At 43.9% G+C, this 144,179-nt stretch overlaps 1 protein-coding gene and 5 non-coding genes across 6 annotated transcripts; 2 read left to right on the forward strand and 4 right to left on the reverse strand.

The window, feature by feature from the left end:
• Positions 1-7,701: 7,701 nt before the first annotated feature.
• CLVS2 (clavesin 2) lies at positions 7,702-83,876 on the reverse strand. The gene is made up of 5 exons (XM_038742652.1): positions 83,455-83,876; positions 53,795-53,969; positions 19,782-19,892; positions 17,909-18,129; positions 7,702-10,454 (listed from the first exon to the last, which is right to left on the reverse strand). The coding sequence occupies exons 1-5, from the start codon at positions 83,841-83,843 to the stop codon at positions 10,367-10,369; spliced, it is 984 nt and encodes a 327-aa protein (XP_038598580.1). The 5' UTR covers positions 83,844-83,876; the 3' UTR covers positions 7,702-10,366.
• On the reverse strand, positions 23,489-23,626 carry LOC119925041. Its single transcript, XR_005449713.1, has one exon. It is a non-coding gene; the product is annotated as a small nucleolar RNA SNORA7 (small nucleolar RNA).
• Positions 83,877-101,177: 17,301 nt separating the features above from the next.
• On the forward strand, positions 101,178-101,315 carry LOC119923814. The gene has a single exon (XR_005448978.1). It is a non-coding gene; the product is annotated as a small nucleolar RNA SNORA7 (small nucleolar RNA).
• Positions 101,316-106,446: 5,131 nt separating this feature from the next.
• LOC119924846 lies at positions 106,447-106,584 on the reverse strand. The gene has a single exon (XR_005449531.1). It is a non-coding gene; the product is annotated as a small nucleolar RNA SNORA7 (small nucleolar RNA).
• Positions 106,585-119,075: 12,491 nt separating this feature from the next.
• Positions 119,076-119,213, forward strand: LOC119925133. Its single transcript, XR_005449800.1, has one exon. It is a non-coding gene; the product is annotated as a small nucleolar RNA SNORA7 (small nucleolar RNA).
• A 2,003-nt stretch (positions 119,214-121,216) lies between these two features.
• Positions 121,217-121,353, reverse strand: LOC119924455. The gene has a single exon (XR_005449168.1). It is a non-coding gene; the product is annotated as a small nucleolar RNA SNORA7 (small nucleolar RNA).
• Positions 121,354-144,179: the final 22,826 nt, after the last annotated feature.

The following is a 144,179-nucleotide window of genomic DNA, read 5'->3' on the forward strand; positions in this document are numbered from 1 at the left end:
CCTCGTCAAGAATAAGGCCTGTTTTCAGAGAAAGAGAGCTGCAAACAAATCCCAAAAAGTAAGATAGCTCAAGAGTATACCTAGGGTCTAGATTTACAGTCTCCCATGAACTCCAAGGAGCTTATATGGGATTCACCAAGAGAAGAGAAGCAGCCAGAGAAGCAGTGTGGCTCAGTGAGAAGAACATGGGTTTAGGAGTCAGAGTCATGGGTTCTAATCCCGGCTCCACCACTTGTCAACTGTGTGGTTTGGGCAAGTCACTTCACTTCTCTGTGCCTCAGTAACCTCATCTGTAAAATGGGGATTAAAATTGTGAGCCTCACATGGGACAACCTGACTACCTTGTACCCCCCCAGTGCTTAGAACAGTGCTTGGCACATAGTAAGTGCTCAACAAATGTCATCATTATTATTATTATTATTAACCAGAAAGCCTCTTTCAGCTTCCAACAAATCTGTGAGGATTTTGATATTATATTAGCTAAATCAATCAATCAATTAATCACTGATATTTATCAAGAGCTTACTACGTGCAGGCACTGTACTAAGCACTTGGGAGAGAACAATATAACAGAATCAGCAGACATGAGAACCATGAATCCGTAGAGTCCTTTGCTCTAAAGAACTCAAAGTTATTTACGATCATTATCAAATGCTAATGCATCATTAGCAAAGGGTGGATGGCTCCAATTTTGGAAGGGGACATTAAGTCAGAGATACTTGAACAGCCATTGGAACTATCAAGAGACAGACCCCATTCTATGACTGTCACCTTCTGGTTAGTATATAGTCTATTTTGGTCTTGACCACATATCACATTGCTACCACATTCTGTCTCACACTATCTCAAAGGATGAACTGGTTCTTGATTTGTTTTTCTATGCCCACCACACCTATAGGCCATGCTGAACATCAGAGGGCAAGACTGAATCAGAAACAACGGAGTTGTGAACATAGACCCCTAGAATCGAAGCTGTACGCACCTTAACACAGCTATTCTGGGTACGACACACGATGAGAATGAGCGACAGCAGTTTATACAACAACTTCTCTATGGAGATGCCTGTTTACTTGTTTTAATATCTGTCTCCCCCCACCTCTAGACTATAAGCTTGGTGTGGGCAGGAATTGTCTCTCTTTATTGCTGTATTGTACTTTCCAAGTGCTTAGTACAGTGTTCTGCACACAGTAAGTGCTCAGTAAATACAAATGAATGAATGAATGAGAAACCAATAGCAGAGAGGGTGGAGAAAATATATGCAGGACACAGTAAAACAAATCTTAGTCAATGCTGCATCCCAGGTGAAAATGGGAGTCAGAGGTTGTGGGTTCTAATCCCAGTTCCACCATTTGTCTGCTGTGTGACTTTGGGCAAATCACTTAACTCCTCTGTGCCTCACTTACAATGGAAATTAAGGCTGTGAGCCCCACGTAGGACAATCTGATTACCTTGTGTCTACCCAAGTGCTTAGAATAGTGTTTGGCACATAGTGCTTAACAAATACCATTATTATTAGTAGTAGTATCTGTCTCCCCCTTCTAGACTGTGAGCCCACTGTTGGGTAGGGACTGTCTCTATATGTTGCCAGCTTGTATTTCCCAAGCGCTTAGTACAGTGCTCTGCACACAGTAAGCACTCAATAAATACGATTGATTGATTGATAGTATCAAGAAAGTAGCTCTCTTCAAGCAAAAGCTTATAAAAAAAACAAGAAGCAAGGGGGCTAAAAAGTGCTTAATACAATGTCCAGTGTTTAGTACAATGTCTGGCATGTAGTAAGTATTTAACATATACCATTTAAAGAGAGAGAGAGAGAGAGAGAGACGGAGAGAGACAGAGAGAGACAGAGTGAAGAGAGAGAAAACAAAAACAGGAGCTGCAAATAATAAGCATGACAGCATGAGACAACCATTTTGTGTGCCCAGTATAGCTGGAACTATGGATCCCACATTGACCTCTTCTGCCTCACACACACTGATAGGTGAATTTTACCATCATTCATTCAATCGTATTTATTGAGCACTTACTGTGTGCAGAGCACTGTACTAAGCACTTAGTTTTGTCATCTTTGAATATGAAGCACAGCTATACATAAATATATTGTCTCTCACTGGACTTCTACTTCAGACTGTTTGTTTTCTTGCCAATTAATTTGTTTTCCAGTTCATGTTTCCTAACTGCTCATCTTTCAGCCAATGACTTTGTTTTTGGGTTCATATGTCAAGGTGGAGGGATTAAATATGAAGTATTTGTCATTTGCTGGAACTCAGCTTTGGTGGGGGTAAAGTTTTTTGGTTTTGGTTTTTAAATAGTATTTGTTAAGCATTCATTATGCATCAAGCACTGTTCTATGCGCTGGGTTAGATACAAATCAATCAGGTTGGACACAGTCCACATGGGATTCACAGTCTAAATAAGAGGTAATACTTCCTTGGGGTGCCTATTTGGTGTACAGCCAATTGTCTTATAATGCGAGGGTTACATTCTTACCAAAACTTGGACTAAGGAAAATCAATCAATTATATTTTCTGAGCGCTCACTGTGCACAGAGCGCAGTATTAAGTGCTTGGGAGAGTACAAGAAAAGAGTCAGTAGACACGTTGCCTGCCCACAAGGAGCTTACAGTCTAGAGGGGGAAAATTAGCATGCGCACAAGCTATTTCTTCTGACATGGTGGCACGCTCTATCCATGCAAGCTCACATATCTTCTTTAATTTCATAATAACATTCTCAGCAAAACACTTACCTAAAACACACATTATGTCAGAGTTGAGTGCCTACGGACATGCAACAGTACCTAAAGTTCCCAGAGTCTATGCCAGCTAATCTAATTCTGGACTTCGAGTCATCTCCTATACTTCAGAGCGCAACAGCGAGAGCGATAGTGTGTAGAAATTTTCTAATCTGAACAGTACAAAGAGGTACCTTCCTGATTCTATCTCAAAGCAGAAACACAATTCTAAAAAGTCCTGTAACCTGATATATGCCATTCCATTTTCATTTAATCCACCTCGCAGTGCTTTTCAGACACATCCATTCCTCTTTGTTCATGTCATATCTCCAGACACCCTTTGGGATGAGATTGTTGCACGTTAATGTAAATCTACCACTGAAGATTTCAAAGAACATTCCCCATACACAAAAAAGACTTTTTTCACCCCAGAAAATAACATCCAGGTGCAAACTGCATCAGCAGATTCACAAGAATCATAAGACTTAAAGCAACATGTGATGAGTGCTATCGGGAACCAACATCTGACTACCAAATCAGCAGTTAAACTTGGCTTATCACAAAAAGACAGGATGAACAAACCATTTAATGGGATTTGTATATTTTCTTCCTTATCCCAGTCTCAGTTGGAAAAAGCCTGGTTAGAATTTCAGAATATGAAGTAAGTACTGCAACAAAAAAACAAACTCTCCAGTATTTAATGAAAAACCCAGGGTCTTAAACAGCGACTGTAACAACACTGAGCAGGTGTACTTTTTCTGACAGGAATTTTACTGTGGAAAATTAAATTTTTAAAAATAATCCTCTTAATTTGTACGGTACGTTCACTTCATTTCCTCCACATCAATAACCTTGTTTTAGCCTAACAACGTTCTTGTGACACCTCACAAGAGGAGGTAGGCAGCATTATCCTCCTATCACAGGGCCAGAGGCGGGTCAATGAATTGCCTGAGGTCACTGAACAGGCTGGTATCAGCGATAAAACTAGAAATGACTTCTCAAACCAGTTTTATCTTCCCAGTTTTTAACCCAAATCTGTGTGGGGCAAATCTAGGCATTAGTTCAATAAAGTAGTGGAGTCCACTGTTTGCAGGAAGACCTCAGGTCTCCGGCCCCACCTTATAGACGGCCCCAAGAGGAACTTGGATTTCAGTATATCTGCCTGATTGTAAGTAACCTGTCTGGTTTTGCCACTCACCCCTCACCCCTTTCCCATCTCCGTCTTTTGCTGTCTCTCCCCAGACTCCCTCAGGATAGACCTTGGGGTACAGATGGACTAGTGGATGAATAGTCAGGGGTCTTGTTTCTAGCCTCTCAGCTTGGAAGAGTCTTCACTGGGCCCAATTTCTGCTCTATCTCCCAGTGTGAAAGCAATAGGGCTAAAGAGGGAGGAACCCGGTTTAGCCAAAACTGGCTTTCTCTTGTTTCCATAAATTATATACCCTCAGCAAGAAAGAGCAAAAAATCAGCCTTCCTGGGCAGCGTCTGTCAATCATCCAGACCCCAAGACCAATCAGGACATCCGTCCAAAGGTCATAGAGAAAAACATCCTCTCCGAAGGGACTCAGTAGAAAAGATTTCAGCCATTCTTGAACATAAAAAGGCACAAGTTGCCAAACTCCCTTCACGTAGTCGAAAACAAACTTACAAATATTGGAGCCCTTGAGGAACAGGCTGATTCTGCTTTTGCTTTTCGGTTGTTGTTCTTGGTTTTTTTTTCCCCTTTGCAGATTCAGACCACATATTTGTCAGAAAATAAATGGCAGTGATAGCCCACGGTGAGTCTGGAAGGTAATGAAGGAGCAGGTTCAGTTAAAAACAGTTTCTGTGAAATATGTTTATTTACATTGACTGAAAGGAGAGTGTAAACCTTATTCACAAAGGAAACAGCATTGGGATAGCTTGGGTTCTTACCAGGACTCCAAGATCAGGAACATGTAGATATTTCTAAAAGATACATGTACCATCTACTTTAAAATAATGGGCATACACCAATCAGACACTCACAAAGTGTCCCTTATATGAATTCAGAGCCCTTCCTTTGTATTCTTAAACTTGATGCTGCAAAACTGTGAAGGACATTCCCAAGTTAGCTATTGACAAGCTGCTATTAGACATGTTACAATGAAAGCACATTTTTCTAGAGTCTAATGCTTTAGAGCTTATAGGATACAATACCGATATCACGGAGTAAAACTATCACTTGCTTTCTTAATGATTTTTTTTCCCCACTTTACAACCAGGACCCAAGTTCTCATTCAGAGTTTGCAGTGAGAGATATTTGAGAGTCTTCCACCCCTTGTGGTTTCATCCTCCAGGCTCCTGCTCTGGTTCCAATACTCTGGAACACAACCTGAAAATGGAGTTAAAGGATCTGAGAGGAGGGTCCTCCATAGGAAATCCACAAATATTCATTAAGATAACACCTTCTTGTGTATTGAAAAACAAATCCCAAATTATCATAAATTGATAGGCACATAATGAGAAGCAAACCATACTATATGAAACAAACCAGACTAGTAGATTTTACAGGCAGCTTTTCTAGATGGATGTTATGCGATTGAATAACACATTAAAAAGCAAATTCTGCAAATGCTAAACTGTCCCTTAGGATGTTTGTGTTGAAGTCTGCAATATTTCTTTTAATTAGTAGGTATATCGTGCTCCTCAGAGTCTAAAACAACTCTCAATCCTCTATAATCCTGTACAGTCAGTTATGCTAGAACACGTGTCAGCATTACACGATGAGGATAGACTGCAATGGAAGAATCGGAGAAACTCTCTTTCCACATCTGGATATCGCAGGATCCACAGGTTGGAGGAATTAGATTCGGTGTAAGAACATTGTGCACGCTGTTGTGTGCACATTGGCGGTGTCATTCTGACTCAGCCTTACTCTACTGTACAATACTGTACTGTCCTTTGCCTGTGCTCTGTATTTCTGCCACTTTGTAGTATTTAATACAGTAAAATAACAATGAGTGACAAGGGCACAAAGCATTCTACTATGCTGAACACAATAATTTGAAAAATCAATCAATCAATCAATGGTATTTATTGAGCACTTACCATATGCAGAACTCTGTACTCAGTGCTTAGGAAAGTACAATAGAGTAGGCAGACACATTCCCTTCCCTCTAGAAGCTTAAGACCCTCTAAATCTATTAATTCCCACTGAATTAATGGTTTCAGTGACATAATTTTTCCATACCATGAGGCTCCTCAAAAATGCAATTACTCTCTTATAGCAGAATTAGCTATACACAGAACTTCCTGAATTGCATAACTGAAATGCAAAGCATCCCGTTATATAATTTAGGTGGTTGTATTTTTAGACCAGATAGCTCATGATTTTCAGAACCTTAAAATCGAATAATGATTTTTATCTATAATTAATTTAAAGGAAATTTTTCAAGGATCCCGCTTTACTCTGCAATCTTCATTTAAGGCCAGGAATTGGAATTTCGTATTCCAGTTTCACATTAAGGTAATTTTCAGGCCAATCGAACTGAACTTCTTGGCTTTTGACCAATTCTACAGTGAAACATTAATATTGGATTTGGAATAGTGAAGTGAAGACTACGGCATTTTTTCTCTTCTGTATTTCAACTGGTTTGATATTTCAGATGTGTATCAAAGAAATAGCAAACACATTTAAGAAAGAGAATAAAATAGAAGCCCAACCTCCTTTTTATGCTGTCATCTGAGTTACCTTTGGCCTTTTGTACAGAATATTTTTGAACAGAGCAGGAAATTGTATTTCAGTCTTAGTGAAAAATGTGTGCAAAGAATGCTAGCCTGGGTAGAAGTCCTCTGTTTTATTAAACAGTTGTTGCTGGGAAATGCTGGAGGAGGAACAATCGGAAGAGGAGGAGGAGAAGGGGCCAAGGGAGGAGGAGGGGAAGGAAGAACAGAAGGATAAATTTGCTTCAGATTTAAATTCTATACCAATCCAATGAAGCTCTTTAAAGTCCGTTAGACTTGCATGGAAAGGCCACTTAATAAAGTTCAGTTTGGTACTGCTCTTGAAATGAAGAAAAGAGATTTGAATTGGATGAGCAATTTGCTATTTAGATTTAGAGGGGGAATGTATGAATACATATCAGTAATGATTAAATTGGAAATTAGTCTGCACTTTAGACCCTTGTTCCAAAAAACCAAGAGAAGGATTCCAACACTGAGTCAGTTAGCCATAAAGATAAACATTGTTTTCTCAACCAAAAAGCTTATTCAAGATTGATAAGTTGATTAGTTGAGTTGATAGAGTAAAACCAGATAAATTAATTTCAGAAGGCAATCCTGAGTAGTTCATCAACTAGCTTCTTGAATATTTGAAACAATATTCAAGTTTTAATACTTTCTTCCAATGGTTGGTTGCTTTACAGCTTTGTTTTGTTGTCTGTCTCCCCCTTCTAGACTATGAGTCAGTTGTTGGGTAGGGGCTGTCTCTGTCTGTTGCCTAACTGTACTTTCCAAGTGTTTAGTAAAGTGCTTGGCACACAGTAAGCGCTCAATAAATATGATTGAATGAATGAAGTAGAACCTGTAGTCATTCATTCATTCACTCAATCGTATTTATTAAGCGCTTACTGTGTGCAGAGCACTGTACTAAGCGCTTGGGAAGTACAAGTTGGCAACATATAAAGATGGTCCCTAGATATTGGGGTAGATGACAGATAATCAGGTTCTGTTTGAGGGTCAGTCTTAAGTAGGAGGGAGAACATGCAATGAATCTGACCCTATTAAAATAGAAACATTGTGGCTCAATGGAAAGAGCCCAGGCTTTGGAGTCAGAGGTCATGGGTTCAAATCCCCACTCTACCAATTGTCGGCTGGGTGACTTTGGGCAAGTCACTTCACTTCTCTGGGCCTCAGTTCCCTCATCTGTAAAATAGGGGTGAAGACTGTGAGCCCCCCGTGGGACAACCAGACCACCTTGCATCCTCTCCAGCACCTAGAACAGTGCCTGACACATAGTAAGCGCTCAATGAATGCCATCATGATAATTATTATTATTATTATTATGGAATACCCATTTGGAAGCCATGGGGTGAGGCAGTGTCATCCTTTTAGGTGGGATTATGAGGGATCCAAAGCCCTAAAGGATACATCATAGTTTTACATTGTGTTCAGGGATCCCAAAGAGGAAGATTCAAATTCAATCATTAAAACTGGTAGTTTGCTCCTTTAACCCAAAATCATTTAAAGCTTAACAATGTTTGAGGGGAGCATGAGAACAGATTCTCTTTTTTTTCTGTCAGACAGGTTGGCATTTTTGGAGAGTTTTCAATTCATACAGTTTGCACTTTCACAAGAGAATTCTGAATAGTAACCAAGACTTTTGAGTTTCTTCAAACAGTATCAACTTGTCTGTCTCCCCCTTCTAGACTGTGAGCCTGCTGTTGGGTAGGGACCATCTCTATATGTTGCCGACTTGTACTTCCCAAGTCCAAGTCTCTGTGTGCTCTGCACACAGTAAGCACTCAATAAATATAATTTAATGAATGAACCTGATTTACCCAAATAGATTCCAAAAAATATAAGCATGTGTCGAGGCACTACGTTCTCAAAATGTAACACATAATGGTTTAATGACAGGGCTCAGGACTCCTGACTTGCTTGCTCTGGTCAGAGGGTCTAAGGTGTAAATTCTTACCAGCCTCACCACATGCCCCCTGCAGATTCACTGTGGCTGTTGGAGGGAGGTAGCCTAAAAAATACCAGTCATGTCTTTAGCGCTCTCGGTCCCCAAGGCTATCATGAGATCCACCTTTCTTTCTCCCTCCCTTTACAATACACAGAATGTTGGGGGCTGGAGGGAGTTGGATTTTTTGTTTGTTTTTTCCTCCACATCACCACTTCATCTGAAGAATAGCTTTGTTTTAAAATTTGGTATTTGGAACATATGAGTTCACATTTGGGAGCTGAACTGCTGAAAGAACACCCGGCACTTCCTCATTACCTCCTCCCCCTGACCCCAGCCTACGGCTCAGGCTCGTCACAATCGAGGGCATATAATTAATGGCATGTATTTGGTGCTTACTGTATGCAGAGCACTGTTCTAAGTGCTTGGGAGAGTACAATAGAGTCAGTAGACACATTCCCCTGCCCACAAGGAGCTTACAATCAGAGACCAGCATTCGGCCTATACAGAACACACATTCATATAAAGGAGAGTGATTTTGCCCCTTAGGCTCCTCTCCACAGGGAGGCAAGCCCAGCTCACTGTGTCTCTCCACTCTAGGCAGAATGGGGAAAATCAATAAATCATATTTATTGAGCTCTCACTGGATGCAAAGCACTGTCCTAAGCACTTGGGAGAGCACAATATGACAAAGTTGATATGCTTGTTCCCTGCCCACAGTGGGTTTAGAGGAAATCTGTGTTCACTTTCATCTGAAGTGTTTGGAAACTAATCTTTACCCCCCCACTTCAGAATTTCCCTTTCCTGACAGAGACCAGTCTCTGTTTTCAGTCCCTCTCCCCATCTCCTGAGATAAGACAGGAGTGTTTAGCCAATATGGTGCACATTAGAAGCTACTTTACCACAAAAATTAGAATGTCTCTAAGCAGGTTTGCCAAGATGTTGTTTCCTTTCCCCTTGCTTCCAATAACTCTTAAAGTGTAAATCTATGGGTAATGCTCTAAGTTTCAGTCATGTCTCATTTAAGAATCGATCACATCTCTAAGCACATTGAGTAAGTGTGACTGTTCTTATAAACCCTAGATGAATAGACTTCACCTCATGGGTTTATCTGAATGCTGTAAAATATCTATATATTTTTTATCACCCCAGGCAAGGGATTCAAAAAGCACCCTTCAGTGTCCAGTGGCAAATCTTGTCTTGTCGTCGAGAAGCTTTTCTGAGATTTCTCTCTCCCAGTACAATCATTCAAGAAGGAGTTCCTGAAAGAAGCCAAGAGGGAATGTGACCTCAGCCCAAATTTTCCTGACGGTAGAGTTGAGAGCGGCTTAACTGCTTCTGAACACCCCATCTTCTTTGTGAGGAATTCTCACTTCCTAGAGCTGAAAGAATCCAACAATAGAAAACAGTTCGGGAGCTCAGATCCTGGATCCCCTAATTTTCCATCCCTCTGCGTGCACGTCTCTCCTCCCTGGGGGCCCTAGGGCTCCAAATTACCCATGAAATGAAATTCCCTGAACAGGAAATGTATTTGTCATTGCAACGGTGTGCCAGCCCTTACATTCTCTTCTTCCCTTCAAAAGTACGTCAACACCGCCAGGGAGTCTGAGAGGATGAAGAGGAAGCCATGTGGGTTCAGAGAAAACATGACCACATTGAATCCGATTGGATTTTCTTGCTACTGCGCGGTGGCCCCTGAAAAAGACACACAGTTCCCTTCTCCCTAGGCTACAATGCTACCAAGGCATACAAACATGAAGTGGAGATTATATTCTATTTACAAACAAGTTGGCACTTTCAGAATAGATTATCAATTTTTTTTTTCCTGTTTCTCAGGGCACCCATACGTCAACCAGACCTGGTCCAGCCCGCTGCCTTGAGACATGATGTTCCGTGAAGGTGAATAAATAGGATTCCAGCCTATGCATGCTCTCCCCGTGTCTCGGTGACTGTCCAAAGCAGGTGCCTTCCCTTTCTGGTGCCGAGGGCTATTAGTCCAGAGAAAGCAGGGGCTGCAGGTTCTCTTCTTCATGTTTATCCATGTGTTTGAGCATCCCGGGATCTACTACCGACTGAGACCTGCCAAGGGAGAAAAAAGATACCTTTGCTTTGGTTCATAAGAATAATAATCGTGGTATTCGTTAAGAGTTTACTATATGCCAAGCACTGTTCTAAGAGCTGGGGTAAATACAAGTTAATCAGGTGGGAAACAGTCTCTGTCCCACACTAGGCTCACATTCTTAATCCTCGTTTTTTACAGATGAAGTAATTGAGGCCCAGAGACGTTAAGTGACTTGTAACTGACAGGTGGGACACAGTCTCTGTCCCACACTAGGCTCACATTCTTAATCCTCATTTTTTACAGATGAAGTAATTGAGGCCCAGAGAAGTTAAGTGACTTGTAACTGATGAGGTAATATTACACAGCAGCTGAGTGGTGGAGTCAAGATTAGAACCAATGACCTCCTGACTCCCAGACTGGCGCTCTATCTACTAATAATAATAATAAATGATGGTATTTGTTAAGCGCTTACTATGTGCAAAGCACTGTTCTCAGCCCTGGGGAGGTTACAAGGTGATCAAGTTGTCCCACTGGGGGCTCACAGTCTTAATCCCCATTTTACAGATGAGGTAACTGAGGCACAGAGAAGTTAAGTGACTTGCCCAAAGTCACACAGCTGACAACTGGTGGAGCTGGGAGTTGAACCCATGAGCTCTGACTCCAAAGCCCGTGTTCTTTCCACTGAGCCACGCTGCTTTTCTACACCATGCTGCTTCTCTGCCATGTTCCGACATCAAAAAAAAAAACCCAATATCACATTCTGGATGTTGAACAAAAGTTCTACTTCCTGGTAAATTAAAAACAATTTAACAAATAAGGAGTCCTTTGCTGTCAGTTGCCCCACGTGATCAGGACAGAAATTGCGGGAGCCCTGACAGATCATCTCCACCCCCAACCCCCCCACCTCCCTACCCCTTCTGTCCCCCATGGCAGGTGGGAATTAGACTTCAGTTCATCAGCAGGAACAACATGAAATCAGGGTGGAGGAAAGCCAATTAAACATACTACTGTTGTAGCAGAAAACCGCTTGCTCTTCAGCTGTGGGATTAAGGAAAAACAGCTGCCCTTTGAAAATCCTCATCCATAATGAGTTCTGCTCCCTGCTGCTACTATTCCAGCCAATTGGCCGTGGCTACTGAAATATGCTTCTTAGCAGACATCATTAACTCCCTAAAGAAAACCGATAAGATGAAATACTAGCATAAGGGCTAAACGAAAAAAGAAAAGCAGGCAACAGACCCAATTATTAAGTGAAATCAAAGCAAAAACGCGACTAGATTTTTCCCACGTGTTAACAGGATTCTTTCATTTCCAGACATGTAGGAGTATATCTACAATGGGAAAGGGGGCGCAGGGTGGAGTGGACGTCCTCAAATTGGCCCCTTTCATCATTTCTTTTCTCTAAGAAACCAGGCACGGGTTGCTAGGCTGGTGGCTATATTGGTAGGAGAAGGAAGCAGCTGGGAATCGCTCCTCATCCTGGCATCATCATCATAATAATAGTAATAATAATAGCTGTGTTATTCATTAAGCACTCACTATGTGTCAGGCACTGTACTAAGCTCTGGGTTGGATACAAGCAAATTGGGTTGGACACAGCCCCTGTCCCACATGGGGCTCACAGTCTTCGTCCCCATTTTACAGATGAGGTAACTGAGGCACAGAGAAGTGAACTGACTTGCCCAAGGCCACACACCAGACAAGTGGCAGAGCTGGAATTAGAACCCCTGACCTTCTAACTACCAGGCCTGTGCTCTAACCACTAAGCTATACCAAGTTCCCCGCATCAGGGACCTTGCGCAAAGACGTGATGGTGACCCAAGCCAAACCAGCCCATAAAACGCAAGGCACAAGCCCACTGAAGGACCTGCTGCAAAGCCCATGACACTCTCCCTTCATCATAACTAGATCAGAGAAGCAGTGTGGCTCAGTGGAAAGAGCACGGATTTGGGAGTCAGAGGTCATGGATTCTAATCCCAGCTCCGCCACGTGTCTGCTGTGTGACCTTGGGCAAGTCACTTCAATTCTCTGAGCCTCAGTTACCTCATCTGCAAAACGAGGATGAAGACTGTAAGCCCCACGTGAGAAGCAGCATGGCTCAGTGGAAAGAGCGCGGGCTTGGGAGTCACAGGTCATGGGTTCGAATCCCACCTCCCCCACATGTCTGCTGTGTGACCTTGGGCAAGTCACTTCAATTTTCTGTGCCTCAGTTCCCTCATCTGTAAAATGGGGATTAAGACTGTGAGCCCCACATGGGACAACCTCATCTCCTTGTATTCCCCCCAGCACTTAGAACAGTGCTTTGCACATAGTAAACACTTAACAAATAACAACAATAACAAAAAATAACGTGATCACCTTGTATTCCCCCGCCAGCGCTTAGAACCGTGCTTTGCACATAGTAAGTGCTTAACAAATGCCATTATTATTATCAGGACTTCAGTTTTACACATTTATATGGTCACCATAAGTGCATTTGGGAAGCATTAAAACAATGATCTGCAGATTGGTGGAAGGGTGAGTTTCTGAGGATTTGGGGATGGGGAGGCAAGGACACAAGAATAGATGATATGAGCAATGGTATTGCTGGGTCAGCTCTATGATTCAGTCAATCAATCGATCAATCAACTGTACTTATGAGGTCTTTTATGATATTTGCTAAAGGTTACTGTGTGTCAGGCACTTTTCTAAGCACTGTGGTAGTTACAGGTTGGAAACAGTCCCTGTCCCACATGGGGATCATGGTCTTAGTAAGGAGGGAGATCAGTTATTCCTTCATTCATTTATTCAATCGAATTTACTGAGCGCTTACTGTGTGCAGAGCACATTCCCTATTTTACAGTTGAGGAAACCGAAGCACAGGGAAGTCAAGTGACTTGCCCTAGGTCACACAGCAAGCAAGTGGCAGAGCTGGGATTAGAACCCAAGTCCTCTGGCTCCTAGGCCGGCTTACTTATTGAGTGCTTTCAGTTTGCAGAGCATTCATTCATTTAATCATTCAATTGTATTCATTGAGGGCTTACTGTGTGCAGAACACTGAACTAAGCACTTGGGAAAGTACAATGCAACAATAAAGCAACATTCCCTACCCACAGTGAGCTTACAGTCTAGAAGGGGGTAGACAGACTTCAATACAAATAAATAAAATTGCAGATATGTATGGGAAGATCAGAGGGAGGAAGTCAGGGTGGTGCAGAAGGGAGTGGGAGATGAGGAAAAGTGGGGCTTAATCTGGGAAGACCTCATGGAGAGTACTGTACTAAGTGCCTGGGAGAATTAGTAGGCATGTTCTCTGCCCACAGGGAACTTAAAGTCTGCAGCATCTAGCCTTGGGCTCTGTCTCCTATGGTGACACCAAAATGTTCAGAGAACCCATATGATGGCAACCTTCCTATCCACCCAACCTCATGGCTAGAGATGTACCATCTAATGATGATAACTCCTCTCTCCCTCCCTACCTAGCCCTCCAGTGAGTCACCAAGGATTGAAAGATTGCTCCTCCATGGATCAATCCAAACCCCTCTGGAATTGAGGGATATTTATGGCCAACCAGCTTCATGGAAGAATGAATTCCACAATCCTAACCATCGCCCTCCCCACTCCAAGGGATCCACACAGTGGATGAAGAAGTGCTTCCTTCCAATAGTTTCAAACCTACTACCCACAATGTGTCTATTTATTGTTTTATTGCATGCTCCCAAATGCTTAGTACAGTGCTCTGCCCACAATAAATGCTTAATTTAATAATAATTTTGGTATTTGTTAAGCACTTACTATATGCCAAGCACTGTTCTAAGTGCTGGGGGAGATAGAAGGTAATCAGGTTGCCCCACATGGGGCTCACATCTTAACCCCCATTTTACAGATGAGGTAACTGAGGCACAGAGAAGTTAAATGACTTACCCAAAGTCACACAGCTGATAAGTGGCAGAGCTGGAATTCGAACCCACGACCTCTGACTCCCAAGCCCCTGCTCTTTCCACTGAGCCACACTGCCTAATAAAACCAATTGAACGAATGAATGAACACAATTCAGCAGGGTCTAGTGGAAAGGGCTGGGGTTTGGGGGCCAGAAAACTTCAGTTCTATGCCCAGCTCTACCACTGGCCTGTTGTATGACCTCAGGAAAATCACTATACCGCTTGGGGACTCAAGTTTCTTTATCTGGTCATTTGCGATAATGATGCCTTCTACTGTATACCTCACAGGGCTATTGTGAGGGCAAAAGTGAAATAAGTGAGGGGAAAGCACTGTGGGAAAATGAAAGCACTCTGCAAATCAAGTCATATTTAATATTTCAAAAATGCAATGATGATTCAATTTTGTGATTGCTCTATCCATCCCCATAATGGTTCTGTAAACTTCAATTCTGTCCCTGATTAGCCTGTGTCTTTCCAACTGGAAATTTCAGGTTTGAGCCCGCTGTGGGCAGGGATTGTCTCTGTTGCTGAATTGTACTTCCCAAGTGCTTAGTACAGTGCTCTGCACACTGTAAATGCTCAATAAATATGATTGAATGAATGAATTCTCTTTAAACCAGGGCTCTGTGTAGGTCTGGTGAGAAGCAGGGACAAGTGGATAACATTGTCCATGTCACGAAGTATTCAGGGATGGGTGAGCAATGAACGTGTCTATTGTTATATGGCACTCTCCCAAGTGCTTAGTACAGTGCTCCGCACACAGTGAGTGCTCAATAAATGTGATTGAATGAATGGGCTTCAATAACTCATTCTCTCCCCTTAAATAGAAGGTGATTGGAGGCAAACTCTTTTCACTGGAGAAAGTGAGGACTGAGAACATGTACAAGAGCAGAATGGAAAGAAGCTGCCTGGTAGCAAGAGGCTTGTTAGAATTAAAGTCTCTGACTTACCCCGGGGAACAAACCTCCTCATTGGCTCATTGCCTGCTTGTTCATTTTGTAAATGAATAAATCTGGCAATTTTTAATGAATCTGAAAATGCAGTTGATTTCAAGGCAATTGGTGCTCTTTTCTTAGCCTGCCCTGAATAAATCTCTTAGCCTGATTCAGAGATATTCTGGTTCCTCAGCTACTATGAGCACATATATGCATATGGATATGGATACATTTATACATATGTATATATCTGTAATTTATTTATTTATCTATTTATTTATTTATATCAATGACTGTCGTCATCCCCCCTCTAAACTGTGAGCTTGTTGTGGGCAGGGAATGTGTCTGTTTGTTGTTATACTTGTACTCTTCCAAGTGCTTAGTACAGTGCTCTGCACATAGTAAGGGCTCAATAAATCCAGTTGAATGAATGAATGAATGAACACGAGGCAGCAGGATCTAGTGGAAAGGGAGTGGGGTTGGGAGCCAGAAAACCTCAGTTCTTGTTCCAGTTCTAATGCTGGCCCGTTGCATGACCTCAGGAAAGTCACTATACCTCTTGGGGCCTCGGGTTTCCTTAGCTGGTCATCTGGGATAATGATGCCCTCCTCTTTCTTCCTCACAGGGCTATTGTGAGGGAAAAAGTAAGATAAGTGAGGGGAAAGCACTTCGTGAAAATGAAAGCACTCTGCAAAATCAAGGCATGTTTAATATTTGAAAAACACAGTGATGACCACGTGAAGCTGCATGGAGTGGTGGATAGAGCCCTGGCATTGGAGTCAGAAGGTCATGGGTTCTAGTTCCAGCTGTGGGTAAATCACTTCACTTCTCTGTGCCTCAGTTACCTCATCTGTAAAATGGGGATTGAGACCTTGAGTCCCAAATGGGACAGGACCTGTGTCCGATCCAATTTGCTTGTATCTAGTACAGCACTTAGTACCATAATTATTATTAATTATTATTATGGGGCTATTAAGGTGCCCCCTGAAGGACTTGAGGCATGCCCAAATAATCTCCTGAATGTGACCTGGACTACTCTCCATTTTCTGGGTGGTCCATTGTACATGGGCACTATTGGAAAACATTTCAATGAAAACCCTGGGCCTTCTCTCATTCTAAGGATCCAAACTCACCTGAAACCAAAAGAAGGAATCAGACCTGAAATACATGTTCCCTGGTTTGACCTATATGGCTGCACATAAGCCCTAAACTCTGAGCCCTGAGGAATGTGAAACCCTGGTCCTTTAGCTACTACTGATTTTGTCTTAATTGCATTTCTCTGTCAGTGCTGTGTTTTAATGTTTCATCATCCATTAAGCATCTTTCTCAAGCCCCTTCTCCCCATTTTTAGATTGTGAGCCCCCCAAGGGGCAGGGATCATGTCTAATTTCCTCCTGTGTAATCTCTCCCAGACTTGAGTACAGTATTCTGCTCACAGCAAATGCTTAATAAATACTATTCCTACTTCTCCCAAACCCATCCACGAGAGTCTACCCAGATATGCCCCACTGTCAGACACCAACCAGGTCAAACTCTGGACTGTGTATTTTAAAATTTCCAATGCCTTGATGAACTGGAAAGTTCACGTGGAAAAGTATCAATTTGAGAGGGCGATAAACCTACTTTCTCGCTGTAAAACCAGCCAAGAGGGCATCCGTCACCAGATTCCTCCAAGCATCCTGTTGACAGAACAGGACACCGAGATGGAAGAACTGGGGAATCTGATAATGGCTATTCACCACCCTAGTTCCACTTGGGATCTTTTGGAACCTCTCCAGTCTCTTTGACTGGACAATAATTTATAGCCAGAATAGTGAAATTAAGGAAGCAGCTTGGCCTAGTGGAAAGAGCCCGGTCCTGTGATTCAGAAAGACTTGGGTTCTAATGCCAGCTCCGCCGCCTGTCTGCTATGTGGCCTCAGACAAGTCCCATCACTTTTCTGTGCCTCAGTTCCCCTATCTGTAAAATGAGGATTAAGACTATGCACCTCATGTAGGACATAGTCTGTGTCCAACTCGATTTGTTTGTATCTACGCCAGTGCTTAATAATATGATGATGATGATGGTGATGATGGTGTTTGATAAGCACTTACTATCTGCCAGGCACTGTTCTAAGTGCTGGGATAGTACAGTGCCTGGCATATAGTAAGCACTTAACAAATACCAGGAGAAAAATGTCTATGTGAATTTGCAATAAGAAGCGAAGAGGAGGTACACAGATAGGATCTTGGGGATGAGACAGTTGGGTTAGACTGTGAATGAGGCAGAACTGGGAAAGTGAGGAGACGGATGAGAGGGAAAGAGGGTGGATGGGACACAGAGGAAAGATAACTCTAAAAAAAAGGATTGGCTGGGCAATGATGACGTTGTTTGCCTGTGACCTTGGGCACTTCACTTCAATTCTCTGTGCCTCATTTACCTCATATGTAAAATGGGGATTAAGACCATGAGCCCCTTATGGGACAGGTTCTGTTTCCAAACTGACAACCTTTTATCTACCCCAGCACTTAGTACAGTGCCTAAAACATAGTAAGCACTTAATAAATGTCATAAAAATGAAAAATGTTTAGTTGGGAATTGGGAGACCAAGAGGACTGTCTGGGGCCTCCAACCTACCGCTTCATGGACTTGGGAGACAGTTCTTTCTCGACCTCTTTCACTGGCATGCTATAGGGGTCCACATTGTATTCGCTGTCATCGTCGTACTCGTGGTCCAGTAGCGTCCGGGCCCAGGTGCCCATGTCATAGGGTGGCAGCATCCCGCCGAACTCCGAGGGCAGGATCTCGGGGTGGATCAGCTGGTGCAGGCTGTTCAGGTTGTTGCCGTGCAAGAATATCTATGGGAAACCGCAAATAATCATCCCCAAGAGAAGTTGAATTCCCTCAGCTGAGAAGAAACCTTTGAGCCCCGTGGGCTTGTCAAACCTTCAGCAGGCTCTAACAAAGCCCTGAAGCAGCAGTGAGAATAATCAATCAATCAATCAATCATTTTTATTGAGCACTTACTGTGTGCAGAGCACTATACTGAGTGATTGGGAGAGGAGAGTTGGTGGAAACATGCCTTTCTCAAGTCCCTTCTCCCCACTTTCAGATTGTGAGTCCCCCAAGGGACAGGGATCATGTCTAATAATACCTGTATATATGTATATATGTTTGTACATATTTATTACTCTATTTATTTATTTCACTTGTACATATCTATTCTATTTATTTTATTTTGTTAATATGTTTGGTTTTGTTCTCTGTCTCCCCCTTCTAGACTATGAGCCCACTGTTGGGTAGGGACTGTCTCTATATGTTGCCAACTTGTAATTCCCAAGTGCTTAGTACAGTGCTCTGCACACAGTAAGCGCTCAATAAATACGATTGATTGATTGATTAATTTCCACCTGTGTTATCTCTCCTAGAGTTTAGTACAGTGTTCTTGCTATTCGTTTGCTGTTTGAGATTCTGCCCCTTGTTTCAGGGCGGATGACTGAAATGCATTTGAAATTACTTTGCGGGGCTCTGTAATGATGAAATAGGGCTTCAGGGATTTCAGCAAGCAGCGTGGCTCAGCGGAAAGAGCCCGGGCTTGGGAGTCAGAGGTCATGGGTTCTAATCCCGGCTCCGCCACCTGTCTGCTGTGTGACCTTGGGCAAGTCATTTTACTTCTCTGAGCCTCAGTTCCCTCATCTGTAAAATGGGGATTAAGACTGTGAGCCCCACGTGGGACAACCTGATCACCTTGCATCTCCCCAGCGCTTAGAACAGTGCTTTGCACATAGCAAGTGCTTAACAAATGCCATTATTATTATTATTAAGCAGCAACAGAAACAGATGAGGAGAGGAACTGTTATTGCTATTTCCACAGTTTGAACCCTCTACTGGAAGCATTGTAAGAGTGTTGCTTCCCTCCCTCTGCCTCCATGAGGTGGATTTGAGCGGCATTGGGGGGAAAGGATGTGAAGTGAGACAAGCGACTTCAGATGACGACCAGGGTACGATTCCTTAACGAAGTTAAAGTCCCCAGAAAATCTAGAGGCTTTCAGCCTTTTAGACCAGCAAAGACATAGGCGAGCTCAAGCCCAGCCACTGTGCAGATTTCCCACAATGCGTCTCCCTAACTGGCAAGCAACCAGATCAAAAACTCCTACCTCATGTTCTATCTTCATCTCATTTTAATTTCAATGCGCCGAGAGCCAAAATAAATCTTCCCACATGAGAAAAATACCCTTTTCAAGGGGATCTTAAACTGAAGTTTCTAATTCAAAATCCATGTGCCTTTTCCTTACATTTAGAAAATAGACTAGCTACCTTGACACATGGCTTTCACATGCAAATTCTGCATCATTAATATGTGGGCATATAGCCAGTGATGAGTGTTTAAACAAACACCAAATGGAATACATAAACACAGAAGGCTTTCTTTGTGGTGACCCATATCTGCGCACTACCTTCACACCATAAAATGAGCAGCTATAACCAAAAACAAAACTAAAAAAAGTACCCTTTTCCGAGTCTTCTCCTTTAAGAAAGGTCGTATCACCGTGTAGAGAGCATGGATGTACCAGGGCTGGTTGACGAAATGAATTCCTCCAAATCGAGCAGGAAAGCTGTCCTATATTTACATATAAAACAAATCCCATAAGACATTAGATAGAGATCCATAAGAAGGCATACATTAGCTTGGCTTCTTATGTTTACTCCGTTGTCCTTCAAAAAGGATGCAGATGTTGGGCTTATAGGGAGGACTTTCAATGAAGCAACAGCTGGGTCTCTCAAGCTCTTATCTGAGAAGTCATCAAAAATAATAATAATAATTGTGGTATTTGTTAAGCATTTGCTATGTGCCAGGCACTGTACTATGCATTGGTGTAGATACAATGTAAATGGGTTGGACACAGTCCCTGTCCCACATGGGCTCACAGTTTTAATCCCCATTTTACAGATGAGGTAAATGAGGTCCAGAAAGTGAAGTGACTTGCCCAAGGTCACCCAGCAGACAAATGGCAGAGCTCAGATTAGAACTCATGACCTTCTGATTCCCAGGCCTGTGCCCATTCCATTATACTATGCTGTTTCTCTTGCTAAGCTGCTTCTCTTCTCTTGTTGTATCTGTTAAGTGCTTACTATGTGCCAGACACCATACTAAGCGCTGGGGTAGATACAATGTAAATAGGTTGAACACCGTCCCTGTCCCACATGGGACTCACAGTCTTAATCCCCATTTTACAGGTGAGGTCACTGAGGCCCAGAGAGGTGAAGTGACTTGTCCAAGGTCACCCAGCAGACAGGTGGTGGAGTCGGAATTAGAACCCAGGCCCTTCTGACTCCTAGGCCCATTTTTCTATCCACTAGGCCACACAAGGATGTGGTAACTCAAATATTCCAATAAACCAATAGTTTTCTGGGTCCTTGGATATGCTTTGCCTAGGAGTTGCCCTGCTCCAGTTTTATTTTTCCTTTTGAATACTACTTCATGCATTCATGCATCCCTAAAAGGGGGTGATGACAATTTCTTAACATTATAAAGATTCCCTTCAGTCCATCGTGAAAATGGTCACTTTTGAATTTTAACTTCAAGATAGTCTGAGTGGGAATTGGAAAATACAGATTTTAGGATGGAAGTATCATTACTCAGTATGCCATAAAATAATAATGAGTAATCATACTTTCATCCTAAAATCTGTATTTTCACATTTCCGACCCAGACTATCTTGGAGTTAAAATTCAAAACTTTTATGCATCAGGCACTGTTCTAAGCAGTGAGGTTGATGCAAGCTGATCAGGCCAAACACAGTCCCTGTCCCCAGTGGGGCTCACAGTCCAAGTAGGAGAGGAACAGGTTTTGAGTCCCCATTTTACAGATGAGGAAACTGAAGCATGGAGAAGTTAAACGAATTGCCCAAGGTCACACAGCAGGCAAATGGCATAGCCAGGATTAAAACCCAGGTCCTCTGATTCCCAGGCCATTGCTCTTTCCACTATTATTTTATGGAGTCTCTTAAGCCCTTCCTAAGTGCCAGGCACTGTACTAAGCACTTGGGTAGATACAAGCTAATCAACTTACAGTTCATGTCCCACATGGGGGTCACAATCTTAATCCCCGTTTTACAAATGAGGAAACTGAGGTACAGAGAAGTGAAGTGACTTGCCCAAGGTCACACAGCAGACGAGAGGTGGGCCCAGGATTAGAACCCAGGTCTTTCTGACTCCAAAGCCCAGGCTCTATCCACAAGGCAACACTGCTCTTCTATTCTGACTGTTCTATTTCAGAGAAGATTTATGTGGAAAGCAAGGGTGCACATTCAATCTCTACTCACCACCCAGGGTCTAGGCAACCTTGTCCCCTGGTGAGTTACCAGCTCATCTTTCTTTGGGTCTAGTCTCTTTATCATCAACACCAACCTTGTACATATTTACTTGTACATATTTACTATCCTATTTATTTTGTTAATGATGTGCATGCAGCTTTAATTCTATTTGTTCTGACGATTTTGACAGCTGCCTACATGTTTTGTTTTGTTGTCTGTCTCCCCCTTCTAGACTGTGAGCCCATTGTTGGGTAGGGACCATCTCTGTATGTTGCCGACTTGTACTTCCCAAGCGCTTAGTACAGTGCTCTGCACACAGTAAGTGCTCAATAAATATAATTGAATGAATGAATGAATGAATCAGTATTGATTAAGCTCCTCCTGGGCACAAAGTACTGCCCTGGTTGCTCCCGTGTGCAGAGGGCTACATATAGTAACTACTGTTTGATGAGCACTGTACTGAGCACCTGCTATTTGCGGAATGCTATACTAGTCACCTACTTTGGGTCTAGAGCACTGAACAAGGCATTTGGGAGTGTACCATGAAGTAAGACACAGTCCCTGCCCTTGAGCTTACAGTCTAATAATAATAATAATAATAATAATAATGGTATTTGTTAAGCGCTTACTATGTGCCAGGTAATAGTACTAAGCACTGGGGTCGATACAAGCAAATCAGGTTGAACACGGCCCAGATAGGCAGATGTATATCATATACCTGCATTGGGAGCAGAAGGAAAAACACAGAAGTGACTGTTAAAAATGAAATCAAGCCCAAAACTAGCAGATATGTAGAATAGATAAACTGATTTATACATAAGTGCTAAGGGTGGGTGACAATAACAATGATGATGGTATTTGTTAAGTGCTTCTTATGTGTCAAGCACTGTTCTAAATGCTGGGGTAGATACAAGCTAATCAGGTTGCCCACAGTCCCTTGCCCCACATGGGGCTCACAGCCTTAATCCCCATTTTTACAGCTGATGAAACTGAGGCCCAGAGAAATAAAGTGACTTGCCCAAGGTCACACAGCAGACAAGTGGTGGAGCCAAGATTAAAACCCAATTCCTTCTGATTTCCAGGCCCATGCTTTATCCACTAGGCCGTAAGGATTGATTGGAGAATGTGTCACTCTTTTTTTTCTGATATCTGTTAAGCACTTCCTATGTGCCAGACACGATACTAACTGCTGGGATAGATACAAGCTAATCAGGTAGGACATAGGCCATGTACCCCATGGACCTCACAGTCTTAATCCCCATTTTACAATTGCACTAACAGAGATCCAGAAAGCCATAAACCCAACTCTTCCAAGACACTTTCCTCAACTAAACCTTCGTTTCCTTTTCCCCCACTCCCTCTTGGGTCAGAGAAACAGTGTGGCTTAGTGGATAGAGCATGGGCCTGCGAGACCGAAGCACCGGGATTCTAATCCTGTCTCCGCCACATGTCTGCTGTGTGACCTTGGGCATTTCACTTAACTTCTCTGGACCTCAGTTGCCTCATCTGTGAAATGGGGATTAAGAGTGTGAGCCCCATGTGGGACAGTCCAACCTGATTAACTTGTATCTACCCCAGTGCTTGGCAGATAGTAAGCACTTAACAAGTACCTTTGCACTTGAATTTGCACCCTTTATTCACCCCTGACTCAGCCCTACAGAATTTATGTATGTTGTCTAATCTTATGCTGTCAAATCATCTCCAACCCATAGCGACACCATTAACACATCTCTCCCAAAACACCCCACCTCCATCTGCCATCGTTCTCGTAGTGCATCCAAAGAGTTTTCTTGGTAAATAAATGGAAGTGGTTTATCATTGCCTCCTTCCACACAGTGAACTTGAGTCTCCACTCTCAACTCTCTCCCATGCCACTGATGCCCAGTACGGGTGAGTTTTGATTTGTAGCAGATTGCTTACCACTCGCTAGCCACTGCCCAAGCTAGGAATGGAATGGGTAGGCCTCTGCTTGACTTTCCCTCCCATAGCCAAGACTGGTAGAGTACCGGGAACTCTCCAAGTGCCATTCTGAGAGGGGGACTTGTGTACATATCTGTAATATATTTATTTGTATTAATGTCTATATTCTGCTGTAGACTGCAAGCCTTCTGTGAGCAGGGAACATGTCTACCAACTCTTTTATATTGTGCTCTCCCAAGTATTTAACACAGTGCTCTGCACACAGCGATTAGATTAGGATCAGAACCCAAGTCTCCCTACTACCAAGGCTGTGCTCTCTCCACTAGACCACACTGGTCTTCACTTTTGTCACTCTTCATGACATTTTTTAGAGTGATGGGTACACGTGATTTCTCCCGCTTTCAGCATGGAAAATACTATTCTATTTATTTTGTCAGTGATGTGCATCTAGATTTACCTCTATTTATTCTGATGACTTGACACCTGACCACATGTTTTGTTTTGTTGTCTGTCTCCCCCTTCTAGACTGTGAGCCCCTTGTTTGGTAGGGACGGTCTCGATATGTTGCCAACTTGTACTTCCCAAGCGCTTAGTACAGTGCTCTGCACACAGTAAGTGCTCAATAAATACGATTGAATGAATGAAAAGGAAATCCTGCTCCCTGAAAAAGTGGTTATCTTACTCTTAGAGCTTGTTGTGGGCAGGAAATGTGTCTGATATTATACTGTACTCTCCCAAGTGCTTCTTACAGTGTTTTTCACAGTAAAAGCTCTATAAATATGATGATGATTATTATTATAGGACTCTTAATCTAGTGGATAGAGTACAAGCCTGGGAGTCAGAAAGTCAGGGGTTCTAATCCCGGCTCTGCCACTAGTCTGCTGTGTGACCTTAGGCAAGTCACTTGAGGTCTCTGTGCCTCAGTTGCCTCATCTGTAAGATGAGACTGTGAGCCCCACTTGGAACAGGGACTGTGTCCAACCCGATTTGCGTGTATCCATCCCAGAACTTTGTACAGTGTCTGGCACATAGTAAGAGCTTAACAAATACCACAATTATTATTATTAATCATTCTCTCTCTTCAAGAAAGCTGTGTCCCCTGCTTTTATCTCTCTCTCTCTCTCTCTCTCTCTCTCTGTGTGTGTCTCTCTCTGTCTCTCTCTCTATGTCTCTCTCTGTCTCTCTCCTCCCTAGACTTCAAGAAGCAGCATGGCTCAGGGGAAAGAGCCCGGAGTTGGGAGTCAGAAGTCATGGGTTCTAATCCCGGCTCTGTCCCTTGTCAGCTGTGTGACTTTGGGCAAGTCTCTTAACCTCTCTGTGGCTCAGATCCCTTAACTGTAAAATGGGAATTAAGGCTGTGAGCCCCGTGTGGGACAACCTGATAACCTTGTATCTACCCCAGCGCTTAGAACAATGCTTGGGATATAGTAAGCACTTAACAAATACCATCATTATTATTATTATTTGGGGAACAGCTTTCAAATTCTAATGACTGTCCCCTTGGCCTTTGAAATTCACATTTCAGCTCCATCCTTATAGTTCCTAAGGCAGACTTTTCACTCACTCACTCAATCGTATTTTTTGAGCACTTACTATGTGCAGAGCACTGTATTAAGCACTTGGAAAGTACAATTAGGCAACAGAGAGAGAGAATCCCTACTCAACAATGGGCTCACAGTCTAGAAGGGGAAGCATCCAGAGTCAGGAAGGCTTTCATTTGACTACCAATCAATGGTATTGATTGTCTTCTTCGAAAGGATGTTCACAGCCAACTTCCCCACTAGAGCAGTACTATTATTTTGGCAAATCAATCCATGGCATTTATTGACCACTTATGTGTGAAACACTGAGTACAACAGAGTTAGCAGACACGTTCCCTGATCACAGTGAGCTTACTGTCTAGAGGGGGAGATGGATATTAAGAGAAATAACTCACAATGTCTAATTCCCTTATGAAAAGGAAGTTTTACCATTCCCTTTAGTCTGTAAACTCATTGTGTGCAGAAAGCATGTCTACCAACTTTACCAACTCTGTTATATTGTACTCTCCCAAGCACTTAGCCCAGTGTTCTGCACACAGTAAGTGCTCAATAAATACTATTGATGATGATGGTGGGTGTATATCAGTCACCACAAGCAAAATCAGGAAACCCAAGCCAAGCTTCCCCAGGCCAGACATTAATCAGGACCCAGAGGGACTAAGGGTCAACATTAGCTTTTCTGTTTATTTGTATTTATGGTACTTGTTAAGTACTTATGATGTGCCAGGTACTGGACTAAACTGGGAGTTAGATACAAACTAATCACTATGAACACAGTCTGTGTTCCACATGGGGCTCACAGTGTTAATCCCCATTTTACAGATGAGGTAACTGAGGCACAGAGAAGTGAAATGACTCGTCCAAGGTCACACTGCAGACAAGTGGCAGAGCCAGGATTAGAACCCAGGTCCTTCTGACTCCCGGGCCCCCGCTCTATCCACTAGGCAATGCTGCTTCTTGTTGACAGTCAAATGGCAGCTAGAGACATTTTCTGTCAGCCATCAAGATGGAGTATGGCAAACGAACAACATCAAGATGGATTAAATAATAATAACAATGTGCCAAACACTGTACTAAGCACTAGGTTAGATACAAAATAATCAGGTCAGCTGTACTCCCTGTCCCACATGGGGATCACATTCTGAGTAGAAGGGAGAAGTATTTAACCTATGTTTCAAAGATGAAGGGGATGAGATGCAGAGAAGTTAAGCGACCTGCCCAAGGTCACAGAGCAAGCAACTGGTGGAGCCAGGTTTAGAACCCAGATCCTCTGACTCCCAGGTTCAGGCTCTGGCTTTCCACTAGGCCAGGCCGCTTCTCTCCACCCCACCATTCAGTCCATCAATCAATAGCTGAAAACTTCTTGTGTAGGGACTATGTCTTTCTGTGCCATCACTGGAACTTCATAGTGATTGGAATAATGCAGGCCCCGAAGTGCTTAGTACAGTGCTCTGATTCAATCAATCAGTGAATCAATAACATTTATTGAGTGCTTACTATGTGCAGAGCATTGTACACAGCGCTTGGGAGAGTGCAATGCAATAGAATTAGCAGGCATGTTCCCTGCCCGGATTGAGTTTGTAAGTGCTCAGTAAATAGGGTAGGGACCACCTCTCTATGTTGCTGACTTGTACTTCCCAAGCGCTGAGTACAGTGCTCTGCACACAGTAAGCGCTCAATAAATACGATTGAATGAATAAATGAATGAGTACCATTGATTGAGAGCTGCTCAAAGCCGCTTCTTTCCTGATTAGAACACGTTACCTCTGGGCATATGACTATAATGCCAACTTATCTGAGACTGCACTTCACTTCATCCTGTATTTCTTCTGTTCCCCTTCCTTATAGTTATCCCATTTCTGCTCACCACATACCAGCTATTCAATTATTGCATTCTCATCCATTATTCTGGAATGTGTCTGTTTACTGTTGTGTTGTACTTTCCCAAGAGCTTAGTACAGTGCTCTGCACACAGTAAGAACTCAATAAATACTGTTGATTGAATGAATACATCCTCCCATCTCAGCCAGTGCAGCTGTATTGAGGTATGCTGAGTCTCAGTGATCAAACAATCAATCACTCAGTGGTATTTATCAAGTGCTTACTGTATGCGGAGTACTGTACTAAATGCTTGGGAGAATACAGTACAACAGATTTGGTGGACAGGTTTCCTTGGTAGACAAGTTCCCTGCCCACAGGAGCTTACAGTCTAGAGGGGGAGACAGACATTAACAGAAATAAAGAAATCATGGACCTGACGCAGTGTGGTGGGGCTGAGGGAGAAATGAATAAAGTACAAATCCAAGTACAAGGAAGGTACAGAAGGGAGTCGTGAAGAAGAAATGAGGGCTAAGTTGGGGCAGGCCTCATGCTGTGTTGGACGAGTTATATATGTACATATTTGTTATTCTATTTATTGTTTTAATGGTATGCATATATCTATATTTCTATTTATTTATATTGATGCTATTTGATACCTCTCTACTTGTTTTGTTTTGTTATCTGTTTCCCCACTTCTAAACTGTGAGCCTGTTGTTGGGTAGGGATTGTCTCTGTTGCTGAATTGTACTTTCCAAGCGATTAGTACAGTGCTCTGCACACAGTAAGCACTCAATAAATAATAATAATAATAATAATAATAATGGCATTTGTTAAGAGATTACTATGTGCAGAGCACTGTTCTAAGTGCTGGGGAGGATACAAGGTGATCAGGTTGCCCCACGTGGGGCTCACAGTCTTAATCTCCATTTTACAGATGAGGAAACTGAGGCCCAGAGAAGTTAAGTGACTTGCCCAAAGTCACACAGCTGACAAGTAGCGGAGCCGGGATTAGAACCCATGACCTCTGACTCCCAAGCCCAGGCTCTTTCCACTGAGCCATGCTGCTTCTCGATTGAATGAATGAATAAATGAGTTGCATTATTAATAAGGCTTTGAAGGTGATGGTCTGTCGGATATGAAGTGGGAAGGAGTTCCAGCCAGAGGTTGGACGTAGTGAGTTGATTTTGTTGCTCTTTCTCGTGTCCTGCCATTTGAGTAGGACACTTAAAGAATACTGTTGGAAGTGCTCAAGAAATCAGATACAACGTTTGGGATGGGTCTGGATCTCACAACCACACAGAAGATTGGAGACCTTGAGACGCCTCCAAAGCTTGATGCACCATAATTGCCATATTCTTATCTCACAGTCTTCCTAAAGATAGGCTGGCCTTCTTGATTCATTTTTTTGGTTGTTCGTCTATCATTATATCAATGTAAAAAACTCCTCCCACGTGCTCTCCAACCACCTCCATCACCACCGAGATAGGCACCATGGTAACTGCTGCCTTACTGCCCACCTCCGACGGCTCGGGTTCCCGACATACTCCACGCGTGGTGGACCAGGAATAAAAGCTGCCCTTGTATACGCCCACAGCACGAGGCCAATTCAAAACTCCAGGAAGGCTGGTGTCTGTGCATGAACTCTGAACTCTGAGCTGAGAGGAGCCTGAAATTCTGCTCCTGTAGCCACAACATCCTTCTCATTCTGTCTTTTCTTTGTGTATTTTTTCATTTTGTGTTTGAATGTTTCATCATTCCTGATGTGTCTCTCTCTCCAGTCTCTCCTCCCCAGTTATATTTTTACATCGTGAGCCCCCACAAGAGAAAGGGATCACGTCTAATTCTTACCTGTGTATTTTCTCTCCCTGCACTTGTTACTGCGGCCTAACAGAAAGAGCTCAGGTCTGGCTCTTTCACTTGCCAGCTGTGTGACCTTGGGCAAGAAGAAAACTTTTCTGTGCCTCAGTTTCCACAACTGTAAAATGGAGATTCAAACCCTGTTCTCCCTCCTACTTCGACTCTAAGCCCCATATGGGACAGGGTCTGTGTGCAACCTCATGATCTTGTTTCTGCCCCAGTGCGTAATACAGTGCTTGGCGCAGAGTAAGCACTAAACAAATATCACAAATCATTTACAGTGTTCTGCATACTGTAAGTGCCTAATAAATACTATTCCATCTACTACTAGTGCTACTACCACTACTACTGTTACTAATAATGATAATAATGATGGTATTTGTTAAGTGCTTACTATGTGTCAAGCACTGTTCTAAGCACTGGGGTGTTTACAATCTAATCAGGTTGGATATAGTCCCCATCACACATGGGGCTCACAGTCTCAATCCCCATTTTACAGGTGAGTTAAATGAGGCACAGAGAAGTTTAGTGTCTTGCCCAAGGCCACACAGCAGACAAGTGCTGGAGCCAGGATTAGAACCCAGATCCTTCTGACTCCCAAGCCCGGGCTCTATCCACTAAGCCACACTGCTTCTACTATTACCTCCTGTGGCAACCCCTTCATGTTGATTTCACACAGTCTGGGAAGTCAAAACCAAAAACGTTTGGAGAAGAAAAAGGAATTTTCTGAGAACAGAAAAGTAGACACCGCTAGAAGAGTGATTGGAAAACCAAGATCCCAAATCCAGGACTATGGGACAGGAAAATCTTTATTCCAGCTAAGGGGAGTATGTTGAGTGAGGAAAGCTACGAGTCAAGAAACCGTAGCCAAGAACCTGGGGAAACTTCTATAGGAGAAATCCCATTTTAAGATAGAGAGAGGTGGTTCCTGGCTAGAATGATGAGCAGGAAGAAGGACTGCAAATGTGTCCTTTTTTTTTTACTTTAATGGTATTTAAGCCCTTACCATGTGCCAGGCACTGTACTAAGCACTGGGGTAGATATAAGATCAACAGGTTGGACACATTCCATGATCCACATGGGACTCACAGTTTAAATACCCACTTTATGGATGAGGTAACTGAGGGCCCGAGAAGTTAAGTGACTTAACCAAGGTCACAAGTTGCAGAGCTGGGATTGGAATCCAGGTCCTTCTGACTCCCAAATCCATGCTCTATCCACTAGGCCACAGTACTTCTCAGTGCTCCTCTTTTGAAAAACACTGGTCTAGCTTGAGAGTCCAGTGGGAGTCCCAAGTCATTAGTTGATTGTTTTAGACAGAGTCACTAACACAAATTGAGGCAGGTGATGCACGGTAGCTCTAATCCTTCACTAAACTTCACCTCAAGACCACGGACAAAATATCCTTAATAGGATGTTCTAGTCTAGGTAGACCGACAATTCCAATGAGAAAATTGGCCAGTCTCAGGGGCCCATCACATCGAATTACAAACGGATCATTTTCTCTGGTTCCGCATGACATAGTTGGCTATCCTTCCAGATGGAAGATGACATTATTGATGGTGAGATTTTTACCCATGTGAGTTTAAGTTCCTGATAAGTCTATTATGCATAAATTCTCTCCCTACTGCTTTGCTTCATGAGTCAGAGAAGGGAGAGCCGATACCAAGAGAAAGGGAAGAAGGTAGCTCAGGAGAATGACGAGTGTGAGTTGGAGAGAGAAGCAGCATGGTCCGGTCCTCATCTGCCTCCGCCACAGGTCTGCTGTGTGACCTTGGGCAAGTCACTTCACTTCTCTGTCCCTCAGTTACCTCATCTGTAAAATGGAGATTAAGACTGTGAGCCCCATTTGGGACATGGACTGTGTCCAACCTGATTAACTGGTCTCTACCTCAGCACTTAGTATTCATTCATTCGTTCATTCAATCATATTTATTGAGTACCGTGACCTGCCCACAATAAGCGCTAATACCATTTTTTTTTTTAAAGTGAGCACAGAAAGTTGAGAAATAAGGAAAAATCTGGTGGAGAGCCTTGTTGTCAAAGATGGGGTGGATCTTGTTTAATCTCTAGGTTAATCTCTAGACTTTTTGCTCCTTTTGGGCAAGGACCATGTCTATCAACTCTATTGTGGTGTACTCCCCAATGCTCTGCACACAATAAACACTCAATAAATACCACTGATTGATTGACTGATGGGTATGTGGGTGAGTAGTGAATTCGGAATAATTTCAGGAGGGGGTTTGTTTTTACCATTTTGCACTTCAAGGCTGAGTCTTAAAAAAATTAAATATTCTCTGAAGATAACTTTCTTGTCAGAATCTCTAATTTTAAAAGGACTGTGCTTGGTTTTGCTATGAATAACTCAGCAGTCTCTGTTTATTTTAAGACACTTGGCAGAGATGTAAGCTGGGGTTTTTTTAAGCGAACATAGTACATCTGAGTGTCAATTGCTACTTTTCTTTCAAGGAGTCAAAAGAATACCATCCACTGAAGTCAAAGCAATATCACTTGTGGCATTTCTACAAAAATGCACACTGAATGGAGCCGTAACGACCAACGGAATTGCAGCAACCAGCCAAGCTCCACGTTCCATTTAGGCAACACAGAGATCTGTCCCTATTAGAGGGTATTTGAACAAGAAGAGCTGAGGCAGTAACAAGAGTTGACCTTGGCTTTTCCCCTAGTCCGCACTTTACTCCAAAAATCAATCTGATTTTATGGACAGGGATCCCTCATTTAGCGTATTCCCCAAAGATTGGTCATTTTAGAGATGACTTTTCAAAGAGATTACTCCCTTCGGGGCTGAGGAATCAGGGGCCTGCCCTGGAATTTCTTGAAGAAAGTACTATTCCCCTCTTTCCCTCCAGCTTTATTGAAATTGATTATTTGGTGGTCTTACCCCAGATTCCCCACTCCCTGGTTCCAGCTAGGAAAAAAGTCACTTGTTTTTCACTAGGAAGTAGGAGAAGAGTTTCTGGAGAAGGTAATATTTTCTGCTTTCCCTCCCACTGATTTACTGCTTATTGTCAGGTTTTGAAGATACTGAAACTTCTCCAGGCTTGTAAAGGCAAGAAAACATCTCTCTCCCTTCCTCCCCAAATTCTAGTGATCATAAACAAACTGCCTCAGTTTCCCTTCCATGTATTGTGTCACTGGCACAGGGGACTCAGCAGACAGCTTTACCAACAGATCAGATCCTGCTTGGGGAAACCAATCAGAAGAGGGAAGGAGGGTTGTGGGTACCACACTAACAAGTTTACAGTCTTAAGAAGTACCACATCCCTCCATCCCTTCCAAGGCTCTAAAAAAAGTCACCTTTTCTTAGAGACCTTGCCTGATTAATTCCACCTCTTCCCAAGTCATGTTATGCCCGCAGTCATCTTGGCATTCAAGCATTGAATCTAGTATTTTATGCATTTATTTATTTTAATTTTTATGTATCCATGCATATGTACTCTCCATATCTGTTATTCTGCAGAGCTATTTTAAGTCCATTAATTTATATCTCCATATTTTCTCTGATTTTCTGTAAACTCGTTGAAGACACAGAGCATAACTTTTACTTGTTTGTTAATATTCCCCATATACCTAGTCAATACTCTGCATACAGTAGGAACTCGGGGTATGCAGACTGATAATAACGAGAAAGAAGAGGATCAAGAAGGTAAGGAGTAGGAAGTGGGAAGGAAAATGGAGCAGGAGGAGGAGGAGGAGGAGGAAGAGGAGAAGGAGAAGGATGAAAAGGAGAAGGAGGAGGAGAACAAGAAGGTACTAGAGGAGGAGGAGGAGAACAAGTAGAAGGGGGAAAGGAGAAAGAGTAGGAAGAGGAGGAGGAGAAAGAGGAGGAGGAGAGGACTAGGAGGAGGAAGAGAAGGAGGAGGTGGAAAGGGGAAGAATAGGAAGAGGAAACGATGAGAATGAGGAGGAAGAGGAGGAGAAGGGGAGGACTAGGAGAAGGAAGAAGAGGAGAAGAGAACTAGAACAAGGAAAAGGAGGTGAAGGATGAAAAGGAGAAGGAGAAAGAGGAGAACAAAAAGGTAGTGAAGAAGAAGAAAAAGTAGAAGGGGAAAAGAAGAAAGAGGAGGAGGATAACAAGTAGGAGAAAGGAAAAAAGGAGAAGGAGGATAACAAATAGGATAAGGGGGGGAAGGGAGGAGGAAGAGGAGAAGAAGGGAGAGGATGGGAGAAAAAAGGGGGAGGAAGAAGAATAGTGGGAGTACAAGGAGGACAAGGAGGAAAAGAAGGAGGTGAAGAAGGAGGAGGGGGAGGAAAGAATCAAGCTGAAGTTCAGGATGATTTTTCCTCCTCAACAATTAATTTCCAAGCAGTGAGAAAACAGGTCACGAGTTTAGCACCAGTCAGTACACTAGCACAGTGATGATGACCCATTTCCTTCCTGGCTTTCTAAAGAAGCATCATGTGGGAAGCATCTGACTCCAGGTGGGACCAGCTCTGTCTGCAGGGATGCCGGGCTGCAGGGCTTGTGCGGGAGGTGGCGGGCCTCTCAGCCAGCAAGCGTGATGCTTCTAGTGCCATTTCAGGAATGTAGCATGACATGTGATTTGTAGGTTGGTTTGTGCTGCTTCTGAGTTTCATCTAGGTCATCCAATCCTACTCTTCTAACTTCACACTCACTTGTTCAGGGAACTCATACTCAACTAGGAGTCTCAGAAGTCTCCCAAATCTATCACCCTGACTCTAACCTCTTAGCTTCTCTGAAATCTAGCATTCCACCTTGCCACTAGGACATCTCTACATGGTTGACTCTCAGCTAAACGTATCCAAAGGTGAACACCTCATCTTCCTCCCAAATCTTCCTCATGGTTGACAATTCCTCCAACCTACCTGTTGCCAAAGGAGGAGGAGGAGGAGGATAGCATAATAGTGATAGCATTTATTAATCTCTTACTATGTGCAAAGCACTGTTCTAAGCGCTGAGGAGGTTACAAGGTGATTAGGTTGTCCCACGGGGGGCTCACAGTCTTAATCCCCATTTTACAGATGAGGTAACTGAGGCACAGAGAAGCTAAGTGACTTCCCCAAAGTCACACAGCTGGCAATTGGCAGAGCCGAGATTTGAACCCATGACCCTTGACTCCAAAGCCTGTGCTCTTTCCACTGAGTCACAGAGAAGGGGGGAAAGGAGGAGGAAGGGAAAGAGAAGGAGGATGAAGAGGAGGGAGAGGAGGAAGAGTAGAAGGAGGAGGAAAACAAGGAGGGGGAAGACAAGGAGGAAAAGGAGGAGATGGAGGATAATGCCTAGGAATTATTCTTAACTCCATGCAGTCTTTTGGCCCTCACGTTAAGCTCCCTGGTAAACCCCATCATGTTTTCTCAGCAGTATTTGCAGATCTCATCCCTCCTTCTCTAACCAAGTGGTCATCACCCATGTAAAGATGCAATTACATCTCATCTTTCTGATTATTTCGACCCTGTAATCTCCATGCCTCCAACCTGTCTCCTCTCCAGTCCTCATTTCACTCTGGTGGTCGGATCAGTTTTCTAAAATGAATGAATGAATGAACCAGTTAGTGGAATTTACCGAGTTCGAACTTTGTGTAGAGCTTGGGAGAGCACAGTGTGATAGGGGCGGTAGTCATGATCCCTGCCAACAGTCTAGAAGTAGGGAAAGTGACACTCCTCTTTCCACTCCCCCAATCCTCCAAAACCCTCCTACTTATGCTAGACCAAGCAGAAACTCCTGATCACTGGCTTTTAAGAGACTCAGCCTAAGGTAGCAGCAGGGTACACTCTGAGACTTCATTAGACATGGAAAAAAGGGAAGGGTGGTTACCATCATCGGCCCACTCCATCACTCAGTCTTGCCTTCACAACAAACGGTGAGTCGATGCTCAGAGGTTTGCTTTGTTCCCTTGTTTTCCCTTCCCCAATCAATTAATCAATGGTCTTTATTGAGCACTTAATGTGTGCAAACCACTATGTTAAATGCTTGGAAAAATACACTATGTTAGAATTGGCAGACACCCTACCCATCAGGAGCTTACAGTCTATAGGCCACTCTGCCCTGAATTCTCTCCCTACTCGAATGTTGCCAGACCACAACTTTCCCAATCTTCAAAAGTCCCCTGGAATCCCACCTTCTCCAGGAAGCCTTCCCTGATCAATTCCCATAACCCCAAATTCTATCAACTGAACAGTGATATCATATGTACTCAATTATTTTGTGGAACAGGGCCCAACTCCACCTCTTGTCTGCTGCATGACCCTGGGCAAGTCACTTCACTTCTCTGTGCCTCCATTACCTCATCCGTAAAATGGGGATTAAGACTGTGAGCCCCATATGGGACAGGGACAGCGTCCAACTTGATTACCTTGTGTTCATTCATGCGTTCATTCATTCAATCAATCGTATTTATTGAGCGCTTACTGTGTGCAGAGCACTGTACTAAGCATTTGGGTAGTACAAGTTGGCGACATATAGAGACGGTCTATACCCAACAACGGGCTCACAGTCTAGAAGATGGGCTCACATCTATCCTAGTGCTTAGAATAATGCTCTGTGCATAGTAAGTGCTTAACAAATACCATTATTATTATTATTATTATTATTCTAATCATTATTATTACTATTATTTGGCTATTCAACTATTTAATTCTGACATATTTGTGCTCCTGTTTTATCCTCATTTTTCATCCTGATCCCATGAGCTCCAAGTCATTTGTGTTTATCTATAAGCTCCCCGAGGGCCAAGAGCATGTTCTTTGCATCTGGTGGACTCTTCCAAGGGCTTAGTATAGTGTGATGAACTGGGCAGGAACTCAGTGAATATCACTGCTTGATTGTTTGATTGTTGGAAGAGTGAAAATGTGTGTTTTGGGGAAAAGAGGAGAGAGGGTGGGAGCAGGGGTAGCACGTTACTATGGTGATTCCATCTTCGATCTAGCCAGCTATTCTCCACACCTCCCACGGTACCTAGATAGGCAAACGTCAAGGAGAGGGTGGATGTTACCTCAACCTACCCAGTCAGATAGGTTGAAGGCTGCTGTCCTATTCTGCCCTCTGACAAGGCAAACACCACACCGTAGATCGTCAGCTCCATGTGGCACAGGGACTGATTGATTATCTTATTCATTCATTCATTCATTCATTCCACCGTATTTATTGAGCGCTTACTGTGTCTACAGCACTGTACTAAGTGCTTGGGAAGTACAGGTCGGCAACATATAGGGATGGTTCCTACCCAACAATGGGCTCCAATGCTTAGTGCAGTGTTAGGGACTTAGTAAGCACTTAAATATTATTATTGTTGTTATTGGAAAAAACCTAAACACTTGTTACAACTAAAAATAAAACATTGTGGATTTTTAGGTCCCAACAAAAAGATTTCAATGTACTCAACACACACACACACACACACACACACACACACACACACACACACAAGCACTCACTCATACTCTCCCCCTCCTCATCCTTGCCACCTTACCTCCTTCCCCTCCCCAAAGCACCTGTATATATGTATATATGTTTGTACATATTTATTACTCTATTTATTTACTTTATTTGTACATATTTATTCTATTTATTTTATTTTGTTAATATGTTTTGTTTTGTTCTCTGTGTCCCCCTTCTAGACTGTGAGCCCACTGTTGGGTAGGGATGGTCTCTATATGTTGCCAACTTGTACTTCCCAAGCGCTTAGTACGGTGCTCTGCACACAGTAAGCGCTCAATAAATATGATTGAACGAATAAACACACACAAACACACACACTCACACACTCACACACACAGTATGGATCAAGAACATCCCTGATCTGCTTCCAAAGCAGGCATTTCCCTTCTCAGTGATTGACTAAAATGTTTCTGGGTTTGTTCGTTTTTTTTTTTTCATTTGCATGCCCCTTTCCTTCCTGAGGAAATGCTCAGAGCACTGAAAGTGACAAATATAATCTGCCATCAGATGCTGAGCTCCGGAAAGTGAGAAGCTTCTGATCCAGATCTGTTCCCCGGAGGGTATTCTGGAAGTGTCAAAGGGAGCCACTAACTTCAGGAATTAAAAATACACCAAGGCGGCAGCTTTTTCAGTTGGCCTCCCAAGCCAGGTACCCTCCAGCAAATGCACTAAAAGGCCCAGGATTCCTCACACTGTTGGGGTCTTCAACGTTTGTGCTCTCAAACCACACCACAGCTCCTCCGACTATGAGACCTCCTTTCCTCTTCTCCCATTCCCTTCCGCATCACCCTAATGATCCCTTTATTCATAACCTCCTCCCAGCCCCACAGCACATATACATATCTGTAAATGTATTTATTAACATTAATGTCTTTCTTTCCCTCGACCGTAAGCTTGTTGTGGGCAAGGAATCAGAGGGTTCTTATCCCGGCTCTGCCAATTGTCAGCTGTGTGACTTTGGGCAAGTCACTTCACTTCTCTGTGCCTCAGTTACCTCATCTGTAAAATGGGGATTAAGATTGTGAGCCCCACGTGGGGCAACCTGATTACCTTGTATCTACCCTAGTGCTTAGAACAGTGCTTGGCACATAGTAAGCACTCAACAAAAACCAAAAAGCAAAACCAGCAAACAAATGGAATGTGTCTGTTGTTATATTATACTCTCCCAAGTGCTTAGTATTCATTCAATTCATTCAATCATTACTGTGTGCAGAGCACTTTACTAAGCACTTGGAAAGTACAATTCAGCAATAAAGAGAGACAATCCCTGCCCTCACCGGGTTTACATGCTCTGCACACAATAAGCCCTCAATAAATATGATTGATTATGTCACCACTGTCAGTGACAATACTTTCCATTCGCCCATCCATCCATCTTTCCATCTAACTGTTAACTTATTCCTTCCCTCCTTAGAGACTGTGAGACTTCTACACTGTGAGCCCACTGTTGGGTAGGGACTGTCTCTGTATGTTGCCAACTTGTACTTCCCAAGCGCTTAGTACAGTGCTCTGCACACAGTAAGTGCTCAATAAATACGATTGATTGATTGATTGATTAGAGAAGCAGCATGACATAGTGGATAGAGCATTGGCCTGGGAATCAGAAGGACCTGGGTTTTAATCCCCGCTCTGCCTCTGCCTGTACAGTTATATTGTTATTCCTTCCCTCCTTAGAGAAGCAGTGTAGCCTAGTGGATAGAGCACAGATCAGGGTGTCCAAAGGACCTGGGTTCTAATCCCAGCTCCGCCACTTGTCTGCTGTGTGACCTTGGGCATGTCGCTTAACTTCTCTGCAGTTCCCTCATCTGTAAAATAGAGATTAAGACTGTGAGCCCCACGTGGGACAGGGACTGTGTCTAACCTGATTTGCTTGTATCCAGCCCAGCGCTTAGTAGAGTGCCTTGCACATAGTAAGCTCTTCATGAATACCGCAATTATTATTATTAAAAGGAATATGCATGATAGAGTAAGGTGCCAAAGCTTTAAGAGATTTAAACTTGGAAACCACCATGAAATTATGAATTTCTACATATTATTAAAAATATTATAATAATAACGATTATGGTGTTTGCTATGTGCTTACTGTGTGCCAAGCACTGTTCTAAGTACTTAAATGGCCCTCTAATGCCAACTCAGCACCCCTGAAGAGTGAAGATGACTCCAGTCTGACCACAGAAAAGGAGGGGATCCTGAAGAGATGGCAATATCATTACAATAGTCAATCAATCAGTAGTATTTATTGAGCACTTACTAAGCACTTGGGAGAGTACAATAATAATGATGCTATTTGTAAAATACTTACTATTTACTAAGCATTGTATTAAGCACTGGGGTAAATACAAGATGATTTTGTTGTACACAGGTTATGTCCCAAATGGGGCACACAGCATAAGTGGGAGGGAGAAGAGGTATTGCATCCCCCTTTTACAGATGAGAAAACCGAGAAGAGATAAATTAAGTGACTTGCCCAGGATCACACACAGCAGGTAAGTGGCAGTGTTGGGTTTGGAACTCAGATCCTCTAACTCCTTGGTCAGTGTACTTTTCTCTAGGCCACACTGCTTTCCGATACAACAGATAATAATATAATAATAATAATAATAACTATTATTATTATTATTAAGTACTTACTATGTGCAAAGCACTGTTCTAAGCGCTGGGGAGGTTACAAGGTGATCAGGTTGTCCCCTGTGGGGCTCACAGTCTTAATCTCCATTTTACAGATGAGGTAACTGAGGCACAGAGAAGTGAAATGACTTGCCCAAAGTCACACAGATGACAAGTGGTGGAGCGGGGATTTGAACCCACAACCTCTGACTCCAAAGCCCGTGCTCTTTCTACTGAGCCACGCTGTAGGGTGACAGGGGTCATCAGGAATGGCCACATGGATACTGAAGTCCCTCAAGGATCATTATAAAGGAGCAGAAATGAAGAAGGTGAAAAAGGCATCAAAACTGCTCAGAAAAGTGAGAGTAGAGGAGCCCGGAAGACACCAAAAGAAAGAGACTCCTCTCTGACCACAACCTTCTGTTCATGATGTTTCTAAATGCTCCAGCACATTCAAAAATACCCTAGCACTTACTACAGCCACCCACTACCTCTTTGGGAGGGATGGACGAATCAGTGTGATGTTTATCTGGAAACTGATTATCATGTGTCACTTGAGATCTCTAGTGTACTGCGTGCATGTATACTAAATGGCTACCCTGCTGATTCAAAGACGACGTAAAGGACCCTGAGAGTTTTGTCAGTGTGGGCAAGCATGGCCCATGAGAACCCAATTTGTGTCTGGTAATTCCTATCGCTTCATGGACAGGTTGCTAATCAAAAGTATTCATTCATTCAACAGTACTTACGAGTGTCTATTGGAGCAGAGGACTCTACTAAGTACTTGGAGAAGAATAATAAGCGCTTAGTACAGTGCTCTGCACACAGTAAGCGCTCAATAAATACGATTGAATGAATAATAAAAGTTAAAGCAGGGTCCCTGCCCACGAGGAGCCTACAGTCTATACATGTGCCTTTAGTTATATGCCTTATATAACTTCCAATTCAATAAACCAGTGGTATTTTTTGAGCTCTTACTGTCACAGAGCATTGTCCTAAGCACCTGGGAAAGTAATATTTGAATATCAGCGGACAGAAAGCAGAACTTGACTGCTGTTGGAACTAGCTGATGTGAGATAATTGGATGTCTGTCTCCCAAACTGTAGACTCCTTGTGGGCAGGGAATGTGTCTACCAACTCTGTTGTATTGTACTCTCCCAAGCACTGAGTACAGTGCTCTGCACATGTTAAGCACTCAATAAATGCCGATTGATTGATTGATTGATTGTAAAAAGGCCTTTGAAAACAAGAGGCTGTCGAAGGCCTTTGAAAATGAATTAGAGAAGCAGCATGGCCTAGTGGAAAGAGCACAGGCTTGGAGGTTAGAAGGACCTGGGTTCTAATCCCAATACTGCCACTTCATTCAATCGTATTTATTGAGCGCTTACTGTGTGCAGAGCACTGTACTTTTCTGCTGTGTGACCTTGGCCAAGTCACTTCACTTCTCTGTGCCTCAGTTCTCTTATCTGTAAAATGGGGATTAAGCCTGTGAGCCCCATGTTGGTCAAGGACTGTGTCTAACCTGATTAGCTCGTATCTACCCAAGCACTTAGTACTGTGTCTGGCACATGTAAGCACTTAAAACATACCATTAAAAAAAATGAGATGAAAGCCCCTTCCGTTAATCTGAGGCACTCTTCCAAACAAGAGTCAGCCACTTCACTTAGAATTGGAAACACTGAACTAAACACGGTGACGGTTTTTCAGTGATCTGTGGTTAAAAAAAATTATACTTCACTGTGGGTTGTCGGGTTAATTAGCATGTTGACTTGTTTATTTCAGTTGGACTGTGGATCTCTGCTGCTGCTACTTTAAAAGGCATCTTTAGTTTCTTGGCTGGTAGTCAGAAATTAATGCTGTTGTATTTTAGCATTTGATTTAGCTGTCCTACACTTTTAGGAGTTTGCTAACACTATGAGCAGGAAGAATAATCACAGAGAGAACTATACAAGTGCCTGAGAAGTTAAGTACTGAAAATTCACACTCTATCTTACGTAACTATAGAAAGGACTCCAATTAATGTCAACTACTTCGATATACCTGTGCCCCCTCCTGCTTAGACTATGGGACCTGATTATCTTGCATCTACCCCAGCGCTTAGTATAGTGCGTGGCACATCCTAGGCACTTGACAAATACCACAATTATTATTATCATTATTATTATTATCAAGCAAGATTGAAACCAATGCTAATTGCAGGAGTGAATTTCTAAAGCAAGCAAGGTCTAGTAGAAAGAGCACAGGTCTGGGAGTAAGAGAACCTGAATTCTAATCCTGGTTCTGCTACTTGCCTGCTGTATAACCAAGGGCAAGTCACTTAACCTCTCTGTGCTTCAGTTCCCTCATATGTAAAGTGGGAATAATAATACCTGGTCCTCCTCTCTCCCACATGGGAGAGAGACTGGGTAGGATCTGATTATCTCAGGACTTAACATGGTGCTTGGCTCATTGTCAATGCTTAATTATGCTATAGTTCTGGTGATGATTATTATTGCTCTTAGTTTCCTTGAAAAGCATTCTGCTTTTTACATAACCACACCACGCCTGGCATGAGCTCCTTTCAAAGCCACTACAGTGGGACAAAGAGTCCTAACACATTGTGTTCTGTAACCAGTTGTGTTGTAATGTACTCAGAAAGTTCAAATAGCTTAAATAATTCTGTTCTCGCTCCTATTTAGCTAGGAGCCCCACATGGGACAGGGACTGTGTCTGACCAAATTAACTTCCATCTACCCCAACATTTACAACAGGGCTTGGCACATAGTAAGCATTTAACAAATATAATAATAATAATAATAATAACAATCATAATAATTCATGGTACTCAGAAAAGCTCATTGTGGACAGGGAATGTGTCTGTTTCATGTTGTTTATTGGTGTATTGTACTCCTCAATGTGCTTAGTACAGTGCTCTGCACACAGTGTGTTCAATACATATAATTGAATGAAAGAAGGAAGGAATTGAAAAAATTGCATTCAGGTTGATAAAAAATGCTGGAGGTTTTTTAGGATTTTTTTTTCTTGAAAAATTCCTCTCTCCCCAGCAACTCCCACCTTCTCCCACCAAAAAAAAAAGTAAAATAAAGTTGCTACAGGCTGGGGTCTATAGTGCCTGCTGAAGAATTTGCCGCTGCCAATGTTACCACATTTTGACTGTAGTATGGATGCTGAGTTATTGTTGATCAAGTGTATATCTTCACAACCTTAGTTGGTAATTTCTGATCTCCTTTCTGATCTCCCAACCTCCTGTCTCTCCCCACTTCAGTCTGTACTTCACTCTGATGCCTGGATGATCTTTCTACAGAAACACTCCGGACACATCACCCCCCTTCCTCAAAAATCTCCAGTGGTTGTCTATCAACCTTCTTATCAAGCAAAAACTCCTCACTATTGGCTTCAAAGCTCTCCATCCCCTTGCTCCCTCCTACCTCACCTCCCTTCTTCTCCAGCCCATTCCTCACACTCTGCCACCAACCTCCTCGTCATGCCTCATTCTCTCCTGTCCCGCCGTCGACCTCTGGCCCACGTCCTACCTCTGGCCTGGAATGTCCTCCCTCCTCATATCCTCTAGTTTGACAGATGTGAGGAGGGAGGGCATTCCAGGCCAGAAGTAGAACGTGGGCCAGGGGTTGGTGGCGGGACAGGTGAGAATGAGGCCCAGTGAGGAGGTTAATGGCAGAGGAGAGGAGGGTGCAGGTTGGGCTGGAGAAGATAAGGGAGGTGAGGTAGGAGGGGGCAAGGGGATGGAGAGATTTGAAGCCAATAGTGAGGTGCTTTTGTTACGTGTGAAGGTTGATAGGCAACCACTGGGGATTTTTGAGCAGGAGGGCAAGGGGGTTGACATGCCCAGAGCATTTCTGTAGAAAGATAATCCAGGCAGCAGATTGAAGTATAGACTGAAGTGTGGAGAGACAGGAGGATGGGAGATCAGAAAGGAGGCTGATGCAGTAATCCACTCGAAATATGATGAGAGATTGTACTAACAAGGTAGTGGTTTGGATGGAGCCAGATCCTCTGACTCCCATGGTCTTTTCATTAGGCCATGCCACTGATTGATTGAATAATTGCTTAATTTATGCAGGAGCTAACCAGTTAGCAGACCAGTTATCTACCTTACTAGGAAGATGGCATAAAAGCTTAACACAGGTAAGCAAATTCCCATTTCATTCTATTGGCTTCCCAACTCTTCCTTCCACTTTTGCTGAATGTACCATCAACAAGACACTGCTGAACATCCAATCTGACTAAACTGCGTTCCCTTCCTCACCAGAGCCACTGAGAGAAATATCAGTGGGTAATAAAATGACTGATGGGAGATGAGTGGAAAGGAGAACCTAAGGGGAAATTTGGCTCTGGACATTGAAGGCTGACTGCATATTTAACCCAGGCCACTGAGTCATTTTTAGCTCAAGCTCTAGTGGTCATGCCCATCTAATGAGAATACGGCAAATCCTGCATCACAGATAATGGAATTCATGTTCAATCATCTTAGCAATCAGTGGGTCCTTGGCCAATTATCATAGCGATAGGAGGGGCACCTCCAAGCAGCTAAGGAATGCAGAGACCCTCAGAAGGCATAAAGCTGAGTGGAGATGACCTGCCTTCAATCTGCCCTTTTGAGCTGTAGAAAACCAGAAAATGTGTCTTTCCACCAGGGAGAAACAAGCCAAAGCAACAGGACTCAAGGACAGATGCAACACTCTTGGATGCTGGCTTCAAAGAGAGAGGGACCATCTCTATATGTTGCCAACTTGTACTTCGCAAGCGCTTAATTCAGTGCTCTGCACACAGTAAGCACTCAATAAATATGATTGAATGAATGAATGTTCATGCTCAGTGGAACCAAAGATGAGTTTCTTTGGAAGGGTCAGATCAAGATGGTTATATTTCCATTATGTAGCTTTGATAAATGACAGACTCTGCCCTGCTTGGACAGGTATTCAGACCATGGGAGCTGCTGATCATGTCTGTCATGGTCTGGATGGAAATGGTCAAGGAATAGCTGTTCCTTATTTTGTATTTCCATTTTTATTTATTTTTTTGGTATTTATTAAGCACTTGCTATGTACCAGGCACTAGTGAGAAGTAGCATGGCCTAGTGGATAAGGAAGAGCCCGTTGTTGGGTAGGGACCATCTCTATATGTTGCCAACTTGTGCTTCCCAAGTGCTTAGTACAGTGCTCTGCACACAGTAAGATCTCAGTAAATATGATTGAATGAATGAATAGGGAACAGGCTGGAAAGTCAGAGGGACCTGGGTTCTAAACCAGGCTCCTCCATATGTCTGCTGTGTGACCTTGGGCAAGTCATTTCATTTCTCTGGGCCTCACTTACCTCATCTGTAAAATGGGTATTAAGAGTGTGAGCCCCATGTGGGACAAGGACTGTGTCCAACCTGAGTACCTTGAATCTACCCCAGCACTTAGAACAGTGCTTGGTGCATGGTAAGCACTTAACAAGTTTTATTACTATTATTATTACTACATGCTGAAGTAGGTAGAAGCTAATCAGATTGGATGCAATCCATGTACCACATGGGGCTCAAAGTCTTAATACCCATCTTTACAGATGAGGTAGCTTGAGGCCCAGAGACGTGAAGTGACTTGCCCAAGGTCCCACAGCAGACACGTGGCAGAGTCAGGATTAGAACCCACGTCCTTCCAACTCCCAGGCCCGTGCTTTAAATGGCATAATGCCAATGCTGAAGACCTAGTGATGCCTCAGTTTTCAAAAACTGGAGTAGAGCAGCAGGCGCACCAGCCTGACAAGTGGCAGTCAGGAGATGAGCTACTTGCCTTCAACAAAGGATTATTCATTCATTCATTCAATCGATTGTATTGATTGAGCACCTACTGTGTGCAGAGCACTGTACTAAGCACTTGGGAAGTACAAGTCGGCAACATATAGAGACGGTCCCAACCCAGCAATGGGCTCACAGTCTAGGAGGGGGAGACAGGCAACAAAACAGAACATGTGGACAGGTGTCAAGTTGTCAGAAGGGAATAGATTAGAGAATAGATTAGGGAAGATCGGGAAAGCAAAAGGTGGAATTTAAATCACTGGCAGGCCTTGCAAGGAGAAAATGCATCACTATGGCAAAAGCCAACCTTGCCATGCCCACAGTTTCAGGTGAATGTTGGTTTCCCATGAGTCTTTTCTCATCCAATCTGTCACCAAAACCTGCCAGTCTCACCTCCGCAACATTGCCAAGATCTGCCCTTTCCTCTCCATCCAAACCACTTCCCTGCTCGTTCAAGCTCTCATCCTATCCCGTCTGGATTACTGCATCAGCCTCCTCTCCAATCTCCCATCCTCCTGTCTCTCCCCACTTCAATCCATACTTCACACCGCTGCCCAGATCATCTTTGTCCAGAAACGCTCTGGGAATGTTACTCCCCTCCTCAAAAATCTCCAGTGGTGACCAATCAACCTACACATCAGGCAAAAACTCCTCACCCTGGGCTTCTAGGCTGTCCATCACCTTGCCCCCTCCTACCTCACCTCTCTTCTCTCCTTCTCCAGCCCAGCCCACACCCTCCGCTCCTCTGCCGGTAATCTCCTCACTGTGCCTCATTCTCGCCTGTCCCATTGTCGACCCCCGGCCCACATCCTCCCCTTGGTCTGGAATGCCCTCCCTCCACACATCTGCCAAGCTAGCTCTCTTCCTCCCTTCAAAGCCCTACTGAGAGCTCACCTCCTTCAGGAGGCCTTCCCAGACTGAGCCCCCTCCTTCCTCTCCCCCTCTTCCCCTCCCCATCCCCCCGCCTTACCTCCTTCCCCTCCCCACAGCACCTGTACATATGTATATATGTTGTACATATTTATTACTCTATTTATTTATTTTATTTGTACATATTTATTCTATTTATTTTATTTTGTTAATATTTTTCATTTTGTTCTCTGTATCCCCCTTCTAGACTGTGAGCCCATTGTTGGGTAGGGACCGTCTCTATGTGTTGCCAACTTGTACTTCCCTTGTGCTTAGTACAGTGCTCTGCACACAGTAAGCACTCAATAAATACGATTGAATGAATGAATGAATGAACCCCATCCCACATGTGGGTAGGGTAGGATTTCATCATCTATTACCCAAATGAGAATTCTGTGTATAAGCATCCTTAACTGATCTCTGAATCCATCTGTAAAATGGAGATTAAGACTCTAAATCCTGTGTAAGACATGGACTATGTCCAATCCGATTAATTTGTGTCTACCTCAGAGCTTAGTACAGTGCCTGGCACATAATAAGCACTTAACAAATTCATTCATTCATTCAATCACATTTATTGAGCACTTACTGTGTGCAGATCACTATACTGAGTGTTTGGGAAGTACAAGTTGGCAACATATCGAGACGGTCCCTACCCAACAATGGGCTCACATTCTAGAAGGGGGAGACAGACAACAAAAGAAAACAAATAGACAGGTGTCAATACCATCAGAATAAATATAATTATGTTTATGTATACATCATTAATAAAATAGAGTAGTAAATATGTACAAATAAAATAGAGTAATAAATATGTACAAATATATATATAAGTGCTGTGGGGAGGGGAAGGGGGTAGGGCGGGGGGAGCAACGGGGAGGGGAGGAGAAGGAGGAGAGGAAAAAATGGGGGCTCAGTCTGGGAAGGCCTCCTGGAGGAGGTGAGCTCTCAGTAGGGCTATGAAGGGAGGAAGAGAGCTAGTTCGGTGGATTTGTGGAGGGAGGGCATTCCAGGCCAGAGGAAGGACGTGGGCCAGGGGTCGATAGCGGGACAGGTGAGAACGAGGCCAGTGAGATTAGCCATTAAGAGGAAAGAAGCAGCATCCCTACTCCACAGACTGCCTCAAGTTCAGGTGGAGTTATCTATCTGTTCTATAATAGCAAGCCTAACTCACTTTTAGAGAAGAAAAACATAAATCTGTTCTGGGAAAGATTATCCCTCCTGCAGAATATCTCTCCCACTGTGCCATAAATGAGGCAATTGCGGGCTCTCACCCATCTTCTGATAAGATGGTGAAATAGCAAGAAGAGAACCTCACTTTGCTCTGGCCACAAGGTCCATGATGCACAAAAACACCCCCCTTTGGATCCTCCTTACTTGCTACTGTTTCTGGGATGTGGATTATCGTGTGGAAACAAGCATTCCTATCTCCTAGCTCTTTGGGTGGATTCTGGGTATGAACCAGGCTCCTCCTCTTCCAAAAAGCAGGTATTTAATCCCCATTTTTTATAGATGAAGTAGCTGAGGGGCAGAGAAGTTCGGGCGTACAGCAGATAAGCAGCAGAGCTGGGATCAGAACACAGACACCCAGTTTTATGTTCTTTTCACTAGCCCGTACTGCTTCACTAATTTCTTCTCTAGTTCCGGTTGGTCCCGGTAGGTAGTACCGAGTTCAGCCCAGAAGGCAGGCTATAAACTCACTGAGGGCAGGGAACGTGTCTAGAGAAGCAGTGTGACTCAGTGGAAAGAGCACAAGCTTTGGAGTCAGAGGTCAGCGGCTCAAATCCCAGCTCCACCACTTGTCAGCTGTGTGACTTTGGGCAAGTCACTTAACTTCTCTGGGCCTCAATTACCTCATCTGTAAAATGGGGATTCAGACTGTGAGCTCCCTGTGGGACAACCTGATCACCTTGTAATCTCCCCAGCGTTTATAACAGTGCCTTGCACATAGTAAGCGCTTACTAAATGCCATAATAATAATTATTTTTATTACCAACTCTGTTATACTCTCCCAAGCTCTTTGTACAGTGCTCTACACACAGCAAGTGCTCAATGAATATAATTTATTGAATAACTCGTAAAGGATCAGAATGACTGGGGTGAGAAAAATCTTAAAGCTAGCTCCAACAGAGATGTCGACTTTGGGTTACACAATAACAGAAATAATAATAATAATAATGGCATTTATTAAGCACTTACTATGTGCAAAGCACTGTTCTAAGCGCTGGGGAGGTTACAAGGTGATCATGTTGTCCCATGGGGGACTCACAGTCTTAATTCCCATTTTACAGATGAGGTAAATGAGGCCCAGAGAAGTTAAGTGACTTGCCCAAAGTCACACAGCTGGCAATTGGTGAAGCTGGGATTTGAACCCATGACCTCTGACTCCAAAGCCCATGCTCTTTCCATTGAGCCACACTGTTTCTCTAGAAACCATTCTCCCTGTTCTCTGAAACATTTAGAAGCATAGTATGAGCTCCAAACTATTCCAAACTATTACTGAATGAGACTAGAGGACGCTATAATAGAAACCAAGAGATGACAAACAGATTGTGCTGGTACTTTTCAGAAGTTTGGTATCTTTTCATTTTTTATGTGAAGGAACTTGGCTAATTGAATGTATGACGAGTACCCCAAATATAACTGATCGACAATACACTTGCCATCCAGACAATAATGTAATTGTATTTCTAATAGTTTATCTGATGAAAGTGAATCCTGTCATACTTTGGTCTAGAATCACTGTAAGGGCCATGCTATACCAAAGATAATGCAAGGACCGTATCTATCAATTCTGTTGAATTGTACTCTCCCTAGTGCTTAGTTCAATGCTCTGCACACAGTAATTGATTGATAATCAGGGATTACACAAAGGAATAGGCAGAGACACCAAAAAGAAATATCTTTGGGGGCTCAGTGGAATATTAAATCACACATTCTTCCCCTAACTTGAGCATGCCATTTTCTTAAAGAGGCAGGGAAGTCTGCTGTAAAACGTTCAATCTTCTTAGGCAAATCTGAGTTCCAGTCCTTGCTCTGCTCTGTGACTCAAGGCAAGTCACATAACCCCTTTGGTCTTCAGTTTCCTCATCTGTTAAAATGAGGGCCACAGTAATAACAGCCTCTTCCTTCCTCATAGAGATTTTCTGCGAATGAAAGCATCATGGCCTAATGGAAAGAGCATGAGCCTGGTAATAAGAATGACCTGGGTTCTACTCCCAGCTCCACCACTTGTCTGCTGTGTCACGTTGGGCAAGCCACTTAACTTCTCTGTCCCTCAATTATCTCATCTGTAAAATGAGGAATAATAACAATAATAGTGGTGGTATTTGTTAAGTGGTTACTATGTGCCAAGGAATGTTCTGTGTGAGCCCCATGTGAGACATGGGCTGTATCCAACTGGATTAAATTGTATCTAATCCAGTGCAAGCACTTTGGGAAACAAAACCACCGAACATAATTAAGGTGTCATTATTATTAAAATGGACAGAGATCAATCAATCCATGGTACTTATTGAATGCTTATTGTGTGAAAGTACTGTTCTAAGCACTTGGGAGAGTACTATGTAACACATTCCCTGCCCACAATGAGTTTACAGTCTAGAGGGGGAGACCGACAATGATATAAATCAATACATTACTGATATGTACAGAAGTGCTATGGGGTTGAGGGAGGGATGAATAAAGAATGCAAATCCCAATGCAAGGACAAAGCAGAAGGGGGTGAGAGAAGAGGGAATGAGGGCTTAGTCAGGGAGGCCCTCTTGGAGGAGATGAGCTTTTAATAAGGTTTTGAAGTGGGGGAGAGAGATCATCTATCGGCTATGAAGAGGGTGGGTATTCCAGACCAGAGGCAGGATAAGGGCAAGAGCTCATCAGAAAGATAGACGAAAATGAGGTTCTTGAGGAGAGGGAAAACATGGTCGGACTGTTTCTGTAGAAAAATGATCTGAGCAGCAGAGTGAAGGATGGACTGGTGTGTGGAGAGACGGGAGGCAGGGAGGTCAGCAAGGCAATTGATGCAGTAATCAAGGAGAGATAGGATAAGTGTTTGGATTAATGTGGTAGCAGTTGGGATGAAGATTCATGGAGGTGGATAATGACTCACCTGGAATCACTGCACTTCTCATATGATGCAAGTGAGCACCTGCAACCGGAGGAGGTTCGGTGCCTTTTTAGTCCCGCTCTAGACTGTACGCTCATTGTGGGAAATGAGAATGTGTCTGTTTATTGTTGTAATGTACTCTCACAAGCACTTATTACAGAGCCCTGCACCCAGTAAGAGCTCAATAAATACAACTGAATGAAAGAAAGTTGGAGGAAAACCATCAAAATTAGTCTTTGACCTGCTTAATCCATTCATGAGGCATTTGAATTAAAAACAACTCTTTTTCTTTCTTTCAACTCATAATAATGCTCCCAGGACCCTTCACTGGGAGTGCCATGTAATAATAACAATAATAATAATAATGGCATTTGTTAAGTGCTTACTATGTGCAAAGCACTGTTCTAGGTGCTGGGGGATACAAGGTGATCAGGTTGTCTCACGTGGGGCTCACAGTCTTAATCCCCATTTTACAGGTGAGATAACTGAGGTACAGAGAAGTTAAGTGACTTGCCTAAGGTCACACAGCTGACAAGTGGCAGAGCAGGGATTTGAACCCATGACCTCTGACTCCCAAGCCCGTGCTCTTTCCACTGAGCCATGCTGCTTCTCTAAGCAATGTAAGCAATGAATCTTCAATATAGATAAAAGAGAGACAACTCTCAAGCCCTTGAACAATGAAGCCAAAGCCACATCCCACTCTGAGGCATGGAGGGAAAATAAAAATCCTTCTCCTGCTTCCCCCTACCCACACAATTCCTTGACTGAATAATAATGGTAATTGTTAACTGCTTACTATGTGCCAGGCACTGTACTAAATGCTGGGGTGGATGCAAGTAAATCGAGTTAGACATAGTCCCTGTCCCACACAGGGCTCACAGACTCAATCCCCCTTTTACAGAAGAGGTAACTGAGACACCAGAGAAGTGAAGTGACTTAACCAAGGTCACACAGCAGGCAAGTGGCAGAGCTGGGATTAGAACTCCTGACCTTCTGACTCTCAGGACTCTGTTCTAGCCACTACATCATGCTGCTTCTCTGCTTCTTTGGGAAAATCACCTCCAGGGAATTGGGCCTCTTAAAGCCAAATTGCTGCCACTGAGGAATAGTCATCCAGCTCTTGGGTTAACCCCCAGAGGTCTTACATCCTGTCAGAAGCTCAGCCTTTGCATCGCATTGCATTCCAAGGACACAGGGGAAAATGTATTCTTGCCCCACCCTCCAAACAAGTCTAAAGAATAAATCTCCTTCCCGATGTGGAGCAGGGAGCTAGATTCAAGTAGAGTAAAAGCAACAATACTGAGGAAAGACTAAGGTTTCAATCCGCAAAACCCCTAATGAACCACGGTTTGATCCAACAGAGTAGTATAAACCTGTTGCGTAGTAAAATTTTTAAATATTCTTGTCAGTTTGTATAACTATCACTGGCTCAGTGATCTGGATTGTAAAGGTGGTGAGCATCATAAAGTCTAAACTGATCAGATTGTTGTGCAGTGAGTCCCCACACCCAAAATAATTGGCCCTCTTGGATATTAGAAGAACAACTTTCGACTTACACACTGATCAGATGGAAAATATAAAATTACAGAGCACAGAATCCCATCTTCTCAACATGCTTTATTACCTTGCTTTGTCATGAAATACTTAGCAAGCCCACTGCATCATATTCCCTGACTTTCCAAAAATGTGGAGGAACCTACAAAATAAACCAGGAAAGTCCAAAGGCTAAATAATGGACTCCTAAGGGACTGTATTATAGGAGGAGAGAAGAAAGTTCTATTTTTTGCAGGAAAGTGCAGATGAAAGAGATCCCACGCAAAATAAAATGATCATTAAAATTCCTCCTCACTCTTTTACAGTTGGCTTCATTCTAGACATTACTACATATGTATATGGCTCTAGAATAATTTGGACACATCTCTTTTCACAGAGTTGATGTCTTTTTTTTCTTTTCTAAATATCTCTTGAATGATATTCAGTATCAGAGAAAGAGTGAAATTCAATCATTCAATCATACTATTGAGCGCTTACTGTGTGTGAAGCACTGCACTAAGTACTTAGGAGAGTGAAATATAACATACAGAGACGCACTGCTGTCCACAAAGAGCTTTCGGTCTAGATACTTTAAAACTATTATTATTCTTCAACCCCAACTCCACCTTCTAGGAATTCCAATCATTTGAAAAGTAAGGAATCAATGAATACAGCCCATGTCAGGGGATTTGTCAGAAGAATATCAGACCCCGAGGGATGCCATTCTATGTCAGCCCCGTAGTCTATCCAGACAAGAATACTGCCTTTGACTTGGGCACCAGATCACTGGGAGAAGCCATTTGCTGGCTGCCCTCAATTAATCAGTGTATTATTGAGAGCTTAATATGTGCGGAGCACTGTACTAAAAGCTTGGGAGAGTCATGTCTTGGGCTGTTGAGTCATCTCTGACCCACAGCGACTCTATGGGCACAGCTCTCCCAAAATACCTCACCTCCATCTGCATTTGTTCTGGTAGTGTACCCAAAGCATTTTCTTGGTAAAAATATGGAAGTGGTTTACCACTGCCACCTTCCACGCAGTAAACTTGAGTCTTTGTCCTCGACTCTCTCCCATGTCGCTGTTGCCTAGCATAGGTGAGTTTTTGACTTGCAGCAGATTGCCTGCCAATCACAAGCCACTGCCCAATCTAGGAATGGAGTGGACAGGCCTCTGCTTCACTCTCCCTCCCCTAGTCGAGACTGGTAGAGAACTGGAAACTCTCCAGATGTGATCCCGAGAGGGAATTGGGAGAGTACAATACAACTAAATTGGTAGACACATTCCCTGCCCATATTGCGTTCAAATCCCAGCTCTTCCACTTGTCTGCTGAGTGACCTTGAGCAAGTCACTTCACTTCTCTTTGCCTCATTTACCTCATTTGTAAAATGGGGATTAAGATTGTGAGCCCCAAGTGGGATAGGGAATGGGCCCAACCTGATTAGCTTGTATCTATCCCATTGCTTAGTATAGTGCCGGGATCAAAGTAAGTGCTTAACAAATAACATTTAAAAAAAACAGCAATGAGCTCACAGTCTAATGGGGGAGACATCCATCCTCTTGGTGAGGAATGCATCATATAATATCCCTAAATCGCCCCTCCACATCCCTAACTTTCCCTCTAGTAACATATTAAAGACTGCTCTTACATGAATTTATCCAAATCTATCTTGAATATGCTAACATTTTTGGCCTGCATAATCTAGGTGGGAAGTAACTCCATCTGGTTGCCACCTACCAAAAGAGTGAAGATGATAGGAATTTTTCTCCAAAAGTGAATATGCCTTAGGGAAGATCAGACATTCCACAGTAACCCATAAAAGCAGTGTACCCTTTTTTAATGGTATTTGTTAAGTGCCTCTTATGTGCCAAGCACCGTACTAAGCGCTGGGTTAGATACAAGAAAATCAAGTCAGACAAAGCCCGTGTTCCAGCTGAGGCTCACAGTACCTCCCAGTTTGGTGAGAGCAATTCTAGACTTCTATCAATTCTCTGAGAAAGCTGACAGGATTCCCATCTCTAATCATTTCAGTGCTGATAGCAATTTCATAATCATAATCATAATCATTATGGTATTTGTTAAGCACTTACTGTATGCCAAGGACTGTGCTAAGCACTGGGGTAAATACAAAGTAATCATGGTTGTTCCATGTGAGGCTCAGAGTCTTAATCAGAACAGTGCCTTGCACATAGTAAGCGCTTAACAAATGCCATCATCATTATTATTATTATTATTATTAACCCCCTTTTTACAGATGAGGTAATAACTGAGGCTCAGAGAAGTGAAGTGACTTTGCCCAAGGTCACACAGCAGACAAGTGGCAGAGTCAGGATTAGAACCCACATCCTCGGACTCCCAAGCCCGAGCTCTTGCCACTAGGCTATGCTGCTTCTTGGTTGGAAAAGAAATGAGGGCCTCCAACAAGATAAAATTGAAATATTCATTTAGACTTACAAAGTAAAAACTAGAGTAACAAACAGAGTATAACTTTCTTCCATCATTAAAATTCCAGTTGGCACTAAAGTTACGAATGAGTCCCTTAGATGAGAACTATGAAATCAAGGGCCACGTCTCCACCAGGAGAAATGTTACATAGCCTGAGGAGCTGGTGAATATTATGCTCTTCAGAAAAATTTTTGACTTTAAATGCTTACCACTAGCCCAGGGAAGGGGTTGGAGGTGAGTCGATATTTACCTGGAGTCCCTCAATTGCCAATCTCAGCATGCTGGGAGTGAGTTTGGATGCCTGCTTGAACGTGAAGTTACTCCAGTCAATAATCAAAACAAATCCATTCACTTGAAGTTCAGGATCTTCAATCATAGCTTCTAAAGAAAGTAGGATGGCCCGTAATATATCCACTAAGGTGTATCTAGAAGGAACAGGGAGAAAACTATATTAAGCCAGATGACCAGGAAAATAATGAGAAAGAACTCACCCACCCATAGAAAATTCCCTCTATGTCTCCCGCTCTCTAGTTTTGACAGGAGCATCTAGTTTTGGTGATAAACCACCAAGCATATGCTGTAACCTATTAAAACTCCATCGAATCTACAAAACAGAAAACCTAAGATGGCCCAGAAAAGTCACAGTTCACTTCATTGATTGATTTGTTCAAATTATGTTGTTCCGAGAGATGCATTTAAAATTACCTGTAAATATATATCCTGGTATGGTTCTAGTAATTGGTCCTACATATGCTAGTACTAAATAGGTTATCACTATAAATGACTTTCCAAAGCCAGCAGCTAAAAGCAGTATGGTTAAAAGAAAAGAAAAACCTAGCCCAACCAGAATAACACTGGCATTTCTCAATTCTGTATTAACAATACAGAATTAAATTAACATAACAATAATTAAGTAAATTAAATAAATTAAAATAACAATAATAATTATTATTATTATATTTGTTAAGCACTTACTAAGTGCCAAGCACTGTTCTAAGCACTGGGATAGATACAAGGTAATGAGTTTGTCCCACTTGGGGCTCACAATCTTAATCCCTATTTTACAGATGACGTAACTGAGGCACAGAGAAGTTAAGTGTCTTGCCCAAAGTCACACAGCTGATAAGTGGCGGAGCAGGATTAGAACCCATGACCTCTGGTTCCCAAGTCCAGGCTCTTTCCACAAAGCCACACTGCTTCTCTAACATTACAAAATGTTCAGAGAAACTGAAACAACTTTCTCTTCAAACAAGGGAGAAAAAAATAAAACATTTCCATTTAAAGAAAACGCCTGATCAGCTTTAATTAATTGCCTGAAATGAGGATTTTCCCCATTTTCCTTGAGAGAGAAGGATGGAGAGAGTGAGAGAGAAAGAGATTATCAGCTAGGAAGTTTGCATCCTTAACATGAACTGTTCAGCCTTGAACTTAATTGTACTCTTTTGTGGAGGGCATATGGTAATAATAGGAATTATCTAAACACTATGAACTTCAGGGAGGAAGATTCCCCTTATGGCTGCCTGATTAATCCCAAATGCTATCCTTCCCTCACTGCTCTTAGGAGTGCTAGCTAAGCCTCCTTTCAGGATGCACTTATTTCCTGCTTTGACTACTGCATCATTCTCCTTGTTGACCTCCCTGCCTCTTGTATCTCCAAACTCCAGTCACTACTTCACTCTGTTGCCTGGATCATTTATCTAAAACCCATGCTGTTCATGTCTCCTCACACCTCAAAATAATAATAATAATGGCATTTATTAAGCACTTACTATGTGCAAAGCACTGTTCGAAGCGCTGAGAAGGTTACAAGGTGATCAGGTTGTCCCACGTGGGACTCACAGTCTTTATCCCCATTTTACAGGTGAGGGAACTGAGGAACAGAGAAGTTAAGTGATTTGCCTAAAGTCACACAGCTGACAATTGGCAGAGCCAGGATTTGAACCCATGACCTTTGACTCCAAAGCCCGTGCTCTTTCCACTGAGCCACGCTGCTTCTCAAAAGCCTCCAGTGGTTGCCCATCCATCTCCTCATCAAACAGAAACTCCTCACCATTGGCTCTCAATTAACTCTCCTCCCGTCCTACGCTACCTTGATCATAATACTGAATAATCAACTCACTCATTTCCTCATAGTAACAATAATAATAACAACAGTTGTGGCATTTGTTAAGCGTTAACTACATGCCAAATACTCAACTAAAGTTGGGGTAGATACAAGACAAACAAGTCAGACACAATCCTTGTCCCACATGTTGCTCACAGTCCAGTGGGGATGGATTACAGGTACTTGAATCCACTTTTATAGATGAGGAAACTGAGGCACAGAGAAGTGAAATGACTTGACCAAGGTTACACAATAGACGGGTGACAAAGTCTGTGCTGTTTCTTCTAGCCTTCTTCAACCTAGCCCACACACTTTGATCTTAACACTAACCTACTCACTGCATCTCACCCACGTATCTCTCACCACCAAACCTTTGCTCACATATTCCCTCTGATCTGAAGTGCCCTCCCTCTTCATATAATGATAATAATTATTATTATGATATTTCATTCATTCATTCATTCAATCGTATTTACTGAGCAATTACTGTGTGCAGAGCACTGTACTAAGTGCTCAGGAAGTACAAGTTGGCAACATATAGAGATGGTCCCTACCCAACAGCGGGCTCACAGTCTAGAATAATAATAATAATGACATTTATTAAGTGCCTACTATGTGCAAAACACTGTTCTAATCGCTGGGGAGGATACAAAGTGATCAGGTTGTCCCACGGGGGGCTCACAGTCTTCATCCCCATTTTACAGATGAGGGAACAGAGGCACAGAGAAGACAAGTAACTTGCCCAAAGTGACACAGCTGACAAGTGGCGGAGCCGGGATTTGAACCCATGACCCCTGACTCCAAAGCCCGTGCTCTTTCCACTGAGCCACGCTGCTTCTCTATTTGTATTTGTTAAGCACTTACTAAGTGCCAGGCACTATTCTAAGCACTGGGGTGGATACAAGCAAATCAGGTTGGACACAGTCCCTGCCGCACAGAGTGCTCACAGTCTTGATCCCTATTTTACAGATGAGGGAACTGAGGCCCAGAGAAGTGAAATGACTTGCCACAGGTCACACAGCAGGCAAGCGGTGGAGCCGGAATTAGAACCCATAACCTTCTAAATCCCAGGCCCTTGCTCTATCTGCTATGCCATGCCTCTTCATATCCAATAGACCACCAGTCTCCCCATCTTCAAAACCCTATTAAACTTGAATCTCCTTCAAGAAGCCTTCCTGACTAATTTCCCATTTCCCCACTCTATTAGCTCTCCCTTTTGCGTCTCCTAGGCAGCTGGGCCTCTACCCCTTAAGCACTGTGATACTCATCCCAACTCCAGCCCCACAGAACTTTTATAAACATTCTTACATTTTGCCGCTTCCCTCACCTGTCTCCCCCGACTAGATTGCAAGCTTCTTGAGGGCAGAGATCAAGTCTACAAACTGTATTATACTCTCCCAAGTGCTTAGTAGAGTACTTTTCGTACAGTAAGTGCTCAATAAATACTATTTACTAATTGATCCATCAAACCATGTGGCGGTTGTCCTCCTGGACACCTATCTTCATGGTTAGGAATAGACCATAAAATACCTCTAATTTTCTCCTGTAGAGCAAGGGCCTGGGAATCAGAAGGTCATGGGTTCTAATCTCATATCCTCAATTGTCTGGTGTGTGATCTTGGGCAAGTCACTTAACTTCTCTGTACCTCAGTTATCTCATCTGCAAAATGGGGATAGAGACAGTGAACCCTACATGGGACAGGTACTATGTCTAACCTGATTTACTTATATCCACCCCAGCGCTTAGTTCAGAGCCTGGCACATAGGAAACAGCATGGTTTAGTGGAAAGAGCACAGGCTTGGGAGTCAGAGGTCATGGGTTCTAATCCTGGCTCCACCACTTGCCAGCTGTGTGACCTTGGGCAAGTCACTTAACTTCTCTATTCCTCAGTTAACTCATCTATAAAATGAGGATTAAGACTGTGAATCCCATGTGGGACAACCTGATTACTTTGTATCTACCCCAGCACTTAGAACAGTGCTTGGCATATAGTAAGCACTTAACAAATACCATCATTATTATTATTATTATTATTATTATTATTATTATTATTATTATCCCATCATACATGAAACCATCCCAATCTTCCTCAATTCTTCAACATCTCTAGCTTTTCTACCAACCCACATTTTACGTTCTAACACCCTGTTATAAGAGCATAAGAAAGGTGCATCCTTACCAAACTGAATGCTTTAATTCTTTAATTCCACAGGCTCAATCACACTACAGTATGACGAGGTTGTTAACATTTGTAAAGGCAGAGGGTAAGCATAAAAAAAGTAAGGGAAAATTTCATGCACACCTTGAAGTTTTCCAACTTTGAAGGTTATCATGTACCATCCAAAGTATAGGTCCAATTGACCATCCTTGGATGACATGACCTACATGAATTCAAGATATCTTCATTTTTATACTAGAACCACACTGAGAGTGTGCCCATGAACATCAGATTTTACCAGGATACTGCTCAGAGATTTCCTCCAAAGCATAACTGGTAGAAAGGAGCTAGACTGGGGATCAATCTATCAATCAATAAATGGTATTCATTAAGTGCTTACTGTGTGCAGAGCACTGTATTAAGCAATTGGGAGAGTACAATACAACATAATTTGTAGACATGTTCCATTGATATTTTGGCTAATTCGTGATAACAGGGGAAAAATGGTTAAAATCCCACATTGTTCAATTAGTTTCATCCAAATCCTTCATTAGCACAACTAGGAAGCAGGGAATTTTCACATTCTCCCCTTGCTTCTGCTCACTATCCAACCCAGGGTGTTGCTAATGAAGACAAACGAGAGCCCAAGATGATTCACAATTGCTTGTTTCAAAATTCTAAGTAATCAAAGTTGACTATATGATCTGCTGGGAGAGGGAAGCCTTGGAAGACATGCACACTCATTTCACCCAAGAGTTTGAAAAGGAAAAGAATGAGTGCAGAGCTAGCCAAAATCTCCAGTGGCTACCAGTCAACCTACGCATGAAGTAAAACTCCTCACTCGGCTTCAAGGCTGTCCATCCCCTCACCCCTCCTACCTCCCCTCCCTTCTCTCCTTCTCCAGCCCAACCTGCACCCTCCGCTCCTCTGCCGCCGCTAACCTCCTCACGGGGCCTCATTCTCGCCATCGACCCCCAGCCCACATCATCCCCCTGGCCTGGAATGCCCTCCCTCTGCCCATCCACCAAGCAAGCTCTCTTCCTCCCTTCAAAGCCCTACTGAGAGCTCACCACCTCCAAGAGGCCTTCCCAGACTGAGCCCCCTCTTTCCTCTCCCCCTCCCCATCCCCCCCGCCCTACCTCTTTCCCTTCCCCACAGCACCTGTATATACGTTTGTACAGATTTATTACTCTATTTATTCTACTTGTACAAATTTACTATTCTATTTATTTTGTCAATGATGTGCATCTAGCTTTACTTCTATTTATTCTGATGACTTGACACCTGACCACATGCTTTGTTTTGTTGTCTGTCTCCTCCTTCTAGACTGTGAGCCCATTGTTGGGTAGGGATCATCTCTATATGTTGCCAACTTGCACTTCCCAAGCACTTAGTACAGTGCTCTGCACACAGTAAGTGCTCAATAAATATGATTGAATGAATGAATGAAGAGCCCATTGCTAATGTTTGACCTACACATTTTCTAGTAATTTAGGGCTCAAATAATGGGCAGTAGAAAAAAGGATACTGTACAGAGTTTGAGAAAATATATAGAAAGGTGTCTGGGAGCAGCGTGGCATAATACAGCACAGGCCCGGGAGTCAGAAGGATATGGATTCCAATGCCGGCTCCGTCATTAGTCTGTTCTGTTACCTAGGGCAAATCATTTCACTTCACTTTTCCTCAGTTATCTCATCTGTAAAATTGGGATTAAGACTGTGAGCCCCACGTGGGAAATGGACTGTATCCAACCTGATTACCTTGCATCTACCCCAGTGCTTAGAACAGTGCTGGGTACCCATCATTATTTTTATTACATTTCAAATGTCTGTAAATTCTGCTGTGCATAATAAAAATCCCAATTTTTGTCCCTTTGGAGCTGCTCAGTCTTACTTCCAAATGTGATGGCTTTATTATTATTGCTGTTGCTAATATTATGATTATTGTTATTATCAATTGTGATATTTCTTAAGCACTTACTATGTACCAAGTTTTATACTGAACACTATGGTGGATACAAAATAATCAGGCCTGATATGGTGCCCATCCTACAAGGGACTCACAGTTAGAATAGGAGGGAAAAGAGATATTGAATCTCCATTTTGCAGAGGCGGGAACTGAGGCACAGAGAACTTAAGTTCATTCAATCATTCATTAATTCAATTGTATTTATTAAGCGCTTACTGTGTGCAGAGCACTATACTAAGTGCTTGGGAAAGTACAATACAGCAATAAAGAGTGACAATCCCAGTCTACCATGAGCTCACCGTCTAGAGCATCACCCTCCTCTCTGATCTCCCATCCTCCTTTCTCTCCCCACTTCAGTCTATACTTCACTCTGCTGCCCGGATTATCTTTGAACAGAAATGCTCTGGGCATGTTACTCCCCTCCTCAAAAATCTCCAGTGGCTGCCGGTCAACCTACGAATCAAGCAAAAACTCCTCACTCTCAGCTTCAAGGCTTTCCATCCCCTCATCCCCTCCTACCCTACCTCCCTTCTCTCCTTCTCCAGCCCATCCCGCACCCCCGGCTCCTCTGTCACTAACCTCCTCACTGTCCCTCGTTCTCGCCTGTCCTACCATCGACCCCCATCCCACGTCCTCCCCCTGGCCTGGAATGCCCTCCCTCCACACATCCACCAAGCTAGCCCTCTTCATCCCTTCAAAGCCCTACTGAGAGCTCACCTCCTCCAGGACGCCTTCCCAGACTGAGCCCCCTTCTTCCTCTCCCCTTCCCCATCCCCCACACCCTACCTAGTTCCCCTCACCACAGCACTTGTATATATTTGTACAGATTTATTACTCTATTTATTTTACTTGTACATATTTACTATTCTATTTATTTTGTTAATGATGTGCATATAGTTTTAATCCTATTTGTTCTGACAATTTTGACACCCGTCTACATGTTTTGTTTTGTAGTCTGTCTCCCCCTTCTAGATTGTGAGCCCGTTGTTGGGTAGGTACCGTCTCTATATGTTGCCGATTTATACTTCCCAAGCGCTTAGTACAGTACTCTGCACACAGTAAGCGCTCAATAAATACGATTGAATGAATGAATGAATAGAGGGGGGAATTTATTATCAATACTAATAAAGAGACATCAATATAAATAAATAAAATTACAGATCTCTACATAAGCAATGTGGGGCCGGGGTGTGGCTGGGAGGGAGCAAAAGGGGCAAGTCAGGCTGATGCAGAAGGGAGTGGGAGATGAGAAAAAGTGGGGCTTAGTCTGGGAAGGCTTCTTGGAGAAGATGTGCCTTCAATAAGGCTTTGACGTAGGGGAAAGGAATTGTCAGATTTGAGAGCAGAGGGCATTCCAGGCCAGAGGCGGGATGTGGGCCAGGTTTGGTAGTGAGACAGGCAAGATCAAAAACAAAGTGGTAGTACCAGAAGAGCGAAGTGTGCCGAATGGGCTGTAGAAGGAGAGAAGCGAGGTGAGGTAGGAGGGGGCAAGGTGATAGAGTGCTTTAAATCCAATGGCAAGAAGTTTTTTTGATACAGAGATGGATAGGCAACCACTGGAATTTTTTGAGGATGGGGGTGATATGTCCCGAACATTTCTGTAGAAAGATCATCTGGGCAGTGGAGTGAAGTATGGACTGGAGTGGGGAGACGTCAGAGGTTGGGAGGTCAGCAAGGAGGCTGATGCAGTAATCTAGGCAGGATAGGATGAGTGATTGTACTAACGTGATAGCAGTTGGGATGGAGAGGAAAGGTCAAATTTTAGTGATGTTGTGAAGATGGGACTGACAGGATTTGGAGGCGGATTGAATATTCATTCATTCATTCAATCGCATTTATTGAGCACTTACTGTGTGCAGAACACTGTACTAAGCGTTTGGGAAGTACAAGTTGGCAACATATAGAGACAGTCCCTCCCCAACAACGGGCTCACAGTCTAGAAGAATATGTGGGTTGAATAAGAGAGCGGAGTCAAGGATAACACCAAGGTTATGGGCTTGTGAGATGGGAAGGATGGTGGTGCCATCCACAGTGATGGGAAAGTCAGGGAGAGGGCGGATTTGGGTGGGAAGATTAGGAGTCTGTTTTCGACATGTTAATTTTGAGGCGATGGGAGGAGAGCCAAGTAGAGATGTCTGGAAGGCAGAAAGAGATGCGAGCCTGGAAAGAGGGTGAGAGATCGGGGAGGAGACGTAGATTTGGGTATCACCTACATAGTGATGGTAGTTGAAGCCATGGGAGCAAATGAGTTCTCCAAGGGAATTAGTGTAGATGAAGGATAGAAGAGGACCAAGTATTGAACGTTTAGGGATCCCCACAAGTCAAGTTAAATGACTTGCCCAATCTCACAGCAGACAACAGACAAGTGGCAGAGTCAGGATTAGAACTCAGGGCTTCCGACTCCTAGGCCTGTGCTTTTTCCACTAGGCCTTGCTGCTTCCAAGTTACCAGTGGAAGGTACCTACAGCTTATACAGCCTAACAGATGAGGGGCAGCTGATTTTTCTGCTGCTTATCAGTCACCTACCTGTCTAGAGTTCCCTTCAATCAATCAATCAATCAATCAATCGTATTTATTGAGCGCTTACTATGTGCAGAGCACCTTCACATCCATGGACCCCTCCCCTCCCCATCTTCAAAGTTCCTCTGAAATCACATCTCCTTTTGGATTACTTTCTAATCCCCTTTTATGCCACTTCAGTACTTCCTTACCACCCAGATACTTGAGTATTTACACCTCCTCATAGCACTTGTGTACATATCTCATATTCCCTATCACATCATTCTACCTGTCATTTATTTTAGGGTCTGCTCCCCCATTAGATTGAAAGCCCCCTGAGGGCAGGTATCATGATGATGATGATTGATGATGATGATGATGATGATGATGATGATGATGATGATGATGATGATGACAGAAGCAGTATGGCTCAGTGGAAAGAAGAAAAAGCACAGGCTTGGGAGTCAGAGGTCATGGGTTCTAATCCCAACTCTGCCACTTGTCAGCTGGGTGACTTTGGGCAAGTCACTTCACTTCTCTGTGCTTCGGTTCCCTCATCTGTAAAATGGGGATTAAGACTGTGAGCCTCACGTGGGACAACCTCATTACCTTGTATCCCCCCAGTGCTTAGAACAGTGCTTGGCACATAGTAAGCGCTTAACAAATACCATTAGTAGTAGTAGTAGTAGTAGTAGTAGTAATAGTAGTACTAGTAGTAGTAGTAGTATATTAAGACTGTGAGCCCGCCTTCTAGACTGTGAGCCTGCTGTTGGGTAGGAACCGTCTGTATATGTTGCCAACTTGTACTTCCCAAGCACTTAGTACAGTGCTCTGCACACAGTAAGCGCTCAATAAATGCTATTGAATGAATGAATGAATGAAGTTCCAAGCACTGGACTAAGTACTGGGGGGCAGATACTAGATGATAAATTTGGACTCAGCCCCAGGCCATCAAGAGGCTCACTATCTAGATCAGAAGAAAATATATTTTATCCTCATTTTACAAATGAGGAATTGAGGCACAGAGAAGTTAAAAGTGACTTGCCCAAAGCCACAGAGCAGACAAAAGGCAGGTCCAGTACCACAATGCAGAGCTCCTGATCACAGTTTTGTACTCTTTCCAATAGAGTTTGTACTCTGCCAAGTCATTAATACAGTGCTCTGCCTACAGTAGATGCTTAATAAATACTTCTGACATTGATTGATTGACTTAAAATCTCCCAGAACAATTTCTGAAATCCATAAAGGGGAATTAAAATAGATTCCTCTTCTGAATGAAAATTGTAAGAGGAAGGATTTCTCTCCGGGGATGAAAGTTGATCATAGAACTGAAAGGAGTCTTTCACCCACCTAGCAACAGAGGAAAAACTTGCAAATTATACTGAGAATACTGAGAATATGCTGGATCAGAAAGGTGACGTTTATAAAAAGAAAATGCTATAGGCTGAAAATAAGATATTTGTCGTCATTCTTGGCATCCCACTGCAGTTTAATTTTTCTAGGATTTAACTAAATCCCAAGGAAGGGTACAGCTCATGAGTAACCCCTGTGCCTGAAGGAAGACAGGGAGGGCCATTATCTTAAAGATGAAGAAAAGCGGATTTGCCATGCTCATAACACAGATTATATCCCACTGGGTTCCTTTGTTTGGGGGAAGAGGAGATGACTCTGAGGGATTATGTTAAGTTACATTTCAGGCAGCAGTAAAATATTGTTCTTGGTTCTTTTATTCTCCTCAAAGTCAAGATTCTTTTCCACTTCCTCCAGGCCTATGTTGTCAAACATTTCTCATTATTCCTAACAGCAGCCCAGCAGGATGCGCGTGAACTGAAACCTTTACACGGAACCTGGACATAACCTCCAAGATATCTTCTGAAACATAGCTTGAACCAGGAATTTATAATTTGCCCCTGTCTCATTATTATTATTATTATTATGGCATTCTTTCTTGAACGGATTCTTTAAGGAGGCTAAAAATTCAAAAAGAGAAGGCTTTTCGAATGGAGCGTCAAAATATTCCCGTTTGGCAGTTGACCGAAAAACATTCTGAATATCCTCTATTCTAACTACACTTCCCTTAGCAGCTAGCTGAAAGACACAGGCAAGAAATTACGCCTGGAGCCATGTTCATATGATTACTGGATCTTAATGTACCACACAAAATAATAATAGCCTGAATAAATGAATTTCAAATCTGCTATTTTAAAGCCATGCTATTCTCCACTGAGGGCTAATGATACTATTAAGGTACTTTACCCTTTGAGCACCAAACGACAGAATATGGTTCCTTTGGTACAGCCAGAAAGTTCTGGATGTTCTGGGATCTGAGTAAGGAATCCCGCTGCTGGTTAGGGACTGTCTCTATATGTTGCCAACTTGTACTTCCCAAGTGCTTAGTACAGTGCTCTGCACACAGAAAGCGCTCAATAAATACGATTGAATGAATGAATGAATGAATCTGAGAAACAGTGTAGTCTTGTTGGAAAGAGCAGGGGCCAGAAAGCCAGAGCAGCTTGTCTGCTGTGTGACCTTGGGCAAGTCAACTACACTGTGCCTCAACTGTGTCAAATGGGGATTTCATAAGTGTCTTCCCTCCTTCTCAAACTGTGAGCCCCATGTGGATTAGGATGGTGCCCAAACTGTAAAACACAGGGATTCCACGACCTGTTCTCCCTCCTACTTAGACTATGAGCCCCAATGTGGGACCTGATTATCTTGTATCTTCTCCAGGGCTTAATCCAGTGCTTGAAACATAGTAAGCACTTAACAGAAATTACAATTACTTTCATTATTATTGTACTCCAGGTCCCACATGGGGCCCACAAGCCTGATCTCCCTTTTATAGATGAAGTAACTGAGTCACTGAGAAGTGACTTGCCCAAGGTCACACAGCAGACAAGTGGCAGAGCCGGAATTAGAACCCAGGTCCTTCTGACTCTCAAGCCCATGCCTATCCACTAGGCCATGCCGTTTCTCTTCCCCAGCACTTAGCACAGTGCCTGGTACACAGTAAGCGCTTAACAAACATTCCACTAAAATAAAGGAATTGATGGATTGATTAACGGATTGATGGGTTGATTAATGCTTTCCAGCCCCCAGAGGACATCATACCAAATGGTCCCCTTACATCTTGGTGATGGAACAATCAATTCTCTGAACATTCATGTTATTCTGGGGAGGAACTAAGGCTGAATGGAGAACCGGGTGGCTCTGCTTTCCCCTCATAAATATGTGTATCGCTGAACAGAAGGTCAGGAAATCAATCTCGAAAAGGAACTGGGCCCAGATGGTCTCATCTCATTTCCCTCCTCAGACCTCACTGGTCCCAGCAGGAAGACAACATGGCCAAAGACGAGTGGTTCAAACAGCAAGGCCACAAATTGGGCTTAGGGAGGTGGGGGCTGGGAGGAGGAGTGGAGGAAGATAGAGAGAGGGAAAGAACTGCAGTCACTGGAGGAAAACCTACATTTTAAAGCAGTCTTCAGTCTGGACTGTCCTACTGTACTCTCCCAGATGCTTAGCACAGTGCTCTGCACATAGTAAGTGCTCAATGAACATGGCTGATTGATTGATTGATTCACTGTGTTGCTGAACCCAGAAGATGAGGTACAAAGGCAAGACTTCTCCCCACAAAAAGTCCCAGATATGTGGTTGGGAAAAAGTGCAAATTTAACCAAGAAACCTTCATTTCTCAGGCTCGAATAACCAGACTACACTGAGCAAGGATTTGATGAAAGAAACCAGGCTCTTTAACCTTTAAACATCTATCGGGTTCGGGCGGTCCTGGATTTTTGTTCTCCTCTCCAGACAATTTTGCACAATCTTTAATGTCCCCATCCCAGCTGCTCACCTTAAATGGTTGGATGGCCACATCCGGGCTGGAGCATGGTCAGTGTTTGTTAATTTCCACTGATTTGGGGATCCCCAAATCCCATGGGATTCTTGTGGACAGGTTGTCCTAAAATTCTACAGTACTTGGACCCCGCACTTTCTCTCCACCTCTCTACCCTACCAGTTCCTGCGTTGGGAGGGAGAGGCATGAAAGTTTGGGAGATTGTGCCTAGTGTTTTTCTTTAATGGTATTTGTTAAGCTCTTACTATGTGCTAAGCACTATGTGCTTGCACTGGGGTAGGTATTAGACAGTCAGGTTGGGCACAGTCCATGTCCCACATGGAGCTCACAGTCTTAATCCCTATTTCGCAAGTGTAACTGAGGCACAGAGAAGTTAAGTGCCTTGCCCAAGGTCACACAGCAGACAAATGGCAAAGCCGGGATTAGAATCCAGGCCCTCTGACTCCAAGGTCTCTGCTCCTTCGACTAGGCCACATTGTTTCTCCACTCTCTATGTGTTCCAAAGTCATCTTTAATATAGTTGCTCCTCTCTGTTATACAAAGAAGCACACACACACATTCACACACTCATTCAGTCACTCACTCATTTACAGACTCACAAAAGACTGTATATTTTGTAGGCCCATCCCGCAGCTTCCTAAAGCCATTAACAGCCTGAAATGGAAGAGTCAGGTAATTGCCATTTATGCTATTTTCCATCATTTCCCTCTAATTTAGAGCCTATTTAAAAGACTAGCTCATCATGGGCTGGTATCCCTTCCCATATCCCAGTTCTCATCCGCTTGTTGATAGCCAATGAAGTTTTTACAGTTAAGTAGGCTATACACTACATACTGCTTTCCCTTCAGAAACCTTCCATTGTTTTTCCTGCTACATAATAATAATAATAATAATAATAATAATAATGGTATTTGTTAAGCAGTTACTATGTGCAAAGCACTGTTCTAAGCGCTGGGGGGATACAGGGTGATCATGTGAGCCCACTGTTGGGCAGGGACTGTCTCTATATGTTGCCAATTTGTACTTCCCAAGCGCTTAGTACAATGCTCCGCACACAGTAAGCGCTCAATAAATATGATTGATGATAATGTTGTCCCACATGAGAAGCAGCGTGGCTTAATGGAAAGAGCACGGACTTTGGAGTCAGAGGTCATGGGTTCAAATCCCGCCTCCACCACATCAGCTGTGTGACTTTGGGCAAGTCATTTAACTTCTCTGGGCCTCAGTTACCTCATCTGTAAAATGGAGATTAAGACTGTGAGCCCCCTTTGAACAACCTGATCACCTTGTAACCTCCCCAGTGCTTAGAACAGTGCTTTGCACATAGGAAGTGCTTAATACATGCCATTATTATTATTATTATTATGGGGCTCGCAGTCTTCATCCCTATTTTACAGATTTTTCTTACATCCAACCATTTCCTCTCAGTAAGCAAAGTATTCTCCTTAGGTGTGTTGGACCCTTTGTGAAGATGGTGGGCTCTCTTGGGCCACTGAGGTAATTAATTAATAGGTGATGAATTATTACTTCAGTGAACAAAGCCAGTGTCTGGGAGACGGCAAATATTTTCCTTGGCAGTACAAAAGCAAGTCCCTAAGCATGAGTGTTTGCTACAAAGGAACAGGATCACTCAGGATCACCCAAAGAAACATTGTATACAAATGTTCTTGTCAACAGATGTGTTCTCCATTTGTTCCTGAAGGAAGACTGCTCATCCAAAACATGAATCAGTAACTAATTCCAGTGCTCCTTAGAGAAGCAGCCTGGTCTAGTGGAAAGAGCACGGGCCTGGGCGGGCCTGACAGTCAGAGGATCTGGGTTCTAATCTTCACTCCGCCTCTCATCTGCTGTCACTTGGGTAAGTCACTTAACTGCTCTGTGCCTCAGTGTCCTCATCTGTAAAATGAGGGGCAGAGGGATTCAATATCCAATCTCTCTTCAATTTATACCATGAGTCACATTTGGGATGTGATTATCTTGCGTCTACTCTAGCGCTTAGTACAGTGCTTGGCACATAGTAAGCACTTAGCAAGTACTATTATTATTATTATTGTTATTATTACTTAGACTTTGAGCCCCTTGTGAGATAGGGCTTGTGTCCAATCTTATTATCTTAGTATAGTGTTTGACACATCAAAAGTGCTTAACAAATACTGAAATTATTATCCTGCCTTTGTCAGTACCCAAAGAACTATATGGAATTGCCACATGAATTCGGGTAGAGAAGAATGGTCATAGAGATAAGTTCTACCAAATAACATCAACTCCCATGTGCAGCCACCCCTTACCATCAAACTTTCCACTTTGAAGAATATTTTTAAATGTATGAATGCATGTCTAAGCTAATAAAGTTGGTTTCAGTACAACAAATTTTCAGAGTACCAAGTGCAAATTTAGGATTCCCTGTGACTCATAAGAATTAGAATTTCTTAGGCCTCAAATCAGGTGGAACTACTTGCCTAGTCTAGACATATTATGGCAGACTCTTAGAAATAAGTTTGTGAACTCCATACAACCCTCTAGACTGTAAGCTCCTTGTGGGCAGGGAATGTGTCTGTTATATTGTTGTGTTCTACCCTCTCAAGCACTATAGTACAGTGCCTTTCATACAGTAAGTACTCAATAATAACAATAATAATAATGGCATTTATTAAGTGCCTACTATGTGCAAAGCACTGTTCTAAGCGCTGGGGAGGTTACAAGGTGATCAGGTTATCCCACGGGGGGCTCACAGTCTTAACCCCCATTTTACAGATGAAGGAACTGAGGCACAGAGAAGTTAAGTGACTTGCCCAAGGTCACACAGCAGGCAATTGGCAGAGCCAGGATTTGAACCCATGACCTCTGACTCCAAAGCCCAAGCTCTTTCCACTGAGCCACGCTGCTTCTCTACATATGATTGTTATCAATATAAGGGGTGCTGTACTCTTTAGGGAGAATATTTCACCAAGCTCATTGAGACCTCTCAGAGCACCTACTTGCCTATGGGAGAGGAAACTGTGTGGCCTAGTGGAAAGAGCACTGAACTGGGAGCCAGAGGAGCTGGGTTCTAATCCCAGCTCCACCACTTGTCTGCTGGGGGACCTTGGGCAAGTCACCTGACCTCTCTGTGCCTCAGTTTCTTCAAAAGCAAAATGAGGATTCAATTCCAGTTCTCTCTCCTACTCAGACTGTTAGCCCCGTGTGGGACAGGAATTGTGTCCAATCTGATTAACTTGTATCTAGCAGTTTCTTAGAGCAGTGTTTGACACAGAGTAAGCCCTCAACAGTGTAGGTCTGGGTGTGTGCTGGGAATTTAATATAGCAATTCCTGGTAACCTTGGCAACGCCATAGTGAAAACCAAACTCAAGCCCCATAGGGCAGGCTATGGGACCAGCTGAAGACTGCAGAACCATGGACAGACACCCTGGGATTGCAGCACCAGGTCTGCATCCCTCGATCTGGATCCCAGGATCAGGGAGCCACCCCACGATTCATCCATCAATCCTATTTATTGAGCGCTTACTATGTGCAGGGCACTGTACTAAGCACTAGGGAGAGTACAGTACAACAGAATTAGCAGACAGGTTCCCTTCCCGTAACGAGCTTATAGTCTAGAATGAACCCAGGCTGGGGGAGTTGTCATATATCATTATGAGAAGCAGTGTGGCTCAGTGGAAAGGGCATGGTCTTTGGAGTCAGAGGTCATGGGTTCAAACCCCAGCTCCACCAACTGTCAGCTGTGTGACTTTGGGCAAGTCACCTCACTTCTCTGTGCCTCAGTTACCTCATCCGTAAAATGGAGATTAAAACCGTGAGCCCCCCGTGGGACAACCTGATCACCTTGTAACCTCCCCAGCTCTTAGAACAGTGCTTTGTACCTAGTAAGTGCTTAACAAATACCATCATTATTATTATTTTTTTATCTCTCAGCAGTTTACGCAGCAAATGTTATTTCTTTGGAGTGTTCCCTGGGTTGTTGGGGAAAACCTTTCGCTTTAAAACATAATAAGAATATCTGCAATCCACCCTACCTCGCCTCCTTTCTTCCCCACTCCCCAATCTCAGAGGAACACCAATGCTCAACAGCAAAGGAGAACAGATTGTTCACAGTGAGAAATCTGTGAAAATTGTTGACTCATTAGATTGTAAGCTCCTCAGAGGAAAGGCTCCTCAGAGGAAAGGTCTGTGTCTTTTGACTTTCATATAATAATAATTGTTAAACACATACTGTATGCCAAATCCTGAACTAACCACTGGGGTATATACAAGATAATCAGGTCCACAGAGGGCTCACAGTCTAAGTAGGAGGGAGAACAGGTACTGAATCCCTATTTTGCAGCTGGGGGAACTGAGACACGGTGAAATTAAATGACTTGCCCAAGGTCACACAGCAGGTACATGGCAGAGCCGGGAATAGAACTCAGTTCCTCCGATGGCAAGGCCCACTCTGATACACTACTTCCCTAATTATATGCTCCCAAGCATCCAGGACAATGCCCTACATACAGTCGCTATAGTAGGAGGGGTTCATTGAATAACTAAATTAATGAATCACTTTACTATTTACTCCTCTTTTCCATCCATCTTCACTTCTCATCGATGGTTTCATTTATTCCTCTCTCTCTTTCCCTAGGCCTTTTCCCTTTTCTCCTTGCTTTCCTCAGTTCCATGGGGTCCCAGCCATTTGTGGTCTGAGGAAAGATTCATGATATTTCAGAAAGGAACAGGAATAAGAATCAGACCCATTCTTCAATAGAGACTTTAAGGTACTCAATCACTTTTCCCTTTACTCCTTATCCTCACTCCTCTCCCATTACAATCCAGCCCACACATTTTGCTCCTCTAATATCAACCTGCAAGAGTGCCTCACTCTTGTCTTTCTCATTGTAGATCCCTTGCTGACACACTCCCTCCTGTCTGGGACAATCTCCCCCTTCACATCCAGTGACCACTTGTCACCCCGTCTTCAAAGTCCCACTACATTTTACATCTCCTCTAGGAAGATCTCTAAGATCATCAGTGACTTCCTTCTTGCCAAATGCAATGTCCACTGTTCCATCCTAATCCTCGTCTACCTTTCTGCTGTCTTCGTTGCTGTGGACCACCCCTTTCTCCTGTAATTATCTTGCCCTGGCTTCACTGACACTGTCCTCTCCTGGTTCTCCTCCTATCTCTCTGGCTTCTCATTCTCAGTCTCTTTGGCAGACTTCTCCTCTGCGTCCCACCTCCTAACTACGGGAGTCCCTCACGGCACAGTTCTGGGTCCCCTTCTATTCTCTATCTACACCCTCTCCCTTGGAGAACTCATTCGCTTCTACAGTTTCAACTACCATCTCCAAGTGGATGGTTCCCAAATCTACATCTCCAGTCCTGTCCCCTCTCTTTCTCTGCAGTCCCACATTTCTTTCTGCCTTCATGACTTCTCTACTTGGAGGTCCTGCTGACATCTCAAACCTAACATGCCCAAAACAGAACGCCTCATCTTCCCACCCAAACCCCGCTCCCCCCGACTTTCTTATCACTGTAGACAACACTGCCATCCTAGCTGTCTCACAAGCCCAAACCTTTGACATTATCCTTGACTCATCTCTCTCATTCTGACGGCTCATTCGGGCTGTTTCCAATTCCTGTCAGTTATACCTTCACAACATCTCTAGAACCCACCATTTCCTCTCCATCCAAACTGCTACCACGCTGATACAAGCAATTATCAATACCAGCCTCGTTGACCTCCCTACCCCTTGACTCTCCCCTCTCAAGCCCATTCATTACTCAGCTGCCCAGGTCATTTGTCTAAAAAATCATTCTGCACACATCTCTCCATCCCTCATGAACATCAGTCAATCAATCAATTGTATTTATTGAGCGCTTACTGTGTGCAGAGCACTGTACTAAGCGCTTGGGAAGTACAAGTTGGCAACATATAGAGACGGTCCCTACCCAACAGTGGGCTCACAGTCTAGAAGGGGGAGACAGAGAACAAAACATATTAACAAAATAAAATAAATAGAATAGATATGTACAAGTAAAATAAATAAATATCCATCCACATCAAAAAGAAACTCCTTACCATTGACTTTAAGACACTCAATCAGGTCTCACTCTCCTACCTGACCTTGCTGATCTCTGACTAAAACTCAATCCTCACATTCCGCTCTTCTAACACCAACCTATTCTCTATACCTTGGCATCATCTGTCTCACCACCAATCCCTTGCCCGCATCCTCCCTCTGGTCTAGAACTCCCACCCTCTTCATATATGACAGACCACCGCTCTCCCAACCTTCAAAATCCTCCTAAAATCACACCTCCTCCAAGAGGCCTCGTCTGACTGAGCCGTAATTTTCCCTCTCTGCCCTCTCATCTGCATTGACTAAGCACTTGGCTGTGTGTATCCCTTAATCACTCGGCTACTGACCCCAACCCCTCAGACCATATCCTTACACTCTACTATTTTTCTTACCTAATTTATTTTATTGTCTCTCCCCTCCAGTAGATTGTAAGCTCCTTGTGGGCAAGGATCACGTCTCCCAACTCTAGTTTATTGTACTTTCCCAAGTGCTTAGTACAGTGCTCTGCTCACAGAAAGTGCTCAAAAAATACGATTGATTCACCTCCAAATTCCCCTACCTCTATTGTGTCATTGTCTGCTGGGTTACCTTAGGGGAGCCACTTTACTTCTCTGTGTCTCAGTTACCTCATCTATAAAACGGGAATTGAGACTGTGAGCCCTATGCGGGACAGTGACCATGTCCAACCTTATTTGCTTGTATCCATCCCAGTGCTTTGTGTAGTGCCTGGCACACGGTAAGTGCTTAACAAATACCACAATTATTCTTATTATTATTGTCTATGGCCTAGAGTGTTCACCCTCTAAGCATCTAGGTACCAGGATCAGAGTCTATATACACATCTTTAAACTCTATTGTTTCTCCACCACTTGTAATTCATTTTACTCTCTGCCTCCCCTGCTACATATAGGAGGCCTTCCCAGACTGAGTCCCCTCCTTCCTCTCCCCCTCCTCCCCCTCTCCATCCCCCCCGCCTTACCTCCTTCCCCTCCCCACAGCACCTGTATATATGTATATATGTTTGCATGTATTTGTTACTCTATTTATTTATTTTATTTGTACATATTTATTCTATTCATTTTATTTTGTTAATATGCTTTGTTTTGTTCTCTGTCTCCCCCTTCTAGACTGTGAGCCCACTGTTGGGTAGGGACTGTCTCTATATGTTGCCAATTTGTACTTCCCAAGCGCTTAGTACAGTGTTCTGCACACAGTAAGTGCTCAATAAATACAATTGAATGTATTACAAACTCCTCGAGTACAAGGGTTGTAAGAAGCAGCGTGGCTCAGTGGAAAGAGCCCAGTCTTGGGAGTCAGAGGTCACGGGCTCTAATACTGGCTCCGCCACATCTTCTGTGTGACCTTAGGTAAGTCGCTTAACTTCTCTGAGCCTCAGTTACCTCATCTGTAAAATGGGGAATAAAACTGTGAGCCCCACATGGGACAACCTGATAATAATAATAATAATAATGGCATTTATTGAGTGCTTACTATGTGCAAAGCACTGTTCTGAGCACTGGAGAGATTACAAGGTGATCAGGTTGTCCCATGGGGGGCTCACAGTCTTAATCCCCATTTTACAGATGAGGTAACTGAGGCACAGAGAATTAAGTGACTTGCCCAAAGTCACACAGCTGACAATTGGCGGACCCGGGATTTGAATCCATGACCTCTGACTCCCAAGCCCGTGCTCTTTCCACTAAGCCATGCTGCTTCTCTGATCACCTTGTATCCCCCCAGTGCTTAGAACAGTGCTTCGCACATAGTAAGCATTTAATAAATGCCATCGTTATAATTATTATTATTATTATTATTGTACTCTCCCAAGCCTTGACTACAATGCTCTGCACAGAGTACATCATACTTAATAAATAGAAATGACTGATGACTGATAGTGACCTTTGGTGAAATCCAACAAGAGTCTTCCATTTTGCTGTCAGAACTCCACAAAGATAACATGGCATCACTGGAAATAGACTAAAACAACCTTGACCTGGTCAGCGAGCGGCTCAGAAAACACACCACAGTGCAAGCACCTGATCGCTTCAGAAAGAAATCCATCGGCAGCAGAAATCATTTTCTCTAAGCATGCCTTCCAGGTTCCGATTATTGATTTTCTTGAGCGGGCTCTGCAAATAATTCACTTTGCTCAGGAGAAAACCACCTAATGTCCATTCCGATGGCTATGATTATATCACTTCTGATTTGTCACAATGCGTGTGACTTACAATAACTTGAAGCTGACCTGCATCCTACAGCTGGAGATTTCTTATGGCGAGAAATCCTGCCACACTCTCTTTTTCAATCGCTCATGGATCACATTGTAGCCCGTGATACAGTGACAATTCCTATCAAATCATTTCCTATTCATCTCTCACCCCACCGGTGGTTATTCTTACACGTGTAACTGTCATAACTGTCTGTTATTACAAATGAACATATCACGAAACTAATTTTTTTCCAAATTTTGAATAGTGCTTTTACATTAGGTTGTCACCATTAGTGACTTTCTTTTATGGTATTTGTGAAGCACTTATTTATATGCCAGGCACTGTCCTAAGTGCTGGGGCAGATACCAAGCGCTTAGGACAGTGTCTGGCACATAGTAAGTGCTTAACAAATGCCATCATTATTATTATTACAAGGTAATCAGGTTGCCCCACGTGGGGCTCACAGTCTTAATCCCCATTTTACAGATGAGGTAACTGAAGCCCAGAGAAGTTAAGTAATTTATCTCGCCTGTCCCACTGTCGACCCCCGGCCCACGTCCTTCTCCTGGCCTGCAATGCCCTCCCTCCCCACATCCGCCAAGCTAGCTCTCTTCCTCCCTTCAAAACCCTACTGAGAGCTCACCTCCTCCAGGAGGCCTTCCCAGACTGAACCCCCTTTATCCTCTCCTTCTCCCCATCCCCCCCACCCTACCTCCTTCCCCTCCCAACAGCACCTGTGTATATATATATATATATATATATATATATATATATGTACAGATTTATTACTCTATTACTCTATTTCACTTGCACATATTTACTATGCTACTTATTTTGTTGATGATGTGTATATGGCTTTAATTCTATTTGTTCTGACGATTTTTAAACCTGTCTACGTGTTTTGTTTTGTTGTCTGTCTCCCCCTTCTAGACTGTGAGCCTGTTGTTGGGTAGGGACCGTCTCTATATGTTGCCAACTTGTACTTCCCAAGCGCTTAGTATAGTGCTCTGCACACAGTAAGTGCTCAATAAATATGATCAAATGAATGAAAGAATGAATACTACCAAAACATTTTTTGAAAATATTACTTTTATAACATATTATTTTATTAGAAATGTAATGTCTAGATCATCTATATTATTACCACTCGAAGATTTGATAATAATGATGATAATAATAATAGAAATATTTGTTAAGTGCTAACTATATGGAAAGCTTCACCTGAGCACTTAGTATAGTTCTATGCATATAGTAAATGAAAAATAAATACCACAGAAGGATTTATTTTACTAAGTGCTGGGGTAGATGCAATCTAAGCATATCAGACAAAGGTTCCACCCTCATGGGGCTCCCAGTCAAGAAGACAGAATAAAATATCAGCTGTACAAGAAATGACAATTAACCATATTTTTTCAGAACTTCAAAATCAATCCAAGATTAACCTCCTAACAGTAGTAGTAGTAATAGTAGCAGGCGGTAGTAATAGCAGTAGTAGCGATAACGATATTTATTTAGCACTTAATGTGTGCAGAGCACTGTGTTTAGCACTGGGAAATGATTCTCGCCTGTCCCGCCATCGACTCCCAGCGCATGTCCTCCCCCTGGCCTGGAATGCCCTTCCTCCGCACATCCGCCAAGCTAGCTTTCTTCCTCCCTTCAAAGCCCTACTGAGAGCTCACCTCCTCCAGGAGGCCTTCCCAGACTGAGCCCCCCATTCTTCTCCCCCTCCCTATCCCCCCCGCCCTACCTCCTTCCCCTCCCCACAGCATCTGTATATATGTTTGTACAGATTTATTACCCTATTCATTTTACTTGTACATATTTACTATTTTATATGTTTTATTTTGTTAATATGTTTTGTTTTGTCATCTGTCTCCCCCTTCTAGACTGTGAGCCCGCTGTTGGGTAGGGACTGTCTCTATATGTTGCCAGCTTGTACTTCCCAAGCGCTTAGTACAATGCTCTGCACACATTAAACAATCAATAAATACGACTGACTGACTGAATGAATGAATGAATGAGTTCACACATGGGAATTAGATATGGTCCATGTCCTTAGGACGTTCACGCCTTAAAAATGGATTACAAGAGCCTGCTGGGCAGGGAATGTGTCCTCCAACTCTGTGACTGCGGTTTAGTACAGTGCTTTCCACAAAGTAAGTGCTCAATAAATGTCACTGATTGATCTAATTTTTTTCTGTACGTTTTCTAGTGTTCATTCTCTTATCTCTGATCTTTGTTCTGAGAGTGAACGATATTTCCTAATAATTTCCATTTGTTTAAGAAAACGTATTTTGGGTCATTCATTCATTCATTCAATCATATTTATTGAGTGCATACTGTGTGCAGAGCACTGTACTAAGCATTTGGGAAGTACAAGTCAGCAACATATAGAGACGGTCCCTACCCAACAACGGTCTCACAGTCTAGAATGGGGAGACAGACAACAAAACAAAACATGTAGATAGGTGTCAAAATCATCAGAACAAATAGAATTAAAGTTATATGCACATCATTAACAAAATAAATAGGATAGTAAATATGCACAAGTAAAATAAATAGAGTAATAAATCTGTACAAATATATATATAACAAGTGATTTGGGGAGGGGAAGGAGGTAGGGTGGGGGGGGATGGGGAGGAGGAGAGGAAAAAGGGGGCTCAGTCTGGGAAGGCCTACTGGAGGAGGTGAGCTCTCAGTAGGGCTTTGAAGGGAGGAAGAGAGCTAGCTTGGCGGATGTGCAGAAGGAGGATATTCCAGGCCAGGGGGAGGACGTGGGCCGGGGATCTAAAGCGGGACAGGTGAGAATGAGGCACAGTTAGGAGGTTAGTGGCAGAGGAGCGGAGGGTGTGGGCTGGGCTGTAGAAGGAAAGAAGGGAGGTGGGGTAAGAGGGGGTGAGGTGATGGACAGCCTCGAAGCCGAGAATGAGGAGTTTTTGCTTGATTCGTAGGTTGACAGGCAGCCACTGGAGATTTTTGAGGAGAGGAGTTACATGCCCAGAGTGTTTCTGCACAAAGATAATCTGGGCAGCAGTGTGAAGTATAGACTGAAGCGGGGAGAGGCAGGAGGATGGGAGATCAGAGAGGAGGCTGATGCAGTGACCCAGTAGGGCTAGGATGAGAGATTGAACCAGCAAGGTAGCAGTGTAGATGGAGAGGAAAGGGCAGATCTTGGCGATGTTGTGGAGGTGTGACTGGCAGATTTTGGTGACAGATTGGATGTGTGGGGTGAATGAGAGAGCGGAGTCGAGGATGACACCAAGGTTGCGGACTTGTAAGACGGGAAGATTGGTAGTGCCATCTACAGCGACGGGAAAGTCGGGGAGAGGGCAGGGATTGGGAGGGAAGATAAGGAGTTCAGTCTTGGACATATGGAGTTTTAGGTGGTGGGCAGACATCCAGATGGAGATGTCCTGAAGGCAGGAGGAGATACAAGCCTGGAGGGAGGGAGAGATAGCAGGGGCAGAGATGTAGATTTGGGTGTCATCAGCATAGAGATGATAGTTGAAGCCGTGGGAGCGAATGAGTTCACCAAGGGAGTGAGTGTAGATAGAGAATAGAAGAGGACCAAGAACTGACCCTTGAGGAGCCCCTACAGTGAGGGGAGGGGAGCAGGAGGAGGAGCCCACAAAGGAGACTGAGAATGAACTGCTGGAGAGATAAGAGGAGAACCAGGAGAGGATGGAGTCTGTGAAGCCAAGGTTGGATAGCTCGTTGAGGAGAAGGGGATGGTCTACAGTGTCGAAGCAGTGTTGCCTAGTGGAAAGGGTTCAGGTCTGGGAATCAAAGGACCTGATGACTGTTTGCTACTGTTTGCTATGTGACCTTGGACAGGTCACTTAACTTCTCTGTGCCTCAGTTACCTCGTCTGTAAAATGGAGATTGAGGCTGTGAACCCCATATGGAACACAGATTGTGTCCAACTTGAATATCTTGTCTCTACCCCGGTGCTTAGAACATTCCTGGATATATAGTATGTGTTAAACAAATTTAATAATAATAATAACAATTAAAAGCCTCCAAATGTTTTGACTCAGTGTCCAGGCTTGTTATTTTGTTAAATAATAGGAAAAGAACAGGCTTTTTTGAAGAGTTGAGGAATTTTCTTTCCTCTAGCCAAATCATAAGCTACAGTCATACAAGTAGGTGAATGTTAACTCGGTTACAGATTTAATTAACAGGTGAACACCTATCTCTGACTTCAATTTGTTTTACTAAAAATCTATCCAGCTGATCCTGTTATTTTAAATTTCCCCATCTCACAGCTTTCTAATGCTTCATAAATCCCATCGCTCCATTGCTCCTTAGACCATGGCATGTTTGATTTCCTCATAATTTAAATGTGGTGTCTTTTATCTTGTCCTATAATTCATAGTTTACCCATTCTCACATCAGTCTAAGCATTTCAATCTGTGGCCTCTGGACATGTGATATTCGCCCTGCCCCTAAACCCACAGCACTTATCTACATATCTTTAAATTAAATGTTACCAATGACTCATTTATTTATACTAATTTCTGTCTCCCCCTCTAGACTGTAAGTTCATTATGGGCAGGGAACCTGTCTGCTAATTCTGCTGTATTGTACTCTCCCAAGCACTTAGTACAATGCTCTGCTTATAGTAAGTGCTCAATGAATATGATTGATGATTGATCAATCAATCGGATTAATCAAGTGCTTACTGCACGAATGCGAAGCAAAATACTAAGCTCTTGGGAGAGTACAATATAACAGAGTTGGTAGACCCATTCCTTGCCCACAAGATGATGCTCACAGTCTAGAGGGGGAGACAGACATTAATATAAATTAATAAATTACAGATATACACATAAGTGCTGTGGGACTGAGATGGGGGCTAAATAAAGAGTGGAAATCCAATTGCAATGCGACACAGGAAGGAGTAGAATAGGAACTGAGGGCTTAGTCGGGGCACGCATGTTGGAGGAGATGAGAAGCAGCGTGGCTCAGTGGAAAGAGCCCGGGCTTCGGAGTCAGAGGTCAGGGGTTCAAATCCCGGCTCCACCAACTGTCAGCTGTGTGACTTTGGCCAAGTCACTTCACTTCTCTGGGCCTCAGTTCCCTCATCTGTAAAATGGGGATTAAGACTGTGAGCACCCCCGTGGGACAACCTGATCACCTTGTAACCTCCCCAGCGCATAGAACAGTGCTTTGCACGTAGTAAGCGCTTCATAAATGCCATCATTATTATTATTATGTGATTTTGAAGGCAGGAGATAAAGGGGGAGGGCGTTCCAGGCCAGATGCGGGATGTGGGCGAGAGGTCGGTGGTGACACAGATGAGATCGAGGTGCGATTAGAGGAGCAGAGTGGGCTGAGTTAGGTAGGAATTCAGAGAGGTAAAGATGGAAGTGGGCATGGCAATTCAGAGCTTTAAAGTCAAGGATAAGGAGTTTCCTGTGAAGGTGGAGGGGTAACCACTTGGTGCCTTTTCAGTCATATTTACTTTAAAAAGAGGAATAACAACCAGGAAAATGGCTTAATAACCATGGGCATTTTGACTTCTTCAAATAATGTGGAGAATGTTAACTACAGAACAGTGCTTTACGCATAGTAAGCACTTAATAAATGACATTATCATTATTATCATTATTACAGATTAGGCCAGTGCTCTGTATTTAATCCCACATCGAAGGACATCTTGGTAGAAAGTCCTTGAAGCAAAACTAACCTCTTCCTACTCACCACACACACAAACACACACACACCTGCATACACACTGCGGTTTGTCTACATTTTGTTGTACGATGGAGGTTTCCACAATCTGGGTGAGAAGAATGAAGTTTAGACAATGGAGGATTTAAGATCAAACAAGATCCAGAAGAATAAACATGACCTTACCGGTATATTCACATTTTAATAAAGCAAAAAGACGTCCAGATAACAACGAAACACAACATCCCTAAGATGGTTATGAGGCCATCACTTGGGTCAGAATGGCACTTTTCCCAGAATTAATAATTGCACTGTGTTCTGTTGGGGAAATTAAAGTGGCTCCCTCCTACCATTTTCAAGTCTCAATGACAGTCTTTTATTCCATAAATCACCCTCCACTGTGAATATCTACGGGAACTCCGACATCCAAAGACATATTCTAACTTCCCAAATCTTCTTGCCTGACAAGGCATGTTAGAGGGAGAGAGAGAGAGCTGCCGAGCGCCCTTCTGAACTAACATAATAACCCCCATGGTTCTGCAGCATGCCTCCCCCTCAGTTAAATAGCCACAGTTTGCCAGAAGGACTAACACATGCTCATAATACCAGGAAGCGTTCCGCCTTCCTTCCCACAGCAGGAAACTAGCCAACGAGGGGATGGGAAGCACATTCTGGGCATCGGTGACAGGTGTCAAAATGAGCACAGCGGGCATCCTTTATGGGCAGCACAGGCGGGAATATTTCGCTCCTAGAGGAAAGCTGGATGTGACACTGGATCTGTGCATCCTCTGACCTCTGTGTTCTTAGGTTTACGCACTGGCCCTGTCCTGGTTGAAGAAGACTGGAACCATTCCTCCATGTTCTCTCCTAACACCTGCCTTCGAATAAAAACCCCTCTGTTTCTGCAGGGTTCTGAGTGGCGGTAGGCCAGGAATTCCTCCCTCCCCACTCTTTTTCATCACCACTACCACCATCATCGTCTCCATCCCCACCACCTCTGCCATTATCACCGCCATTACCAAAACCACTGCCATCTCCATCGCCATCCCCAGCACCACCACTACCATCATCACCATCCCGCCACTACTTGAGCAGCAGCGTGGCTCAGTGGAAAGAGCATGGGCTTTGGAGTCAGAGGTCATGGGTTCAAATCCCAGCTCTGCCAACTGTCAGCTGTGTGACCCTGGGCAAGTCACTTCACTTCTCTATGCCTCAGTTCCCTCATCTGTAAAATGGGGATGAAGACTGTGAGCCCCCCGTGGGACAAACTGATCACCTTGTAACCTCCCCAGTGCTTAGAACAGTGCTTTGCACATAGTAAGTGCTTAATAAATGCCATCATTATCAGAGAAGCAGCGTGGCTCAGTGGAAAGAGCACAGGCTGTGGAGTCAGAGGTCATGGGTTCAAATCCCCGCTCTGCCAACTGTCAGCTGGGTGACCCTGGGCAAGTCACTTCACTTCTCTGGGCCTCAGTTCCCTCATCTGTAAAATGGGGATGAAGACTGTGAGCCCCTCGTGGGACAGCTTGATCACCTTGTAACCTCCCCAGTGCTTAGAACAGTGCTTTGCACATAGTAAGAGCTTAATAAATGCCATCATCATCATCATCATCACTACAAACATCACCACCACCAACGCCATCATCGATTCCACCGTTGCCACCGATACCGCCTTCATCATCACCATTTGCATCGGCAAGACCACAATCCTCGCCGCTACTGCCAATGCGGCCACCATCTGGACCATCACCATTACCATTCGTTCATTCATTCATTCAATTGTATTAATTGAGCACTTACTGTGTGCAGAGCACTGTACTAAGCGCTTGGGAAGTACAAGTCGGCAATGTAGAGAGACGGTCCCTACCCAACAACGGGCTCACACTCTAGAAGGGGGAGATGGACGACAAAACAAAACATGTGGACAGGTGTCAAGTCGTCCACTTGTACTTCCCAAGTGCTTAGTACAGTGCTCTGCACACAGTAAGCGCTCAATAAATACGATTGAATGAATGAACAAAGTCATCAGAAGAAATATAATTAAAGCTAAATGTCCGTCATTAACAAAATAAATAGAATAGTAAATATGTACAAGTAAAACAAATAAAGTAATAAATCTATATGAACACGTATACAGGTGCTACGGGGAGGAGAAGGAGGTAGGGCCGGGGAAATGCGGCAGAGGAGAGGAAAAAGGGGGCTCAGTCTGGGGAAAGGGGGGAAAAGGGAGAAAAAGGGGGAAAAATTACCACCACCATCACCATTCATTCATTCATTCATTCATTCAATTGTATTTATTGAGCACTTAAAGCGTGCAGAGCACTGTACTAAGTGCTTGGAGAGTACAATTTGTCAACAAATGTCCGATGACCTGAATTTTCAGCTTTTGTGTGGAGGCCGTAAGGTGGGCTGTGCTATTTCATTCTTTCAATCGTATTTATTGAGCGCTTACTGTGTGCAGAGCACTGTACTAAGCTCTTCTCTCCCACCGATTCCCATCCCATTCCTAATTATAATGGTATTTTTTAAGGGCCTAGTATGTGCAAGGCACTGTTCTAAGCCCTGGGGAGGTTACAAGGTGATCAGGTTGTCCCACGGGGGGCTCACAGTCTCAATCCCCACTTTACAGATGAGGGAACTGAGGCCCAGGGAAGTGAAGTGACTCCCCCAAAGTCACACAGCTGACGATTGGCAGCGCTGGACCTCTGACTCCAAAGCCCGGGCTCCTCTTTCCACAGAGCCACGCTGCTTCTCGGTTGCCGATGTTCTGCCATCACCACTACCAATCAATCAATCGATCATATTTATTGAGCGCTTACTGTGTGCAGAGCACTGTACTAAGCTCTTCTCTCCCACCGATTCCCATCCCATTCCTAATTATAATGGTATTTTTTAAGGGCCTAGTATGTGCAAGGCACCGTTCTAAGCCCTGGGGAGGTTACAAGGTGATCAGGTTGTCCCACGGGGGGCTCACAGTCTCAATCCCCACTTTCCAGATGAGGGAACTGAGGCCCAGGGAAGTGAAGTGACTCGCCCAAAGTCACACAGCTGACGATTGGCAGCGCTGGACCTCTGACTCCAAAGCCCGGGCTCCTCTTTCCACAGAGCCACGCTGCTTCTCGGTTGCCGATGTTCTGCCATCACCACTACCAATCAATCAATCGATCGTATTTATTGAGCGCTTACTGTGTACATATTGAGCGCTTACTGAGCGCTTACTGTGTGCAGAGCACTGTACTAAGCGCTTGGGAAGTCCAAATCGGCAACACATAGAGACAGTCCCTACCCAACAGCAGGCTCCCAGTCTAGAAGACCACCACCGTCTTCCCCGCCACCACCTCCCACCGGCAAGGGAGTCGGGCCTGCAGAGGGAGCTGGGTTCGAGCTTTACCTGCTCTGATCCCAGTTGGAAGCGAACAGGACGAGGATCTTCCGGCCGTAGTGGTCCAGGTTGGCCAGTCCCCCGGGGAACCCATCCTTCAGCGCCTGCTTGATGCCGGGGTCGGTGGCCTTGAAGCTTTTGAACATGTCCAGGTTCTGCTGGCGGTACTCGAAGTATTGAGCCAGCAGGCGGAACGCCTCAAAGTGCTGAAACTTCCTGGCCCGCAGGAAGCGGAGGATGAAGGCATCGTCCGTCCGGAGGAAGCCGATGTCCGGCCGGGTGATGACCATGTCCCTCACCTCCTGGATGTCCTGGTGCAGGGTGTCCGGATTCTCGTTCAGCTCGATCCTGGCCTTCTCCAGCGTCTCGGGGGACAGTCCTGTTTGCAGGTGAGTCATGATGCCGACCCCTCCCCGGTCCTCCAGCCTCTGGAATTGACCGATTCCCACCTCGTCTCCCCCCTCTCTTTAATCCAGAGCCCCCCAACCCCCTGACCCGGGGCCCCTTCCTCTATGTCCACCCCTTCTCGCCTTGCCCACCTCCTCCGCTTGTCTCCGCTAAAACGCCACGCACCAAGCCCCGCGCATCTCTCCCCCGGCTGCGGAAAAACGGGGAGCAGAGGGGGATCCCGCTTTCTCAGCCAGGGGGTCTCTGATCCCGAGGGGAGGGGGGATGAGAGGAGATGGAGAAGGGGCAGAGGAAAGGCTGTGAGTCCCTCCTGGGCTGGCTCAGAGAGCTTTGGCCAACCAGCCAAGCCCCTGGCACTCAGCTGATTGGGGGGCTGGAGTGTGGGGAGGGGGCTTCCCTCCCTGGGGGGGAGGCTGGGGAAAAGTGGGTGTGCTGGAGGGGGGATAGGGGGTGTCCTCTATCCTTGCCTCTGAGAGGGGGGTGGTCTCAGTCGGTCCTGGCCGGGCTCCCCGGGGGCGGGGGGCCCATGGCCCGGGGCGGGACCGGGCTCCCCCTCTGTCCCTTTTCAGGGCGGGGATTAGGGGCCAAGGGAGGGAATCCAAGGAGAGGGGATGGGCAGGAGGGAGAGGGAGTGGCAGAGGGGGTCCCGGGGGGCTAGGGGCTGCGGCTGTCCCAGGCATCCTGCGGCATCCTCGGGCCCGGCGGTGGGGACGGGCGGGACGGCAGCAGCCCCAGCAGCCCCAGCAGCCCCAGCCCCGCGCTCCTCCCCATCCCGCCCGGCGGCGGCGGCGGCGGTGGTACCCGGGCCCGGGCCCGGGGCCGGGGCGGGGGCGGTGACTGCAGCAGGCGCGGGGGGGAGGCCGGGCTCCTGGGGCCGGGGGCTCCGGGGCTGCAGCCAGCCAACCTGCCGGGGAGGAGGGCGGCCGGGCGGGCGGGCCGGTCGGGCTCCTCGCCCTCGCCCTCCGGCTCCGGCGGCCGCTGGACGGCAGATCAGCTCCGCCCCGGCCGGACCCGAACCCAGGACCGCCCAGCACCCGCCTGCTCCATGGACCTCTGCAGCTTCCTCAGGCTCCCTCCTCCTCCTCCTGCTCCTCCTGCTCCTCCTCCCTGTCCCCCTCCTCCTCCTGCTCTTTCTCTCCTCCCTCTAGCTTCCCCTTCCTCCTCCCCTTTCTTTATCCTCTTTATCCTCCTCTTCTTTCCCCTTTCTCCTCCCTCTCCTCCTCCTCCTTCTCTTCTCCTTCCTCTTCCCTCTAGCTTCCCCCCTTCTTTCTCCTTTTATCCTCCTCTTCTTCCCCCTTTCTCCTTCCCCTCCTCCTTCTCTCTTCCCTCTAGCTTCCCCCTTCCTCCTCTCCTTTCTTTCTCCTCTTTATCCTCCTCTTCTTCCCCCTTTCTCCTCCCCCTCCTCCTCCTCTCCTCCTTCCTCCTCCCTCTAGCTTCCCCCTTCCTTCTCCCCTTTCTTTCTTCTCTTTATCCTCCTCTTCCCCCCTTTCTCTTTCCTCTCCTTCTCCTCCCCCTTTCCTCCTGCTTCTCTTCTCCCTCCTCCTCCTTGCTCTAGCTTCCCTCCTCTTCCTCCTCCCCTTTCTTCCTCCCCTTTATCCCCTCTCCCTCCCCTTCTTCCATCTCCTCCTACTGCTCCTCCTCATCCTTTCCCCCTTTCCTCCTCCTCCCCCCTCCTCCTCCCTCTAACTTCCCCCTTCTTCTTCCCCTTTCTTCCTCCTCTATCCTCCTCCCCTTCCTCTTTCTCCTCCCTTCTCCTCCTCTCTACCTTCCCCTCCTCCTTCTCCTCTTTCTTCCTCCTCTTTATCCTCCTCTTCCTCCCCTTCCTTCTTCTCCTCCCCCTCCTCCTCCTCCTCCCCCCTCTAGCTTCCCCTCCTCCTCCTCTTTCTTCCTCCTCTTCCTCCCCCCTTAATCCTTCTCCTACTCCCACTCCTCCTTCTCCCTTCTTCCCCTCCTCCTTCCTCCTGCCTCCTCCCTCTAGCTTCCCCCTCCTCCTCCTCTTCCTCCTCCGTTTCTCCCCCACCCCCAGCTCCCTGAATTTAGGACATTATCAGAAAAGCTCAGCCCCAAGTTCAGATGTGGCCCTGCTTCCCCCACCCTTCCTTCCCCTCTCCACCCCCTGACCTTTGTACAGTGGCAGGGGGCTACTGCTGGGGCTGAGATCCCCTTCTCCCCTTCCCTGTCCCCCACAGCCCGTTTGGGAGAAGGTGGTTGGAATGGCAGGCTCGGAAGAAGCGTTTAGCCCCAGGGCCCTGCCCAGATGGGTACCAAGGTCCCAACCCCCGCTCTGCCTTGCTGACTCAGCGTCCAGAGGAGCCAGGCTGAATGCGTGAATGACGACTCAGTCATAAAGCCTGTTGCGTGATTGCTAAATTAATATTTTCAAAGACCTGGAACTGGGCCCAGGGAGAGGAAAATGTTTGGGGGAAGAGAAGCCAAGAAATGGCAGTCTAGAAGCCATTCTCCACATTCTGGAAAGTTGGATAAGTCCCTTAATACCTTCTCCACAGACACACAGAAATACACAAACACACATCCGCATACATGCACACACAGGAACCAGTTCCCCTGTCCACCACTGCCATAGTTTTCTCCACCTCTACACTAGGATTAGGGTGACCATACACCCCCGTGTAGCCAGACTATGTGGTAGGCATAAGCAATGTCAATCTATAAATCAATCTCTCATATTTATTGAGCGCTTACTGTACTAAACGCTTGGGAGAGTACAATTCAACAGAATTAGCAGACAGGTTCCCTGCCCATAATGAATGTACAGTCTAGAGGAGAAAAAGAGGAAAGTGCCCTGGCTACACTGGTCAACCAGCCCTGCACTGACCTGTTGTTGAACCTGTTCATTTTATGGGCTTGTACATCCTAGACTGGAGTATTTTTAGCACCTTTCTACTTATAAAATGCCCCCCTCTAGTATGATCGTCACATCTATTGTGTGTCCTGTTTTAAGCATGGCCTGCTGGGAGGCCTAGGAGTCAAAGGACCTGGATTCTAATTCCGACTCTGCCAGTTGCTTGCTATATAATAATAATAATAATAATAATAATAATAATAATAATAATAATAATAATAATGGTATTTGTTAAGTGCTTACTATGTACAAAGCACTATTCTAAGTGCTGGGGGACACAGGCAATCAGGTTGTCCCACGTGAGGCTCACAATCTTAATCCCCATTTTACACATGAGGTAACTGAGGCCCAGAGAAGTTAAATGACTTGCCCAAAGTCACACAGCTGACAATTGGCGGGGCCGGGATTTGAACCCCTGACCTCTGACTCCAAAGCCCGGGCTCTTTCCACTGAGCCACGCTGCTTCTCTAAGTCACTTAACTTCTCTCTACCTCAGTTCTCCTGTTCTCTTTCTTACTCAGACGCGAGTCCATGCGGGACAGAGACTATGTCCAATCTAATTGACTTGCATCCTCCTCAGCTCTTAAAACAGCGATTGACACATAGTAAGAGCTTAACAAATGTCATAAAACAAAACAAGCAAACAAACATCACCTTTTACCTCTCTCTCTCCACCCGTGTTTAGTCACTGGGAGGAAAGGAGGAAGGTGTGAAATCACAGTGTCCTGATGTTCCGGCCTCGCACCAAAATCACCCAGTCAACCTTACCAGAAATAATTACAAGGCCCCGGGAAGCTGTAAGGAGGACATAGTGTGTCACAACCTTAAGAAGTGAACAGCTCTAGTGTGTTCACGGCTTTAGCAGCCGTGTTGGGGGAGGGGGGCAATTTTACTTGATTTGTGTTCTATCGCTTCCATTATAAACCCCTGCTTTCTCTTGCACGGGTTCATGACCGAAAGAGAAGGAGGGAGATCTGTCCAGGGCAGCTAATTTAGCCACTCTGACCCCTCTCTCCAGTTCACCCCTCAGGGTTATTCTCCCTGTAGCTGGTGAAAGGAAGGGTTTTGAGCAGACTGCATCCCTCTTCATACAATCAGAACAGTGAGTTCTGAACTTCAGGATCGCCCCAAAATCGATGATGCCGGGAAGATTTTGGTGAGATTTGGTCAAGTGTCAAAGACACCTCAGAAATAGACCCTTGCTTTCTTCCACCATTCGCTCTCAGAGAAGGCGTGGAAAAGGATTTTGTTTTACAGTTGAGCACAATTTCCCAATCTATGTGAATTTCATAATGATGAGACCTGTGTTTTCGAACATGTCAGTCTACCTAAACAGGAAAACAAACACCACTTCCAGGCCAGTGAAAAGCAACATATTGATGGTGCGGTGTAATTTATTTATTGTGCACACACATTTTGGCACTGTGAAACAGTAGGGGCGTTTGAGTAGATCCATTATGTAAATCTAAGAATATTTTTCATTGCCTCACACCCTCCATTTCTCCTGGATATGTTTACTATCACTCTAGTCTGCACTCCGTATTAGAAAACTGGAGCTGAATCTAAAATAAATGTGAAAAGCTGTGCGAAAATTTAGCAGAGGCATTTATATCGGCATGCTTCGATTTCATTCAATATTCATCAGCATTACAAAATTAATAAAGAATAATAATGTTGGAACTAGAATGGTATGGATATGCTAATGAAAAAAAAAGATTAATTAAAGCATTCCCTAGAATTAATTGCTTCCCGAAACTCCAGTGATATTACCAACCTTGGGAGTGAGATTTGACTTACAGCTGCATTTGGCCTGGAAAAAAAAAATCATTAACATCTCAAGTCAGAAAGGAGTTGCAAAATAATTTATACTACAGTTACCCAGATGTTCCTGCTGGGAAGAGCTACAAATGTTCTTCAAAATGCCAGTGCTTATAGGTTTGTTATCCAATCGGGAAATGATTTTCTGTTAGAAGAGCTACCGAAGCTTTTGAGGATCATTATGAAGTCAGCCAATAGGGATATCGATGAAAGAGTCGTTAATTAATTACATATAGGACCTGTTCCACAGTTTCTATTTAGACCAAATTCCATTTCACCCAACTCAAGTATTGATAGAGGAAAGGTTTAAAGGCCCAGTTATGCCCTGGTCCTTAGATAACTCTTTACAAGACTGGAAGTACTCTGATTTAAGTCAGCGAGAATGTGTCACAACCTCCTTAAAATGCAGTAAGAGGGAATGTGGGGGTGGGAGAGCAATAAATCAATATCTTGACTAGAACCCCATGTGGGACAGGGACTCTGTCCAACTTGATCATCTTGTAATAGTAATAATAATAATGATAATAATAATAATGATGGTATTTGTTAAGCACTTACTATGTGCTCAGCACTGTTCAAAGCACTGGGGTAGATACAAGGTGATCAGGTTGTCCCACGTGGGGCTCACAGTCTTAATTCCCATTTTACAGATGAGGGAACTGAGGCACAAAATCAAACAGCTGATAAATGGAGGAGTCAGGATTAGAACCCATGACCTCTGACTCCCAAGCCCGTGCTCTTGGTGCTTTGTACAGTGCTTGACACTTAGTAAACGCTCAATAAATACCATAATTAATACCAGTAAATAAGACTTAGAAAGTCCACCCCTATCGCTCGACTGCTGTGCAGTTAGGGCAGTAGCAGCTGAGCATTTATTCAATTAATCAATTAATCAAGTAATCATATCTATTGAGCTATTACTGTGTGCAGAGCACTGTATTAAGCACTTGGGAGAGTTTAATACAACCATCAACAGACTCATTCACTGCCCACAATGAGTTTACAGTCTAGAGGGGGAGACAGATATCAATGTAAATAGATTATGGATAGGAACATAAATGTTACGAGGCTGAGGTGGGGGTCAATAAAGGGATCAAATCAGGGTGATGCAGAGGTTTAGTCAGAGAAGGTCTCTTTTAGGAGCCGTGCCTTCACTAAGACTTTGAAGGTGGGAAGAGTAATTGTCTGTGGGATATGAAGAGGGAGGGCATTCCCGGCCAGAGGCGGGACGTGGGTAAAAGGTTGGCAGCGAGAGAGATGAGACTGAGGTACAGTGAATATGTTGGTATTAAAGGAATGAAGTATGTGAGCTGGGTTGTAGAAGGAGAGCAGTGAGGTGAGGTGGAGGGGGTAAGGAAATTTAGTGCTTTAGAGCCAATGGTGAAGGATTTCTGTTTCTTCCTCCAGCCATGCCCAAGCCTGGTTGTGAAGCATTCTAGAGTCGGCTAACTCTGTGGTATTGTACTCTCCCAAGCACTTAGTATAGTGCTCTGCACATAGTAAGCACTTTAAAACACCACTGATCAACTGAATGATTGGAAAATCACTAGTCCTGGGGAGGGTGAAAGAAGGGGAAAGGAAAAGCTTGGCCTGTGAGCCAGGCAGGAAAGGAAATAGAGTTAGCAGCCTCCATTGGAGGTGGGAAGGATTTCTATCAAGCAGAAAGTAAAGGGAATCAGGATGGGGAAAAGTAAGACCAAGAGTGACCTAAGAACATCCTGGAAAATCTAGGCGATTCATGGTAACCACTTATAAAATCCTCCCCTCTACTATGACTGTGGTGTTTACCACCTGTCCCGATCCATTGCAAGAAGCAGCATGGCCTAGTGATAAGAGCACAGGCCTGGGAATCAAAGGATCTGGGTTCTAATTCTGCTGTGTGACTTTGGGCAAGACAACTTGCCAAGTAAAGGGAATCAGGATGGGGAAAATTAAGGCCAAGAGTGACCTAAGAACATCCTGGAAAATCTAGGTGACTCCTGGTAATCATTTATAAAATGTTCCCCTCTACTACGATTGTGGGGTTTATCACCTGTCCCGGTCTAATGCAAGAAGCAGCATGGATCAGTGGAAAGAGCATGGGCTTTGGAGTCAGAGGTCATGGGTTCAAATCCTAGCTCTGCCAATTGTCAGCTGAGTGACCTTGGGCAAGTCACTTAACTTCTCCGTGCCTCAGTTAACTCATCTGCAAAATGGAGATTAAGACGATGAGCCCCCCATGGGGCAAGCTGATCACCTTGTAACCACCCCAGCGCTTTGAACAGTGCATTGCACATAGTAAGCACTCAATAAGTAACATTATTATTATTGTTATTAACTCTATGCTTCAGTTCCCTCATCTGCAAAATGGGGGTTAAATACATGTTCTCCTTAGACTGGGAGCCCCTTGTGGGACCTGATCATCTTGTATTTACCCCAGTGATTGAACAGTGCTTGGCACATGGTAGGCACTTTTTAATTATTATGAATGATCATTATAATTGATATTATTAATTACTATTTATTAATAAGGAAAATATAATGACCAGTATAATCCCGGTTTGCTATAGATCCTCCCATGCAATTTTATGAAATTAGAGAAGTATCCCAGGATTGGTATTAACATCCTCCATTTCACCAAATCATAGTTCTTGCTCCCTCAATGTGCTTCAGCATCTCAATCCAGACTGGAGCATACAGGGTTTGTATTCCATTTAAGACCTGTGCCATTTCTGGACTTGTAACGTCAATGTCTTAGATTGCTGGGGAACTTTAATTTTCACACGTTCCTGCTCCCTTAACCTGTCTGGTGAGAAAACACGGAATAATTCAGAAATTGTCAGAAAACAAAAACTTTTGGATATAATTTCAAAGTTAGAAAAATAATAATGATAATAATAATAATTTGATATTTGTTAAGTGATTACTAAGAGCAAAGCACTGTTCTAAGTGCTGGGGAGGATACAAGGTGATCAGGTTGTCCCATGTAGGGCTCACAATCTTAATCCACATTTTACAGATGAGGTAACTGAGGCACAGAGAAGTTAAGTGACTTGCCGGAAGTCACAGAGCTGACAAGCAGCGGAGCCAGGATTAGAACCCATGACATCAAACTCCCAAGCCTGTGCTCTTTCCACTGAGCCACGCTGCTTCTCTAATGGCATATATAACACTAGTTGCCAGCCCTGAGCTAAATGTTGGGGTCAAAACACGGTAATCAGAGCAGACACAAGCCCTGTCAAACAAAGGGCTCATTATTTTATTTTATTTTATTTTGTTAATATGTTTTGTTTTGTTCTCTGTCTCCCCCTTCTAGACTGTGAGCCCACTGCTGGGTAGGGACCGTCTCTATATGTTGCCAACTTGTACTTCCCAAGCACTTAGTACAGTGCTCTGCACACAGTAAGTGCTCAATAAATATGATTGAATGAATGAATGAATTATCTAAAAGGTACTGAGAGGAGGTATCACATTCCCACCTTAGAGATGAGGAAACTGAGGACAAGAAAGGCTAAAGGATTAGCCCAAGGTCACACAGAAAGCCAGTGACAGAACTAGGATTAGAACCCAGCTCTCCTGACTCCAAAACCCATGCTCTTTCCGCTAGGGTTTCTTGTTCTAATTTCCCTTAATTACCAAAATATTATATTTATCATTATAATATGGCGTTTCCTCCATAAACCTTTTATTTGCAAGGGAATCTTGCCTTCATATCATGGCTGAACTCTGGACAGTGAGAGTAAGTAGAAGTAATAGGTTCCCACTGAAGATACTGACTGATTTTAAGCTTGGAGGTTGTATTGGGAAATGGCATAGGCGGTCATTAAATCTTTTTATTTCACCAGCAGCAATATTAAACATTGAGCAGGGAGACAGTGGTAAAGCCTTTGCGTACTATTTTGGGGAAGGGCAGACCTGCTATTTTTCATGCTTTTCTTTCCCATCATTGACATCACCAAGACAGATGGTGGTCTGCTCCAGCTTGTCTATCTGTGGCTTAGATCTCATTTGGGGCTAAATGTCAACTTCTTCACAAGAGCATTTTGGTGGGAAAGGACAAATAATAATAAATATATAATAATAATAATAATAATATTGTTTAGGCGCTCACTATGTGCCAAGCACTGGTCTAAGCGCTGGGGAAGATGTAAGATAATCATTTTGGTCAGAGTTCCTGTCCCATATGGGGTTCTAGGCAAGATATTGATTTATTGTCCCCCAACCCCGCATTCCCCTCTTACTGTATTTTAAGGTTGTGACACAATGTCACTGACTTCAATCAGAGTATTTACAGTCTTGTAAAGAGTTCTCTAATCAATCAATCAATCGTATTTATTAAGCGCTTACTGTGTGCAGAGCACTGTACTAAGCGCTTGGGAAGTACAAGTCGGCAACACATAGAGACAGTCCCTACCGAACAGCGGGATCACAGTCTAGAATGGGGAGACAGAGAACACAACCAAACATACTAATAAAATAAAATAAATAGAATGGATATGTACAAGTAAGATAAATAAATAAATAAGGACCAGGGAAGTTAAGTGACTTGCCTAAGGTCCATGCAGCAGACAGTTGGCAGAGACAGGATTAGAACCCAGATCCTCTGACCCCCAGGCCCGGGCTCTTTCCACAGGGGCACGCTACCATGATGCTTCTCATAACAACGACTTTGACCCTCCGCACTAGAGTTAAAGCTCATTCTTCCCACTGAACAGCGATGGGTTTCCAAATCAACTGCTCAATCTGCAATCGCCCATCCCCGCTGCCAGAAGTTAAGAAATCTTTTCCTACCCAAAAACACACGGGTGCTCATTTTGACGGTGGATGATGAAGTAAACATCTGGTCAGTAAGGAAGCTTCAGGGTGATTATAGGTCAATTTTCTTCCTGTAGCAAATCACAAGATTTGTAATCCTTCCCCGGCGGTGGTCCTGGATATTTCAGGAAGGCCAAGGAGTCAGCTCCTCACAGAGGAAGCATAAACTTTATGAAATTACTACTTCCCTTCAGGCTAAATCATTCTGATTGATACCCTACTCCAGACCTGTAATCTATTTAGCAAGAACAGTTCATGCAGCCACTCATGAATAAATGCCATTCCAGAATACCCAGGGACCAAACAGCATGGCACATTTATGAATTAGTTCAAACCTCTCTTATGCCTTTTGTGGTTAAGCTGCCCCTTTTCTGTTGGTGATATTTTACAAGGACCATGTGGGCGCTGGATTCAGCTCCATTAATCTAGTTACCGTCTCCTCAGTAGTTTATCTCTTGCTCGTAATGGGGGATGTAGAGAAGGTCGGCCTGTAATGCAGTTGGACGTGAGTGAATGGAATAATGAGATGATGTGAGATCATCATTATTATCATCATCAGTGGCATTTATTGACACCTACTGTGTACAGAGCACTGCACTAAGAGCTAGGGAGAGTACAATATAATGGCAAAGGGATGTTTTATTAACGTAATAAGCTGGCCACAGCTGAGTTTTAAATCGATCATTCTAATAGTAATAGTCTTGTCTCGTCTAATGCCGTTGAGTCATCTCCGACCCCTAGCAATGCATTTCTCCCAGAACTCCCCACCTGCATCTGCAATCGTTCTGGCAGTGGATCCAGAGAGTTTCCTTGCTAAAAATAAGAAGTGGTTTACCGTTGCCTTCTTCCATGCAGTGAACTCGAGTCTCCACCTTCAAATCTCTCCCACGCCGCTGTTGCCCAGCATGGGTGAGTTTTGACTTGTAGCAGATTGCCTTCCACTCGCTAGCCACTGCCCAAGCTAGGAATGGAATGGATATGCCTCTGCTTGACTCATTTTACAAGTGAGGATACAGAGAAGTGAAGTGATTTGCCCAGGTTGGAAGGCAAGCTGAAAGTGTGGGATTAGAACCCAGGTCCTCTGAATCGCAGGCCCATTCTCTTTCCAGGGGACCATGAGCTTCTGTGAGCCCGCTGTTGGGTAGGGACTGTCTCTATATGTTGCCGACTTGTACTTCCCAAGTGCTTAGTACAGTGCTGTGCACACAGTAAGCGCTCAATAAATACGATTGATTGATTGATTGATGATTAAAGTGTAACCATGAAAGATGAACTCATTCATAGTCTCCGGGGAATCTGGCCTGGAGAGTAACTGTCCACATTGCCCAAATCTGTCATAAAAACATCCATTCCCAACTCCTCCAAATGACCTCATGGGTCAGAACGTGTAGGAGCTGCAGTGTGGTCTTGAGGTTAGAGCACAGGCCTGTGAGCAGAAGGACCTGGATTCTAATCCCAACTCCACCACCTGTCTGCTGTGTGACCTTGGGTGAATCACTTCACTTCTCTGTGCCTCAATGGGGATTAAATGGGGATTAAAACTGTGAGCCCTATGTGGGACAGGGACCGCGACTAACCTGATTTTCTTGTATGCAACCCAGTGCTTAGTACAGTGTCTGGCACATAGTATGCACTTAAACAACACAATACATTTTATTGTTATTATTATTACTGCTAAGAATAATAATAACCATCCCTGGTTTAGAGAGCTCATCTCATTAGAAGCGGCGTGGCTCAGTGGAAGGAGCATGAGCTTGGGAGTCAGAAGTCATGGGTTCTAATCTTGGGAAAGTCACTTAACTTCTCCGTGCCTCAGTTCCCTCATCTGCAAAAAGGGGATTAAGACTGTGAGCCCCATGTGGGACAACCTGATTACCTTATATCTCTCCCAGCACTTAGGAAAGTGCTTGATACATAGTAAGCACTTAACAAATACCATTATTATTATTATTACCTGACTGCTGTTGCTCTGAAGACAACTCTGTTCAATCCTGAAATGCCAAAAGGATCAGCAGGCGGGGAAGGATCTTTAGAAATCCCCAATCAATCAATCAATCCTATTTACTGAGCGCTCCAGGCCCATCTTCAGCTACGGGAATAGCAGCTGGCTACTGAGGAGTGTTATTTGTATAAAAAACATTTGATTCGATTATGGATATGTTTGTGGGCCACTATTGGAGTTACCTCCCCCTCATTGAAGGTGGAGATTTACAGTTCATTCATTCATTCAATCGTATTTATTGAGCGCTTACTGTGTGCAGAGCACTGTACTAAGCGCTTGGGAAGTACAAGTTGGCAGTTCCAGCCTGCCTCTTCCTAGAGGCCTGAAGGGACAAATTTATCTGTCAAAGGGCTCTAAGATCTGGTCAGGAAGCCACTATAGCTTAGGAAGGCCCCAGTTCATCACGTTCCCCCCGGAAGCTCCAATTTCCCCATTCCTTATTTTCCTCATTTGTATCATATAAGAGCTACAGTTCCACTGAGGGTTACAGCTGGATGGGATTTAGGACAAAAAATGAAATTTTCCAATAGGCTCTTCAGCTTCCATGAGCTTCTCTGCTGCGATCCCTCCTCTCTGGCCATCTCTCATGGTTGCCATTACAATATTGCTGTATTCCTGGCCCATTTCTTGGGCTAAGCACTATGCCCTCCGCTGATGACCTTTTTTTTTTTGATAGCATTTATTGAGCGCTTACTATGTTCCTAGCACTGTTCTAAGCACTAGGGAGGTTACAAGGTGATCAGGTTGTTCCACAGGGGGCTCACAGTATTCATCCCCATTTTACAGATGAGGGAACTGAGGCCCAGAGAAGTTAAGTGACTTGCCCAAAGTCACACAGCTGACATTTGGTGGAGCTGATAAAATATCGATTCATTCATTCATTCGTATTTATTGAGCACTTACTGTGTGCAGAGCACTGTACTAAGCACTTGGGAAGTATAAGTTGGCAACATATAGAGACAGTCCCTACCCAACAGCGGGCTCACAGTCTAGAAGATTGCTGGGTTGCTGTGGTGGTGGATGTCTCCCCTTCCCCGGAAACTTTTTCTTCTTTTCATGGTATTTGTTAAGTACTTACTATGTGTCAAACGCTGGTCTAAGCACTAGGTCATGGGTTCAAATCCCGGCTCAGCCACTTTCATTCATTCATTCATTCAGTCGTATTTATTGAGCACTTACTGTGTGCAGAGCACTGTACTAAGCGCTTGGGAAGTACAAGTTGACAACATATAGAGACGGTCCCTACCCAACAACAGTCTAGCAGTCTAGAAAGTCACCCACTTGTCAGCTGGGTGACTTTGGGCAAGTTACTTCACTTCTCTGGGCCTCAGTTACCTCACCTGTAAAATGGGGATTAAGGCTGTGAGCCCCACGTGGGACAACCTGTTCACCTTGTATTTCCCCCAGCACTTAGAACAGTACTTCACACATAGTAAGCGCTTAATACCAACATTATTATTATTATTATTACAAATCATTCATTCATTCATTCAATCGTATTTATTGAGTGCTTACTGTATGCAGAGCACTGTACTAAGCGCTTGGGAAGTACAAGTTGGCAACATATAGAGACAGTCCCTACGCAACAGTGGGCTCACAGTCTCAATTAGGTCAGACACAGTCCCTATCCCTCATAGGACTCACAGTCTAAGTAGGATGGAGCTTCAAAGCTGTAATTCCCTTGCCCCCTCCTATTTCACCTGACTACTCTCCTACTACAACCCAGCCTGCACATTTTGCTCCTCTAAGGCTAACCTTCTCACTGTGTCTTGATCTCATCTATCTCACCGCCAACCCCATGCCCATGTCCTGACTCTGGCCTGGAACGCATCTCCCTCCTCAAATCTGACAGACAATTACTCTCCCCTACCTCAAAGCTTTACCAAAGGCACATCTCTCCAAGAGGCTTTCCCTGACTAAGCCCTCCTCTCATCTTCTCCCACTCCCTTCTGCGTCACCCTGACTTGCTCCCTTCATTCACCGCCCCTGCCCCCAGCCCTACAGCACTTTAGTACAGATCTGTCATTTATTTATTTATAAATAAACACCTGTCTTCTCCTGTAGACTGTAAGCTCCCTGTGGGCAAGGAATTCATCTACTGTTATATTGTACTCTCCCAAGCGCTCCATACAGTGCTGTGCACACAGTAAGTGCTCAATAAATACGAATGAAAGGATGAAGAACAGGTTATTTAATCCCCATTTTAAAGTTGAGGAAACTGAGGTACAGAGAATAATAATAATAATAATGGCACTTATTGAGTGCTTACTATGTGCAAAGCACTGTTCTAAACACTGGGGAGGTTACAAAGTGATCAAGTTGCCCCACGGGAGGCTCACAGTCTTCATCCCCATTTTACAGGTGAGGTAACTGAGGCCCAGAGAAGCGAAGTGACTTGCCCAAAGTTAGACAGCTGACAAGTGGGGAGCTGGAATTTGAACCCACGACCTTTGACTCCAAAGCCCGGGCTCTTTCCACTGAGCCAAGCGGCTTCTCAGCGAAGAGAAGTTAAGTGACTTGCCCAAGGTCACACAGCAAGCAATTGGCAGAGAAGGGATTAGAACCCAGGTTTTCTGATCCCAAGCCTGTGTTGTTTCCACCAGGCCTGAGCCATATATCACCTGATCCGGTATGGGATCTGTCCCAAAGGGAACCACATTTCTAGACATGCCTTCCTCTTGAAATTCTGCCAGAAAATAACTGGAAGCTGGGAGCAGGTGGGGTCTCTTCCAAGTGACGGGAGATCCCTCAGGTTTCAGAGTCTAGAGGAGCTCAGAGGATAGCCTTGATTGATTTATTGACTGATTGATTGATTGATTGATAGCCTTGGTCTTCTGCCAAAATGACAATCCAACCCAAGCCCCGTGCTTGGAACAGTGCTTGGCACATAGCAAGTGTTCAACAAGTATTACAATTATTATTATGAAAAGCCCCAAGGAGCTTTCGTTACTGCAGCTATTTCACCTACCATAGCTGTTTACAAGCCCTGTTCTCTGTGAGGAGAGAGAGGAGGCAGAGTCAAGGGTAAGGAGCAGATTTCAGAGCCATGGGGATGAGAAAATAGCATCAGTGAGGACATTAAGAACCATTACGAAGGGGCTAATACTGTCAGAATACTAATCACCGTTAATGGCCACCAACCAGCTGGGCCTGGAGGTCGTAACCCCCCACCCCCTTCCAAGCCTGAGGAACCAGATAATAGAGACGAGAGCCGCTGTTTTCACGAAGCTAAGACAGAGGGGTGTAGGATCAGAGGTGGGTGTATATTCGAAGAGAAAAGCATGTCACGACTCAAAATTGCACTGATAAATTGCCTTTGTAAGAGTTCATAGTTCACGGAGGAAATACTCAGGAAGAAAATGTGCTATTGAAAATCTAAGTTAGAATTGCTCGGTTTAGTGGAAAGATCACAGGATCGGGAATCAGGAGATTTATGTTCATCTCCTGGTTTTTTATAATAACAATTACTATTAACATTATTAATAATAATGATGTTATTTATAGTATCACGTGCTAAACCCTGTGTTAGATTCAAGCTGATCAAGTTGGACACAGTCCCTGTCCCACGTGGGGTTTACAGTCCAGGTAGAAGGACTTTATCTCTTTTATCCTTTTAATCCCTTGGAGAAGCAGCATGGCTCAGTGGAAAGAGCCCGGGCTTTGGAGTCAGAGGTCATGAGTTCAAATCCTGGCTCTGCCACTCGTCAGCTGTGTGACTTTGGGCAAGTCACTTAACTTATCTGGGCCTCAGTTACCTCATCTGTAAAATGGGGATTAAGACTGTGAGCCCCCTTGGGACAACCTGATCACCTTGTAACCTCCCCAGCGCTCAGAACAGTGCTTTGCACATAGTAAGCGCTTAATAAATGCTATCATTAAATGCTATCATTATTACAGGTGAGTAAACTGAGTCACAGAGAAGTTAAATGACTTGACCAAGATCACAAAGCAGGCAAGAGGGAGAGCTAGGAATAGAGCCCGGGTCCTCTGACTCTCAGGTCTGTGCTGTTTCCACTAGGCTTTGCTCTACCGTTGTGGATGAACTCAGGCAAATAAGCACCTAACAAATACCATAATTATTATTGTTATTACCTAACCTCTCTACACCTCAAGTTTTCTCACTTGTAAAGTTGGGAAACAGTGCCTGCCTCCATCTATCTTGCAGGGAGGTTTTGAGGATGAAACTAGGTTAACTTGTCTGAATGCACTTTGGGAAAACTGAACAGGGCTCTAGAAAAAAAGGATATTACCAAATGCAGAAGTACTTGGAGTAATAAACTATCTGGAAGAATTAATGGTGCCGAGAGGAACAGAGTGCAGTTTGTTTTTGGAAATGGAGTTTCCAAATATTTTAAATTATATCTTTACATATTATACATTATTTATTCATATTAATGTCTGCCGCTCCCTCTAGGTTGTAAGCTTTTTTGTTTTGTTTTTGTCTTCTTTTTTTAGTGGTTTTTGTTAAGCACTTATTGTAAGACAGATACTGTACTCAGTGCTGGAGTAGATATAAAGCTAATCAGGTTGGACACAGTCCATGTCCCACAATGGGCTCACAGTCTTAATCCCCATTTTACACATGAGGTAACTGAAGCACAGAGAAGTTAAGTGCTTTGTTAAGATCACACAGAAGACGAGTGGCAGAGTTGGGATTATGGGCAGGGACCGTGTCTGCTTATTATGTTACGCTGAACTCTCCCAAGAGTTTAATACAGTGTTCTGCACATAGTGAGCACTCAGTAAACACCACTGATCGATTGCGTTCTGAAGACTGGCTTTCAAACATTTAGATAGTGTGAGTGGGCTAATGCAGATTCCTCATTAAAAATTAGAGAAGACTACAAGGTGGTGTAAATCTATCTAACCCTAATCATAGCTCCCCTCAACCCCCATCTCAGTTGACGTGAAGCCGTAATACAGAGATGTAGGGGTAAATGTCAACCCCGTTATCCAAGATGCCCTAATTAACTGCAGGTCACCAAAAGCTCTGTTGTATTGTACTCTCTACAAGCTCTTAGTACAGTTCTCAGCACACAGTAAGCACTCAATCGATGCTGCAGCATGGCCTAGAGGAAAGAGCACAGACCTGGGAATCAAAGGACCTGGGTTTTAATTCCAGCTCCACCACTTGTCCATTGTGTGACCTTGGACAAGTCACTGAACCATCTGCACCTCAGTGACCTCAGCTATAAAATGGAGATCAAGACTCTGAGCATTCTGCAGGACAGGAATTGTGCCCAACCCGATTATCATATATAATAATAATAATGATGATGGCATTTATTAAGCGCTTACTATGTGCAGAGCACTGTTCTAAGAGCTGGGGGGATTCAAGGTGATCAAGTTGTCCCACATGGGGCTCACAGTCTTCATCCCCATTTTACAGATGAGGTAACTGAGGCTCAGAGAAGTTAAATGACTTGCCCAAGGTCACACAGAAGACATGTGGCGGAGCTGGGATTCGAACCCATATGTAACGAAGGATTGTACAGATTTATTACTCTATTGTACATGAACATATTTACTATTTAATTTATTTTATTTTGTTATATTTTGTTTTGTTGTCTGTCTCCCCCTTCTAGGCTGTGAGCCCGTTGTTGGGTAGGGACCGTCTCTATATGTTGCCAACTTGTACTTCCCAAGCGCTTAGTACAGTGCTCTGCACATAGTAAGCACTCAATAAATACGATTGAATGAATGAATGAATGAACTCATGACCTCTGACTCCAAAGTCCATGCTCTTCCCACTGAGCCATGCTGCTTCTCTGTCCCAGCATCTAATACAGTGTTTGGAATGAAGTAAGCACTTAACAGATACTATTAAAAAATACTGTTGATTGATTTCCTCTCTCAGGATGGCACCTGGAGAGTTTCCATTACTCTGCCAGTCTCGGCTATTGGAGGGAGAGTCAAGCAGAGGCCTGTCCATTCCATTCCTAGCTTGGGCAGTGGCTAGCGAGTGGAAGGCAATCTACTATGTGCTTTGCACATAGTAAGCGCTTAATAAATGCCATTATCACTACAAGTCAAAACTCACCCGTGCTGGGCAGCAGCAGCACGGGAGAGAGTCGAGGGCGGAGACTCAGGTTTACCTTGCAGAAGAAGACAATGAGTAAATCATGTCTGTATTTTTACCAAGGAAACTGTATGGATACACTACCGGAACGATTGCAGGTGGTGGTGGTGGTGCGTTTTGGGAGAGATATGTCCATGGAATCGCTGTGGGTCAAAGATGACGACAGCATAGGACAAGAAAAGTTGATTGATTGGCTGATCTCATTCAAATAATGGTCTTTGGCATACCAACCTGTCACCAAACACCAGAGTTTCTGTATTGCGCTGGCATAGAGGTGGCCACTTAAAGGATCAGATCATTCTGCTACGCTAGAGTTCTCCTCAGAAAGTCTTCCTTTGTCCCTGGCTCGGAAAATCCTTCTCCCCAGCAAATTTCATACCAAACAGGAATTCCTGACCAACAGAATCAAGGCTCTCCATCATCTGGCTCCTTATTATCTACCACTCTCTTCTCCCATTACATCCAATCAAGCGAGCAATCAATAGTATTTATTGCGCTCCAGTTGGATGCACAAAACAGAATAATGTGTTTAGGACAGTACGCTAGTTAGAAGATGCGTTCCCTGTTCTCGATGAGCTTGCAGTCTAGCAGGGGAACAGGCTCAACATCATTCACAGGAAGAAAAAGAAATAATTGGTAGATGACAGTAGCAGATTGAAAAAGGGCTTAAGTAAATGGGTATGTAAATTGATAGCCCAGAAACGCTTTGGATGGGTATGATTGCCAAAAAATGCATAATTGGTGCAGGAGTGCTGAAGTGGTTGTTGGGGGATGTGAGCTGGGGAAAAGAGAAATTAATCAGGGAAAGCTCTGAGGAGGAATGTGATTTCAGGAGAGTGTTAAGTATGGGGAGAGCTCTAGTGCTGTGTACTGTAGTGTAAAAAAAGTGCTTGGGAAAGTACAATAGAGTAAGTAAATGTGATCTCAGCCCCCAAGGACTCTTTATACAAAAAGTAAGAAAAAATTAAATAAACAAAAAGAAGCAAACAAAATTACAGACAAAGCCCCTGATATAGCAGAGCTATGTTCCTTGGAAATTTGGCTATTATGTGAATGGCTGCACTGTGGGGTATATTTTCCCATAGACATAATAATAGTCATAATCATAATAACAATAATGTATTTGTTAAGCACTTACTATGTACCAAGCACTGTTCTGAGCCTTGGGTAGATACAAGATAATCGGGTTGGACACAGTCCCTGTTCCACATGGGGTTCACAGTCTTAATCCCCATTTTACAGCTGAGGAAACAGAGGCACAAAGAAGTTAAATGACTTATCCAAAGTCACACAACAGGCACATGGCACTGTCAGGATTAGAACCCACATCCTCTGTCTCCTAGGCCAATGCTCTTTCCACTAGGTAATGCTGCTTCCATTTTATATAAATTCATTTGTTCAATCATATTTATTGAGTGCTTACTGTGTGCAGAACACTGTACTAAGCGCTTGGAAAGTATAATTCAGCAACAAAGAGAGACAATCCCTGCCCACAAGGGGCTCACATATTGTGATCTTCACCACAGCTTCCTGAGAACAAGATCAGCCTTCACAAGATTCATCATAAGGCGACAGGGACAGTGTCTAACTTGATGATCTTTTATCTACCCCAGTGTTTAGCACATAGTAAGTGATTAGTAAACACCACAATTGTTAGTAGTAGAAACAGTAAGGTCATACTGTGTGCAGATCACTGTGCTAAACACTGGGAAATAATATATTGGTGGGAATTAAACACAGTCCTTGTCTCTTGGGGGGCTTGCAATCTAAAAATTATTATTATCATCTTTTTGAGATGGAAAAAGTAGTAGTCTTTCACAAGGGCAAAGCTTGGATTTATCTCAGAAATTTTTATCCCCTATGAAAACTCATAGATTGTCTTTCTAAATGGAAGTAATCTTACCTATCAACTGGCTCCCTTTTACCCATCCACTGTTTCCTCCCATTATTCCCACTCAATCGATCAATGAATCAATAGTATTAATTGTATTTATATAATAATAATAATGGCATTTGTTAAGCACTTACTATGTGCAAAGCACTGCTCTAAGCACTGGGGAGGATACAAGGTGATCAGGTTGTCCCACATGGGGCTCACAGTCTTAATCCCCATTTTACAGATGAGGGAACTGAGGCACTGAGAAGTTAAGTGACTTGCCCAAAGTCACACAGCTGACAAGCGATGGATCTGGGATTTGAACCCATGACCTCTGACTCCCAAGCCCTTGCTCTTTCCACTGAGTCATGCTGCTTCTCTATATGTGAACATTCAGCATTGACAGTTGAACTTTCAAAGCATTGAAGGTAAGTGTAAGTTTAAACTTGTGTAAGTTTTAAAGGATTTCTTTTCCTTATAGAAAGCAAATTTATTACTCAACATCCAAGAATTCAATCCCTTTTTCAGAGGAAACAAACCCTGTTGATGATGCTGTCAAGATATAACTCTACTCATGGAGTTCCCACAGGAGAATTAAGTTGATTGTTGACAGAAAACTTGGAGGTTTGGGGACCTAATTGCTTAAGTTTACTAATGGTGGTATGTTTCAGCTATTTCCTTATAGAGCATTCCAAGGTTCAGCTACTGTTTCAAAAGTAAATCATTTGCATGTCCTCTGAGAGAAATAAGCCATCTCATTTAAGGGGCACTTTCCAGCTCCTTGTTTCTGTGTTATTAGGAATAGATTGATTTCCATAGTTTGGGGATCAGGGGTGAGTGATTTCTGCAAGTGGCATCAAAAGGCCAAACTGTTAATGGAATTCTCCAAATAATCTCCACCTCCCAGATGGCATTCATTCAACAGCTGCCCTAAGCATTCATGCTTATACACCTTAGCACTGATTATATACTTGATTTATAGTAATTCATAAGTATTTTTATTTACTTATCCATTTGTCCCCCCCCCCCCCCTTTTAGACTGTGAGCCCACTGTTGGGTAGGGACTGTCTCTATGTGTTGCCAATTTGTACTTCCCAAGTGCTTAGTACAGTGCTCTGCACATAGTAAGCACTCAATAAATACGATTGATTGATTGATTGATTTCTCCTTCCATATGTTTGCTTTCAACAGCAGAGTGTGAATCGCTTGTGTGGATCATTTTCCCTTATTAGGTTGTGAGCTCCTTGATGGTAGGAACCCTTCTCTGCCATTTTTTTTTAATGGTATTGGTTGGGGATTAAGACTGTGAACTCTTTGAAGGCAAGGATTTTGTCCCTTACTAAATTATACTCTCCCAAGCATTTTCTTTCTTAATAGTGTTTGTTAAGAGCTTACCGTGTATCAGCCATTGAACTAAGTGCTGGGGTCTTGTCTTACGCTGTCGAATCATTTCCAATCCATAGAGACACCAAGGACACATCTCTCCCAAAACTCCCCGCTCTCCAACTGCAGTTGTTCTGGTAGTGGATCCATAGAATTTTCTTGGTAAAAACCTGGAATCCGTTTCCCATTGCTTCCTTCAATGCAGTAAACTTGAGTCTCTGCCCTTGACTCTCTTCCCTGCTGCTGCTGCCCAGCATGGGTGGGTTTTGAGTTGTAGTAGATTTCCTTCCCCTCGCTAGCCACTGCCCAAGCTAGGAACAGAACAGACAGGTCTCTGCTTGACTCTCCCTCCCTTAGCTGAGACTGGTAGAGGACTGGAAACTCTCCAGGTGCGACCCTTTGATACAAGATAATCAGGTTGGATTAAGACTATGAGCATCATGTGGGACACAGGCCTGATTAATTTACATCTTCTAGACTGTGAGCCCATTGTTGGGTAGGGACCGTCTCTATATGTTGCCAACTTGTACTTCCCAAGCACTTAGTACAGTGCTCTGCACACAGTAAGTGCTCAATAAATATGACTGAATGAATGAATCTACCCTGTTACAGTGCCTGGCACCTAATAAGCATTTAAAAAATACCATTAAAAATTCTTGGGAGATAGTATACTTCAATAGGAGATGAGGTTCCTGCCCTCAAGAAGCTCACAGTCTTAACCCCCATTTTGCAGATGAGTCAGCTTCAGCACAGAGAATTTCAGTGACTTGTCCAAGGTCACGCCGCAGATGAGTAGTGGAGCTAGGATAAGGGACCAGATCCTCTGACTCCAGGCCCGTGCTTTTTCACTAGACCATACTGTTTCTCAATGTATTTAATAAACATATCAATACATTCTATTTTTGATTGATAGAATTTTGAAACACCAGCACTTAGAACAGTGCTTTGCATATAGTAAGCGCTTAACAAATGCCATCATCATTATTATTATTATCAGTAGCCGTAACATCATCATGATCACCTTGTATTCTTCCCAGCGCTTAGAACAGTGCTTTGCACATACTAAGCACTTAACAAATGCCATTATTATTATCATCATGATTTTTTGAATATGCACAGTGTGAAAAGCAATATACTGGGTGACTGCCATGTACAGAGTACTATAATTCATTCAATCGCACCTTGTATCCTTCCCAGAGCTTGAACAGTGCTTTGCACATAGTAAGCACTTAACAAATGCCATTATTATTATTATTATTATGTGTTTTGAATATGCACAGTGTGAAAAGCACTGTACTGGGTGACTACCATTTGCAGAGTACTATAATTCATTCAATCGCATTTACTGACCGGTTACCGTGCAGAGCACTGTACTAAGCACCTGTGAAGTGCAAGTCGGCAGCATATAAAGACGGTCCCTACCCAACAACGGGCTCCCTTGTGCAGAGCACTGTACCAGGGACACTCTGTCAGTGGTACACAGAATAAGGAACTTGGAGACTATCTAATAGAAGTAGAAGATGCAGTCCCTGCCCTTGGAGAGCTCACTGTCTTGTCTTGTCATATGCTTTCGAGTCGTCTCCGACCCATAGTGACTCCATGGACACATCTCTGCCAGAACACCCCACCTCCATCTGCAATCGTTCTGGTAGTGGCTCCAGAAAGCTTTCTCGGTGAAAGTATGGAAGTGGTTTACCATTGCTTCCCTCTGTGCAGTAAACGACTCTCTGTGCTCGAAACACTTCTAAGCCATTGCTGCCCAGCACAGGTGAGTTTTGATTTGTAACAGATTGCCTTCCACTCGCTAGCCACTGCCCAAGTTAGGAATGGAATGGGTAGGCCTCTGCTTGATTCTCCCTCCCATAGCCGAGACTGGTAGAGCACTGGAAACTCTCCAGGTGTGACCCTGAGAGGTGGGAAGAGCTCATAATCACTGTTTAATCTCTGTCCCCTGCAGACAGTAAGCTCCTTGTGGGCATGGATTCATTCAATCATATTTATTGAGCGCTCACTGTGTGCAGAGCACTGCACTAAGTGCTTGGGAAGTACAAGTTGGCAACATATAGAGACGGTCCCTACCCAACAGTGGGCTCACAGTCTAGAAGGGTGGATTGTGTCTACCAACTATTATATGGCACTTTCCCAAACTCTTAGTGCATACTAAGCACGCAACAAGAAACACTGATTGATTGGCAATAATAATAATAATAATTGTGGTATTCGTTAAGCACTTACTATGTGCCAAGCACTGTTCTAAGCACTAGGGTAGATACAAGGTAATCAGGCTGGACACAGTTCCTGTCCCACAGGGGGTGCACAGTCTTAATCCCCATTTTACAGATGGGGTAATTGAGGTCCAGAGAAGTGAAGTGACTTGCCCAAGCTCACACAGCAGTCAAGTGGCAGAGCCAGGTCCTCTGATTCCCAAGCCTGTGCTCTTTTCACTAGACCACACAGCTTCCCCAAGGAAGAAATGTGTTTACCAGCTCTGTTATAATGTACTCTCCCAAGCGCTCTGTATACAGTGAGTGCTCAATAAATATGACTGATTGGTTGAATGATAGAGACCATAAAACCAAAACATACAGTGGATTGTATTCCCAACAATTCACTCCCTCTCACTTCACTCAAGGCCTAGATATACTTTTGGTTAAAGGTGCCTTTCCCAAGAATCCCATGCATTTTATTAACACTTCTCTGCGTGTCTTTATTTGGCCCAGTGGAATGTTGAAACTGACTTAGAAGATTCAAAATGCCATCATAGCAGCATGGCTCAGTGGAAAGAGCCTGGTTTGCGGAGTCAGAGGCCATGGGTTCAAATCTAGGCTCTGCCAATTGTCAGCTGTATGACTTTGGACAAGTCACTTAACTTCTCTGTGCCTCAGTTACCTCAACTGTAAAATGGGGATTAATACTGTGAGCCCCCTGTGGGACAACCTGATCACCTTGTAACCTCCCCGGCACTTAGAACAGTGCTTTGCACATAGTAAGTACTTACTGAATGCCATTATAAAAAAAAAAGCAAGGCTGATTCAGTGTCAGTCTATCGCAGCACAGATGCAATCCTGAAATCCTCTATTTCAAATTACTCACTTACCTGCAATGGGTGGGGCTCTTCCAAATCTTTACACACTGCAAATTTAAAATAACTAATAATAATAATAATTGTGATATTTATTAAGCGCTTACTGCGTGCCAGGCTCTGTATTAAAGCACTGGGGTGCATACAAGCAAATCGGGTTGGACACAGTCCCTGTCCCACATGGGGCTCAGGGTCTCTATCCCCATTTTAAAGATGAGATAACTGAGGCACAGAGAAGTTAAGCAACTTGCCCAAGGTCACACATCAGACAAGTGGCAGAGCCTGGATTAGGACGCACGACCTTCTTACTCCCAGGCCCGTGCTCTATCTGCTATGCCAACTGAAATGTTTGGAATCTATTCAAAAATACCAATTTTCTTAGGAGAGTCGACGTTGAAGAATTAATTCCAACCACTTTTTGCACATCCTGAGAGATGACTCACACCAGGTTTGTTAGGAATGAAGTAACTGCTTCCCCATAATGCTGGGAAAATTGAAGAGGCGTAGGTTAGAGGTTATGTGCAAAGATTTAAACTGTCAGCCTCCAATAACAGTGATGGGAGTTTTGCAATTTAACTACCAGGGGAGTTTACTGAAAAAGTCAGTGCTCCCCAATGGCATTTTGAAATGGAAGAATAAATTCTCAGGATGCTACATATTTGCCAAAAGGCTCATAAATGATGGAGGCAGAGGCTTTAAAGCTCATCAACTCTATTTAATATATATTGTAAACCTTTGGTAGCTTATTCAGACAATTGAGCATCACAGTTGCTATGAAAACAAAACAATCCATCCAGATTCCCTGGAGAAAACTCTCTGGGGATTACAAGTTCAGCGTTCAAGATCAACGTCTCAGAGACTGTGAGACCAACAGTTGAGATTTACAAGGTTACTACAATTTCCCCTATTTCCGCTCAGAAAGCACAGCATTCACAGCTATTCAGTATTTCCATTAGAAAAATTGGCTGCTCTTCTATCGTTTCTAGTTCCTACAGCCCACAGTCCTTTTTTTCCTTCAGAACCTTCCCTAAAACCCACCTCCTCCTGGGAGTGTTTCCCAACCAATTTCCATCTTCCAATTCCTCTCCACTTCAAGTACTCTTCTGATTTACACATTTTTCCACACTCCTGCTAATGCTAGCTGCATCCACGTTTTTCCTTCTGCTCGAATCACGTGTATGCCTCCATTAGATTGTAAGATCCTCGAAGGTAAGGATCATGTCTTTGATGGCAAGATGACCGTGTGGTTCAGGTGATGGACAGCATGGCTTACCAGATAGAGTAAGGGCCCGAGAGTCAGGAGGATCTGGGTTCTAATTTTGGTCCTCAACATGTCTGCTGTGTGACCTCGGACAAGTCACATAACTGCTCTGGGCCTCGGTTATCTCATCTGCAAAATGGGAATTAAGAGTGTGAGCCCCATGTGGGACAGGGACTGTGTCCAACCTGATTAACTTGTATCTACCCCAGTGCTTTGAGCTGTGTTTGGCACATCATAAGCACTTAACTAGACTGTGAGCCCATTGTTGGGTAGGGACCATCTCTATATGTTGCCGACTTGTACTTCCCAAGTGCTTAGTACAGTGCTCTGCATACAGTAAGTGCTCAATAAATATGATTGAATGAATGAATGAACAAGCACCATTATTATTATCTTCATCATGCTGGTTTTATTGATTACTTTTCTCCTCCTCAAGATGGCTATACGACTCCTCTGGGTATCTGGAGTTCCATAACAGCTCCAGAGGGCTCAGTTTCCCTTTCTGGGAACCCTCAACTCCTCTCCTCTGTGTCACCGAGTAATCACCATCCTGACCCACCTTCCACCACCCTGATAGGCAGAGTAAAGCAACCACAGCCTGGCAGGAAGACTGTGGTGGCTACTGTTAATAACAATAATAATAATGTCATTTATTAAGCGCTTACTATGTACAATGCAATGTTCTAAGTGCTGGGGAGGTTACAAGGTGATCAGGTTGTCCCACGGGGGGCTCACAGTCTTAATTCCCATTTCACAGATGAGGTAACTGAGGCACAGAGAAGTTAAGTGACTTGCCCAAAGTCACACAGCTGACAATTGGAGGAGCCAGGATTTGAACTCATGACCTCTGACTCCAAAGCCCGGGCTCTTTCCACTGAGCTAGCAGTCACTGTGACTACAGTTGTGACTGTGGGCTTGAGCTGTGAGGAGCCTGAATTGTGCTCCTCTAGCAACTGTGTCTTATTGATCTTTGGTTTTGTCTTCATGTTACTTTAACATTTTGTTTCAACTCCCCTTATGTATAATAAATAATTATAATGATTATGGTATTTGTTAAACACTTAGCTATGTGCCAGGCACTGTACCAAGTGCTGGGGCGGATATAAGCAGATCGGGTTGGATCGGGTCTCACAGCCTCAATAATCATAAAAATAATGATGATGGTATTTGTTGAGCGCTTACTATGTGCAAAGCACTGTTCTAAGCGCCTGGGGATACAAGGTAATCAGGTTGTCCCACATAGGGCTCACAGTCTTAATCCCCATTATACAGATGAGGTAACAGGGGCACAGAGAAGTTAAGTGACTTGCCCAAAAATCACACAGCTGACAAGTGGTGATTAGAACCCATGATCTCTGACTCCCAAGCCTGGGCTCTTTCCACTGAGCCACACTGCTTCTCATTTTACAGATAACTGAAGTATCTTTCTCCAGTCCCCTCTCCCCCTTTTCACCTTTACACTTTGAGCCCCTTGAGGGGCAGGAAACCATGGCATAACCCTACTTGGTAGTACTAATAATAATGATGGTACTTGTTAAGCGCTTACTAGGTGCTAAGCACTGTTCTAAGCACCAGTATAGATACAAGGTAATTAGGATGGACACAGTCCCTGTCCGACCTGGGACTCTCACTCTTAATCCCCATTTTACAGATGAGGGAATTGAGGGCCAGAGAAGTGAAGTGACTTGCCCAAGGTCACACTAGCAGACAAGGGCAAAGCTGGGATTAGAACCCAGGTCCTTCTGTCTCCTGGGCCCACACTGTATCCCCTAAGCCATGCTATTTCCCAGCATAGTAGTCTTCCCTAGTGCTTAGTACAGTGCTTTGTACACAGTAAGCATTTAATAAGTACTAGTATTGCTACTGCTAATAATAATGGCATTTATTAAGTGCTTACTATGTGCAAAACACTGTTCTAAGCATTACTACTTCCAAGTGTTTTGTGCAGTACTGGGAACAGACTAGATGCCAAATACCATGCTCTTTATACAATAGGCGCTCAGCTCATTGCTCTGACAAAGCAGACATCGAGTACATTGTTCTGAACACAGTAGGCACCTAGTAAAATGTTTAGCACGCAGTAGGCATCTAGTAGAATGCTTAGCACTCTACAAATACTGTTTACTCATTGATGGATGTCTAACTTTTTCCCTTTTTCCTTCCAGAGTTCTGCATAGGGCAGTCTTCCTTATGGATTCTAAGACAAGAAAACTCAGAAAATAGACATAGATTTTTCCACAGCTTGTAATAATCTATCTATCTCCCCGGCAAATGACGTCTTTTAGTAGCAAGAAAAAAAATCTTCCCCACAGCTATACCCCGTCCAAACACAAGAGTGTATAAAGTACTTCTTGGAAGATAAAGATTTAGAAAAACTAGTAACTCTGAGACAATATCCTAGTTTTGGTAAGTGGGGGTGGAGCCCTTATACAACATCTGGGTAGGTGGTCACTTAACTAACTGAACATCCTTAGACCATAAGCTCATGGTGGGTAAGGAACGTGTCTATTGTATTCTCCCAAATGCTTAGTACAGTGCTGTGCCACAGTAAACACTCAATAAATGCCATTGATTGATTGATTGATTGATGGACATCAACCAGTGAAGACAGCCTATTCTAGCACTTTGGATTTTGAACTGTGACCCTACACTGAATGTTTTGGGGTTTTTTTTTTTTCTCATTTCACTCCTACTTGTCTATATCTTCTAATACTTGTTGTAGGGATGATTCTGCAATATTCTTTCCTAGTCACCTCAGCCATTCATCATCATCATCATCATCAATCATATTTATTGAGCGCTTACTATGTGCAGAGCACTGTACTAAGCACTTGGGAAGTACAAATTGGCAACATATAGAGACAGTCCCTACCCAACAGTGGGCTCACACACTTCAATTAGTCACTAGTATTTACTGAGCACCTATTGCATAAAGAATCCTGTGCTAAGTGCTTGGGAGAGGTCAACAGAGAAAGAAGATATGATCACTACTCAAAAACTTTACAGTCTAATAGGGGAGTCAGACAGGAAATAATTTTCAGCTCTAGTGTTTAAACTGTACAACAGGAGTCGTGAGCTGGTGCAAAAATTCTGAGTTGTTAGTTCAGAGGATCTGACATGGGGAGAAGAAAAATTCATTGGGGAAAGACTTCCAGAGGAAATAGAATTTGGGAAGGGCTTTTTTGGCGGGGGAGATTTAAGGTTTGGCAGATTTGAGGTGAGGCAGATCAAGCCAGAAGAAAGGTTGGAGTTGAAAATGAGGCACAGTGAGTAGCTGAGTTTGGGGAGAGTGGAATGTGAGGTGGGGTATAGTAAGAGAAGAAAATGGGTAAGTAAGTGGGAGAGAGACGTAAAGCCAACTATCAGGTTGGAGTTTCTGTTTGACGTGGAGGGGAATGAGGAACCATTGAAGGTTTTTGAAAAAAGCCAAGATCCAGCACTTAGAACAGTGCTTTGCACATAGTAAGCGCTTAACAAATACCATTAGAAAAAAAGATGACCCTGGTAATAAAGCCTAAATTGGAATGGGGAAAAGGTTGGAGGCAGGAAGACCAGTGGGGAGGCTAATACCTCAGTCTAGCTGGGATGCACCGAGTGCCTTGAGCTGTATGATGTCTGTTCGGATCTAGAGGAAGGGGCAGAATCTGGGAAATTTGGTGGAGAAAACCTAACAAGGTTTAAAGGTAGGCTGATTTAGAGAGTTGAAAGAGAGCAAAGAGTCACGACCACCACATCGGCCTCCTTTCCTCCCCAGGTTTCACTCGGCTGCCCACATCATTTTTCTAAAATGGGCCTTTTTCCGTTGGGAAGTTGAAAGTTGGAAGTTTTCCAATGGGAAGTTTTCTAAAACTTCTCTGGGCCTCAGTTCCCTCATCTGTAGGATGGGGATTAAGACTGTGAGCCCCCCGCCCCCCCCACCCGCCGTGGGACAACCTGATCACCTTGTAGCCTCCCCAGCACTTAGAACAGTGCTTTGCACATAGTAAGTGCTTAATAAATGCCATCATTATTACCAAGAAAGAGTGCAAAATTAGCAGTATGCAAATTTAAGTGTTCCCACTCCCCTAGCTTGGTAGAGAGATCCATAATGGTTCAAAACTAGTGCAGTTTTCCCAAACAGGACACTGGTACTACCAGATTTTTTTAAGCCCCTGTTCACCTCCCTAGCCGCCTAGGCAGAGGGACTGAGAAATCCCATATCTATTCTATTTATTTTATTTTGTTAGTATGTTTGGTTTTGTTCTCTGTCTCCCCCTTCTAGACTGTGAGCCCACTGTTGGGTAGGGACTGTCTCTATATGTTGCCAACTTGTACTTCCCAAGCGCTTAGTACAGTGCTCTGCACACAGTAAGCACTCAATAAATACGATTGATTGATTGATTGATTAAAAAAAATTCAGGCCACATTTCCGCACCTCTTCAAAAACCTCCCCTCCAGTGGTTTCCCATCCTCCTTCACATTAAACAAACTCCTTCCCAGTGGCTTTAAAGCACTCAGTCACCTTACCCCCTCCTATCTTATCTTGCTGTTCTCCTACTACAACCCAGCCTGCTCACTTCACTCCTCTAATGCCAATCTACTCACTGTACCTCATTCTCATCTATCTAGACATCAACACCCTGTTCATCTTGCCTCTGGCCTGGAACTCACTCCCCCTTCATAACTGACAGATGAAGTCTCCCCACCTTCAAAGCCTTATTGAAATCACATCTCCTCCAAGAGGTCTTCCATGATTAAGCCCTCATTTCCTCTACTCTCTCTCCCTTCTGTCTCACCCTTGCATCTTTATATATACCCTTTACACAACTCACCCTCAACCCCACAGGATGTAACTGCATATCCACATATCCATAGTTTATTTAACATCTGTCTCTCCCTTTAGACTCTAAGCTTCTTGTGGGCAGGAAACATGAACTGAGAGTTCTATTGAACTCTCCCAAGTGCTTAGTGTGATGCTCTGTATTCAGTATGCACTCAATAAATATGATTGATTGGTAACACCAAGTTTGCAAGATTCAGAGATGGAGGGATAGTGGTGGTGTAAAATGTGATGGAAAAGAGGATTTTGGAGGGAAGATAAGTTTCCTTTTAGACTTTTTGAGGTGCCAATAGGACATTGCCGTAGAGTCATACTGCAGGCAAGAGGCAAAGTGAAAAGGCAGAAGAGGTGGGAGGTCTGGTCTAGCAATATAAATTTCAGCATTATCCACAGAGAGCAGCAGAATTGAAAGCAGCATTAGCCTAGTGGATAGAGACCGGGCCTGGGAATCAGAAGGACCTTGTGTCTCATCCCAGCCCTTCCACTTGTCTTCTGTGTGACTTTGGTCAAGTCACTTAACTTCCCTGTGCCTCAGCTACTTCATCTGTAAAATGGGGTTGATTATGGAATATGGACTGTGTCCAAACTGATTAGCTTGTATCAACCCCAGCACTTAATACAAATACCATTAAAGGACAGAGATGGTAGCTAAAGCCTGAACACAGACTTGATGGGCATCCAGAGTTAAGGGTTGAAAGACGGATGGTGAGTCAGATAAAACGATTGCTAAAGGGAGACCAGAGAAGCAGGAGGAAAGGCACCAGAAAACGGTGCCAATGAAACTGAGATTAAATCACATTTCTGGGAAGTGTGGTCTGCAGTGTTGAAAACATGTGAGATGTCAAAGAGAACCAGGGTAGAGTAGAGACCTATGGATTTGGCAAGGAAAATGTCATTGATGAACTTTCAGTGTATGGCCTCAATAAAGTGAAAGGAGTGTAAAGCAGAACAGAGTAGGTCAAGAAGACAGCTGGAGAGAGAGGAGGTGAAGCCAACCCGTGTCAGTGGCAGAACGGTAAATAGGGGCTTAGCTAGAACCTTTTTTTTTGAGATTGAAGAAGCGATGTTTAAGGTGAAGGCATTTTTCTTGGTGATCCCACTGGATGACCAAATAGAATTCATTCCCAAAGAAAGTTGTGCAAGCAGAAAACATCAATAGATTCAGAATTGAAAGGATAGATTCACCATTGAAAGGCCCAAAGTGTGTTATTGCTGGGAAACTCTGGAGAGGATGTCAGTAACTCACTTAGTCAACCCATCAATCAGTCACATTTATTGACTGTTTACTGTGTGCAGAACACTGTACTAAGTGCTTGGGAGAGTACAATATAACAATTTAACAGACACATTCCCTGCCCACAATGAGTTTACAGTCTAAAGGGGGAGACAGACATTAATGTAAACAAATAAATTATGTCTATATACATAACAATACTGATGGCATTTGTTAAGCACTTACTCTGTGCGAAGCACTGTTCAAAGTTCGGGTCGGGGGGGGGGGGGAACAAGGTGATCAGGTTGTCCCACGTGGGGCTCACAGTCTTAATCCCCATTTTACAGTTGAGGTAACTGAGGTAACATAAGTGCTGCGAGACTGAGGGATGGGTAAATAAAGGGTGCAAATACTACTACTAACAATAATAATGATGGTATTTGTTAAGTGCTTACTATGTGCAAAGCACTGTTCTAAGTGCTGGGGGGATACAAGGTGATCAGGTTGTCCCACGTGGGGCTCACAATCTTAATCCCCATTTTACAGATGAGGTAACGGAGGCACAAGAGAAGTTAAGTGACTTGCCCAAAGTCTCACAGCTGACAATTGGCAGAGCTGGAATTTGAACCCATGACCTCTGACTCCAAAGCCTGTGCTCTTTCCGCTGAGCCATGCTGATTCTCTAAATTCAAGATCGACACAGAAAGACTCGAGCAGTTAGAGATTCTCAAGGTGCACGCAACCTTTTTCCATCAGTGTTTTTTATTGCTCACTCTCCACCTTTAAAAATGTTAACTTCCTCATTAGTGTAGCATGGCTAATTGAGCCTGTGAAATTAAAGAGGCAAAGCACTGAAAGTGGGAAGCATAGGCATTTCTTATGTTCTTATATAATAGGCTATTAGGAGGTAAAGATAGGGATACTAGAAGGCTCAAGACAGATGAAATGGATACACGGATGAGGGACCCAAGCTGGGTGACATAAGGGAAAGTCAGGGATGAGGAGGGGAGAGTCAGATCACTAACCATGAAGGCGGGTGTCCAGAAGAATGATACCCTGGTTCTGCTATTAGAAACAATCCTGGACTGGATGGACTGAAGGGCTGTTGTAGAAATGGCCTTGCTTGTGGTCGCAAGGTCATAGGTTCCAATCCCGGCTCCGCCACTTGTCTGCTGTGTGACCTCAGGCAACTCACTTTAATAATAATAATGATGGCATTTGTTAAGCGCTTACTATCAATCAATCAATCAATCGTATTTATTGAGCGCTTACTATGTGCAGAGCACTGTACTAAGCGCTTGGGAAGTACAAATTGGCATCACATAGAGACAGTCCCTACCCAACAGTGGGCTCACAGTCTAAAAGGGGGAGACAGAGAACAGAACCAAACATACCAACAAAATAAAATAAGTAGGATAGAAATGTACAAGTAAAATAAATAAATAAATAAATAAATAGAGTAATAAATATGTACAACCATATATACATATATACAGGTGCTGTGGGGAAGGGAAGGAGGTAAGACGGGGGGATGGAGACGGGGACGAGGGGAAGAGGAAAGAAGGGGCTCAGTCTGGGAAGGCCTCCTGGAGGAGGTGAGCTCTCAGCAGGGCCTTGAAGGGAGGAAGAGAGCTAGCTTGGCGGATGGGCAGAGGGAGGGCATTCCAGGCCCGGGGGATGACGTGGGCCGGGGGTCGATGGCGGGACAGGCGAGAGCGAGGTACAGTGAGGAGATTAGTGGTGGAGGAGCGGAGGGTGCGGGCTGGGCAGTAGAAGGAGAGAAGGGAGGTGAGGTAGGAGGGGGCGAGGTGATGGAGAGCCTTGAAGCCCAGGGTGAGGAGTTTCTGCTTGATGCGCAGATTGATCGGTAGCCATTGGAGGTTTTTGAGGAGGGGAGTAATATGTCCAGAGCGTTTCTGGACAAAGATAATCCGGGCAGCAGCATGAAGTATGGATTGAAGTGGAGAGAGACACGAGGATGGGAGATCAGAGAGAAGGCTAGTGCAGTAGTCCAGACGGGATAGGATGAGAGCTTGAATTAGCAGGGTAGCGGTTTGGATGGAGAGGAAAGGGCGGATCTTGGCAATGTTGCGGAGCTGAGACCGGCAGGTTTTGGTGACGGCTTGGATGTGAGGGGTGAATGAGAGAGCGGAGTCGAGGATGACACCAAGGTTGCGGGCTTGTGAGACGGGAAGGATGGTAGTGCCGTCAACAGAGATGGGAAAGTCAGGGAGAGGACAAGGTTTGGGAGGGAAGACAAGGAACTCAGTCTTCGACATGTTGAGCTTTAGGTGGCGGGCGGACATCCAGATGGAGATGTCCTGAAGGCAGGAGGAGATGCGAGCCTGGAGGGAGGGGGAGAGAGCAGGGGCAGAGATGTAGATCTGGGTGTCATCAGCGTAGAGATGATAGTTGAAGCCGTGGGAGCGAATGAGGTCACCAAGGGAGTGAGTGTAGATTGAGAACAGAAGGGGACCAAGCACTGAACCTTGGGGAACCCCCACAGTAAGAGGATGGGAGGGGGAGGAGGAGCCTGCAAAAGAGACTGAGAAAGAATGACCAGAGAGATAAGAGGATAACCAGGAGAGGACGGAGCACTACGTGCGAATCACTGTTCTAAGCACTGGGGAGGTTACAAGGTGATCACGTTGTCCCACGTGGGGCTCACAGTCTTAATCCCCATTTTACAGATGAGGGAACTGAGGCTCAGAGAAGTTAAGTGACTTGCCCGAGGTCACACAGCAGACATGTGGGGGAGCCGGGATTAGAACACTTGACCTCTGACTCCCAAGGCCGTGCTCTTTCCACTGAGCCATGCTGCTTCTCTACTTAACTTCTCTGGGCCTCAGTTCCCTCATCTGTAAAATGGGGATAAAGACTGTGAGCCCTATGTGGGACAAGGATGGTGCCCAACCCTATTATCTCGTATCTACTCTAGCACTTAGAACAGTGCCCGGCACATAATAAGTGCTTAACAAATACAATTATTATTATTATTATTATCATTATTATTATTATTATTATTATTATTATTAAAGTATTCTTTCCCTCTAATGTGTGGGGGGAACAGACCGGGTTAAGACATAAACCTCAACTAGAGGCAAGAATCCACTTGCCAATAACGCACTCCAAGCTCCTTATATGGAGCCTGCAGCAGGCAGACCCGCGCTTCACTGTGACTCAAAAAACTCCTTGTAATTGTCCCGCGGTGGAGGCGTGACAACCCTTCAGCTTGTCACCTCCGAAGTGGAAGAAATATTTTTTTTCTGATCAAGAGAACATGGTGAAATGAGTCATTTGGTTTCTCCTCCTCTTTGAGACGGCAGTGTTCGGATACACCCCCTGGAGAATCTGCCGTGACTTCTTTTTTCCACCTCCTTCAAAACTCCTTCAAGTATGCATTGCCTAATTAAAAGAAAAAAAAACTGAAAAAAGTTAAAGCCCAGAGAGAAGAATTGCTAATGTAGAGTTGATTCAACATCTCTCTCTCTCACTGTATCTTCACTGAGCAATGGAAACTGAATCATATAAGAAGCAGTGGTGGACTAGTGGAAAAAGCACGCGCCTGAGAGTCAGAGGATCTGGGGTCTAATCCCAGCTCTGCCACTTGTCTGCTGTATGACCTTGGACAAATCATTTAACTTCTCTGGGCCTCAATTTCCCCATCTGTAAAATGGGGATTAAATCCTACTCCCTCCTACTTTGACTGCAAGTCTTCTGTGGGACAGGGCTAAGTATCGTGTATCTACCCCAGTGTACAGTACAGTTCTTGGCACATATAAGCACCTAAGAAATACCATTTTTAAAAAAATGCTACCCAGGCCTGGCTGCCCTGCTCTGAAGATCATCTAGGCTGGAAGATTTGGGGTTCTTCAATAGCCGTATAAGCACTTAACAAATATTATTATTATTATTATCATTGCTGTTATTATTATTACTGCAGAGCAGGAAAGCAAGCACATTTTCAAACCACGGGGTGACAGTGGTTGACACTGGCTGTAGACGGGAAAATGAACTCTTCTAGCGGAGGAGCTCCTCTCAGGGTGGCACCTGGAGAATTTCCAGTCCTTTACCAGTCTCGGCAATGGGAGGGAGAGTCAAGCAGAGGCCTGTCCATTCCATTCCTAGCTCCAGCAGTGGCTAGTGAGTGGAAGACAATCTGCCACAAGTCAAAATTCACCGGTGCTGGGCAGCAGCGGCATGGAAGACAGTCCAGGGCGAAGACTCAAGTTTACTGTGTGGAAGGAGGCGATGATAAACCAATTCCTTATTTTTACCAAGAAAACTCTATGGATACACTGCCAGAATGTTTGCAGATGGTGGTGGGGTGTTCTGGGAGAACGGCATCACTAGGGGCCAGAGACGACTCGATGGTGTAAGACAAGACAATTGGAGGAGACCAAGAGGGAGGCCTGAAAATAGCCTCTGAAGGGCAAATACGTCAGCACAGAAAAGAATGGCCATGCTGTGCACACAGTGGAATGGAAAGGTTGACCTTTTCAGCCACATCTGTAGGGTTTTCATGACCAGTAGCATCATCTTTAAAGAGCATGGGCCTAAGAATCAGAACTGTCAGGTTTTAGTCCCTTATCTGCCTCTGGTTTGCTGTGTGACCTTGGTGGGGGGAAATCACTTTGCTTCTCTGTACTCAGTTTCCTCATCTTTAAAATAGGGATGAAATACCCACCTTCCTTCCCTCTGAGATGGAAAGTCCCACATGGAACGGGGATTATGTCCCATATCTACTCCAGCACTTGTCTGAGTGGTTTCAAACACAAAATAAGCACAAAATAAGAAATACTGCATTGATGAATCCAACCGTTTACAGACAAAGGAAGGAATCCTGGTGATAACATAATAACCCTACAATCTCCTCCAAAACACACCCTCTACAAAAAAACTTGTCAGAATGAAAAGACAGGGTGTTTGCCCCAACTAAACAGTGCTTTGCACATAGTAAGCGCTTAATAAATGCCATCATTATTATTCAGTGACTGTGCTAGTCAGAACATTAAAAAATGTCAACTCACCTGGCTTCAGTGACATGCCTTTTGAAATCTCCAAGTAAGGAAGAGAACATGTACTTTCTCCCTTCTGTGTCACCCTTGAACTTAGATTTCCACCCTTTATTCACCCCTCCCTCAGCCCCACAGCACTTCTGCACATATCTGTGATTTATTTATTTATAATTGTCTGTCTTCCCCTCTAGACTGTGAGCTCATTTTTTTTTTCATTTCATTTTTTTTGCTCATTGCGGGCAGGAGACGTGTCTACCAAGTCCATTGTATTGTATTCTCCCAAGTGCTTACTACAATGCTCTGCACACAGTTAGTGCTCAATAAACACAGTTGATTAATTGATTGACTTGCCCAAACTTCTTCTCCTGACAAACACTGAGGAGATGCCACAGGATCTCAAAGATGTCCCTACCATCAATTATCGGTAAAAGAAAGAGCACACTGTGATGATTTCCCTTTTGGCAAGGGAACAAAGAAGGGAAATGAATTCATAGGTTCAAGTTCCCCAGGATTCACAGATGCCCATACACAGAGGTCAAGGTGGTTGATGGAACTTTCCACTTAGCCACAAGAAGCAGCATGGCTTAGAGGAAAGAGCACAGGCCTGGGAATCAGAGGACCTGGGTTGTAATCCTGCCTCCATCATGTATGCACCTGCTCTGTGACCTTGGGCAAGTCACCTAAGTTCTCTGTGCTTCCATTCCCACAGCTTAAAAATGGAAATTAAATACCTGCTCTCTCTTCTACTTAGACTGTGAGCCCTATGTATGACCTGATTAACTTATATCTATACCAAGCGCTTCGTACAGTACATGGCACATAGAAAGCTTGTCTTGTTTTATGCTGTCAAGTCATCTCCGACCCGTAGTGATGCCATGGACACATCTTTCCCAGAATGCCCCACCTCCATTGGCAATTGTTCTGGTAGTCCATCCATACCATTTTCTTGGTAAGAATATGGACGAAATAATAATAATAATAATAGTGGTATTTGTTAAGCAGTATGTGACAAGCACTGTTCTAAGCACTGGGGTAGATTCAAGGTAATCAGGTTGTCCCACGTAGGGCTCATAGTCTTAGTTTACCATTACCTCCTTCCGCATGGTAAACTTGAGTCTCTGCCCTTGATGCTCTCCCGTGCTGCTGCTGGTTTTGACTTGTAGCAGATTTCCTTCCAGTCGCTAGCCACTGCCCAAGCTAGGAATGGAATGGACAGGCCTCTTCTTGTCTCTCCCTCCTGTAGCGAGACTGGTAGAGGACTGGAAACTCTCCAGGTGCCATCCCGAGAGGGGACGTAGTCAGCACTTAATGAATATTATTATTTTTATTATCATCTTGAGACTGAACTTAGAACCAAGTGAGTATGCTTCGATTTGGGCACAGAAATCCACAAGCACATACAGTGAGCAAGAGCAGGGAGCAAGAAAGTTCTAAGTCTGACCCCAGTTGAACTGGGACAGTCACCATTCCAGGAAATTTGTCTATTTTTTTTCTAGAATTCATTCATTCATTCAATCATATTTATTGAGCACTTACTGTGCACAGAGCACTGTACTAAGCACTCAGGAGAGTGATCAGGACTCTGATTAGGACTTTAAGACTGTCCTGGCTATCACAGGCCTTGTGGTCAACCTCAAACCTGCCTCTCTACCCTACCTGGGAATAGATGAAAGTGATAGCTACTCGAAAAGTCAAAATCTCTACCTTTAGGTGCTAATTTTTCTGCCCATGATCTCACGATAATAATAATAATCATAATAATAATAATGGCATTTGTTAAGCACTTACTACGGGCCAGGCACTGTACTAAGCGCTGGGATGGATACAAGCAAATTGGTTGGACACAGTCCCTGTCCCATATATGGCTCACAGTCTCAATCCCCATTTTACAGATGAGGTTACTGAGGCACAGAGAAGTGAAATGACATGCCCAAGGTCACACAGCAGACAAGTGGCAGAGCCGGCATTCAAACCCATGACCTTCTGACTCCCAGGACAATGCTCTATCATTCATTCATTCAATGAATGAATGAACATTCACTATATTCACATTCACATGAATATCCACTACACCATGCTGCTTCTCAGTCCCTGTCCCACATTGTCCCACATAGTACAGTGCCCAAGCGCTTAGTACAGTGCTCTGCACACAGTAAGTGCTCAATAAATACGATTGATGATTGGGCGCACAGCTCCTCCACTTCCGCTTCAGATCCCGCCGGAGGGTGGGAGTCATGGTGTTGACAGAGTTTTTGATGACGCATTCAGTGAGGCATTCTAGGAAATGCAGCCCAGTTTTCCTAACCCTAGTTTCACTGCCCTCACCCTAGCCCACGACCAGAAGAACCATTAAGGGAGTAGAGGTGGAAGCAGAGGGATTTTTGCTCCTCAAACACCCTCTCCCTACTGTTCTTACTAAAAATAATAACATGTGCCAAGCACTCTTCCAAGCACTGAGGTAGACACAAGGTAATCAGGTTGGACACGGCCCCCGTCCCAGTCTAAATCCCCATTTTACAGAGGAGGTAACCGAGGCACAGAAGTTAAGTGACTTGCCCAAGGTCACACAGCAGACGAATGGCAGAGCCAGGATTAGAACCCACATCCTCCTGACTCCCAAGCCCATGGTCATGTCATCCACCTTCAGCATGAACATCTACACCTATTCAATGATTCATTTGGTCACTTCAAGTGAGCCCACTGTTGGGTAGGGACCATCTCTATATGTTGTCAACTTGTACTTCCCAAACACTTAGTATAGTGCTCTGCACACAGTAAGCACTCAATAAATACAATTGAATGAATGAATGAAATATCTATTGATGTTCTAACCATGACATCCCTATTCTTGCTCCTACATGATTGACATCTGCGGCCCACCCCGCCCACAGCAGGGATCATGGTTTTGGCGCATGGTTGTGCTTAACATTCATTCAATCGTATTTATTGAGTGATTACTGTGTGCAGAGCACTGTACTAAGCGCTTGGGAAGTACAAGTTGGCAACATATAGAGACGGTCCCTACCCAACAACAGGCTCACAGTCCAAGAAGCCTTCCTGACTTCGCCCTCATTTCCTGTACTCCATATCTCCCTTCTGCATTTCCCTTAGATTTGCACCCTTTAAGCCCTAGATATTCACCTGCCCTCAGCCCCACGGCTCCTATGTCCCTTATCCATAATTCATTTTAATATCTGTCTCCCCCTCTAGACTGTAAAATCCTTGTGAGCAGCCCAAACACTTAGTTCAGCGCTCTGCACATAGAAAGAGCTGAATAGATAAGTGGCTTAGTGGCAAGAGAGTGGATTTGGGAGTCAGAAATCATGAGTTCCAATCCCAGCTCTGCCATTTGTCAGATGTGTGACTTTGGGCAAGTCACTTCACTGGGCCTCGGTTACCTCAACGGTAAGCACTAAAATACCATCAACTGATTTAACTAACAATTAAACTCAACGCAGACCAGAGCAGCCAGAAGGTCCTGCCTGGTTAGAACATTGCTGAAGAACCTAATCTTTAAGAAATGTGACCTAGATAACACTGTAGCATGACTTAGAGCCACAACCAATTTTCCCTTGACCAAAGAGGTCATTTCTTGGCACCAAACCCTTGGTTTTCTCATCTAATGGTGTAGTTCGATAAAGATTTTGAATGAGCCCAAGTTCAATAGTTCTTCTATTCAAAATAATATCCAAGTCATCCACCTAATGAAAATTGGAATGTCATGAGGTGACCTAGTCCTTCTGTCTATGAAGCCCACTATGTTCAGCTCTTGGGTTTTATGCAGGTAGTACTATGGCTCTTCAGACCTGACCTTAACTCCAGGTGTCTGCTGCAATAAGCATCTTTTTGCTTTAAAGGACTAAGATTCAACCTCTGATGATGGAAGCTTTGTTGGATTGCCAGAAACACCCTTCCAACATGGCTACACAAATTCCATCATCGTGCAACAGGAACATGATGACCTGCTGAAGTAGCATGCAACTGTTTTGAGAGGATAGATCCCTGGCAGATGAGAGCAAATCACACACCAGGCAACCTTTCTACTTTTGTGGACTCATCTTCTTTCAATTGGAGGACACCCAGGAAGAGATGAGTCGGCTCCAGAAAACTGCTTCTTCCCAAATTTGAATGAAATGAGGAAAACCATTGCCTGCAGCTGGTTTGCAGTCACTCAATGAGTGACCCAGACCTAATTGAGTGACCTGATGCAGCCAACTGATGGCCCTGGGAAGTTGGCAATGTTCTACACTGCTGGACATAAGTATAAACCTGCCTAAAGAATTTCTCTCCAAAGTGCAACGCAGTTTGGCAGCTAAAGCAGTACTGATATTGACAAATCTCAACAGTCATTATGACTAGTGTACACAACTTGACACTAACCCAAATAAAAAAAAAATGCAGCATTGATATTGACAAATATCAACAGTCCTTATGACTATTGTACACAACTTTACACTAACCCAGACAGCACCACAAAAACCCACAGATTGTTTTCTAAGCCTGGATTGCAGATCGAGCCTAAAAGCTAATGCCCAAAAGTGGTTGGGTTAATTTGAGCTATCTATCAACATAATAATAATAATAATTGGCATTTGTTAAGCGCTTACTATGTGCGAAGCACTGTTCTAAGCGCTGGGGAGGATACAGGGTGATCAGGTTGTCCCACGTGGGGCTCACAATCCTAATCCCCATTTTACAGATGAGGCAACTGAGTCCCAGAGAAGTTAAGTGACTTGCCCAAGATCACACAGCAGACATGTGGTGGAGTCGGGATTCGAACCCCATGACCTCTGACTCCAAAGCCCATGCTCTTTCCACTGAGCCACGCTGCTTCTCAAAACACAACAGAGATCACAGTGGGAACTTGGGAATAATAATTATAATAATGATGGCATTTGTAAAGCACTTACTTTGTGCAAAGCACTGTTCTAAGCACTGGGGGGAATACAAGGTGATCAGGTTGTCCCACGTGGGGCTCACAGTCTTACTCTCCATTTGACAGATGAGGTAACTGAGGCTCAGAGAAGTTAAGTGACTTGCCCAAGGCCACTGACTTAGCTTAGTAGTAGTAGAGAATGGATTTCTTCATATTATATTTTATTGGAATCAAGCATTCAATCGTATTTATTGAGCACTTACTGTGTGCAGAGCACTGTACTAAGCGCATGGGAAGCACAAGTTGGCAACATATAAAGACGGTCCCTACCCAACAGTGGGCTCACAGTCTAGAAACCATGGTATTGAAACCATAACATTATCCACAAGGCCTCATAATTTGATTCAAGCAGTACAAGGCAAGGCCTGCCCTTCCAAAGTAGTACAATTTACTTCAGATAAGGACATGTGTTAGGGAGATCAACTGGTTTCCAAGCATATTTCATCTCTGGTGTGCAAGCATCCTTGGGGTGCTATTACTACTAATAACAATTATGGTACTTGTTAATAGCTTGTTATTTGCCAAGAACTCACGGTATTAAGAGCTGGGGCAGACGCAAGATAACTTGGTTGAACACATTCCCTTGTGCCACCTGAAGGCGTGAGTCTCAGTAGAAGAAGTTAGGATTTAAATTATCATTATGGTATCCATTAAGCACTTATTATGTGTGAGGCACTGTACTAAGCATTGGGGTGGATACAAGCAAATCGAGTTGGGCAGTCCCTTTCCAACGTGGGGCTCACAGTCTCAATCCCCATTTTGTAGATGAGGTAACTGAGACCCAGAAGTGACTTGCCTAAGGTCACACGGCAGACAAGTGGTGGAGCTGGGATTAGAACTCAGATCCTTCTGATCCCCAAGCCTGTGCCTTATCCACTAGGCCATGCTGCTTCTGTAAAACGTCCACCTGGCCATCTGTAAAAAGTCCATTTTAAAGATGAGGATACCGACACCCAGAAGTTAAGTAACACGTCTGAGATCCCACGGTAGACAAATGGAGGAGTCGGGATTAGAACTCACATCCTGTGGCTTTCAGGTCCGTGGTCTTTCCACTAGGGGACGCTGCTTAAACAACTTGAGGAAATACAAAATTTGAGAGTAAATTCCACACAATGGAAACTCGACCCACATGGAACAAGAGCGTAACCTCCCCAGCGCTTAGAGCAGTGCTTTGCACATAGTAAGCGCTTAATGAATGCCATCATTATTATTATCATTATTATCAGCTATTGCTCCAGCTCCACACAGCATTTGATTGCAGAATTAACTTCTTTAGTTATCTGCCACATTTGGACATCTTTTGGCCACAATCCCCCAAAATAACAATCATAAATAAAAAATTTACAGATATATACATATGTTCTGTGGGCCTGGGAGGGAGGGTGAATGAAGGGGGCAAGTCAGGGTGAAGGGAGTGGGAAAAGAGGAGAGGAGGGCTTTGTCAGGGATACCATGCCTCTTTTGCTCAGAGAAAATTGTAAGTTATTTGAGATGATAAACACAGCCTTTTTTTCCACCAACGCTGAACAGAAAACATAATAATAATAATAATAGTGGCATTTATTAACCACTTACTATGTGCAAAGCACTGTTCTAAGTTCTGGAGAGGTTACAAGGTGATCAGGTTGTCCCACAGGGGGCTCACAGTCTTAATCCCCATTTTCCAGATGAGGGAACTGAGGCACAGAGAAGTGAAGTGACTTGCCCAAAGTCACACAGCTGACAATTGGAGGAGCCGGGGTTTGAACCCATGGCCTCTGACTCCAAAGCCCGCGCTCTTTCCACTGAGCCACGCTGCTTCCCCATGTTTCAAGTGGGAAATGTTCTCTAAGGAAAAGGCACTTGGGAGGAATTGTCAGGGACAGATGTGAGGATCTGGATGGAAAAAGGAAGAACATAGAAAGACATCTAAGTACCAGGCAGGCAGTAGCCTGTGAGCTTGGAGAGAATTACAAGGTTTGCATTGATCAGCAGCCAGAATCCTTCAGAGCCATCAATATACCCCTTGTAGTCATAAATCACAGGCCTGCTGGAAGAACTGAGAGCCTGTACTCTGAGATAGGTAGCCTGTAAATTGGTTATTATGGATTTGGGTTATATCCACCCCAGAATGACTTGCACACATTGTATGTTTGCCACCAGAACTACTGGCTTTCAGACCCACTATCAAAATCTCTGAACACTAGAGTGAAAAAGATCCTAGAGAGAGTTTTAGCCAGATTTTCCTCCACTGTTCAGCATACCAATCACACTTGAGATTTTACCCGGGAGAATAACCACTACTTTTTTTCTAAGTGGATGGCCATCTTAGAAAGAAGATTAAAAAAACCAAAATCTCCAAAATTGTCTTTAGATGGGAGGGACAGGAAAGGAAATTATGAATAAGGTGGAAGACCACCAGTGACCTGAGAAAATGCAGTTTTTAAAGGGATTCTAAAGTTATTAAGAATAATGGTGTTTGCTAAGTGCTTACTATGTGTCAAGCACTGTTCTAAACACTGGGGAAGATACAAGGTAATCAGGTTGGACACAGTCCAGAGCTTTGGGATGGGGTTTCAGGAAGAGGATCCAGTCCAGTATTTTGGGATGATACCCTTTATTAGAGGAGTAATAAGGGCTGGTGGACTACTGATAAAGTTAAAACCACATACAATCTTCCCACATTCATGATCATAATAAAGGACTAATTCTAAGAGCATTGTCTGTTTTCTCACATGAGCTCTGCTAATCTCAAAATAGATTTCCATTTGGTTCCTGTCTATCACCCCCAGATCTTCGGGAGGGAAGCTGACTGATCATTATAAGAATAGCATTGTCAAAGCAATCAGGATCCTACCCCTTGTTAAATCTGATCCTGCAGAGCTTTGGGAGACAGTTTTTCACATTTTGAGCCATGCAAACTAGCATAACCCGGAGGCGATCTCCCCACCATGAGGCCATTGTTGAAATTCTGGACATATTTGTTGAGAAATGAAAGATTAACTTGGTCTTTGACATTCAGGAGAACTTCATTCTCTATCTACCTCTTTAAACCTTCGATAACAATAATAATAATAATAACTGCGGCATTTGTTAAGTGCCTACTATGTGCCAGGCACCATATTAAGCCCTGGGGTGAATATAAGCTAATCGAGATGGACACAGTCCCTATATCACATGGGGCTCACAGTACCAATCTCTTTTTTACAGATGAGGTAACTGAGGCACAGAGAAGTGAAGGGACTTGCCCGTGGTCACATAGCAGACAAGTGGCGGAGCCGAGATTAAAACTGTGTTCAATCCACTGTGCCATGCTGCTTCATCCATTGGTCACCAGCTTTGCAGTGATGTAAGTGATGTAAGAAACATAGTCACTCCCCTAACTAAATCAGCCAAACTCCTGAGTACCCTCTGCTTTTAGAATCAATCACAACTTTGTTCTTTTCAATTTAGGATGTTCTGTGAAATCAAATCACCCTCTGGTGGGAAAAAAATGGACATTGTTTTTCCCGGGGAAGACTTGTCCTGTCCCTTGGCAAAAAACAATTTTCCCTTCTAGGATGTATTGCTTTAAAGTGCATCTCTAGTGGACTGTAATAGCTCAACACAGCTACCTTACCCTCATATATAGTTAATAACAATATTTGTTATGTCCTTACTATGTTCCAAGCACTAGGGTAAGTGCAAGATAATCAGGTTGGACATAGTCCCTGTCCACAGTAGGGAGAACAACTATTGAATCCCCATTTTACAGATGAGGACACTGAGGCAAGGAGAAATGTAAGTGGCTTGACCAAGGTCAACTGGGCAGCAGAGTCGGGACTCATAATAATAATAACGATGATGGTATTTGTTAAGTGCTTACTGTGAGCCAAGCACTGTTCTAAGCACTGGGTTAGGTAGAAGATAAACAGGTTGTCCCACGTGGGGCTCACAGTCTTAATCCCCATTTTACAGATGAGGCAACTGAGGCACAGAGAAGTTAAGTAAGTGACTTGCCCAAAGTCACACAGCTGACAAATGGCAGAGTGGGGATTAGAACACAAGGCCCCTGACTCCCCAAGCCAGTTCTCTTGCCACACTAGATGACAGTGATTCTCTTTTTCCTTCCTATTAGAAGAATCAATCAATCTATCAGCCAATCAATCAAAGGCATTTATTGGAGTGCTTGCTATATGCAAAGCACTGTGCTAAGCTCTTGGGAGAGTATAACAGAATTAGCTATATGCAAAGCACTGTGCTAAGCTCTTGGGAGAGTATAACAGAATTAGCAGAGCGTTCCCTGCCCATAAAGAGCTTACTTTCAGTAAGACAAGCACTTGCAGAAGACACCACTGACAGTGAATTTCATTTATGAAAGGGTGTGTGGCTGAAAAGACCAGTTGGGACCCATTGATTAATAGATTGAACATCCTGGCCACATTGGGTACACAAAGAAGTGTGGTGTGTTAAAATGTTAAATATTTGTATCCCCCAGTGATGTTTTCTCTTCTCCCTCCTTGTTTCTCATTCCTTGAGAAACTTTTGCTCAGAAAGAGTCATTTCTTTTCTTGGCAACACTCTAATTTACCTGTACAGATAGGGAGAAAATCTCCCTTTTTCTCCTTCATAACAGTAAAAATAGCAGCTATTTCAGAATGAAATTTAGGTGTTAACCAGGCTGGGCAAACTGGAAATAGCTCAAGGAATATGAATGGAACAAAGTTACCGGTATTAAGAGTGTCACGGTATGCCCTTTAGCTTTGGAAATGGGTCATTTTCATAAGTGGAAATAATTACAGCTCTGAACCCAAAGGCATTACCATCTCTTGCCAGCTGAAGCAGAGGAATTACGTCTTTAGTGGCAATCTGAACTCTTTTTTGGGCCGCAAGGTTATATGGAGGTGTATTTATTTACTTTTTTAGGGTATTTGCTAAGCGCTTACTATGTGCCAGGCACTCTTCTAAGCACTGGGGTAGATAGAAGCTAATCAAGTTGGAAACAGTACATGTCCCACATTCATTCATTCTTTCATCCATTCAATCACATTTATTGAGTGCTTACTGTGTGCAGAGCACGTGGGGCTCACAGTCTTAAACCTCCATTTTATAGATGAGATAACTGAGGCCCAGAGAAGTGAAGTGACTCTCCCCAGGTCACACAGCAGATGAGTGGTGGAGCCAGGGGCTGGGATTAGAAGCTAGGTCTTTCTTACTCACAGACCAATGCTCTATCTCTAGGCCATGCAGTGTGGCTCAGTGGAAAGAGCCTGGGCTTGGGAGTCAGAGGTCATGGGTTCTAATTCCGGCTCGGCCAACTTGTCACCTGTGTGACTTTGGGCAAGTCACTTAACTCCTCTGAGCCTCGGTTACCTCATCTGTAAAATGGGGATTAAGACTGTGAGTCCCACGTGGGACAACCTTGATTACCTTGTATCCGCCCCCCACCCAGGGCTTAGAACAGTGCTTGGCACATAGTAAGTGCTTTACAAATACCATTATTATTATTATTCTCATTAATTTAAAGCATAATAGTCCTCACCAGTTTCTCTCCAGCATTTTCATCTCAGATCCATATCCAAAAATTCCAGCTTAATGAGAGTTGAGTTCACAGGTTTTTGAATTGAACTCCCTGCTTTCTCCATCCCAGAAAATTGGCAAGATGTGAGTTTCAGTCCAGGTTTAAGAGACTCAAAGTGGTGGCTTTCTAATCTTTTTACTCTTTAAAACTTTCCCCTTCCTAACCCTCACTCCCCTAATTGCTACCACCTTTTCACTCCCCACACTCAAAATGACAAGCTGGTACCCAATCAATGGTATTTACTGAGTGCTTACTGCATGCAGAGAACAATACTTATTACTTGGGAGAGTATAATAAGACAAAGTCATTCATTCATTCATGGTTATTGAGTGCTTACTGTGTGCAGAACACTGTACTAAGTGCTTGGAAAGTACAATTTGGCAACATATAGAGACCATCCCTACCCAACAATGGGCTCTCAGTCTAGAAAGTCGATAGACATGTTCCCTGCCCATAAGGAGCTTATAGTCTAGAGGGAGAGACAGATATTAAAATAAATTATGGACACATATAGAAGTGATGGGGAGAAGAGGGTGGTATGAATATCAAGTGTTTAAAGTGTACAGATCCAAGAGCTTGGGAGACCCAGAAGGGAGAGGGAGTAGGGGGAATGAGGAGTTAGTCAAGCAAGGATTCTTGTAGGAGATGTGATTTTAATAAAGCTTTGAAGGTGGGGAGATTTCTGGTCAGTCATCCATGAAGAGAAGGAGGGAGTTCCAGTCCAGAAGGAGGATATGAGCAATGGGGCAGCAGAGAGGTAGATGAAATTGGGGGTACAATTAACACATTGGCATTAGAGGAGCAAACTGGGCTGGCTTTATTATAGTGGGAAATCAGCAAGGTAAGGTAGGAGAGGAAAAGGTGATGGCATGCTTTAAAGCCAAAGATAAGGAATTTCTGTTCGAAGTAGAGGTGGATGGACAACCGCCGGTTGTTCTTGAGGAGTGGGGAGACATGAACTGAACTTTTTTTTAGAAAAAAGATCCAGGCAGCAGAACGAAGTAAGGATTGGAATGGGGAGAGACAGGTGACAGGGAAGTCAGGAAGGAGGCTGATGTAATGTTCAAAGTGGGACTCATTCGTTCATTCATTCAATCGTATTTATTGAGCACTTACTGTGTGCAGAGCACTGTACTAAGCGCTTGGGAAGTACAAGTTGGCAACATACAGAGATGGTCCCTACCCAACAACGGGCTCACAGTCTAGAAGGGGGAGACAGACAACAAAACAAAACATGTGGTCAGGTGTCAAGTCATCAGAATAAATAGAAGTAAAGCTAGATGCACATCATTGACAAAATAAATAGAATAGTCAATATGTACAAGTAAAATAAATAGATAATAAATCTGTACAGTAGGATATAATAATCAATCAATCAATCAATTGTATTTATTGAGCGCTTACTGTGTGCAGAGCACTGTACTAAGTGCTTGGGAAGTACAAGTTGGCAACATATAGAGACAGTCCCTACCCAAAAGTGGGCTCACAGTCTAGAAGGGGCAGACAGAGAACAAAACCAAACATATTAACAAAATAAAATAGAATAGATATATACAAGTAAAATAAATAAATAAATAGAGTAATAAATATGTATAAACATGTATACATATATACAAGTGCTGTGGGGAAGGGAAGGAGGTAAGATGGGGGGATGGAGAGGGGGGCGAAGGGGAGAGGAAGGAGGGGGCTCAGTCTGGGAAGGTCTCCTGGAGGAGGTGAGCTCTCAGTAGGGCCTTGAAGGGAGGAAGAGAGCGAGCTTGGTGGATGTTGGGAGGAAAGGCATTCCAGGCCATGGGGATGACATGGGCCGGGGGTTGACAGCGGGACAGGCGAGAACAAGGCACAGTGAGGAGATTAGCGGCAGAGGAGCGGAGGGTGCGGGCTGGGCTGTAGAAGGAGAGAAGGGAGGTGAGGTAGGAGGGGGCGAGGTGATGGACAGCCTTGAAGCCGAGAGTGAGGAGTTTCTGCCTGATGCGCAGATTGACTAGTAGCCACTGGAGATTTTTGAGGAGGGGAGTAACATGCCCAGAGTGTTTCTGGACAAAGACAATCCGGGCAGCGGCGTGAAGTATGGATTGAAGTGGGGAGAGACAGGAGGATGGGAGATCAGAGAGGAGGCTGATGCAGTAGTCCAGCTGGGATAGGATGAGAGCTTGAACGAGCAGGGTAGCGGTTTGGATGGAGAGGAAAGGGCAGATCTTGGCAATGTTGAGGAGCTGAGTGCACAGTAGCAGTTTGGATGGAGAGGAAAGGGCAGATTTTAGTGATAATATGAAGGTAGAATGGACAGGATTGAATGACAGAATGAATATTTGGGTTGACTGAGAAGATACTCCCAAGGTTATGGCTTGTGAGACAGGGAGGATAGTGATGTTTTCTACAGTGACAGGAAACCCACCCTTAGCTGCTAAGAGTAACAATCACAGAGATGTAGTATTACCCAGATATGTAGATCAACTTTTCTGCTTTTTATATAGTATTAGTTAAGCCCTTACTATGTGCCAGGCACTGTTCTAAGTGCTGGGGTAGATACAAGGTAATCAGGTTGGACACAGTCCATATCCCACATAGGGCTCACAGTCTTAATCCCCATTTTACAGATGAAGTAACTGAGGCACAGAGAGGTTAAGCGACTTGCCCAAGTACACACAGCAAAGTGGTGGAGCCAGGATTAGAAGCCAGGTCCTTCCAATGCCCAGGCCCATGCTCTATCCACGAGGCCATGCTCCTTTTCTTCCTCAACATACTGACATTGAGGAAGCATTACAGGAATTCAAAGATGTCATTATCTTGGAGTAAGATTGTTGGCCAAGAAAGTCACTGGGTCATTTTACTACTCTCCACTTAAGACAGGGTCCTAGAGGCTTTCTAGACTGGTTCCTGAAGGAGAGAGTTAACCAAACCTTCCCTGAAACATAAATGTGGCTGATGTATCTGGTTTAGGCTGCATGCCAGATCCAGAAGAAATGAAAGAAACAGTAACAAAATCACGGTATGGTATTCATAGACCTTTCAAGGGGCCCACGCTCCATCAGTAAATTAAGCAAAATTGGCTTTTGTGAGAAATAACCAATTACATCAGAGCTGAAAGTGCCCTGAAGACCTTACTCACAAGCTGAGTAAAGCGTCATTGTGTAGTAGATCTAATCTTCTTAAATCTTTGCACTGCAGCAAAGCTGGAGACCCAGACCAGGGATTTTGAAACTAAACGTTTTCTGGTCCTTGGAGAAACACATCCAACTCAAAAGCTCTTCATTCACTGATCTAGATGCTACTACTGCTGATTACTGTGCTTTGGAAAAGGACACCAAAAAGATATGCAAATGGTTACGACCCATTCATCAGAATCAGTGAAGCCGTATTTATTGTCAAGTAGTCTAAATAAAATTAGCTTAAATACCCAGAAACTTTTACCAATAACTGAAGATTTTCTTTGATGATATATAGCTGATCTTCTCTTGTCTTATGCCATTGAGTTGGTCACTAAATTTTAGATAAGCAGCGTGGCTCAGTGGAAAGAGCAAGGGCTTTGGAGTCAGAGGTCAGGGGTTCAAATCCCGGCTCCGCCAACTGTGAGCTGTGTGACTTTGGGCAAGTCACTTCACTTTTCTGGGCCTCAATTACCTCATCTGTCAAATGGCGATGAAGACTGTGAGCCCCCCGGGACAACGTGATCACCTTGTAACCTCCCCAGTGCTTAGAACAGTGCTTTGCACATAGTAAGCATTTAATAAATGTCATCATTATTATTATTACCCTACCCTATGATGCATGACTGCACAAAGATATAACAAATTTAAATGCAAGAGGTCAGCCTGCAAAGCGACATCAACCTTCAGATCAACCTGTTGGTTGACAAAACTATAAGTGGTGACTAATCCTTTATGACTATTAAGTTCTGCCCATCCCTCAGATTTCTCAAGTAATTTCATCCCCTTCAACTTACTATCCTCAAACGGAGAGACAGCATTACCCCGGGAAAACCCGATCCTCGCTCCTGAGTAAGTAAAGGGCACAGACTGACAGATTGCCAGTTCTTAAGTAGTCAAGCAACTAGGAGACTGTGAGCCCGTTGTTGGGTAGGGACCGTCTCTTTATATTGCCAACTTGAACTTCCCAAGCGCTTAGTACAGTGCTCTGCACACAGTAAGCACTCAATGAATACGATTGAATGAATGAATGAATGAGAGGCCACTGCACTCACTTTAGGTTGTGGCCAACCTCCAGCATTTAATTCAGATTTCCAAGTAATGCTAAAGCATTCCTGTGCCAGCTCTACTCTGATGTTTTAACTCACAGCCTGATCAATTTGGCCAAACTAGAAATTAGGATAATGCTTCCCTCTACATTCCAGTCCCCATCTGAGCTCTGTCTGCATGCGACATCTCACATCCATTTCTGAATGCTGCATTTCTATTTCTCTTCTTAGTCACCAATTCCATTCTGTTTCAATAATCTCCCTTTTTTCTGACCAATTAAGCTCTTTGTTTTGTTTTTCCCCTGGTGGTGATGACAACAGGCTCATAACAAAAGAAGATAATAATAATAATGGCATTTATTAAGTGCTTACTATGTGCCAAACACTGTTCTAAGCGCTAGAGAGGTTACACGGTGATCAGGTTGTCTCAAGAGGGGCTCACAGTCTTAATCCCCATTTTACAGGTGAGGGAACTGAGGCCCAGAGAAGTTAAGTGACTTGCCCAAAGTCACACAACTGACATTTGGAGGAGCCTGGATTTGAACTCATGACCTCTGACTCCAAAGCCCGTGCTCTTTCCACTGAGCCACACTGCTTCTCAGTGGAGGCTTTTCTTATGTCCCTGCAATCAGGTATTCTGCTAGGAAATTGAAAAAAGCCATCCGCTTCTTACAGATACTTTTAATACTTTGAAATGGAAAGTATGTAAGAATTTGGGTTGGCTCCTCCAGTGTTCTGATGTTAGGCCTAAGTAATTTACAATGAGTTAGTATGTCACTGGAAAAATGAACAGGAAATTTGAAACGTGGGCAGCTGTGCCTTTCACCTGTTTTTAAAAGATCACCAGTTTTCCGTAGACCTTGGCATCAATCAAGACAGCGGCATGCTTTTCTACCAACATCAAGAATTTCTTCAAGGTTAGGCCTGAAGGAAAACACATACTCTACTGTAAAAACAGATTGCAGAAACAAAATGTAATTTTCTTAAGGATTGAATTTTATCCAGACCTCAGGGAAATAACTTGGTTTTCTCTCTATATTGCTCAGGAAAGCAGGGTTGGGAGAAATTCATTCCTCTTCCCACAGGGGAATATCCAACTTCCGTTTTTACACTGTAAATGTTTAACCAATATTGATTCACATAACAGTAGTTGTGACATTTATTGAACCTTGTTCCTGTCCCACACTGTGCCTCAGCTACCTCATCTGTAAAATGGAGATTCAATCTTCCTTCCTTCTACCTCTACTTAATAATGATAATAATGGCATTTACTAAGCACTTACTACATGCAAAGCACTGTTCTAAGAGTTGGGGAGGTTACAAGGTGATCAGGTTGTCCCACGGGGGGCTCACAGTCTTAATCCCCATTTCACAGATGAGGTAACTGAGGCACAGAGAAGTTAAGTGACTTGCCCAAAGTCACACAGCTGACAATTGGTGGAGCCAGGATTTGAACCCATGACCTCTGACTCCAAAGCCCGGGCTCTTTCCACTGAGCCACACTGCTTCTCTACTTGAATCCTTGTGGGTCAGGGACAGTGTTTAACCTGCTTATCTTGTATTTACCCCAGCACATAGTATAGTGCCTGGTGCATAGTAAACACTTAGCAAACACCATAAAAAATAAAATAAAAGGCAGACGCAGTCCCTGTCACACATGGGGTTCACACAGTCCAAGAAGGAGGGAGAAAAGCTTTTGAATCCCCATTTTAGAGATGAGGAAACTGAGGCCCAGAGGAAGTGAAATGACCTGCCCAAGGTCACACAGTAAACAAATGGCAGAACCAGGATTAGAACCCAGGTCCTCTGACTCCCAGAACCGTGCTCTTTCCACTAGTCCGTGCTGCTTCCCAACGAGCACGATTAGACTGGAGTAGGTGGTCTGAGTATTTAAAGGGAATGAGAGCAGTTAGGAGTCAATGTATCTTCCACAGTGCCTAGAACAATGTTTAGCACATAGTAAGTGCTTAACAAATACCATTATTATTATTATTACCACTTGCTTACTGTAATAATAATAATGATGGCATTTGTTAAGCGCTTACTATGTGCCAAGCACTGTTCTAAGCACTGGGAGGGAAACAAGGTGATCAGGTTGTCCCACGGCTCACAGTCTTAATCCCCATTTTACAGATGAGGTAACTGAGGGCTCAGAAAAGTTAAGTGATTTGCCCAAGTTCACACAGCAGACATGTGGCAGAGCCAGGATTCGAACCCATGACAAATATTGTACCCATTGTACCCATTGTATTATACCCATATTGTACCCATGACAAATAATGTAAATATTTATTTACATTAATGTCTAACACCCCCTCTAGACTGTGAGCTTGCTGTGGCCAGGGAAAGTGTCTATTACATTGTTATACCGTACTCTTTCCAGTGCTTAGTACAGTGCTCTGAACACGGTAGGTGCTCAATAAATATGATGGATTGGATGGATAACCACTAGAGGTTCTTGAGGAGCAGGGAAACATATTAAGCACTTAGTCCAGTGCTCTGCACACAGTAAGCGCTCAATAAATACGATTGAATGAATGAATAGGCTGAATGGTTTTGCAGAAAAATGATCCGAGTGGCAGAGTGAAGTCTGGACTGAAGAGGGGAGAGATAGGAGGTGGCAGAGTAGATCCCAAGGCATTCTAGGGCTTGGTGGGAGGACATCTGGACTAAAGTGCTGGGATAATTTTCCTTTCCCCACTGTTTCCTCCACCTCTCAGGATCGCATCTGGTAATCAATCAATCAATCAATCAATCAATCGTACTTATTGAGCGCTTACTGTGTGCAGAGCACTGTACTAAGCGCTTGGGAAGTACAAGTTGGCAACATATAGAGACAGTCCCTACCCAACAGTGGGCTCACAGTCTAGAAGGGGGAGACAGAGAACAAAACCAAACATATTAACAAAATAAAATAAATAGAATAGATATGTACAACTAAAATAAATAAATAGAGTAATACATATGTACAAACATATATACATATATAATTTTCCAGTACTCTACCAGTCTCAACTACGGGAGGAAGAGTCAAGCGGAGGCCTCTCCATTCCATTCCTAGCTTGGGCAGTGGCTAGCGAGTGGAAGGCAATCGTCCACAAGTCAAAACTCACCTGTGCTGGGCAGCAGCAGCATGGGAGAGAGTCGAGGGCGGAGACTCGAGTTTACGGCCTGGAAGGTGGAAATGGTAAACGGCTTCTGGATTTTGACCAAGAAAAGTCACTGGATCCACTACCGGAACGATTGCAGGTGGAGAGCGGGGCGTTCTGGGGGAGATGTGTCCGTGGTGTCGCTATGGGTCGGAAACGACTCGACGGCATGAGACAAGACAAGACCATTGCCTCCTCCATGTTTATTCTGGCAGGGCCTAGGAGGAGAACATACTCTTGTTGTGACCCCTGTGGCCAAACACTCAATAAATATGATTGATTGATTAATTGATGATGGACAGCCTTTAAGCCTATATTTAAGAGTTTCTTTCCTGTACCACATCTTAATTCTTTCAATTTTATTTACCACCATGTATATTTTAGTATTCAGACCATACCACAGTAATAATAATAATAATAATAATTTTGGTATTTGTTAAGCACTTACTATGTGCAAAGCCCTGTTCTAAGCGCTGGGGAGGATACAAAGTGATCAGGTTGTCTCATGTGGGGCTCGCAATCTTAATCCCTATTTTACAGATGAGGGAACTGAGGCACAGAGAAGTTAAGTGACTCGCCCAAAGTCATACAGCTGATGAGCGGCGGAGCTGGGATTTGAACCCATGACCTCTGACTCCCAAGCCCAGGGTCTTTCCACTGAGCCACGCAGCTCAGCAATCCTTGTTAGCATATGCACTTAGTTTCAGGAACATATATTGATCGAACAATCAATTAATCCTATTTATTAAGCACCTTCTGTTCCTCAATCTCGTCTATCTTGACACTGACCTCTAGCCCACATCCTGCCTCAGACTTGGAACTCCCTCTGTCTTTATATCCAACAGAAGATCACTCTCCCCACCTTCAAGGCCTTACTAGAGGCACATTTCCTCCGAGAGGCCTTCCCTGACTGTCTTCCTTTCCTCTTCTCCCACTCCCTTCTGCATCATCGCTTTATTCACCCCACCCTCAACCCCATAGCATTATTGTCCATATTGGTCATTTATTCATTCATATCAATATCTGTCTCCCCCTCTAGACTGTAAACTCGTTGTGGGCGGGGAACGTGTCTCTGTTGTAGTGTACTCTCCCAGATGCTTAGTACAGTGCTCTGCACACAGTAAGCATCCATAAATATGACTGATTGATTGAGCTTGGGTGAGTAAAAACCAGTAAAATGCAGACTCCCTGCCCTCTAGTTTACAATAGAACAAGAAGGTTTACACCCTGATGGCTTGTTACAGTCTAATATAGCTTTTTCTACAGAAAATTATCTTTCAAAATTATACTTGTTCTATGCAGGTATGTCTGTTGTGTGTTGTCACGTATTGTCACCTATGTGGACTGTGAGTCCCATGTGGGGCCTGATGATCTTGTACCTACCCCAGTGCTTAGTACAGTGCTTGGCACATAATAAGCGCTTAGTAAATTCCACAATTATTATTGCTTCAGCAGTGCCTGACCTGAATCCTTATATTCTTCTATTTCTCCTACCTGTAATTTATTTTGTCTATCTCCCCCAGTAGACTGTAAGCTCCTTGTAGGCAGGGATCATATCTACCATTTCTATTTTATTATTATACATTCTTTAGTGCTTAGTGTAAGGTCTCCCCCTTCTAGACTGTGTCTCCCCCTTCTAGAGTGTGTCTCCCCCTTCTAGACTGTGACCCCACTGTTGGGTAGGGACCGCCTCTATATGTTGCCAAGTTGTACTTCCCAAGCGCTTAGTACAGTGCTCTGCACACAGTAAGCACTCAATAAATACGATTGAATGAATGAATGAATACACCACACAAAGTAAGCATTTGATAAATACCCTTGTTTGATTGAATCCACTTTACCCACTATAAATATGATTTTTTATTAAAAAAACACTTTAGAACTTAAAATATGTATATTTTTCTCCTTTCGATTCTCTGACATGAAAGAATAGTTCATCTTTTCTCTTTTCTCCCTGGGCTCTCTTTTTGCCAAATTTTCACATCAATACTTTCTACATTTAACTCCTCTTTTTAAGTTTTCCCAGCATCCTCTGGACATTTCCACACTAAAAGAGTCCTACGGCATCCTGAAGCAGCATTTGATGTCCGCCCGGTGAATGTTGACTGCTGCCTTCTATTGATGAACTTCTCTTGTCAAGCTCCATTTCACCTTCATGCTGAGGTAATGGTATTTAATGCTTTTATTCCTGGAAATGTGTGGTGAAGATGCCTGCTTCTCCCACATCCTGAACGAGTGTTGCATTCCCCAACTGCCCTCTTGCTCCTAATCTCATCAATTACTTTTATAATTATTCACCTGTGTAGTTCCTAACTGTTCATGGCACTGAGTATTACACTAAGGGATGGATCTCTCTTAATGGTATTTGTTAAGCACTTTGTATGTGCCCAGGCACTGTACTAAGCGCTAGAGTGGATAAAAGCGAATCAGGTTGGACACAGCCTTGTCCCACATGGGGCTCACAGTCTCAATCCTTGTTTTACAGATGAGGAAACTGAGGCCCAGAGAAATGAAGTGACTTGCCCAAGATCACGCAGGAGACAAGTGGCACAGCCGGGATTAGAACCCATGACCTTCCGACTCCCAGGACCGAGCTCTATCCACTAGGCCATGCCGCTGTGGAATCCTCATCTTGCAGAGTTTTGAATATTTTGGAAGACCAGACATCTGCAGTATGTCAGGCCAGACTAGACCAGTGAACAGACCAGACCTCCAAGAAGCCTTCCCTGACAAAGCCCTCCTTTCCTCTTCTCCCACTCCCTGCTGTGTCACCCTGACATGCTCCCTTTTTTCATAGCCCCTCCCAGCCCCACAGCACATCTGTACAGATCTGTAATTTATTTATTTATATTAATGTCTGCCCCCCCCCCCCCCAAAAGGCTGTAAGTTCACTATGGGCAGGAAAGTGTCTGTTTATTATTATATTGTACTCTCTCAAGCCCTTAGTACAGCGCTCTGCACACAATAAGCGCTCAATAAATACGATCGACTGACTGCACAGTTGGCAGAGTCAACCCGTGTCGCCCTGGCCGGAATGCCAAAGGGAATGGATTGGCTTGGTGAGGATTGTGAACAGAAAGGAGGAAGCACTGTCCCTACAGAAAGTCTGTTCCAGACCAGAGACTGTGATGGAAAATGTACAGATGAGTGAGTCACGGAAAAGAAGGAGAACAGGAGAGACTCTTGTGCTGATTAGGTTTCACTAGAGTCAGTTTCAAAAACGAGGGACTTCGGAATGAACAGAGGTTTGAGATGTGGAGATATTGACTTCTAAAAAGTCAATACCCTTCAGGAGGCAAAATGAACCTCGGTCTACGCAGCAGGTGCTTTCATAGTTTAAGGGGGCTGGTACCCTCATCTCTTGATTATGGTAACGAGGTGAATTCTGGTCTGTGAGGACTGGCAGCATTTTCTTTTTCCAGAGTGCTGCTGAAGGAACCAAAGAAAACATGGTCACACTGAAAATCATTAATAATAATAATAATAATAATAATAATAATAATGGTATTTGTTAAGTGCTTATTATGTGCCAAGCACTCTTTTAAGTGCTGGGGTAGATACAAGGTAATCAGGTTGTCCCATGTGGGGCTCACAGTCTTAATTCCCATTTTACAGATGAGGGAACTGAGACACAGAGAAATCAAGTGACTTGCTCAGGGTCACAAAGCAGACAAGAGGAGGAGCCGGGATTAGAACCCACGACCCCTGACTCCCAAGCCCGGACTCTTTCCACTAAGCCACACTGCTCTGAAAACACAGCAGCATGTTGTCGAAGTGACAATGCAGAATTGTTCGTTCAAGCTCCAACTTCTTGGCCAAGAAGCTCTATGTGATTAATTATGGGGTTTGTGAAGTGCTTACTATGTGCCAAGCGCTGGGCCTTAGCCCAATATAATTGCATCAGATACAGTCCCTGTCCCAAACAAAGTACACAATCTCAGAGAAAGGGAGAATCGTATCTTATTCCCATTTTTCAGATGATATAACTGAGGCATTAGAGCAGTTAAATTGGAAGCCGTGAGGCCTAGTGGAAAGAGCACAAGTCTGGGAGTCAAAGAACGTGGATTCTAATCTTGGCTTTTCTATTTGTCTGCTCTGTGGTCTTTGTGCCTCAGTTAACCCATCTATAATATGGGGACTCAGTACCTGTTTTCCTTCTTACTTATTCATTCATTCAATCATATTAATTGAGCGCTTACTGTGTGCAGACCACTGTACTAAGCACTTGGGAAGTACAAGTTGGCAACATATAGAGATGGTCCCTACCCAACATTGGGCTTAGCTGGGGAGATCAACGTGAACCAGGGCCTGAGTCCGACCTAATTATCTTGTATCTATCTTAGCACTTAGTAAAGAGCTTGGCACATAGTAAGCAGTTAACAAATGTCACAATTATTAGTATTATTTTCAGTAGTAGTAAGAGTCTTCTAGACTGTGAGCCCATTGTTGGGTAGGTACTGTCTCTATATGTTTCTGACTTGTACTTTCCAAGCTCTTAATACAGGGCTCTGCACACAGTAAGTGCTCAATAAATACGATTGAATGAATGAATGAATGAATGAATAGTCGTAGTATATGGTATTTGTATATGGCTGATCAGTTTGGACACAGTCCATATCCCACCTGGGGCTCACAGTCTTAATCCCAGCTCTGCCAATTGTCAGCTGTGTGACTTTGGGCAAGCCACTTAACTTCTCTGGGCCTCAGTTCCCTCATCTGTCAAATGGGGATTAAGACTGTGAGCCCCACATGGGACAACCTGATTACCTTGTATCTGCCCCAGTGCTTAGAACAGTGCTTTGTACATAGTAAGCACTTAATAAGTGCCATCATTATTGTTATTATTATTAATCACCATTTTACAGATGAGGTAACTGAGGCAAGGAGAAGTGACTTACCCAAAATCACCCAACAGACAAGTGTTGGAGATGGGGGGATTAGAACTCAAGTCTTTTGACTCAGAGACCTCAGAGTCCCACAACATTTCCACTAGGCCTGGTTACTTCTGGGACATTGTCCAAGGACACACAGCATCACTCTCCCCACCTTTAAAGTCTTATTAAAATCATATCTACTCTAAGAGGCCTTGCCCAACTAAGCCCTTTTTTCCCCAAGACCCTCTGCTTCCTGTGTCGCCTATGTGCAAGGATTCATTCATTCATTCAGTCAGTCATATTTATTGAGCGCTTACTGTGTGCAGAGCACTGTACTAAGCGCTTGGGAAGTACAAGTTGTCAACATACAGAGATGGTCCCTACCCAACAATGGACTCACAGTCTAGAAGGGGGAGATAGAGAACAAAACAAAACGTATTAACAAAATAAAATAAATAGAATAGATATGTACAAGTAAATTAAATAAATACAGTAATAAATATGTACAATACGTACATTATCCTTTACTCATCTCTATCATTCTACCCGCATATTCAATCTGTCACCAAATCCTGCCAACCTTCACAATATTGCTAAAATCCACCTGTTCCTCTCCATCCAAACTGAAACCATATTAATTCAAACACTTATCCTATCCCTATCTCCCTAGGCTGGGAGAACAATGGCAAATTCACTCCCAATTACCACCATTGTAGTTTCTAGAGGGAGGCCCTTTAGATTGAGAAGGACAACCACTGAATTGAGGGAGGCAGCCCTTTACTAGAGGGAGTATCCTATAAGCCCTAGATGTTCCCCCCAACAGCCCCACAGCACTTCCTTACATATCCTAATATATTTCTTTATATCAATGTCTGTCTCCCCCTCTAAACTATTGGCTCCTTTCTGGAGGGAACGTGTCTGCCAATGCTGTTGCATTATACTCCCCCAGCAGTTAGTACATTGCTTTGCCCACAATAAGTGCTCAGTAAATACCTTCAAATGACTGACAGCAGGAGAGCAGCAAATCTGGGATTAGAACCCTCACCTCCTGTCTAGCATCCACCTCTACTTTTCCCCCTTAGCCATACAGACTCCACGTACGTGAGCTCCCCAAGTCCCCGAGAGGCAGGCCAACTCGTTCGATGATGCTTCTTTTGAACGAAGAAGTTAAACTGGAGAATGGATGGGCCAGCCAGATCAGATCTGACATCATTCCTTCACAGCGAACTCATCAGGCAGACATTAAAGTTATTCCTATGCCAGCGGTCTTAAACCAGAGCCTAGATAGCGAGCAATCCTGCAGAATGATTGTCTGCCACGGTCTCATCTAATTCTGGGACAACCAGTAACTGGTAGAGGATCATTCCTTCCCGGCACTGAAAAGGGGAATGGGGCCATTAATTCCCCGCACCAAAACAAACA

This window comes from Tachyglossus aculeatus, chromosome 2 (assembly GCF_015852505.1).
Source record: "Tachyglossus aculeatus isolate mTacAcu1 chromosome 2, mTacAcu1.pri, whole genome shotgun sequence".
Lineage (NCBI taxonomy): Eukaryota > Metazoa > Chordata > Mammalia > Monotremata > Tachyglossidae > Tachyglossus > Tachyglossus aculeatus.

Bases quoted from the DNA above. Each gene is read 5' to 3' on its own strand.
- CLVS2 (XM_038742652.1), bottom strand. From the start codon at position 83,843: ATGACTCACCTGCAAACAGGACTGTCCCCCGAGACGCTGGAGAAGGCC. The intron at 53,970-83,454 runs GTAAAGCTCGAA...TGTTCCTTCTAG, and splicing joins TCCAACTGGGATCAGAGCAG to ATACACCTTAGTGGATATAT. The intron at 10,455-17,908 runs GTAGGTTGGAGG...CTCCCTTGGCAG, and splicing joins TCTCCCAAGTCCATGAAGCG to GTCTCAGTCGGTAGTAGATC.